Here is a 111,046-nt window from a genome sequence, read left to right as displayed (position 1 = left end):
ACCATTTATAAATTTCAATATTAGAAGCAATTCATATTATTATGGTGCATGTGAGCAGGTGGTCAATGATCAGTATTGAGAAGCAGAATGAAACCATCTTTTATCACCTCATTAATGAGCTCAATCCATCTGAAAGAGACAGATCTGCTGTAAACCATGACTAAAAGGCTTTTAAAGCCATAAACTAAGTGCCGGGCCTACGTTGTCTACTCCAATGTATAGGGAATACTTTAATGGTAATTGAAATCATTCATCTGAAAAGAAAACATGAGTATATCACTTTTTTTTTTTGGCTCAATATGGCATCAGTCAAACTGTTGGCTTTTGAATATGTACATTCAGTTGTGGGGTCACTGAGGTAGACCTAGTAAAGACCTAGTAATTTGATCAAAAGTGACAATAAATGCTATTCTTTTGGATGTTCTATTCATCAATTAATCACAAGTTCCAAAAAAAGATATACAAAAAATTGTTTTTTTTTTTGGATAATAACATTTAATTTTTGTTGTTGTTTTTTTCATGTGACTGAAGACGAGTAATGGCTGCTGAAAATTCAGATTATAGCTAAAAATATATTTTAAAAGAAAACAGTTATTTGAAAATTTAATAATATTTCACAATATTATTGATTATATTTACTATATTTTTACTGTATTTTTTATTAACTTTAGTGTATGTATTTAAGTATTATAAGACAAAAGTTCACATAAATATTAAGCTTTGCATCACAAATTACATTTTAAAATATATTTTAAAAGAAAAGTTATTTGAAATGTTATTAATATTTCACAATAATATTCATATTTACTATATTTTTACTGTATTTTTATTCACATTTGTGTACGTATTTAAGTATTATAAGACAAAAAGTTGACATAAATACTAAGCTTGCCATCACAAATTATATTTTAAAATATATTTAAAAAAGAAAATTAAAAGTAAAAAGAAAACAGTTATTTGAAAATGTAAAAATATTTCACAATATGACTAATAATATTCCCTATATTTTTACTGTATTTTTTAATTAACATTAGTGTACATATTTAAGTATTATAAGACAAAAGTTGACATAAATATTAAGAACTGCATCACACATTTAATTTTAAAATATACTTGAAAATGTAATAATATTTGACAACATGAATAATAATATTCACTATATTTTTGCTGTATTTTCTATTAACATCAGTGTACATATTTAAATATTAGAATAAGATAAAATTTTACATAAATATTAAGCTTTGCCATCACAAATTACATTTTAAAATATATTTAAAAAGAAAAGTTATTTGTAATTTTAATATTTCACAATATTATTGATAATATTTACTACTTTTTTACTGTATTTTTATTTACATTTGTGTACGTATTTAGGTATTATAAGACAAAAGTTCACATAAAATACAAATTACATTTTAAAATATATTTAAAAAAGAAAGTTAAAAGTCAAAAGAAAACAGTTATTTGAAAATGTAAAAATATTTCACAATATGAATAATAATACTGACTATATTTTTACTGTATTTTTTTTTTTTTACATTAATGTAGCATATATAAGTACTATAAGGCAAACAGACCTTATAGTAATGAAGGTAATGAAGATCTTAGGTGTTAGGAGCTTAGGTGTCTCTATACCAGTGTGACAAAAGTAGGAAAATCTAAAGTTACAAAACACTGACTTTCCCACGAAGCTGCGTAAAAGTGAAAGCAACGTTAGACTTATGTAATGCTACACTTCTGTCAAAAAGCATCATATTATATTCATGGGAAAAGCTGTTTAAACTAACATTGTATCTGCTAAGAAAAAGGGCAGCATATTCACCCGTTTGTATGTTTCGAGCTGAACAAGATTGAAATTGGACGGCACTGGTCTAATGGCAACGAATCTAAGCTTTTAACACAAAGGTAAATAGGAAAAAGTTACAATTAAACCTCTCCAGTCTGTTTAAAGACAAATAATTACAGTAGCGGATATGAGGCATGTTGTCAAACAGTACATTTGGATTATTTCCTTATCAAACTAATGGGAATCGGACAAATCAGAATAGCTAAATGAGTCTGTGTAAACCCTCCACTCCTTTCTTTTCTCACGCCCTTCCGTCTTCTCGCGCCTGACTAAAAAAACCTCTTCCTACCTTAATGATTCATTCCCGAATATGGCGTGAGTTTAAAAAGATGCAGACTTTGAGAAATGGAGAAAAATTATAACAAAACTGTCTATTTGAGTTTCTATCATCCTGTTGCCATAGCTACAGCTGTCATATGGATTGGTCTCTATACAAGCCTGGTTACTGTTTAACCTCTCCACCCACATTTGCCCAGATTAGGAAAATCAATAAGATAACAGGAGTACCGGCCTTACCTTGCGCCAACAACACCTTCACCAGAAACAGAGGACTGTGCAAAACTTATATGTGTTAATTCTTCATCATCTTTCACTTTTAATAGAGAAAAATAAGTAAAACACAGTGCTGAAGAGCAGAAGAGACAACATGGTCAACGTGAATGCTCAGGTCGGCACCCATATGGATCCACCGTATGGTAAGTGCTCAGTTTCTTTCATCTGCTTTCGGGGAAAACATGGTGGGTGCTTTGGTGATCTTGGTGGAACGTGTTTTTGAATGGGAATGTTGTTTCTTGACATTTCATCCAATATGGTAGCTATCATCGCCATTTGTGAGAGCTTGTGTTGCACGGCTGTAATTCGGGAGGTGTGGCATATCATAATGACTGGTAAATAGGGCCTATTTGCAGGAGAAGATGAATAATGTGGACAGAATGGCTGAAGTTCCTCTTTTCTTGCTGGGATGGAATGACTGTGGATTGAGTGCTGGAACAAAGTGAGCAGTATAAAAGATCTCAAGGCTTTAATCTTCTGACCAAACTGAATGTGTATTTCAAACATGATGTTTTAACGATACAGTTTATAAGTGCAGCTAAAAACAGGCTTTCAGCAAAACAATACACATGACAATATTGTATAGCAAAATGTCGCCACTCTATTTTTGTCCTATTTGTCTCTTTTAAAAGCTTGGGGTCAATATGATATTTTAAAGCTTTTCCCCAAGTCTGCGTTTATTTGATCAAAATACAATAAAAACAGCATACTGAAATATCAGTATGAATAAAAATAAAAGTAATATATTCCTGTAATTTTCCTGTAAATTTTCTCCAGCCTTCAGAAATCATTTTGATTTGGTGTTCAGAAACTGTAGAACTATAGAAACTGTGATACATTTTTTCAGGATTTGAAAAATGTGATAAACAGAAATAAAAACGGCATTTATTTGAAAATCGAATTCTTTAGGAACATTATAAATATCTTTATTGTCACACTTGATAAACGTAATGTTTCCTTGTTGAATAAAATTATTAATTTCTTTCAAAAATGCATCCCTGGACCACAGAACCAGTCTTAAGTAGCATGTGTATATTTGTAGCAATAGCCAAAAATGCATTGTATGGGTCAAAATGATCAATTTTTCTTTTATGCCAAAAATCATTAGGATATTAAGTAAAGATCATGTTCCATGAAAATATTTTGTAAATTTCCTATCATAAATATATCAAAACTTAATTTTTGCATCACTAAGAACTTAATTTGGACAACTTTAAGAGCGATTTTGATTCCAGATTTTCAAATAGTTGCATCTCAGTCAAATATTGTCCTAACAAACCATACATCAATGGAAAGCTTATTTATTCAGCTTTCAGATGATGTATAATTCTCAGTTTAAACAACTGACCTTTATGGCTGGTTTTGTGGTCCAGGATTATAAATCTCATTGACAGCTAATTTTGAACAGTAGTGTGTGTTACAAGTGTATGCAGTTATTAAATTCTAAATTACATTTTATAATTCTAATCATTTATATAATAGTATAAAATGTAATTGTACATAAGAATGATTTAATTTTAATGGTAGATGCACAATGCTTTGCAAACAACAGCATCCCTCAACTTTAGCATCCCTCTGTGCCATATAGTAACCAGTGCTTGGTTCTTAGATGCTTCAGTCAATTTCTTGTTGACCAGACACTGCAGGTTTGCTCATATGAAATATAATGTCTAAAAATGAGTTATTAAAGAGAGTTCACCCAAAATTAAAATTCTGTTATTAATTACTCACCCTCATGTCGTTTCAAACCTGTAAGACCTTTGTTTATCTTTAGAACACAAATAGTTAAGACAGGGAAGAAAAGAAATTGTTATTAAGTCATGAAAAAGTCAAAAATTTCTTGTAGTTTCATAAAATTAGGGTTGAACCACTGATGCCACATGGATTATTTTAATGATGTCCTTACTACCTTTCTGGGCCTTGAACGTGTCACTTGCATTGCTGTCTATGCAGTGTCAAAAAGCTCTCGGATTTTATCAAAAATAACTTAATTTGATGAACGAAGGTCTTATGGATTTGGAACGACACGAGGGTGAGTAATTAATGACAGAATTTTCATTTTTGGGTGAACTATCCCTTTAAGTGAGCATCTCTTAGTATCTTCTAATACAATTGTCAAACACTGTATATGTTAACACTTGCATGAGTTCAGTGGTTTTATTAATGGCCCCACATTTGTCTTAGTAGAGCTCTAGTCTGTACTGAAACATTTACATGATTGTTGCATTTACTGGCAACTATGTATAAGCTGCTTTGTGGTCCAGATTGTTTCAGAGCTGCTGTAATGTGTTTTTTGTGAACACAAAGAATGTACAAAGAAGTGCTGTAGTAAATCCTGGTGTGAAATACTGCTGACACAACATCATGTAGAAGGAGGCTCAAACATATTGGCATACATTAGTGAACTAAAAATGAACAATACTTGTACAGCATTATTAAACTAGTTTAATGTTAAAACTGATATATATTTGCAAGATTTACAGCATTATAAACTAGTGTGAACGACGAACAGTAGTATATTTATAAATTAAAGAAGCAGTTGACCCAAAAATGATTATTTACCTAAATTTCACTCACCCACAAGCCATTCAAAATGTAGAAAAGCTCGTTTCTTAATTCACCAGAACAGATTTAGAGAAACTTAGCATTACATCACATGCGCATCAATGGATCCTCTGCGGTGAATGGGTGCCGTCAAACTTGCCAAACTTGTGCAATGGAGAAAACAGGACAGAGGGCTATTTTTAACATTAATTGTGTCATGTGGATTACCTGTGAATTATTGTGATGTTTTTATCAACCCATTCACTGCAGAGGATCCAGAATCAATTGGTGAATTTCTCCAAATCTGTTCTGATGAAAAAACACACTCACCTACATTTGGGATGAAATGAGAGTTAGTACATTTTCAGTACATTTACTATTGCTTTAACATTAAGCAAGATATATGCAATGAAAATGTACATTTTCTATGCAACCGTAGCTAGTTTTATAACTTTTATTGCCTAAACATAAATTGTAAATGTAATAAATTCAAATGAAAACTTATGTTACATTATAGCAGCATATAAGGAGTGACATAAAAGAACTGCTTGCCTGTTAGAACTTGCACAAATAGTTGACTTAAGGGATCACCGTTTAAAATTAAACACAAGAAGTGCTGTTGAACACCTTTTGAGAGAGGAACTCTGTTTGCCCTGAAATGTTGAGTGACTTTATGGTGGAGGTCCAGCGGCTCCAGCTGTCAGCTCAGAGACTGTTCAAGGCCAGAACAAGCAGCCACCAGAGTCAACAAGCTTTAACGGCACAAAGTGTTTGGAATGTTGCTAAAAGTAGAAATCCTACAAAGACTCTCTTCCAAGTCTGGAAATATTTGTTCCAGATCAATAGAAGCGTTTCTTTCTCCTGATCACAGAACTCATCTGTGCTCAGTATGCAGCAGAGTTTTTAGAGGCTTTCAAATGTGGAATTAAACAACTGAATCCACATTTAAAGTTCTATACTTAAAATGTGCTACTTAACTTAACTTTATATATTCTATTCTATTCTATACTTAATTTATTTTATATATATTTTAAATTTGTTCGGAAAGTTTATACGTTCTTAATTAATTATTTTCACGCTAAGGACAACTGAGGGACTCATATGCAACTATTACAGAAGGTTCAACTGCTTACTGATGCTCCAGAAGGAAAAACAATGCATTAAAAGCCAGGGGGTGAAAACTTTTGAACAGAATAGAGATGTGAACTTTTTTTTTTTTTAATTTTGCCTAAATATCATATTTTTTCATTTAGTACTGCCCTTCAGAGGTTACAGAAGATAGTTACATGTTTCCCAGAAGACAAAATAATTACAATTTACTTTGATGTTCACATTCCAAAAGTTTTCACCCCCGGGCTCTTAATGCATCGTTTTTCCTTCTGGAGCATCAGTGAGTGTTTGAACCTTCTGTAATAGTTGCAGACGAGTCCTCAGTGTGAAAAGCTGGATCTCAAAATCATACAGTCATTGTTGGAAAGGGTCCAAACACACAAAAATGCTGGAAAACTAAAGAATTTGTGGGACCTGAAGGATATTTCTGAAGAACAGCAGGTAGTTTAACTGTTGAGGACAAACAAGGGACTCATGAACAATTATCACAAAAAAAAAAAAAAAGGGGGGGGATGTAAACTTTTGAACAAGGTCATTTTATAAATTTGACTATTATTTTCGCTTGTGGACTTTATCTTTTACGTAAAATATCTTATACAGTTCAGTTCTAAATTAACAATAACATGCATTTTGTATGATCCCTCTTATTCTGGTAAAATAATTAACATTTTGCGGATTCTGAAAGGGGGATGTAAACTTTTGACCTCAACTGTATGGTGAAACAAGTTCTCTTTTGCTGCTCTTGTTAATCACTTGTTTCTTAAACAACAATGCTTCAAAATGCATGTAAATGATACGTTTTCGTGACCACATAGCACAGCAATGTCATGTGAACATAACCGCGATAGAGACGATAATTGAACATCTTTACCAGTTGACAAATTTCCACCGGTTAATTGTGTCTACCGGTATATCGCTCACTCCCACAGCCATGCTGAGCATAAGAGACTTTCAAAATTGTTTTATGAATTTTACCAACAACCCTACACTTTTGAATTATATCCTCTGAAAAATGCAGCTAAAACATACCTAAAAAGCTACTTCGCTACTAGTTAGCACTCTCCAGTAGCTCAGAAAGCTTACTGTATATGATGTCTCAGTACAATTCTCTCCTCAGCACCAGAAAACTATTCAGAAGTATATTCACTGGTGTCACACTCATCAAAATGACAACTTAATGTTTCCTATCCATTTGAGGGAGAATCCAGAGGCCTCAGAAACAGGAAGTGCCAGATATGAATTATACGCTCTGTACACTTCACACTATTAGGCTGTGTGCTCAAGCCCCCAATCAAATCTCATTGTTACAGGCATTAAGGGATTAGGTCAAGCTGCCGGTCAGCGTGAATGAGAACGCCGGCTCCCTCACACACTCTCATACTCACAGAGACACACTGAGGACTGAATGGATAGGTCATTGTGTGGAGGAGGTTGAGGAGCGGGGGGTCCCTGCCAGCTTTCAGGACCATAGACCAGTGCAGGATGTATGAAGGACATGGCACAGGCCACTTCAACAACACACCAGGTACAGGGAGCGCAGATTCACTGCCTGTTTTAGTATGGTTGAGGTAGATTCTAAGAGTTTGTTTGGCTCTGAAATAGAGTGGCGTTTGTTAACAAGATAAAACATAGATAAAAAAGGAGTTTATAAATAATACAGGCACAATTTGGGCAAAAGTTACACTGAAGATGAGACATATTGGAATATAATGAAACATTTTAAAGCTAAAAGTCGTTCAGAACGGTCATGTGATGAATATTTGACAAAGTTTGGTTTGGGTTTACTTCTTTATGTCAGAATGGCTGTTATGGAAATAAACTCTGCTTATTATAATCACTGTAGACCTGACGTTTTTGGGGATTTCAGCTGACAGCTGCTGAAGCCCTTGTTGTTCTACTCAGTAAGGCCAGAGGCTGTGGGAACTTTGCATATGTAATTGCAAGTTTTGTCCACATGGAGGAGCTACTTAATAGTATGACTTGACTTGAGACATTCTTAAATGTGTTTCTTAAAATATCTTTAAAAATATTAAAAACTCATTTTATTTCTGTAGCAAACACAATGCAAGATAAATGCAACATAAAGCATATAAATGTGTCTATATAGAGGATCATTACAGTTCACTAAAACTGAAACTAAAATTAAAACCAAGAAAAATTATTTTTATTAATTAAAATAAACATTCAAAAGTTTTAATGGTTTTTAAAGAAGTCTTTTCTGCTTATAAAGGCTGCATTTATTTGATTCAAAATACAGAAAAAAATGTCATATTGGGAAATATTATTGCAGTATAAAATAGGGTTTTTCTATTTTAATGTACTTTAAAATATAATTTATTCCTGTGATGCAAAGCTGAATTTTCAGCATCATTACTCCAGTCTTCAGTGTCACATGATCCTTTAGAAATCATTCTAATACGCTTATTTATTATCAGTGTTGGAAACAGTTGTGCTGCTTATTTTTTGCTTTTTATTTTTTTTCTTGGAACCTGTGATGCTTTTTTCAGGATTCTTTGAATAATAAAATATTAAAAAAAACAGCATTTATTTAAAATCTAAATTTTTGTAACAATATACACTACCGTTAAAAGTTTGGCATCAGTAAAAAAAAAAATTTTCTTTGTTTGAAAGAAATTAATAGTTTTATTCAGTGATACTAAAGACTTATATTGTTAGAAAAGAAAAGATTTATGAAAAAAGAAGCAGCACAACTGTTTCCAACACTGATAATAAATCAGCATATTAGAAAGATTTCTAAAGGATCATTTGACACTGAGACTGGAGTAAAAATGCTGAAAATTCAGCTTTGCATCACAGGAATAAATCATATTTTAAAGTACATTAAAATAGAAAACCCCTATTTTGCATTGCAATAATATTTCCCAATATTACTGTATTTTTAATCAAATAAATGTGAAGCACGCCTATATATATATATATATATATATATATATATATATATTTATATACACACATATGTTTTTATTATTGTTTTATTTAGATTTATTTGGCAACATTTCTCATTTTAACTTAAACGAAAATAAAATTAATTAAATAAAACTATATAGATTATATACATATATATATATATATATATATATATGTAGTAAAAATATAAAAAATCTTCACATTTTAACTAAAACTAAAATAAAATTTATAAAAAAAATATATATATATATATATATATATATAAAACACTGAGCAAATTACATTTTCATTTCGCACCATAACATTTATTTATATTATATTTTGTACAATTCTAAAATGTTCAGTTTGTTTTACATTACATTTTAATCAAATGTTCTCAGTTATTTGGAGGCTCCTCTATATGCCCATATAATACCTGACTTCAAGTGTAATTTAAAAAATGAATCATGAAGCTTTTAATAGAATAACAGACATAAGAAACATAAGAAATGATCTGACAGACTGATATCTGAGATACTGAATGTGATGTATCATCACAGAAATGCTGCATCATCCAAGAATAATGAAAAACATCTTGTACTGAGTTTCCATAGTGTAGTTAAAGCGATTAAATAATGATCACCCTTGTAAAACACCATTTTCATTATGCAATTATGTAATTTGTTTTGTACCATCATGATATTCAGAATGTAGGAAAATGACTTCACAGAACACAATTGAGTAAATGTACACCAAGTCCCAGTAGGTTAACTTATTATAAAAAATGTAATAACCACATATGATTCTTTAGCTACGATGAACTGGGGTAAAGTTAAACTTGTTTGGGTAAAATGTTCCTGTGAGCTGATGAAAAGGTGATTGATTGATGATAACAAGTGAGTGATAACTGTCCACGCAGCATCACTCAGCCTGCAAATATGATTGGGTCAACAGGCAAACCGATTCTCAGCAGAAAAACAGTTAATCATTGAAAGAGCCTTATCAGACGGTGTGATTGATTTACAAAGAGCATTGCTCTAAATGTTTATTGATGCAATTGTTTACCTGCGTGATGTGCACAGAGCTACTTGAGCTTTTGTAATGTGATGAAAGCAACAACGAAGCTTGATCATTTCAGTAGCGCAAGTTGTCAAATAGCATGTAAACCCCATAAAGCTGCGATCGCTCGATAAACAAGTGGGCAAGCCATCAGGACAAAATCCTATCAGTGCCTTTTCTGATGTAAGCATGACATAGATAGAGATAAGCAGAAAGTAACAGCAAAGGTTGGCTAAATGGGACCCTTTTTGTCAAACATATTATTACCCAATGATTTTGAGTTTTAAACCGGAATACTTTATGGAGGCTGTGCAATATTAGGCCCTAGGGGTTTATGATTACCTAGACTACAAATACCGTGATGGGTGAGGACTATGGGAACTTCATAGATAACTGTCTCTGTTAATCGTTACGGAGGAAGATGGTTTGTCTCAGGTGCCTCTTAAGAAAAAAGCTCTGCTTTGAGTTATAAAATATCTCTTTTGAAATCAAACACTCTGCTAAAAAGACATTTACTTGACACAGTATCCAGGGTCATTAAACTGAAACTAAAACTACTAATATACACCAGTCAAAAGATTTTTTAATGTTTTTAAAGAAGTCTCTTCTGCTCACCAAGCCTGCATTTATTTGATCTAAAGTACAGAAAAAACAGTACAATTATGAAATATTTTTAGTATTTAAAATAACTGCTTTCTATCTGAGCATATTTCAAAATGTAATTTATTCCTGTGATTTCAAAGCTGAATTTTTAGCATCATTACTCCAGTCACATGATCCTTCAGAAATCATATAATATTTTATAATATTCTGATTTGCTGCTCAAAAAACATTTATTAGTTTAATTTTGTTAAAAAACAGCTGAGTAGAATTTTTTCAGGTTTTTTTGATGAATAGAAAGTTCAGAAGAACAGCATTTATCTGAAATAGAAATCTTCTGTAACATTATAAATGTCTTCATCATCACTTTTGATCAATTTAAAGCATCTTTGATAAATAAAAATATTAATTTCTATAATTTCTTTCCCCAAAATAAAAAAATATATATAACGACTCCAAGCTTTTGAATGGTATAGTGTATAATGTTACAAAAGCTTTTTTATTTCCGAAGTTTGTTTTTTTCTGATCTTTGGATCTTTCTATTCATCAAAGAATCCTGAAAAAAATGTACTAAACTGTTTTAAATAGTGACAATAATAATAAAAAAATTCTTGAACAGCAAATCAACATATTAGAATGATTTCTGAAGGATCATGTGACACTGAAGACTGGAGTAATGATGCTGAAAATGAAAATTTAGCTTTGATCACAGGAATAAATTACATTTTTTAAATATATTCAAATAGAAAGCAGTTATTTTAAATATTTAAAAATTGTATTGCTGTACTTTTGCTGTGAGCAGAAGAGACTTCTTTAAGAAACATTAAAAATCTTACTGTTCAAAAACTTTTGACTGGCAGTGTATAATACTAAAAATGACTAAATTGGAAATATCATTAAAAACTATAAATGTATCTCAATACTAAAATAACACTCACATCATCTATTTTGTTTAAATGCATTGGAGCTAAAATCAGAAATCTGACATTTAAAATTTAAACTAGGTTAAAAAAGTGAGTTGTTCTGAAAATCTGTCCATTGCTTATAAGGCTTTGTAGGTCTTAACAGACCATCATAAAGCCACTACCAACATCATGAACGGCATCTTGGCAGCAACCACAGATTTTGCTTGTAAATTCCCTTCATTTGCATCTTGAGTTATGTATTAAAAACTTCACAAAGCTTGAACATTTGTTAAATCAGCTGATCACATGACAAGATTCCCAGCTTCTTGTGCTGACAAGAGTTTGGTTAGCAAACACTTTAAATTCTTTCGGATGTATTCTAAGAATGGGTTTTATTATTATCAGCTGACTAAATATACAAGTAAAGCCGAATCAGAACCTCCAAAGGAAAAAACAGAATGAAAATGTCATAACCGCACAGAATATTTAGCATCTGACCATCGATTTACACTCGTCAGGCCTTTAAAAAGCACCACAGCCTTATGAGACGGAAAAAAAAAAAGTTTTGACAAAGGGGAGGGGCGTTTTTCATGCTTATCAGCCCCTTGGCAGTCATATGAGGCGATATTAACACTGCAGTGGCTTTAAACAACAAATAAATGCCAAATATGCATCTACAACAGTAAAAATTTTACCCTAAAAGGGCATGAGCTGCGTGGTTTGCAGGTTACCAACCGATCTGTTGACAATCTATTGTGTGTTCACTATGTCGCCATACTCACATATCTGTGCCATCTACCCCGGTCAATCCACAGAGGCTTTTTTACTAGCCTCGAATGTGCTTTAGCAAGCATATTGCTGCCGTCTTCTCCCATTCTTATCAAATATTCAAAACCGAAAGAAAGCAAAACACTCCTATTCCCACGTACAACACATTCCCGAGTACTCCAAGAGCATGTTATTCCATTTAGGCCACCGGTTCCCGCAAGATGTGGATTTGACATCCACCTTTGCAGTGCTACTTGTTATTCCCATTTGGTCAGACAGGTGAAATGAAAAAGAGTCATTGGAGAGAAAGTACAAATAGGCAGTGGTTACAAATGGAGTTTGGTCAGTGGTCGGAGATCCTTATTGTGGAGATAGACAGGACTTTGTTCACAAACTGGAGTTTGAAGTTTCAAAGGGGAAAATAGGCAGAGGAGTTACATCAACACTCTGACTTTTAGCCCCAGGCAGGCGGTATGGGTGACTGATTATAGGACATGACATCGCTGCCTCGTATCACACAGAGAAGACGATCAGGGCAGGACATGTGCTATGTCATATTGTCTTCTGTGATGAGACTCAAAGTACGATTGCAGCACGCCGCAGTGAGCGTGGAAACGTCTGTCTTGCAACACTGATCAGATAATGCTGGAAAATTTGGACCGTTTGATGTGGGTTGTTTCCAGATAGTGAGAGAGTTGCTCTGAATTCATTGTACTGGTTCGGTCTATGGGTTCAGTCTCTGTGGCGTCACTTATACAGTAAGGAACAGCAGGTGCTTATGGAGGAGTGATCAAATAAATAAAATGATTAAATGATTAATGATTAAAAACACTGTCTGCATAAGGACAACAAAGGCAGTGTTAGATTAAAAAAAAAGCAAAATAAATTAAATATAAATTTTATTTAATTGCACAAGAAGGAAAGTGTAAGTAACTGTCTGTCAGTTAATATGTGGTCATAAAAGCAAAAATGGAACAAAAGAAAAAATTTAAATAAAATAAAATAAACGCATTATAGGTGTGACTGAACATTATTAATTAAAAACAATAATGATAGTGTTGGATAATTCATTGCCTTAGACATTAGTCGGTGCATAACAGATTTTTTTTTAATTAACATGATGATTATTAATAATAAAAAAGCTATTAAATATAAATTACACAGGGTAAGTGTATAAATTGTCAGGTTTTACAAAAACAAATATTCCCTTCAGTCTGTCAGTTAATATGTGGTCATAAAGTAAAATAATAAAATAAAATAAAATAAAAACAATAATGACAGTGTTTGATGATACACTGGCTTAGACATTAGTAAGAGATTTATAATAGAGATTTTTTTTTCTTAAATCAACATGATGATTAATAATTTGAAATATATTATTAACCATTAAATATAAATTAAATGTAATTGTATAAGAGGGAAAGTGTATAAGTTGACAAGTTTTATAAAAAGTTCCTTCAGTTAATATGCAGTCATAAAAAATAAATTAAATTAAATTAAATATATTATTATAATATTAAAATATAATATTATTAATCATTAAATAGAAATTATATTTAATTGTATCAGAGAGAAATTGTATAACTTATCAGGTTTTACAAAAACAAATCTTCCCTTCAGTCTGTCAATTAAAATGTGATCATAAAATAAAATAAAATAAAATAAAATTCAAAAGCATTATGGGTGTAACTGAACATTATTATTTACAATTATTTACAAACAATAATAGTGTTTGATAATTCATTGCATTAAAATAATTTAAAAAAATCATTAACCATTAAATAGAAATGAAATTCGATTGTATAAGAGGGAAAGTGAAAGTCAGTTAATATGCAGTCATAAAATAAAATAAAAAAATAAAATAAAATTATAATCATGTCAACAGAAAGTGCCTGACATTATACTCTACTACACTATAAAGCTAAAAATCAATTAATTTAATAGATTTATCTATACATATTTTACTCAAAATTTCCTGTTTTCAATCAAATAATGAATTTACATCTACGCCCTGCCATGTTAATAAAAGTACATGAGTGACCCACAAATACCAGTTAATGAATACATAGCTAAACCAACTGTTTTCTTATTCCACATCAGCACATTTTGCAGATGTAAATCTGTTAAATAGGTTTGTTCCCCAAGAGGCTTTTACCCATGTGAGGTAATGATCAAATGCAGTTATCTACGCCTGCCTGCTCTGATCGCTGAGGTGCATGTGAGAAAGGGCCATAACTTTACAGATTATACTTTATAGAGGTCATTCCTTAGTTAACAGAAACATGGAGATGTGGGCTGCGATAAGGAATTTAATGGTGACTCAGATAAGATTTGTCCATTGTGAGTCATTCCTGTACACTGATTGTCATTACTCAGGAAAAGTCATCTCGTACAGAAATAAGGAAGACTAATAAGTGTTCCTGATCTCTAGGCTGTGAAGTCTGCAATGTCTTTAGATTTATTCTGAGCTAAACATCATTCTGTCAGAGCTTCAGGCAAAGCACAGCCTTGCAGAAAAGTCTTCTTCTTGTGAATATAATTGAGTTTTTATATGTCTTTTAATATCTCTATCAATATGCAAGTGTCAAATGTATTCAAAACCAGCTATCTTGTAAGTTTAGGTGTTTTCCAGCCGGTTTAAAACCAGCTCAGCACTTTTAGTCCACAGAGATGGTCAGGTGGGATGTGCCATTTACAGAAAGTAAACAATGTCTGGGTTGTTTTAGCAAGCTCGACATAAAATACATAATCCCACGTTCTCATTAAATTTAAATCGGCAGAGTAATTTGATTTAAATACAAAACAAACACAAAACTCGAAACTACTGTGACACACCAATTACAGTAATGAAGGATCTTAAACAATCTTAAAAGATTGTTCACTCTGACAGTTTAGTTACAGTAGCTGTTCTCTCTATAGGCAGGTGGACATGAGATTTTAGAGGCTCCAGGGCAGGTCTGAACTGAGGAACGATGACCCATGGTTTGTTCTGTTGCTTTCTACTCTTCAAATATACATACTTGTCTCTGTTTGCCCTGGCCCTGATACTTATGTACTTAAAGTTGGTATTTGCGTAATTGTAACATTAGTTTTTCCTGTTTGAGTAACAAATAGTTGTATCCTCTCCAAAAAGAGTTGGGAAAACATAGATTGTTCTACAAATTCAGCATTATGTACAAAAATGTTTTTTTTTTTTTTTTTTTTTTTTGTCTTATCTCAAGGTAATTTAGAAACTGTTCCAAAAGGGGGGTTCACAGTAATGGATTGCCCAAATAATTGTTTTTCTCGTAGTGAAAAAAAAACAAAAACATTTTAATAATCTAAAGAATTTTTTTGTGCAATGCAAAGGTTGAATGAATGTTAATGGTTCTACTTGGAATTAATTAGTGTACACTGTAAAAAAACAATTTGTTGAGTCAATAATTTGTAACCTGGCTGCCTTAAAATGTTAAGTTCGGTCAACTCAAAAAAAGTTTATTCAACTTGAAATGTTAAATTATACTAAGTGACAACTCAGATATTTGAGTTGAATCAACTTCAGATTTTAAGGCAGCTGGGTTACTTACCCATCTGTTAAGTTTAGCAAACACAAATTGTTGTTACTTAGTACAGTTGTTACTTAGTTGTTACTAAGTTGTTAGTTACTAAGTTGTTACTTAGTACAACTTAACATTTCAATTTGATTAAACTTATTTTAGCTGACTGAACTTAAAATTTTAAGGGAGCAGGGTAACAAATTATTTTAAGCTGACTCAACAAATTGTGTTTTTTATTTTTTACAGTGTAGTTAGAATACCAAGTCTTAATCACACCAATGTGTGGAGACAATAGCAGGTGTTGCCAAACCTTAAAAATGTTATAAATTTTACTGGAAAAGTATTAAAATAATATGTAATATATCAGAGTAATGTAATAGAATAAAAACCTTACTATATATACCTTAATTTAATAGGATAATGCATGCAATTCTCTGACAAATTGTCATAAAATGTACAGTAAAAAAATAATAAATAAATAAATAAATAAACCAATAAATAAATGTACTTTTTTGGCTATTAACTTAACTATTTACTAACTACTCATTTTTAGTAGGCATATTAATATTTTATGGACATATATTAAAATGTCCCAGAAACAGAACTGTTACTGCATGCACACAAATGTTATCAGAGTAATGTAAAAGAGTAATGTAAAAGCATCAGTATGTAAAAGCAAGTATCAGAGTAATGTAAAAGCATAAAAACCTTACTGTATTCCTTAAATTAATAGAACAATATGTGCAATTCTACTGTAAAACACTCAAAAAAGGAAGAAAAAAGTATGAATTGTTATACAATTTACAGTAAAAATGTAAATAAATAAATAAATATATTTTTGACTATTAACTATTTACTACCTACTCATTTTTAGTAGGTATAACAATATTATATTGACAGATAACATTAAAATGTCCCAGAAACATTACTGTCACTGCATGCATAAAAATGTAACAAATTTTACTTGAAAATAAATAAAATAATATGTAATAAAGAATAAATCTTACTGTACACCTTAATTTATTAAGACAATAAATGCAATTCTATTGTAAAACACTCAAAAAAGGATGTAAAAAGTATGAATTGTTATACAATTTACAGTAAAAATGTAAATAAATAAATACATATATTTTTTGACTATTAACTATTTACTACCTACTCATTTTTAGTAGGTATATTAATATTATATTGACAGATAACATTAAAATGTCCCAGAAACATTACTGTCACTGCATGCATATGTAACAAATTTTACTAGGAAATGAATAAAATAATATATAATATACAATATATAATAAAGAATAAATCTTACCGTAATCATACCGTAAAACACTCAAAAAAGGAGGTAATGTAAATTACAGAAGGAACTAATGTAAATTCAAAGTATGAATTGTTATACAATTCACAATAAAAACCTAAATAAATAAATAAATAAATAAATAAATGCATTTTCTGACTATTAACTGAACTATTTACTAACTACTCATTTTAAGTAGGTATATTAATATTTTATTGAAATATTATAATAAAATGTCCCAGAAACATAAGTCAATGCATGCATAAAAATGTTAGAAAGTTTACTAAGAAAGGAATAAAATATGTAATATATCATAATAATGTAAAACAATAAAAACCTTACTGTATACCATAATTTAATAGGACAATACATGCAATTCTACTATAAAACACTTAAAAAAGGAAGTAAAAAGTATAAATTGTTATACAATGCATATATATATTTTTTTTTACTATTAACTGAGCTATTTACTAATTACTCATTTTAAGTAGGTACATTAATATTATACTGACATGTTAAAATGTCTCAGAAACATAACTGTCACAGCATGCATAAAAATGTGACAAATTTTACTCGGAAAGGAATAAAAAATATATAAGTAAGGTATAACAGGACATGCAATTGTACTGTAAAACGCTTAAAAAAATGAAAGTAAAAAGTATGAAATGTCATACAGTAAAAATATAATTACATAAATGTATTTATTGACTACTACCTTAACTATTTACTAACTACTCATTTTTAGTAGGGATATTAATATTATATTGACATATTAAATTAAAATGTCCCAGAGACATTGCTGTCACTGCATGCATTTTTTTTTACACTAAATTTCTGGCAACCACAGCAGCCAGTGTTTTATCATGAATTCACCTAGATATTTACTGCCTACCAAATGCTAGTTTTCCAAAGGTTTGATAAGAAGTAAACAATCTCTTCCGTACAACTGGAATGGAGTTGTGCATCACGTGCACATGCAGAACAATGAGCTCTTTTACATAAAGGCCACAATTTTTACTCCGTGTGAGTTATTTCTGTTGTTTATTGTGCTAGAATTAACAGAGATTTAGCAAACACATAATTTGCACGTTGAAATGCCGGCCACTTACTTTCAATCTTATACATTAGAGTCAAATACGAGTGACTTTTCTGTACTGTCTAATATATGACATCTTTCTTGACCCCTTAAGCCCTTGTTGGAACACTGAGATAGAAAGCACAGACCGAGTGTTGAGACTGGCTGTTTTTTTAGTAATGAATTTAGGGCAACGAGACAAAAAATAAGACAGTAAAACCCTCGTTTGTCTCCGTCTCTGAAAAAAAACAACAACTCTGATTTAGCACTTTAATGATTAACATAAGAGCCATCCCACTTCAGAATGGGGCCGTGCCCTGGGAGGAGGCCCAGACTGTCAATCACAGCAAGCCTCATCTTTGCCCTTGAGGACATGGCCCCTGTCACTCAGAGGTGTCTACCCCTCCGAGAGGAGGGGCTTGGCCTATGAGGGGGTGTCCAAACGCTGTGGAGAGGACAAGTCTTTCCCCCCAGCATCAGGTAGCTGAGAATGCGTTTGTCCAAACCACTAGTAGACATGGAGATGGCAGACTATAGCGAGGCCTTGGACCCAGCCTACACCACCCTGGAGTTTGAGAACATGCAAGTGCTTGCGATGAGCACAGGTGAGTCATCCGCTCAGACCCGCGGTGAACTTTGAGACCTTTCCTGACTTATATAGGCTAGTATATAATATATGGTCAAGTGTGGGAGGCAGATGTTTAACAAGGTTGATAGGCTTATAGTAAAGCGCCAATAGGCAAGTTCGTAACCTTTTACACAGAACACCCAATACTTATTATAAAAGCCAATACGAAATGGATGTTTCAGGAGAAGATATAAGAAGTGCAGCATGCTCTGTCCTGCAGACATGGTACTCTACAAGGAGAAGAGGTTCATGCGTCTTCTCTTGCTCGTTCTCATACAGTTGGCTTGGGATAAAATGACTTCTTTGGATAGGATTTCAAGAGAAGTTTGACACCATGATGAATGATTACTGAGCAAAGAGGGTGTCATGTAAATGTTTCGCAGCTAAGTCTCCCATGTCTAGGCTTTGTGCTACAAATTGATATCCAACCGGTATCGACTTGACAAAGTAATCTAATATGTATGGTAAACTTATATTTAAAGTTTTAGTAAAGCAGTAATAGCCTGATTAATACATTTTTTTACATTTGAGTTAGATTGACATTTATATATATATATATATATATATATATATATAATTTATTATTTTTTTGAGTGACCCAAACATACATTACATTGTCATTTATTGTAGAGTGTTTGTTGTTGTTTATTATTAATATTTTTATTATAAAATAATTTATTATTAATATTTTTATTATAAAATAATTTAGGCAATAATTTACATTTTAACATTTTAATCACATATTTATATTTAAACATTTTAGGAGAAAATCACAAATTATTTTCCAATTAGATGTTCACCACATAATCACTCACACTGATGAGCCATTTAACAACGTTTTGCCTTTGATCATTGCTTGGGTTTTAATGTAATTATCTTTGATTACTTCTAACATAATAACTAACATTTAACAACTCCAGGTCTTTTGTAAAATTACATGTTTAGATGATTTCTGTCATCAGCATGAACTCAAATCACTGTCTTCATAATCTTTATTTTTTTTTAATCAAACTGACTTGTTTGTGTAACTTTGATTTTTTGCTACATTCGTTTAACTAGGTCATCAAGATCACTAGAGTTCATATAATCTAAGATGATCTTGTTGTAGCTTTTGTACAGGTTTAGTACTAATCACTTCTGGATTACTTAGCAAACAGTCCTTCCAGCGCATGTTCATGATGATGATTCACTGCCGACTGATTTAGCGGTAAAAATGTCTTTTTGAGAGTATTTTTCACCCCATGACCTTTTCCCTAATTTCTTTTAACTCTGATTGGTCTGGAATCTGGCTGATTCAATCTGCAACCCAGAAATTTCAGTCTCATTCAGAAAATAAAAAGCATTTCACAGCATCACATTTACTCTGATATTTTAAGCAGCTCCTATTTCTTATATAAATAATTGTTAAAAACACTAAATTCATGATCCCCCATGATTTCAGACTCCTCGCCAGCTGAGAGTGCCAACATGAATGCTGCCAACCACTTAGGGGCCGGCACCCTATGTGCCATCTGTGGGGACCGTGCCACAGGAAAGCACTATGGAGCCTCCAGCTGTGACGGATGCAAGGGGTTCTTCAGACGCAGCGTACGCAAAAACCACATGTATTCCTGCAGGTCAGAATAAAACACACCTCCTTGGCTAAATTATGCAAATATAACCAGAATTCTACATTTAAGATCAAGTTTCGTTCCAGTGTATCAAACGTCAAAGTAAATCTCTTACTTCCCAATGCTTCCATACAGATTCAACAGACAGTGCATTGTGGACAAAGACAAGAGAAATCAGTGTCGGTATTGCAGACTAAAGAAATGTTTTCGAGCTGGGATGAAGAAGGAAGGTACATGCTCAAATTTCATCAATTAATACTATTAAAGAAGTAAAAAAACAGAGATTAAACCCCCCTGCCCTGTTTGTGAGGTTAGGGGATGAGGTGGCGCAAATGGGAGATGTTGCAACAGCACGGAGAGAGTTAGCGAGAGACATTTTGTTAATGTTCACTCAACAATGCACTGAGGTCTATGTCTGGTTTATGCTGAACAAACAGTTTAGAGCCATCATAACTGCACACTGATAAAAAAGCGCAACCTTGAGGACTCCCCCCTCTCACAAAGTCGGCTAATATCCCTCATCTCTCATATCTCAATTGGTTGTCAGACCTGGTTCACTACTACTGATAATGAAAGAGTATATTTCAGAGCTGTTTTACTCTATACATCATCTATATTGGTTAAAATCAACCTTGTATTTGTAACGATTTTAATGTTCATTTGCTGAATAAAAGTGTTGTTCTCATCCTCAGCTGTGCAGAATGAAAGAGACAGGATTAGCACCAGAAGATCCAGCTATGAAGACAGCAGCTTACCCTCCATAAACGCACTCATTCAGGCTGATGTGCTTTCTAGACAGGTACATGTGATTCAAATCTAATTAATCATAATATTAAATTGTGTAAAAAAGGTTCTCTTAACCCATTTTAATATTGAAGAGACTACAGCTAATGCATCTGTAGGTGGATTCCTTTGAAAAAAAGGAACGCTGTTCCTTTCAAAACATTGCTCTGTTTGTTTGAGCAAGCTCATCGGAAACACATAGCAACACGCTGAACCAATGGCGTGGGACTGGGGCGTGACTATTTGACCAATGGTAGACCGGGAGATTGTTTTGGAAACCTGTTTGAAAACAGTCAATATTTCTGGGTGTAGTTAAAGGCACAGAAATGACTAAATTCACCTTAGAAATATATATTCAAACATTATTATACATATAAATCATTACTATAGATGTGTAAGTATTTATGTATGCATATTTGTGACCCTGGACCACAAAACCAGTCGTAAGTACGGGTATATTTGTAGCAATAGCCAACAATACATTGCATGGGTCAAAATGATCAATTTTTCTTTTATGCTGAGTATTAAGTAAAGATTATGTTTCATGAAGATACTTTGTAAATTTCCTACCATAAATATATAAAAACGTAATTTTTTATTAGTAATATGCATTGCTAAGAACTTCATTTGGACAACTTTAAAGGTTTAACTTTAAAAAAAAAAAATTGTACCCTCAGATTTTCAAATAGTTGTTTCTTAGCCAAATATTATCCTATCCTAACAAATCATACATAAATGGAAAACTTATTTATTCAGTTGATTTCAATTTTAAAAAATGTACCCTTATGACTGGTTTTGTGGTCAAGGGTCACATATAATCATCTTTAAGAGATACACACATAATAAATAATATCATAAAATAACCAAATAATTCCAAATGCTATGCAGATCTCATCACCTGGTCCTATCATGAATGGCGACATCAGAACGAAGAAGGTAGCCACTATAACCGATGTGTGCGAGTCTATGAAACAGCAGCTGCTGGTGCTGGTTGAATGGGCGAAATACATCCCAGCATTCTGTGACCTTCCCCTGGATGATCAGGTAAGATAAGCACCTCTTATTTTGCTGAAAATGTACTCCCACAATAAATACAGGGATCTCATAGATATTGGTGTCAATTGTCTCCAGATGGAAAAAAAGTTCAGAGATCTTCTGTCTGGGTGGTTAATGTATTCAGATGGCTCAGGTTAGAATATGATGAGCTGGTTTGAAAGTTACATCTTTTCTTGAGACATTCAGAATCATTAACATGCTGAGCACTGAGGCATGATAACTGATCAGTGTTTTAGCTGTGGGTGAGAGCGCCTCAAACCACATCTTCTCACACAAACATGCACGTGAAAACACATTTGCGCATGCAGGCATGAAGACCAGCCTGATTTTGCCCCCATAAATACTTCTTCATTTAATCTTAGGTGAAAAAAACAGCTATTTGGGGGACTCTAACTAAATAAATGTATGTTCATTTGTCTCAGGTGGCTTTACTGCGAGCTCACGCTGGAGAACATCTCCTACTAGGGGCTGCTAAACGCTCTATGCTGTATAAGGACATTTTACTATTAGGTAAAAAAAAGCACATTGGAAATGTGGATATGACAGTCTTCTGAACTCAAGTGCTAATGTTTTACCTCACAATTTTCCATGTTTCTCACAGGCAATGATCATATAATTCCACGAAACTGCCCTGAATTGGAGGTGTGCCGTGTGGCTGTAAGGATCCTTGATGAATTAGTCCTTCCCTTCCAAGATCTCCAGATCGACGACAATGAATATGCCTGCTTGAAGGCAATTGTATTCTTCGATCCAGGTACATAAATTGTCCTAAAAATGAGACAAAACAGAGCAGAGTTTTCAAACTGGTCTAATGTGATGATTTTTTCTACTCATGTAGATGCCAAAGGTTTAAGCGACCCAAGCAAGATCAAACGGATGCGATATCAAGTTCAAGTTAGTTTGGAAGACTACATCAATGATCGGCAATACGACTCGCGGGGACGCTTCGGCGAGCTACTACTTCTGCTGCCAACGCTACAGAGTATCACCTGGCAAATGATTGAGCAAATCCAGTTTGTTAAATTGTTTGGAATGGCGAAGATAGACAACCTGCTACAAGAGATGCTTCTAGGAGGTAATTGATTTCTGTTAATGAAATTAAACTTTGTAGAAAAACGCAAAGTCATGGTTATCACACAACTGTGGCACAACACTGTTTGTAAATGACCCTTAACTTTGGATAGCTGTCAGTAGCTGGAATATCTAAGATGCATGATAAACATCTGGGAGTAACAGGAACAGCTTTTTATAATCTTGAAAACTGAGATAAAATACATACTGGTTTCTTAATAGCCCGCTCTACACAGATCATATAGACTGAAAAAACAAGTTCCTACTTGATTCAGATTTGTAAATGACCTTTCTAATCTCTTTTCCTGTCAGGTTCAGCTAATGAAGCTCCTCATGCCCATCATTCTCTACACCCACATCTGGTCCAAGAACACCTCAGTAACAATGTCATAGTCACCACAAACATGGCCACTCCAATTCACAATGGCCAGATGTGTAAGTAACTCTATCTTCTTGAATTGAGTGAATGAAAAATAGAGCAGAAAATATAGGTCCTAAAATGAGAAAACCAGGTAATCAGGGACAAACAGGCTTGTTGGAGTAATCCCTGCCAGAATTGTAGAAACTAATCAGGCTTATTTTGTCAAAGAAGGCTACTGTAATGCTTTTCTACCCTAATGCCTTCAGAAATTTCATAAGCGTGCTTATTTCACGTCAACCAATGGTTTCTTTATTTTGTGTGTTATCATGCTATGCATGTTTATTTAAGGTTCCATATGTAGACCCTTGATTTAATGTATCTTTTTGCTCTCTTTCCAAACAGCCACTCCGGAAACTCCTATCCCATCTCCCCCGACGGCCTCAGGTTCTGATCATTACAAAATGGCACCGGGGGTTATAGCCACAGTGCCCAAGCAACCAAGCTCCATCCCTCAACCAACCATCACTAAACAAGAGGCCATCTAAGTGCACAAGAAACACAGTGTGACAATTCATTCTCATAGGCGTCTGGACAGAATAACACTGACATTTATATTCACTAGCTGTTAAATTTAAGGTTTTTAGCAAAAGACATATTTTTCATATTTTAAGAACTTTAGACCAAAATAGTTGCATTTAAAAATGTGCATCAGTCACATTTTAAATATATATGTTCATCCCGTCTCATTTGTTTGCTGTTTGTATGTTTTAGAACGAACTAGAGGTGCATATTTATACTACCCAAGGAGTCACAACAGAATAACAGGACCATGTAATACAAAGGCTATGCAAGTTTTCTTCTCCTTTCAAGCAGAGTTTGCGTTTCATAAATGTTACAGCAGGCCTGAATGTGATTAGATGTTTGTTTTATTGTACAGTATTTTACCAGTTTGCTACTGGCTCTTATAGTACTTTTACGGTAGCCTGATAGAATACATAACATTTTGTGCCTTGGAAATATTGTTATTTACCAAAATGCTGGTAATTATTTTATGTATGCTAAGAGTATGTGCATTTCTTATTTTTCTGTATGTGCCATACTTCAATTGTAAATATAATGATTTCCTTTTTTCATAAATGGATTTAGTCTATTCTAAGTCATGATTTTAGGATACAATTTTTTAAAAAATGTCTCCTGTTCAACCCCTTAACTGTAACTAGATAGTGATGTGTATGTATGCATACAGTAAGAGAATGTCACACTCATTTATAGTTTTACATATTGGTCATTTACTGCCAATTTACAATTACTGCCTTCAGGGAGAAGGGTAATTTCAAACTTGCAATGTGAATTGATATTAAATGTCAAGGCTATATTTTTACATAAAAGTGTGCTGTTGTTTTTTCCATTCATATCTCTATACTTTAGTTATCTTTTGAATCTTATCTTTAGGCCACACAAGCTGCTATATAATAACGTAACTTTTTAAACAGCATCCACCATAATTTCAGTGAAGGTGGTCTGAACAAATATCTCAATAAGCCATTTTATTTGGGAGATATTTTATATACCCTGCTAGAAAATACATCTTAAAACAGTCAAAAATGGTTTCCTAGTCTGTATTTGGTTTCATTTTGTGGATGTTTCAGGCCAGGCTAGAGAACCAGATAAAATCCAGCAAAGCTGGGACTGGTTTAACTTTTCTTTTTTTTTTTTTTTACTACCCCAGCATGCACTTAAATTGTGATCATGCATATCCATTTCCTTTCAAATAGCCTTATTCAATGGCAAAAGTTTTTCAGAGGAACTTTTCAGGCTCATAATCATCTCCAGCTGTAAAACCTGCTTCAAAACAAGATGATAAAAGTAAGTGTACGTGGCAGAGAATGGTCAAGGATTTTTAGTGCCGGGGGTGTGTGCTTCTCAACACTGATAACAGACAATAAAACAATTCATAAAGCAGGCGCCTTTACTGATAGTTTCTCTTAAGAAATCCTTGTTCGGAAATGATATAACCAGATGTGCCACTTATTGAAAGAACCCCACGTTAATCACATCTATGATTCAATAAACCTGGTGTCAAGTAGCGTTTAAGATATTGTTCAACATTTTTGATTTCATAACGCTTTTTAACACCTAGGATACTTTCAGTTGAACAGAAAGTAACCAAGTGCTGCCTATTAACAGAATATGAAAACTATAAGTCGATTTTATAACCTAAACCGCCACTTTCACTTAACCGCCTTACCTGTAATGGGTTCCCTGGTGAAGAAACCAGCATATGCTGGTAGGTATGTTTTGATGCTGGTTTATGCTGGTCCTTTGCTGGTTTTTGCTGGTCATGTTGCTGGTCAAGGACCGGCATGAACCAGCAAAAGACCAGCATAAACCAGCTAAGGACCAGCATAAACCAGCAAAGGACCAGCTTAAACCAGCATCAAAACCTACCTAACCAGCATCCCAGCATCAAAACATACCTACCAGCATATGCTGGTTTTTTCACCAGGGTTTATAAACAGGTTACCACGAACACTTGCTCTGTCTGCTGCAATTGGCCAAAAAACACATAGTCCCGCCCCCAAACACACGCCATTGATTGAGCCAGTGTTGCACATTGATACCGCCATAGAGCCTTTAATTTATATATTACCCCTTGCTTAATGTTTTTTTTGGGGGGGAGGGGGGTTATTTTTTATATATCTATTTTTGTCGTTATAATCTGTTTTGAGCTGTAAATGTGTGTATTTATTTTTATGTATGTTAAATAAAAACAAAATACCGTCACAGACCCAAAGTGTTTACATTTTACGATACATCAGACTACAAGTTCCTTATTTATAATTGCCTCCGCATATTAATTTGGGATATTTCGATGTCTTATTAAAAAATCACACACTTTAGCTTTAAGGGAATCAGACGGAAGAAATGTGTCTGGCGTCATACATCACATGATACAGAGTGACCAATGGTAGAACGGCTTCTCCCTGTACACGGAACTGATTGCGGATTTCTTAGGCAGGTTTGTTATTTTCTCTGTTTAATGTCTGTTCGCTTTTACGCGAAGGACATTCTTTTAAAACGTTTAAAAACTGAGGATATCACGATAAATGTTGTCATTCAGCACGTTAAAGTACCATGCCTGGTTTTTATATATTTAATTAACGTACAGTGATTTATGAACATCACAGTAGCGCCAGGACGAAAATCATATTAATTTAACTATGGTTGTGGTTAAAAATATTAGCTTTTTATGCACGTGTTAGTACAGTTAATTTTTAAGCATATGAGTCCAACTACAGTTGTTTCTCATGAAAAAAATGCGGTATGTAGAAAATACCGTAGAAAATAATACCATTAATACTTTAATTTAATGATCCCAAAAAAAGGTACATTGTCATTGTATGAATATGAAATTGATGTCTTCAAAATCTAACGTTTACCAACAAAAAGTACTGATTTTTACACTAGCTGTGTCTTTTGAAGATAATACAAAATAGTTCTGAAACACCTTAACAGCTACAGGTTCCAAAAAGTAGTAAAGTAAAATGACCTAGTAACAAAATGAATCATATTAAGCTGTATCAACATAAATTAAAAATGCTTATTTGTGCCTTATTTATTGTATTTTAGTATTTTCCAATTTTCAGTAGCCCCTCACAACAGAACAGAAGATACAGACAGCGGGATGGATCCACATCTAGGGGGTCGAGGTGGTAGGTTTAGGGGTGGAGATTGGTGGGTTTATGGATCAGGGAGTGGAGACGGGTAAGTTTAGGTATATGTAAGGTGGGAGAAGTTGGATCTGGATTCATTCTCACCCCCTGGATCTTATGTTCTGCAGTGAGGACCATCTCCCAATTTTGGGACATTGTTTAAAATTTGCTGAAATTGTGAAAATGCATAAAAGAATTACGTTTACCCCTTTATTAACAATTATCCATAAACTGCTCTGTGTTTATTTACTTGATTTTATATTTATTTAAACTATTTCTATACACCAATAGCTCATGGCAGACCAAAATGGTCACATTGATCTTGGCCCACCAAGGGAAGCGGTGGCAGGTGTAGGCTTCCCAGCTCCTCCCCCACCCATCTACGCCTGCACCCTTACTCCTGAACTAGTGGCCAAGGCACGGGAAGAGCTCCAGGAGAAGCCCGAATGGAGGCTGCGGGATGTCCAGGCATTACGAGATATGATACTGAAAGACCACCCTAATCTGAGGACAAGATTAGATGATGCATTTCTGCTGCGCTTCCTCAGGGCCAGAAAGTTTGATTATGATCGGGCCCTTCAGCTACTCTTGAATTATCATGCCAGCCGGAAAGCCTGGCCTGAGGTGTTCCAGGACCTGAAGCCCTCCACAGTGAAGCACGTCCTAGATCTGGGTTTTCTCACCGTCCTGCCTAGACCAGACCCTAATGGACGCTACATACTGTGTTTACGACCAGGTAGAACTTTTCTTATTGTATAACAAGACCTTAATCTGAAATGAAACCTAATTCTTAATATATACACTATCAATCAAAAGTTTTCGAACAGTAAGATTTTTAATGTTTTTTAAAGAAGTGTCTTCTGCTCACCAAGCCTGCATTTATTTGAGCCAAAGCACAGCAAAAACAGTAAAGTTTTAAAATAATATTTATACTGTTTTAAATAACTGCTTTCTATTTGAATATATTTTAAAATGTAATTTATTCCTGTGATTTTAAAGCTGAATTTTTTAGCATTGTTACTTCACTCACATGATCCTTCAGAAATAATTCTACTATTCTGATTTGCTGCTCAGAAAACATTTATTATTATTATGTTGAAAACAGTAGAATTTTCTTTGAATAGAAAGTTCAGAAAAACAGCATTTATTTGAAATAGAAATCTTTTGTGACATTTTAAATAATGCATCACTTTTAATCAATTTAAAGCATTCTTGCTAAATAAAAGTATTTCTATCACTTCTTTCCCAAAAAATTGTACTGACTCCAGGCTTTTGAATTGTGTAGTGTATAGCAAAAATATATAATTTCTGAAAAATGCTGATCTTTGGATCTTTCTATTTACCAAAGAATCCTGAAAAAATGTACCCAACTGTTTTAAGTATTGATAATAATAATAATATTAATAAAAATGTTTCTTGAACAGCAAAATCAGCATATTAGAATGATTTTTGAAGGTGTGACACTGAAGACTGGAGTAACGATGCTGAAAATTTAGATTTGATCACAGGAATAAATTACATTTTAAATTTACATTTACATTCAAATAGAAAAGTTATTTTAAAAATTAAAAATATATTTGTTTAATTCTACTCTTTTTGCTGTACTTTGGATCAACCAAATACAGGCTTGGTGAGCAGAAGAGACTTCTTTAAAAAAACATTCAAAATCTTACTGTTCAAAAACTTTTGACTGGTAGTGTATATAAAATTAAAATCAAAATTGACAATTCTTATTTTTTTGTTGAATATTGCAGTATTGTATTTTGCTTTTGATAGGTAAATGGAAGCCTAATGATTACCCATTTGTGGACAACATTCGGGCTATTTATTTAACACTGGAGAAGCTGATTCAGCCTGAGGAAACCCAAGTCAATGGAATTGTTATCCTGGTGGATTATGCAGGAGTTGGCCTCTCTCAAGCCTCTAATCCAGGACCGCTGTTGGCAAAGAAAGTTGTCAGTATCCTTCAGGTAAGACACTGCAAATGTAGCCCAGCGATTAATGACCACAAAGTCATTGATTTTTAGCACTGACTGCTGCTTTTGTGTTTCAGGATGGCTTCCCAATCAGAATAAAGGCTGTAAACATTATAAACGAGCCACGTATCTTCAAGGGTATTTTTGCGATAATTAAACCATTTCTGAAAGAGAAAATGGCAGAGAGGGTAAGTAACTAGCCACTTACTCTGGAATATACGCAGAGACATTTCTAGCTCTAGAAACAAGTCTGTCTTCTCCCAACAGTATGTCCTTCACGGTTCAGACTTGGCCTCTCTCCACCGAGTCATTCCCCAGTCTGTGCTGCCTCAAGAGTATGGAGGAGTGGCTGGAAGACTTGACATGTCTGCCTGGTCCAGAACCCTGCTGGAGGCTGAGGAAGAGTTTGTGGTGGAGTTCTGTCAGCCGGATCCTCTGGAGGGCGTCATTATGCCAGACTCCTTGCTGTTTGACGGAGAGCAAGCTGGCGCACATGGAGAGGACTCCTTCAGACATCTACGTTCCCAGCTTTATTATTGTTACTGACCTACTGGCAACGTGCAACTGCTTCTTTTGAAACATGGGGTAGCTAGGACCAACTATGTATTCACAGGTCACCGGATGACCCTGACCGTTTAAAATATCTAGTACAGGCAGGCATTTAGATGCTGGATATATACTTATTGCTATGGCTTAATCTGGTTACCATCCTTTTGAGAAGGAACCTTGGGTTTTAATCAGTGTCTGTATTTATTACAATGAGTATTTAAATGTCTAAAATAGTTTTCTTCACTACATCATTTTATTTTACACCTCAAATAATGCTTGCCTTAATTTACAGGGAAAATTACATAGTTAGAAAGATTAATTAAATAGAAGATTTAGATAGCACATTGAAGATAATGGCCCATGTCAGTTGAAGTCAACAATGTACCAAATGTTTACCAAAATAAGAGGTATTATACAAATTGCATGTTATTTTTTATTTAGTACTGACCTGAATGTTACCTGAATGATGCACAGCTGTGTTTTCTTTTTTTTGTTTAGTGATAGTTGTTTATGAGTCCCTTATTTGTCCTGAACAGTTGAACTGCCTGCTGTTCTTCAGATAAATCCCTCAGGTCCCACAAATTCTTTGGGTTTTCAGCATTTTTGTGTATTTGAACCCTTTCCAACAATGACTGTATGATTTTAAGATCCATCTTTTCACACTGAGGACAACTGAGGGACTCATATGCAACTGTTACAGAAGGTTCAAATGCTCACTGATGCTTTAGAAAGAAAAACAATGCATTAAGAGCCGGAGGGTGAAAACTTTTGAACAGAATGAAGATGTGCACTTTTTTTTTTTTTTTTTTACCTAAACATAATATTTTTGTCATTTAGTACTGCCCTTCAGAAGCTACAGAAGATACTTGCATGTTTCCCAGAATACAAAATAATTTAAATTTACCCTGATCATCAAATTCAAATCATACAGTCATTGTTGGAAAGAGTTCAAATTCACAAAAATGCTGAAAAATCAAAGAATTTGTGGGACCTGAAGGATTTTTCTGAGGAAGAGAAGGCAGTTTAGTTGTTCAGGACAAACAAGGGACTCATGAACAACTATCACTAAACAAACAAACAAAAAGATGTGGATAATTCAGGTAACAACACAGTATTTAGAATTAAGTGTATGTAAACTTTTGAACAGTGTAATTTTTTTTTAATAAATTCAACTATTATTTTCTCTAGTTGACTATATGTAAACATCTTTTATGTGAAATATCTTATTCAGGTCAGTAATAAATAAAAAATAACATGCATTTTGTATAATCCCACTTACTTTGGTAAAATAACTAACATTTTGCAGATTCTACAAGGTGTATGTGCACTTTTGACCTCAACTGTATATCCAAAGCAATAACAATGTGCATTTTTAAATTTGTGGACAGCTCTACAATATTTTGTTTTCCTTATTTATATCTTTTACTGTTCGCAAATGTTCGTTACATTTTTGTACACACAATACCTTTGTCACAGTAAGTTACGTGATAAGCTTTAAAAATTGTTCAGCATCACATTGGTACATTTACAGCATTAAGCTGAGGTGAGTTAGCTCCGTATATGTAATATTTTTAAATTTAAGTGGCCAATATAAAAATCACAATGTTTGTGTGCATATTGTCATTTGCCAAAATAGTTTAGATGGACATTAACCTTTAATGTTGTATACACCTTGTAAAGATAACTGGTTTGTTTTATTGTAAGAAATAAGGGATGTAATTTACTTTTTGTCTTACTGAGCACATTTATGCCTTATTTTTAAGATCAAGCCTTGTGTTTAATGTCAGTATTGTAGTCATATCATATTATTTAAATACTTTATTATTTCCGTTTGTGAAAACAGTCAATAAAGATTATAATTTTCAAATTTAAGAGATTATTCTCTTATTTTGGTTGGTTGCAGAAGTGCTGTGTAGTGTGGAGTTCACCAGAAGATGGAGACATACACCACCTGACAGAAATCCATCCACCAGCACACTTCCTTTCCTCCTACAGCTAAAAAAAAGGGAATATAGTTCGTGATGTCTTCACAGGCACCATAAAATCCATACTTATTACAGTACTTAAACACTTTACGTTCATATCTTCTTTCTAGTATAACGCTTTCAGAAGTCATCATGCTAAATTTGTTGTGGCTAAGTTTCCACAGTTTCATAATAGAAACAATCACTGTAGTATGGTATTTTGGCGGAAACTGGTTACCATGGTAATTTTGTAAGGCTATTGCAGTCGCAGTCACCTACTCTAGCTTGGAAACTTGCCTCCTTTTCATGCATCTCCCTAAAAACAAATATTTCAAGATGCAAATTATTCAAAGTTATCGTTCAGCACACAATTTTATCATGCAAGCAGCTCCGGGTGAACAAAGCGAAGTGCTGTTGGTAAGAGAGCAGACGGAGTGTGATTGGCTGTGGGATCACTCCATTTTGGAAACAGCTGTTTAAAGCCCTATCCCTCTTGCTCATTGTGTTCAATAGACTGTCAGAGGAGCGTTGGATTTGGCTAGGAGCCTCCGAACAGATCCATTGAAATCCATTGAATTGCTGTGTGGAATGCGGGAAGAGCTTTGGGGATTGAAGGGGAATCCCGACAAAGAGTGAATGGCGTGTGGCGTAGTAACAAGTGGAAGAAAGTGAAGCGGATCAAGGTTAGTGATGATGGTTGATTACAGCCGATATAGTTTTGGTAGTGAAACAACACGCGTTACAAATTTAACAAAACACTGAGGCGTTACTTTTTAGTGTCATGCTTAAAATATGCATATTGATTGTGATTAAATTGTAATTTTGCGATGATTCGTGACGCTTCTTTGTATTGGACTTTCAAGTATGGAGGAGTAATTGATGTGAAGGCTTATTTTGTTTAATTCTAACATTTGTAAGTCCACAAAATATTCAAAAGAAATTTCAAATGCTCTTTAATCTAAATGTGTGTTGGTATTGGTTTTATGAGATGGTCTGGGTTGTTTTTCTTTACTTGGCCACTGTTTACTAGTAGAATTTAGCAAGTGTTTTTGTCTTTATAGGTAAAACGTTTGCCAGTGTATATTCACGAACCTTAAAGAGACGGTTCATCCTAAAACAAAAATGTACCCCGTTCCTACACTGTATGACTTTATTCTGTGGAACCCAAAAAGAGATGTTTGGAGAAATGTAAGGGACTGATTGACAGCCTTTTTTTTTTGCATATAATGCATTTGAATGGTGACTACGACTGTCACATGAAGATTAGTGAATGCTGACAGAATTTATATTTTTAACTGCCCCCTTTATGCCAAAAGCTTTATATACTCTCTTATTTGTAAGAGGAGGAAGTATGAGAACTGTCTTGACAAGTTTAGACATGCATGGAGATAGTGAATGGTTAGTTCACCTCCCAAAAATGAAAATTCTGTCATCTCTCACTCTCATGTTTTTCTTTCATCTTAGTCACACAAATGAAGATATATTTACTGTTCTCTTCATTTTAGCAGTCCATTTAAAATCCAACCAACCAACCTTTTCATTCATGCATGTGTTGATCAGTGTTTATAAAATATATCTTAGCTGCAAGCAGCAATTACCAGGGTTCCTTTGCTTCAAGCCATTTAAGCACACATGAAAAAAGGCATTACGTTTATTTTGCAAGCCTGTAACCACCTAAATCAGTGATTTAAAAAAAAACAAAACAAAACAAAAAAAAAAGCATTATGGCAAATCCTATAACACTTATGAGTGTTATAGCACCTGCTGTGGTCCAATCTCCCTAAAACTTTCCCTGCTTGTCGCATATGCTCACCTGATTTTGTGAAGTTTTGAGTTTTTGTTTAGACTTTATAGGCTTTTGGGTATATTTGGACAGGCCCCTTTTCTCAACGAGCATGTTATAGCTTTCCAAAGGGTAAATTTCAGCATTTTTTAATAATTATTGACCCAGAGACTCCAGAGAATTGCACTGCATTTTTTTTCCCTTAGAATTAACAAACTGTTTGATTGACAGCAGTGGTTCTAGAGGCAGTGTTGTTCGGAATGAGGACGTCTATCGACGATACAAATATCGTGCATATGTGTGAAAAACAGCACGATATACAATCATTTACGCCCTTGAAACCTGCAGTGTTGCCCCCCAGTGGCCAATTTCTTTCAAATTTCTCACAGACCTCTAGGGCCATGTGTCAAACACGCCCACCAGGTTTCTTTCCAGTCAACCCCCAGTAGGGCTGCTTGATTAAGACAAAAATCATAATTGTCGATAATTCTCTTGAAATTGTAATTGCGATTATTAACTATGATTATCACAATTTACATTTTATATTTTTAAATATAAAAAAAGTAAAAATGTAAAAATGAAAACAATGAGGAAAAAAAAAAAACTTAAAATAACCTGTAGGAAAAATACACACTCTCTCTCACACACACCCCACACATCTTAAGAAAGCAGAATAATGTAAGTGGGTTATTTTTTTTTTTTTTATTTGTATTTATTTATTTTATTTTTTTTTGCGGAATTGTGCCTTTGAACGATTACATAATCGTGGCATCTGTAATTGTAATGATGATATAAATTCTGATTAATTGTGCAGACCTAACCTCTGGTAATCTCGTCTAATAGGTGCTCAAAGTTCATCTGCCTATGTTTTTTGAAGTACGCAAATGTCCTTATTGCCACTTGTGGTACTTTGGACCAAGACCGTGTGTACCAATTTTCGTGTCGATAGGACAAACAATTGCATGGTTATGCGCGTTTGAATGTTTTTCCCCTTCTATAGCGCCACCAAGTGGCCAAGCTCTTACATACACGTTGTGAGATTGTCAACGATATCTCATTCCGTTCAAAAGTTATAGCCGTTTAAGTAAAGGCGGCCCTGCCCCTTTCAAAAGTTTTGGTGCCGTTTTATTACTTTTTATTTGATTTATTATTTATTATTATTGATATTCACTCTCCAGAGAATCTTCATGCACTGGCTTGGGGTTGGTTTGGCGAAAGACCTAGGACAAATTTGCAAAAATTGTTTTTTCAAAAAATGGGTTATGGTAAGGTCTGCACAATTAGTTTTACATGGAGATTGCTGATCCTTGGCCATTCTAACAATTACAATAGGGTGTCAGTGCTATATGCTTGAACCCTTAATAAAAGCCTAAATTAAATCTTTTCATCATATAAAGTGACCGTATCTCTTCAGAAGACTTAGGTTAAACCACTAGATTCATATGGATTTCCTTTACAATGTCTGTTTGTACTTTCTGAAGCATGCAAATTATGGTCCACCTCTTAATGGATGGGCACAAATTATGAGAGAATATAGTAAAAATGGTTTTGGATTGACATGAGGGTGAGTTTTGGAACATCATTTTTGGGTGAACTGTTACTTTAGAAGCATTTTCCATGGGTTCAACAGTAACGTGATAGCAAACAAGACATCAGCCATGCCATACTCAGTGGTTCAATCATTATGGACATCCTGAAGATGTGCCACGTACATTGCAGAAATTAAATGTAGTCACTTTTAGTCTATGTGTGTGCATATGGGTGACCTGTTTGCTCTGATCTACGTATTTAATATGCAAGATGGTCTGTTTTTAGCTCTTTCACTTGTGAGGAGTCAGTTGTTTAGGTCACTACATTCATGGTCCCCTTGAGCTCAAAGACATCATGGACTTGACTCAATGAGGCGTTTTGATGAGTTGCACATCAACAATGAACAATCTGAAGCGAAACGATCTCGAACAATCGGTTCATTGTCGTCGGCTTTTTAATTTTTCATAGTCATGTGAGCTGTGTAAATGTATCCAGACTATTCGTCCGAAGCTAATTCTGTAGAGTGGATGTTAATATTTGATGGCACGATGGACGTTAGGCTGTATTAAACAGATTGGTGTTGTAATGAACTTTATGATATGTGACAAACTGTCAGTTTGTTCTGTACAGCTGGTGTCTTTTGCTCTCATGAGTTTGCTTGTCCTACTTTCTATCTATGGCCTGACAACTTCACTAGCAACTGCTGTTTTGGACCTCTGAGTCAAAAGATATTATTCCAGCAAGTCATCATCCACTTGGCTTCTTCTGCTAGAGTAGGCTGATGAAATGGCAGGTAGTGGTACTCAAAGATGTGTTGTGACTATTATCATTTATCATTGTGATGTAGCAGAAGCATTATCCGCTGCTGGCAGCACTCGCTTTGGTAAGTGCTCTCGGGCTCTTTGCTTTAAGTGAAAAGTTCATTTGCATGACATGTCCAGGTCAGTCTACGGCTGAGTTTTGCATCAGTACTTGAGCCATTATCATGCCACAGTATCCGTCAAAGGCTTTCGTGGTTGTTTTTGTTTCAATTTGTTTTCTTCTCTATTTCTATAAAGGTTTTGCTAGTCGGTGTCTGATGGTGAATAGGTTGCTTAATAGTCTCCCATTTTGTTCATGCATGAATTTAAATTGATCTATTTGTGGGGTCTTTCACTGAGTGGTTTAGCTAGTAGCTTTTGACCTGTAAGCTTCACAAAATCATATTTGTTGTCCCAAAATAATTTGGTGCGCATAAGTGCTGTCTTGAGGCCCTTATCAAGGCTGTTGATATTATAACATTATTGCTGGGAAGCAATTCTCCACTCAGTTATAGCCTGCTGGGAGAGCTGTTCAGATGATTATTATTATTGCACACACAATTTACTGCTTTATAGTCTCAATACAATTAAATATATACAGCTTAATATATCGTGCAGGAATTTACACGGTTGTTGCTGAGTGAATCAGGCTTTGACGTTTTCTCATGATTTTTTTTTTTTTTTTTTTTTTTTTTTTTTTAAATCTATATGCACAGTTCTCTTGGTATAAGTAATTTTTAAAGGTCCATATCAGTCATAAGTACTATATATATATATAATTTATTTTTTTATATACTATTAAAGTTTGGAAGTAGCTTTTATTTTTAGGGCCTGAGTGGTGCTCAGATTCTTATTCTCCAAAATGGATCACATTTTTGAGGGCCTAAACATGCCCAAAAACTCGTGTAACTTTGCACACTTGCCAAAAGTGGTGAAAATTTACATCTGATATGGGTTTCAGAAGTGGGTGTGGCAAAATCAAAAAAGTTTTGTGCCGTTTTTGCCATTTTCAGGCATTGTATTTAAACGAACGCCTCCTAGAGGTTTAAACAGATCAACACCAAATTTAGTCAGTGTAATCTAAAGCCTTTTGTGATGTTAAATTGCGAAGATCTTGAGTTTTCGTTGGGGCGTGTCCATGGTCGCCTGACAAAGTTCGATGTTTCACCATGGCAATAGAAGGTGTTGTAGCTCAGCCATACAGTGTCCAATCTGCCCTAAACCTGTTCACCTGTTCGATAAGAATCCTGGCCTAAACACTGGCCTATATTCTGTTATAATCATACTGCCACCTGCTGGCAACAGGAAATTACTTGTTTTACACTAACTTAAACATGCAATATCCAATCTTCACCAAACTTCACATGTTTGGTAAGAGTCCTGGCTTGAAGACACCTAAAGGCCAATATTCAGTTATAATCATAGCGCCACCTGTTGGCAACAGGACATGTCATGCTTTGCACTAACTCAAACATACCATGTTCAATCTGCAACAAACTTCATGTGTTTCATAAAAGTGCTGGCCTTAACACATCTACATTCCAATATCCAGTTATAGTCATAGCACAACCACCTGGTAGCGGGAAGTTTGGCACACATAAATGACTTTGACATATTTCTTCTATATTTACCACTTTAAATGCACATTTCCCACCGTTCGCTGTTTTCCTAAAACCGCCAGGCAACAGTGAGCCCGGGTGCGAGGGCCCTTTCAACACTGCTTGCAGCTTTAATTTATATTTTCTATTTTCAGTTTTATTTAAATTAAATTTTTAGTAATTTTACTATGTTCTTATATCTTTTTTATTAGTTTTATTTTAAATACTACTATTAAGGTTTAATTTACTTTTATTTCTGTTTAAGTTTTATTTATTATTTCTATTTTAGTGTTTATTTAGTTATTTGACATATTTTTAACCCTTCTGAAAAACACTTCATGCCTCACACAGCTGCTCCCTGTATAAATGTAATCAGCATATTCTGAATAAATTAAATTGCATGCATGCTCTTTTCTCAATATTGTTTGTTCTGGCCTTATACTGTGCAAAATTAGTAAAATAAATTGAAAATTTAATCAACCCATTCATTCTCTTTCATGTCCTTGACAATAGCACACAAGAGTACATTGAATTGCAAAATATCGGTCAAGAGACTCTTATAGTGTTTTTGTCTGTTTATTTGTTTATTAATTTCTTTCACTGTTTGAATGAAAGAATTAGTCTTCTCCTCGCTCAGTCTTTTTAGCACATTTGTATATGTGCTAAAAAGTATATATATATGTTGATATATATATATATATATATGTTGTATATATATATATATGTTGATATGGTGTTTACATCATTTACATCATCCTTATTATTCCCAATTTTCATGTCCATATAAACATAGTCAGCGAGGCTTTTTTATACACTAATGCAGGCTATGGCTAAAGCCGTTGGTCAGATTCATTCAGGCTGTCATTCAAGATTTGAAAGCTTCTCTCAGGATATGTTTGGCTTGTTTTCCTCTCTTCACAACTCAGAGCAAATCAAATCACTTTACGCCCACATCCTCCCTGATCTGTGGGAGAGAGGCGTGCTGCAGCTGTGTGGGATCCGTTCGCTGCGGAGAGAGAGAGAGAGAGAGAGAGAGACGGGAAGGAGAAAGAGAGAGGCAGACAGAATGAGAGAGAATGAGAAGAGGCTCTCTCATAAACACTAGGATCAGAGGACACCGCTTTCTGTTTCTCGTGTGGACTAAAATAAAACTGTCTTTATTCAGGTCCTCAGAGAGCTTTGCAGCACCATGTCATTAGCGTTCGGAGTGCATTTGGTAAGTAATTGAAGCTGTGCGCTGTGACTATAAGTTTGGATAATGGTTGTTAGCTTGAAGTATTGATAATTGGAAGTGAGAAAAGGGTTAAGCATGGGGCAGCAAAAAGAGGAAACGTACAGTGACAGGTGGTCTTTAAGACTTAACAGCTGTTCAGCTTCGTTTGCTTGTCCAGTGCGTTTCTTTTTAATTGCTGTCTGGGTTTGCTGGCTGTGGGTACTGGGTGGAAAATCTCACCTACGTGTGATTTAAATCATAAAACCACAGTATTTCTTATTTAAGTTTGTCGTCTAGTGTTCTGTTGGGCCTGCAAATGCCGTTTTGTGATACAGCTGTACTTTGTTTAAAGGCTATTTTCTGACCTCCCACAAACCCTGAGGTTTACCACTTAACGAACTCTTGTGACATTCAAGAGCTGTTAAGTCATGCGTCAAGTTCTAATTAAAAAAACATTGAGTTTTGTAGATTGATTATTATAGAGAGAGTTCATCCAAAAATGAAAATTGACATCATTAACTCACCCTCATGTTATTCCAAAACCGTATGACCTTCTGTCATGTGCAGTATGCAAAAGATGATATTTTGAAGAAACATTTTTGTCAAGGTATTGATAGCCAGGTCCAAAAGAACATTTTTTGGGTGAACTTTCACTTTAAACTTAAACCTAATAAATGTGTCTGTATTCCATTCTTGTCTGTCTGCACACCAGATGCTCAGTGTTTCGGGTTCTGTGTATCCTCCTCTCGCTCTCTCTCGCAGTCAGACCTCGGGAGCAGGAGAAGGACATAAACGACAAGGACAGACGTCCCACCTGCTTCCTGTTAAGGCCATGTGTTGTTTAATGTAATAAATAGCAGAACTGGATGTGTGTAACAAGGTTCTGTCAAAGAGACAATAACCTGCCCTTTAGAGTGATAGTTGAGCCAAAAATGAACTTTCTGTCATTTATTTACTTGGCCTCAAGTCATTCCAATCCAGTATGTGTTTTTCCTCCATATGTGCTTTTTCATTAAAATAACAGTTACTGATAATAATAAGAATTGATCCTTCGCAGGGAGTTTGATTGACAGGTGGTCTGACCAATCATAATGCCGAATCTGACATTTTTTGTCCGGCAAAAAAAAAAAAGCAAGGAGAGTAGATTAACACCGGTGGATTCGAACTTGAAGGTTTTGAGTCTTGAAACAAGAAACCTTCTGATGTTCATTCATGCTTATTTCATGCTATAACTAGTAAAGAGGAAGAGGTGATCGGTTAACTTGCCGCTTGAACTGAGGCGCTACAATGATCTGTCACGTCACATTAAAGAGCCACAAAACGGTTTTTATTGTTTGAATTTCTTAAATGACACAATTTGAAGGTTGAGACTTTGTTTATACCTAAAGTAACTAGCTTTGTCTTGTCTGTCGGCAAGTTTTCTCTTTGCTCCACATAGGGCTGGGCTTATTTATTTATTTATTTTTTATTTTTTCCGATTTTTATCGATTAAAATGTAATGTTTTGCCACAATTCTGTGTTTTAGAAATCGAGAAATTGCGATTGTTTTTTTTTTTTTTTTTTTTTTTTTTTTTGAGTAGAATATTACCAAATGTTATAATTTGTCAGTTTGACAATATGCCAATGATAACAGTAAAGGAAAAAAAAGAGCTATCCAACCATATGTTGGCACACGCGATTAACCGGTCATGTGTGACACGCTCATATCACTAGGCGCCATTCATACCAGTGTTGCCAAGTCCTCAGTTTTCCCGTGGAATAGGGCTACTTTAAAACGTTATCATGGGTTGTTTTTCATGTCTGCGGGTTGAAGTGACCCCAATAATGTGATATTTAGCCCCTGGAATGCTTTTTTTACCCAGGGATTCCCGACAAAAAACATGTATTTTATCCCCTGGAATGCTTTTTTTTTTTTTTTAACCAGGGGACCATGCCTGTAGCCAGGGGGGTTCGGGTGGTTCGAATGACCCACCCCATCCAGCCAAAGGTCCAGAATTTATGTATGGTGGTTTTTTTTTTTTTTCTTTTTTTTTTTAAATAGCTAAACAAGTATTAAATACCTTAATTAGTAAATTTGGGGACGGAAAGACAAAAAACGCATTATGAATTAAATGTGCTAGTCATTTGAAACGTGCCACATGGACTGTTTACCCGCTCGGAGCACAGTTCAAACAGCAGCGGAGCGCAAGTTTACTAGAGCAGATGTGTTTACTCGCAAGCACTGAACAGCACTGTGAGATCCAAAGTGAAGTGCTTGAATTCGGTGAAAAACAAAATGACATGGCGATTTAAACAGATGAAACAGCGCTGACACACAGGAGAACACTGTGTGCAACCATAGTCACAATCATTTAATATGGATTATTTTTACTGTAACACTGACTGCACTATGGTATGGTGGCAGAATTGTGGGACATATCAAACTGTCTTCTATTATTATGTAGACATGTATTAAATCTATTTTTTAACAATATATTTATTACTTTTTTCAGTTTGCATATCACAACAGATTCCACAGTTACATGTAAACATGGCAAACATTTTACACTCTATTCTCCCTCCCATGTATTAAATCTATTAAAGGAGAAATGGAATGTAATTACAGTATTTTGTGATTAATAGCATTTGTGCATTTATACTAAGACCACTGTTTTTCATACAAATACCTAGAAACCATGTAGTTCACTTTTATACCATGGTATTGAGGTGAATAATTACATTTCATCGTATAAAAAAAGCTTGTTACAATTTTTATATATTACTAGACATCTTGCTTATTCCATATTAATTCTATTTCTGCAGGTCTTTAAAAAAAGTAACAAAAAGCCTTAAATGAAAAATCCTGCAGAAACCCTGCATAAATTCCTTCCTTGATGTTTGTATTTTGAAAAGGAGGACAGACTGCACAGGGCTCAGAGATTGAAAGGGGCCCAGTGGAAGGGTGTAGCAAGGGTCAAGGAAGAACACAGTATATTCTGACCAGGGGCGGTTCTAGACCCTTTTTAGATTGTCATCAACTTTTTTGTTTGTTCAGTTTGCACAATTAACATGGGTTGGATCTCTTATTTTCTGTGCTCTTAAAGCTCTTAATGCCCCCACACCCCCCTAGAGGGACACATGTCCACCCACCATTTGTATATGTGTCCGTATAAAGAATCTGTGAATTTATTGCATTAAAAATGTCATTCATTTAATTACCTAACTTACTGCTTTAGGTATTTGTGTATATTTACTGAACACAGCGATGAACAAGGCAATATCTTAGTAAGCAGTTTGAAAACGTAAAAATATTTTTGGTGAATCAAAAAATCATGCTTATTAACATACCAGCAGACATGATAATACAGCACAAATTGGTGCACGAGTAGTATTTGAACCTCATAGTTAAATACAAAATGGGTGGGAACTGAAAAAGGTTCACTTTTTGGAAAAAAAGAACCCCCTCCCTTCCGCTAGGCTAGCCATGGGCCTGTCGATGCCTCCTCAAAATGCAGTTGGGTGGGATTTGTTGTGGTAACCTGGCAACCCTGATTCACAGAATGTGCTTTTGTTTTGACAAAGATGTGATGTGGGCAGTGGAATAAGAAAAACATGCAAGAAGATGGGAGTGAACTTCTTTTAACTTGAGCGCCATGTTTTTAGAATGCCATTTCATGCATGAGACTCTGCAAGAGACAGTCAAACGCATCCATGTTTACATAGGAAAAACAATGGAAAAGCAGTGCAATTAAATAAAAAAAACCTGTGAAGAACTACTTCTGTATGTCTGATATTTTATGTTTGCATCATGGTGATGCAGTGTTTTTACAGAGGATTTATAGTTAAAAATAGTCTGCTGGTGTTATACCTTCAGTCATTTTGAATTTGAATTGCCTTGACTTTCATGGCTTGTCAGACATAGCAACAGTAACAAAGGGGGCGGGTCTTTGCAAAAGTCCAATTTCTGTTGCGGCTGTCAAACCAAAAGTAACTAATGTCAATACGTCAAATGCGCCTTAAGACATTTGATGTCAGACATTATGACGTCAAAATATTTTTGATGGATTTTCAATGAATTTTATTATAGTCTGTTCCTCAAGCAAAGCTGTCATTTGAATATCGATTAAATGTTGCGAAAGCATAGACTTTTTTTTTTTTTTTTTTTTTTTTTGTCCTTTTTTGGCCTCTGGTCAGTATATGTTAAAAAAACCCACTAAATTCTTAAATAATTTGTCTTTATTACCGAGTATTTTATTGTAAAAATATTGTAATGGGTTTGAAATTACATGTGGGTGAACAAAGTAGTGACAGAATGTAGATTTTTTTGTGTGAACTCTTCCTTTCATACAACTTTGGTCTTGGTAGGAAAATGAATTATTTGTTTCTTTACATTTGAGGATCTTGTTTAATCATTGTCATTGTCTCTATGCTACTGTTTGTGCAGTATGTAATAGCAGGGTGCAGATGATGGTGAGCATATTTCAGTGTGTGGCATTTGGTTTGGATAGGTACTGTAATTTGTGTGCAAACTATTCATTTTCCAAGCAGCTTGATTATTTTCGGGAGGCATGTGACCTTTTGACTGTTTGTAGGCAAAGAGTTTGGATGTGCATAAAAATGCTGTAAACCTCTGATCATTGAACTTTCAGGGACCATTTTACAGACATTACTCTTGTACAGGGTTTTGCCTAAAGATTTTACCATGTTCATAACTGTAGCCCATTAGTGCATTATATTCAAAGCCTGCTGAAGGAGTACAATAGCATTGTTTGAGACCATCACACTGAAATGAAGCCACTGAAAGTCTTTCCATCTGCTGTAGCAATGAAATCTTATTCATGCAGTTTAAACATGCATGAATATTCCAATGTGTTACATCACGATTAGTCAGGAGATTCATAAAAATCAATTAAATGTACTCATTGAGCTTAAAGGGATAGTTCCCAAAATAAAAATGACCCAATGATTTACTCACCCTCAAGCCATCTTGGGTGTATATGACTTTATTCTTTCAGATGAATGCAATTGGAGTTGCATTAAATCTCTTGGTTCTTTCAAGCTTTATAATGGCAGTGAATGGGTGTTGAGATTTTGAAGCCCAAAAAAGTGCATCCGTCCATCATAAAAAGTGCTCCACACGGTTCTGGGAGTTTAAAGGATTAGTTCACTTTCAGAACAAAACATTTTTTGTCATGTTCATGTCTTTCTTTCTTCAGCTGTGAATAAATTGTTTTTTGAGGGAACCATACCTCCATGTAATGGAATTTTGAACTTCCAAAATGAAGTTTAAATGCAGCTTTAAAGGGCTCTAAACCAGCTGAGGAAAAAGGGTGTTATCTGGTGAAAGGATTGTGTTGTTGTTGTTGTTTTTTTTTTTTTTTTTTTTTTTTTTTTCTTTTCTAAATACAATTTATATACTTTTTTACCTCAAACGCTTGTCTCGTCTAGCTCTGTGCAAACTCTTTTTTTCCGGTCATGACAGTTAGGGTACTCTCAAAAGTCCCATCTCATTTTCTCCTCCAACTACATCGCTGCAGGAGTACCAACCCAGAGTTCACAAAGTGAACATGCAAAAAAGACTAAACACCCTTTATAAAAAAAAAAAGGTAATAACAGCAATGCAGGACGATTTTGAAGTTGGAGGAGAAAATGACCTTTTGTAACAGGTCTTGTTTAATGGTAAATTACTTCAAATCCGTTATTTCATTCACAAATCTAATGAATGGTTTCAGAAGAATTTTAAAAATAACACAAGTCACTTTTATGATGTTTTTTTCTCCGTTTTTGGAGCTTGTGCTATGCTAACGTTCTCCTTCATTTGTTTTTCACAGAAGAAAGATTTAATTGACATGAGAACGAGTAAATAATAAAAGAATTTTTGGGAGAACTTTTAATTTTTAATCCTTTTCCAACATTCCCAGTCAAATCAACTCCCGCTGTCTTCATCTGAACGACACCACCTGTTCATGACTCAGCAGCGATCCTCCCTTCAGTCCCTGTTGTCATAGACTGATGTGTGATTCATGGGGAAATCCTAAACTCTTTTAGCACGCTCCATCTCTCTCGCCTACATGCTGCGAATTTAATTGGGGAAAGAGCCACATAAAAACAATAAGTGGTAATTATGCCTCCAAATAAACAGTGGATTGATTCAGACATCTGATACTCTTGGCTCACACAAAGATTTGAACACTCTCACTCTCTCGGCAAACACTCATTTTCTGGCCGGTTGATTTTCTGTCATGGTTGATTGCAAACTGCATCATGTGGGCTTGCATGTCATCATAACTGTAGGAAAAATATATGCCATCTTGCAGTGACGCATGGGAGTTTTGCTTCCTCTTAAGTCGTTTAAAAGGAAACCCTTTAGCAGACAGGAAAGTGATTGCTTAATTGAGACCTTTTCCTTTCTGCCCTCAAAGTAAAACTCTTCTGTGCGTTCATTAGGGAAAATAGCTGTCTTGTTTTTAACCTTCTGCATTTTCAGATGAGTTCAAGTTGGTACTTCTTCATTCTTGCTTATTATAGATATTAGTTGTATTTGAAATAGGAAGGAAGAGCGACCACATGCTCTTTGCTCTTTATCTTTTATGAAGTCTGTTTTAGCTGCCGAGGTTGGTGTTTTTTTTATATGATGACGTCCACCCGGTGCCAGGCAAATAATGTTGAGACCGTGTTGGATGCTGGTGCTGTGGAATTATTAAAGATGGATTTGTGTCTTTGTGTGTCAGCTCTAAAGTTCAGCGGGCTTGAACTGCCCTAACATTTGACTCGGCCTCCCTGCAGTGTCCTCATTATTATTTAATATTTGCTCTGATATCAAAAGGGCTGATAGGCCACACAGGGAAATGAGGCCTATCAACTCCTGCATTAGTAAAGAGGTGGCGGTCGCACCTTTATCTCCCCGAGCCTTTTTAAATGCTAACACTTTGTTTTATGAAATAACACCAAATACATGCACAATTAAATGGCTCTGTGAACTAAAAGCCTTCCGACATCAGTGCAAGAAAATGGCTTTAATCTCGATTCGGCTATCACATCCAAATCTTCAGTTAATTGCTTCTTAGTGGCTTTGAAAATTTTCGATTGCAAAGTAGCAGCTCTTTGCTCAGCTCAGCGCTCGGGGAGCTGAAAGGGTCTTGATGACATGAGAAAAACTTCCTCTTGTGCCTGACCGCAAACAAACTGCATTAGCTTTGCAATTCTCATCTTGATGCTCTGTAAAGTCCTCATGGATAGAGTGGCGCCGGTCCCGTTGGGCATTAGAAGAGGACGAATGAGAGTGAGTCACGTGTGGGTGACACCAGAATCTCATCCACAAGTAGCATGACAGATTCTGCTCTTGCTCTCCACAGTGTTCATGCCACCTCCATGACCAATATGCCCAACACATTTCAGAGCTGTTTTGTTTTACATGCAATCTGTGTTTGGCTTCAAAACAGTGCTTATAGGATTTTGGACATCTGATCTATACCAACAGTTTTTAAAAAAGGAGTCATATATCTCTTATAATATTTGCATTATATGGGTAGTTGCCATGAAGTACTAGTAGTAATATATATTACTAATCTTTTTAAAAAAACGACGTATGTGAATCCAGCGTTATGAATTCAGAGAGGATAAGTACACGCGTACACTTCTGACTAATGGTTAACACACACAACTAATTCTTTAACTGGGCAAATAAACCAAGTGTAAACAGCCTTTAACAGAAGCCAGACACAAAGAGGAGAAAATTGTGTAGCAGGCAGAGCTAGCTCTGTGTTCACAATGCATGAAATATTGGAAGAAAAACCCAAATACTAAATTGGGGTTATATGAATATATGAATGGATCTCTGAGAGAAACTATATTCTGTGGAAGCTTGTTTCCACCGCTGAATAAAAAGAAAAAAATATTATTGCAAGTCTTTATCTCTAGCTATGAGTTTATAGCTGTCAGATACAACTCACAATTCTGACTTTTTTCTCTAACTGCGTAATATAAACATGCAGTTGCGAGTTAAAAAGTCAGAATTGCGAGATATAAAGTCACAGTTCTGCCATTTTCTCAGAATTACGTGATATATAATTGCGAAATCTGCCTTTTTTTTTTTTTTCTCGCAAATGCGAGTTTCTATCTCGGAATTCTGACTTTTTTCTCGAAATGCGTAATATAAACATGCAGTTGCGAGTTAAAAAAAAAAGTTGTCAGTTTATATGTCACAATTTTGACTTTTACCAAAACTGAAATGTAAACTTGTGATTCTGACTTTTTTTCTCAGAATTGCATGATATAAACTCACAATTGTGAGAAATCTGACTTTTTTTCTCACAAACACGAGTTTGTATCTCGGAATTCTGACTCCCTCACAATTGCAAGTTTATATCTCGCAATTCAGACTTTTTCTTAGAATTATTGTGATATAAACTTGCAAGTCTGACTTTTCTTGGAATTCTGACTTTTTTTCTCAGAATTGCGTAATATAAACTCGCAATTGCAAGTTTATAAACTTGCAGTTCAGAGAAATGTAGTCAATTTCCTGATATAAACTTGCAGTTCTGACTTTTCCTCAATACTGTGAGATATAAACTCGCAATTGCAGGTTATAAAGTCATAATTGTGAGATATAAACTTGCAATTCTGAGAAAAAAGTCACAGTTCTGACTTTTTTTTTTTTTCCTCAGAATTGTGTGACAAAAAATTGCAAGAAATCTTTTTTTTTTTTCTTGCAAATGCGAGTTTATATCTCAGAATTCTGACTTTCTTACAATTGTGAGTTTATATCTCGCAATTCAGAATTCTGAGATATAAATTCGCAGTTGTGAGAAAAGTACGATTTCTTGCAATTGTTTGTCACACAATTCTGAGAAAAAACGTCAGAACTGTGACTTTATATCTCGCAATTATGACTTCATAACCTGCAATTGTGAGTTTTTATTATTTTTAGTGATTTATTGATGGAGGAAAAAAGTGTTCTCAGCATTGCGAGTTTATATCTTGCAATTCTGACTTTTTTTAGAACTGCGAGTTTACATCTCTCAATTCTGAGAAAAAAGTCAGAATTGCGAGTTTGGATCATGCAGTTGAGTCACAATTAGCTTTTTTAACTTTTATTCAGTGGCATAAACGGGCTTCCAAATATTCTTCAGAAAAGTTTAGATTTGTATTATTATTATTATTTTTTTTATTTTACCTCTATGTAAAGTAGTATTCAAAGTAGTGCTGCTTTGTTTACAGCAGTAACGAAGGAAACGCTGTATCGCTGCTGTTCCATAAGCGCCGCCTGCTGTCAGAGAGTGAATTTGCATCTCATTCAGCCCATCTGCTGTTTCAGTTTTGTGCAGATGTTTTATGTATTATAATTTTACAAAGGTAGAGTCAGTCCATTCTGTTTTTGCTTTAGATTGCATCATTTCAAAATTTAATTTACATCAAGAACTGCTTATGCTTCATGTAACGTATTTGTTTGAATTGTGATTAAAATGCAGTGGTTTTGTAACTGTTTCATGCATTATGATTCAAATAAAGGCACAGTCAGAGGAATAAAACGCAATAAACCATGAAACTGCCAGAATCGGCAAAAAAACCCCCAAAAAACATGATACAGATTTTTGGTCAAACTGCACAGCACTAAATCCTTCCTCACATTTTAGGGGCAGTGCATGTGTAATGTACCAGCATAGTTCCCTTGCAATGGGCTCATAACCTTTTCTAGGAGATGGTGAACATGGGCCGTGAAATGTTACAGTATGCTGATAAGAGGCTGTGAAAGTGCAGCTGAAGTGCTTGGGGACCTTAAAGTTGGCATTTAAAAAGTCATGATAGCACAAAATGCTTGGTCGGTGGAAGAAGTTGACCGTTCTTGGTCCTGAATAATATCACCAGCGTGGAAATTCAGACAGTGGCTCTTTTGAAGTTGCTTGAGAAAAATAGATGTGGACACACAAAGCAAGGCCCTTCAAAAGGAGGAAGGATATGTAGGACGACAGCAAACGGACTGTGAATTGTGAGAATTTTTTTAAACCAATGGCAAAAAAAACAAAAAACAAAACAATGCCTGCTTTGGTGGTTTGGGTTTTTTTGTTGTTGTTGTTGTTTTTTCTTCCTTTTTCAATGAGCAGTCACTTACGTCATGTGAACACAAAGTGTGTGTTCGTTCAGTTGAGCTGTGGCTCGTCTGAGTAAATAGGGGAGTGCTAGAGCTGGTGCACTTATCTAAAGAGCAGCTAAATGTGCTTGCTTGCTTTAGACAGGCTGGAGTCTATTCAACTTGATTAGATGCAGCTCCACTGTGTCCAGAAATTCTTCCCTGATAAAGACAAAATGTGGGGCATTTTTCAAGCTTACTTAATTTCTTGGGAGCTTTATATAAACTCTTCTCTTGCCCAAAACTGGAGCTTTAAATGTAGTATCAGCAGACTCCCTTCATCTTAAATTCCCTTTTAAAAGGCCTGAAAATCCTGCAGTCAGCGGAGTGTGCATGTCTGTCTAATGGAAATATGAAAAGGAGGTTGTGTCACTTTTACGCAGAAGCTTGTCCCATTTGCCTGTTTCTTGGGAATTTATTCTTATAAAAACAAACGAATGCTAGCAGCAATATTTCAGTCTGGTTTCTATCTAGTACATCTTGTGGTGGTATATGTTTCAACAGGATGCCAATAAATAGCTTTCCAGAAGTATTACTGTTATCTTATTTAGTTTGTTTAATTACTGATTTCTTCAGTTGTATGTTTGTTTTGTGCTTTCATTTGTAAATTTAACTTATTCAACTTTTTATCTATTTGTTTGTTTGATCTATTATTTATTTATTTGTTCATTTGTTTTCATTTTTTTTTATTCAGTAGTATATGTAATCATGTGAGATGGCATGTTTTTGTTTTTGTTCAATCATTTGTTTACTCAGTAATTACTTTATTCATTCATTATTGGCTTGTTTTATTTGTACATTAATTTGTTCGGTCATAGGTTCATTCAGTTGTTTGTTTTTATTTATTTTTGGCCCATTTATTTGGCTTTTTTTATTCAGTTGTTCGTCTGTTACTTTAAACTGTTTGTTCTATTGTTTACTTGTGCTTTTATTTGTTAATTTTTTTTTTTATTTGTTTATTCATTAGTTTATTTAATCGTGAGATAGTTAATTTGTTTTTGTTTGTTTGTTTTTGTTAATTCATTTACTCAGTAATTTATTTATTCATTTATTAGTTTGTTTTATTTGTTCATTCATTTGTTCGGTCATTTGTTCATTTAGTAATTTTTGTTTATTCATCTTTTGTTCATTTGTTACTTTAAACGGTTTGTTTGTTCTATTATTCATTTGTGCTTTCACTTGTTTGTTAATTTGTTTTTATTTGTTTATTCATTAGTTTATTTAATCATGTAAGATATATTATGTTTTCTTGTCTTTCTTCTTTCTTTTCTTTTTCTTTCTTTTCTTTCTTTTTTTCTTTTCTTTTCTTTTCTTTTTTCTTTTCTTTTGTTTTCTTATGTATGTTTTGTTGTTTGTCTGTTTTTTGTTCATTCAGTTGTTTACTCAGTAATTCATTTATTCATTCATTATTTGTTTTATTTGTTCATTCATTTGTTCGGTCATTGGTTCATTTAGTCGTTTTTGTTTATTCATCTATTTAATTTGTTTTTATTTATTCAGTAGTTTATTTATGTGAGATAATATGTTTGCTTGTTTTTGTTCATTCATTTGTTTTCTCAGTAGTTCATTTATTTATTCATTATTAGTTTGTTTTATTTTATTTATTAGTTCAGTCATTGGTTCATTCAGTTGTTTGTTTTTAGTTATTTGTTTAATTTATTTGGTCTCATGTTCATTTGGCTATTAATTATTTTTTCATTCAGTTGTTCATTTGTTACTTTAAACTATTTGTTCTGTTATTTACTTGTGCTTTCATTTGTTTATTTTCATTTGTTTATTCAGTAGTTTATTCATGTAAGATAGTATGTTTGTTTTTGTTTGTTTACTCAGTAGTTAAATTCATTCATTCAGTAGTTTGTTTTATTTGTTCATTCATTTGTTTGGTCATTGGTTCATTCGTCTTTTGTTTATTTGTTTGTTTGGTCATTTATGTGGTGTTTCATGTTCGTTTGGCTATTTATTATTCAGTCGTTTATTTAATCATGTGAGAGTATGTTTGTTTGGTTTTTGTTCATTCATTTGTTTACTCAGTAGTTCATTTATTTATTCATTATTAGTTTCTTTTATTTGTTTACTCATTTGTTTGGTCATTGGGTCATTCTGTCGTTTGTTTTTGTTTGTTAATTTTTCATTTATCATTTATTTTTCATTCAGTTGTTCGTTGGTTACTTTATTTTTTGTTAATTTGCTTGTTTGTTCATTCAGTAATTCATTAATTCATTTGTTAGTTTATTTATGTGTTCATTTATTTATTTGTTTGACAAACAATGTGGATTTTAACACTAGAGATCACATTTACTTATTGACATTAGAATTTCGTTTGTTTGTTTTTTTTTTTTTTTTGTTCATTCATTCATTGTCTTATTTGTTCATCTGAAATCTAAATATGTGTTTTTGTTTGTTTATATACACTGTAGGGTTCACCAGTCTGAGCTCAACATTGAAAATCTAAGGTTTAAAATGTAACTTAAAACAGTAAACTAAACAAAAACAACATTAATTTGTGCTTGTAAAGGGCTTATTGGCAAACTCTGCTGCTTTTTATGCAGGTTTATTCCTTCAGCAAATGTTAAATTGCTTTATTAAGGGCACTGTTTGTTTGGACATATTGCAACCACCACCAGATAATATGTTTTCATTACGCTCAGAGGCACAGAGGGTCCCAGTAGAATTGTAGCAGTAGACTCGGTATCCTCCGCTGGGCTCCTGGGCTTTTGTTCATAATATCAGTAACAGCTTCCGTTACACTCTGTACAGAAGATCCCCATTCATTGGTGAACAGCCGCAAGGATGGAAGGCTATAAATAAAACCTATCTGCAGGTATACTGATTCAAACTGCATTCACGGCTGCAATAATAGGCTCCCACAACTGTACAGTACTGTGCCGTTATATGATTACAGCATCACAGTGACAAGGAGAACAAAAAAACCCAAACATTTTCATCCTCTCTGAGACTGTTATTGACCACGCTCATGTTACAGCAGGTTTAATGAGATTAGTTTGATGCAATAGCTGAAAATGGGATCCACCGGTGGCCTGTCAGTCCACAGGTGATCTGACTGAAGATCAAGTGTCTAGAGTGAACTCTGAGCCTCTTGCTTTTACGGTTCAGGAGTAAGGGCTTCTTGTCTCAAGAGTCCCATCTTCCTTATCCAGTTCCGGCTTGTACAGAAGAGGCTCTATTGACTAAACGCTTTGCTTAGAGTGGCCACGTGCACTTTCAGGGCAGGGACTGATGGAGGAAGTCAAGCAGTTATGAGCAAAAGTATTTAAACCATGCATGTAATTGCTTAGGCATATATTGACACACCCTATGACCAGTTTGATGGACTGGAGAGTGCCGGAGACGCACTTAATATGTATTCATGTTGGTTTCTACACTTGAAAGCCACAGGCATATTGGAGATGAGCATATTTGTCCATAAAACATATTAGCTTGTGGTGTGGTGTAATGATATTAACCTCAGAGCCATTTTATTTCCTTTTGAGTGTGCATTCCTGAGCTGCACCGGTCTGTCTGAGCACTTTGCTTTTCATGGAAGTGTTCCTTGTTGAGGTTGGTGAATTGTGCTATTTGCGGTCTAGAATGTCTTTCCATCACAGCCGTAACATTGATAATTAAGACGGATAATTTTACCACAGGACCATATATGGTGTTTTCTAGAAACAAGGTGGTGTGATGCAGTCTTCATAATAAACTGAGGGAAGTGACATCATTTTTGAATGACCTTTGCAGAGTTGCTATATATATATATATATATATATAATTATTATTATTATTTTTTTTTTAATGATTAGACCGGGCACGTACTGGAGCAATTATGCACGGACAAGTTGCTGAATATGGAACATTTTTTGAAATGTTCACCCAAAAATGAAAATTCTGTCATTAATTACTCATCATCATGTCGTTCCAAATCTGTAAGACCTTCGTTCATCTTCGGAACACAAATGAAGATATTTTTTATGAAATCCGAGAGCTGTCAGCAACGCAACTATCACATTCAAGGCTCAGGAAGGTAGTAAGGACATTGATAAAATAGTCCATGTGACATCAGAAAGCTCTCGGATTTCATCAAAAATATCTTCATTTGTGTTCTGAAGATGAATGAAGGTCTTACGGGTTTGAAACGACATTAGGTTGAGTAATTAATGACAGAATTTTCCCTTTATTCTCAATGGATGAACGATTGACTCTATTTTTTGAGTGAAGATCTAGTCGTCTGGATTTCATTCTCATGATGGGGCCTAATATCTCATAATTTGTCCAAATATGGAAATGAGCAACGAGTTTATGTACCCAGTGGGCTTTGCAGACTGTTTAGACACCGGACATATCCAAACATCTAGTGAGAGTGGAAGCAAGACTCCTTTCACTGATTTGCTGTTTTATTTGGAGGTTTTTATTTAAATAAAGGCTAAACCTTAGTTTGTCATTTGTTTATGCCTGCTGCCGACGCAGAACTCATGCAAATGATGAATACGTCAGCGTTGGTGTTTTTGTAAGGCTCTTGCTTTTCATCTCATGAGGACTGCAGGCTAAGGGCGAGCTAGGCTGTTTTCCCTCTGGTATGTGAGATGTTTTGGTGATCTTGTGCGCACACCTGCGTCGTTTGTCCTCTGATGCTGCCTACAGCTGCTGTTGGCTCCTGTTTCCTTCTACTTGTAACGCCATCAGCAAATAAAAGATTTGTTTCAGATAGATAGGTCACATGGAAAATATATCAAATTACACTTGAGCCATAGTGTAACTTTATTGTAATGAAATTTGGGAGAGTAAATGGAAAGTAACCGAACACTGTACATTTGAGCCAAGCAAAGCAACAGCCCCCTGTTGCCTCAGATATCTCACTAAATATAGAAATGTTTATTTCAGGATTCCCAGGCTTGAGCACTTTATTGTTGACCACTTGATATCAGATAAGTGAAAGGGGATGGTAAATCATCTAACACACCAACTAATATACTATTTAAAAAATGTAATATATAAAATAATACATTAAATAATTAGAAAATGCATATGCATACATACATGCTACTGTTCAAAAGTTTGGGGTTGTTTCACCAAGGCTGCATTTATTTTCTCAAAAATATAGACAATATTATTAGAATTTATGTGAAAATATTTTGAAATTTAATTTATTCCTGTGATGCAAAGCTTAATTTTTAGCAGCCATCATTACTTCAGTCTTCAGTGTCACATGATCCTTCAGAAATCATTCTAATATGTTGATTTGGGGTCTAAAAACACTTTTGTTATTATAAATGTTGAAAAACGTTCTGCTTAATATTTTTGTGGAAACCAAAATTGCGAGTTTACATCTTGCAGTTCTTCTGAGAATATATCAGCCTTTTTTGCTCCTCAGAATTGGACTTTATAGCTTGCAATTGAAGCCAGCAACAGAAATGCGAGAGAAAAGGTCAGAATTGTGAGATATAAACAAAAAATGTGGACTTTTCTCTCAAAACCGCAAGTTTATATCTCACAATTTTGACTTTATAATTTGTAAATGTGAGCTTATGTCAAAAAAGCCAGAATTGCGAGTTTATATCATGCAATTCTGAGGAAAAAAGTCAATTGCAAGATATAATCTCGCAATTCCGACTTTTTCCATACAATTGCAAGTTTATATCATGCAATTCTGACTTTTTTTTTCATGATTGTGAGTTCATATCTCACAATTCTAACTTTATAATTGTGAGTTTATATCACAAATCTTACCAAAAAAAAGCAAGTTTCGCACTCAAGTTCACGGAGCCCAAGACGGCAGAAAGCGCATCCTTTTTGCTTTCATTATTTTACAGAAGTGCAGTGTTTTGTTGGTATTTTGAGTGCACACGTAGTAAATAAACATAGTCTTTACAGTTTCAAAAGATATTACTTTTATCTGTATGACCATGAATGACGGAGTATTTTAAGAGCAAGTGACAGCACCATCGCCTCTATCGGTCATGCAGTGAACGCGCTACTTTTCAGCTTCCACACTCCGCACGGACACTTCAATAATGCACATTTTTCTAGGTTAACATTAGATTGAGCGTTGCTACTACTTGCATACTTCAGATGACAAGCCATAATTGAGGTCCATGAATTATAGGTGAGCATTTGGATGTCCTGCCTGATGTATTATATTACCACATAGACCAGCCATTGATGATCTGATTCACTTTTTTTTTTTTTTTTTCTGCAACTAAGCGACTAATAAAAATTTGGTCGACCAAGCCTCTTTTTGTCAACTATAAGGGGGCAGCCCTACACTTTTACTATTGAACACAGCTTGTGTTTTTTGGGGGGAAGAGTCTCTTAAAAGCCTCATGCACTTCGTAAGCCTCTATCTTTAGTTTGTCTTTGGAAAGTTGAGCTATCTGCAGGTCATTGTTCCAAAACTTCATCAGCTGATGTGACCAGAGCCTGACCTTTGCTGACTTTGGGTCACAGCAATAGAAAATAACCTCTGTCTGCATTACATAGGATATGGGACTACTAGTAATTGGATTCTGCAGAAACAGGTTGATATTTGGAGAACACATCAGCAAAGTTTGCATGAAAGTGAAATTGGCTCACACTTCTCAAGGTCCTGGCCGGCAATGAGGTTGGGCGTATCGGGTAACTGACATGCTGGTGCTGGCAGACGTTGTGTGTAGTGACTCAGCCTGATAAAACACACAGTGGCCAGTGTTGAATGTGCGCAGGCTGTGATATGATAGCAAACAGCTGAGGAAAACACTGCAGATCCTCTTCAGTATGTAAACCAATACCATGTGGAGCTTCCTGGTGCGTTGCCTTAGGGTGTATGCTACGTTTCAGAATGCATCAGAATAGGGCTGCATGTTTGAGAAAACTGACATTGCAATATTTTGTTTTTCTGCAGTATATATTACAATATGAAAAGATGCAGGAATTTTCACTAGAGGACTTGAAAAGCTATATTCGGAAGAAAAATTAAATATTTAAGAGTGTTTTGTTTTATTTTTATTTTTTATTTTTTTTGTGAGTGCATTTGCATTTAAAATAAAATAAAATAAAAAGCTGAAATATTACTTTTTACTATGAGGATATATATATGTATATAATATTATTATTATTATTATTTATTTATTTATTTATTTATTTATTTATTTATTTATTTATTCAGATTGTAAACCAACCTTTATTTTGTCAGGTTTCTGGCAAATAAAACAAAAATTGAAGGAAAAAAATGAAAGCCATTTTTTTTTTTTATTACAAAAAGTATCGTACATTTCTGTGCACTCGATGAAAACTGCACAAAGAAAAACAAAGATTTACATTTTGCATTGCAGTGAGTTTTATAATCTATTTATTTTTGTAATCTATTATTGAACCACCCAAACTTTGTCGCAAGTGATGTCCAAAAGTTAACTAATGTTGCAACACATTCTGACGTGGGGATCCATTGCTCTTGGAGATTACTTGCAGAAATCTCTGCCCACATTTTAGGAGATAATCAGTACTTTTCAAGTCAAACGTCCCTCCCACTTTCCAGATTGTTCTTACACCCCTGATTTGCTCAGCACTACTGGAGTGTTTGAAAATAATAGAAAGGGAGAGAGAACTATAAAAAGAAGGAGTGAAAAAATAGGAGGGCTGAAAGGAGAAAAGAGAAATACAGGGATGGAGAGAGGTGATTTGAGGGGAAAGGAGAGATGCAGAAAGGAGGGATGAGCAGTGAAGACCAGCACTATGATTTATACCCTGTAATTTTCTCCCTCACTATACCTCCCCCTCAGCTTCCAACACATAGCATCGCATTTATTTGTGTTTGCTGTCTTTCCCTTGCCCTCTCGCATTCCTCTGGAATATCCCTTCTTCTCTTCAGACGGGCCAGCTGGACAGATTTATAGGCATTTAAGAATCACAACATGCATAAAGTCAACACTTGTATTTGCAGGCCAATGTAATGTATCTCTTAGCAAAACAGGATATGCGATAAGATTCAATTGAAGGAGGGAACTTAATTGTATCCATTATGAAATGATTGAATTGACTGATATCAGACGAAAAAGGAAAGACATTTCATAGATAAAATACATTTATATTTGTTATGAGAGACTTTTTGTAGTATTCACTAAAAAATGAAATGAATAACTTTGTTGCAACATTGCAATAGACATTTATAAATCTTAAAGGAGTCCAGAACAAAAATGTACACACAATGTACTCACCCCGTTGTCATCCAAGATGTTCATGTTTTCTTTCTTCAGTCATAAAGAAATTTGGAAAACATTTCAGGAATTATCTCCATATAGTGGACTTTAATGGTGCCCGTGAGTTTGAACGTCAGTTTAAATGCAGCTTCAAAGGGCTCTAAATGATCCCAGCCATGGAAAAAGTGTCTTGTCTAGTGCAACGATCGGTCATTTTTCTAAAAAAAAAATAAAAAATAAAAAATGCTCGTATGTCGAAAAACTCCCATCTCATTCTCTCCTCCGACTTTAAAATTGTGCAGAAGTATCGACCCAGTGTTTACAAAGTGAAAATGCAAAGGAGGTCATACGCCCTTTACAAAAAAATTAAACTAGCGATGTAGGACATTTTTGAAGTTTGAAGAGAAAATGAGATGGGAATTTTTCGACCCACCCTAACTATATTGACCCGGATTACACAGAGTTGACGCAGAGCTAGACAAGACGAGCGTGTAAGGTTAAAAAGTGAATATTATTATTATTATTTTTTTTTTTTTAGATAATGATCGATCTTTTGCTAAATAAGACCCTAATTCCTCAGCTGGGATTGTTTAGAGCCCATTGAAGCTGCATTGAAACTGCATTTTGGAAGTTCAAACTCACGGACACCATTGAAGTCCACTATATGGAGAGAATTCATGAAATGTTTTCTTCAAAAAACTTAATTCCTTTACGACTGTAGAAAGAAAGGCATAAACATCTTGAATGACAACAGAGTGAGTACAATACCTGTAAATTTTTGTTTTGGAAGTGAACTAATCCTTGGAAAAAATACATTATATATATATATATATATGTTTTTTTTTTTTTTAGTGATTATATGAAAATAATTATATATATATATATATATATATATATATATATATATATATATATATATATATATATATATATATATATAATTTTCATATAATCACTACTGTTCACAAGTTTGGGGTTAGTACAATTTTTATTTTTCAAATAAATGCTCTTGTTTTTAACTTTCTATTCTCTTTTCTACAAAAAAATGCTTTTCTACAAAAAATGCTCGAGCTTGTTTTCATTAAATGAATGGAATATTGTAGCACACCTCTCATCCAATAAATCGCAATAAGCTTTGTGCTTTGTTACACTGGTTGAACGAATTCGTAGATCAAATTCTGTCCATTTTATTACATACTATAAAAACTGTTTTAGCCCTGTTCCACGAGTTCACCTGCCCATCCAGTTCTGATGGGCAATGGTAAACAAACTTGGCTTGCTGTTCTTAATGGAGGCTCGAACCCAAGGCTCGGCTTGAGCGCCGAGTTCAACCCCCCAGTGCGATATTACCTAGAGGGAGAATAACAGAAATAGAGGAGGAGAAGGGGAGATGGAGGGATGCTGGAAGAACTGACGCTGGGACGGTGCAATGAGAGCTGCATATATAGGCTCGTAATGATGATTGACAGGACTGAATGATTAGGCTCCTCCCGAACCTACGTTTGGAACTTAATTTAATGTGGAGTGACAGATCACTGTAGCGCCTCAGTTCGAAGCGGCGACATGAAGCACACGTGAACTGATCATCTCTTCCGCTTTAATGGCAGTTTCAGCGCAAAATAAACATGAATAAACATCTGAAGGTATGTCAAAAGAAAGAGAACCACTTACTGAAATCCATATCCTGTTTCATGTAAATGTGCCATGAGTGTTTCAAACGCAGAAAGTGTACGTCACGTAACTTCACGGTTACCTCAGAAAAAAAACATTATCGGTGACCATAAACTCATTAGTCAGTTAGAAAAATGAACTCTAAAGAGGAATCTGTCAAGTTTTTATGACAGCCACCATTTAAGTGTTTATATTTCAAAAAATGAATTTGAGTAGAAATAAAATTATGTAACTTTTATTATTGTAAAAATGTCATTGAGTGTAATTTAAACATACAAATCAGTTAATTTTAACCTTCAGTGTTACAGAAATGTAGTACCAACTAACTCTCATGTATTTTTTTACAGCATTAGTTGAGAATTTTTCTTTTCCTTGAGAAAATTTGGCATGTACTGTATCTGATATATATCCAAAATAATCGAAATCAAATCGTATCACAAGAATCGTGAAATTTGTGTCAAAACCCAGCCCTACTGACCACCAAAGCTGCTGAAAATTCAGCTTTGCATCACAGGAATAAATTACACTTCAAAATATTCAACTAGAAAACAGTTATCCTAAATTGCTTATCTTTAAATGGCTATTTGAAAAGTAATTAGGATATTATGTTGTAAGAAGTAACATGAGCACGTTACTTTTGAGACGTTATCGCCAGCATTGGTTAAAGTAAATGGGGTTTTCATGTTGACTTAGGGGACACTTAGTGAGCGATCGGCTAATGTGTTTTGGATATATTCTCTGGGAGTTTCCTCTCTCAGCATAATGCCCACCCATGACTCTTCTTCCTGAAAGCAGTTTGATGAGCTCCAAAAAGTGTCTAATCGATCGCTTTGGGTTTATCTCTTGTTTGCGTGCCAATAACGCTCCATTTGCAAGCCAGCACTGATACTTGTAAGAAACCCTGATTGTAAACAAGCATGAAAAGAATGACGAATGCATCCAGGGTTGGATGAATGCTTTTGGCTCTCTTATATAATTAGGCCATGAAATGAGTTCAGCGGCTGAATCTATTAACTCTAGCGTTGAAATAGAGCCCCTGAAGTAATAATTACTCCAATTCATCAGATGGCGGGTTCTGTCATGGGCATTACTGAACTGAGATTCACAGGTTTTCTGTGTGTTAGGATTTTCCTTTTCAAAGCTCATTAAATGAAGTTACTCAAAAGAGATTTTGGTCAAACTGTTGGGTTTCTTGCTTTCTTAACAGGCAGTAAATGTTCTGTTTTTTTCTGTCTTCTTTTGTTTCTTTCAGGTGTAATGAGAGGGCAATTTGTGAGCAGATGATGGACGTTGAGACGTCATATACAGAGTTCATAAACTGTGATCGTACAGGTCGCAGGAACGCAGTGCCAGACATTAAAGGAGAGGCAGTAGCACTGGGGACCAGTGAACTAACCAAAGACATGGCTCAGATGGACCTGAAAGCTGCAGGTACATTACACACGGCTTTGCAGTTCTTCTTACGAGGCAGCAGCTGTATTTATATTTCTATAACATTTTCTTCTCCTCATTCAGAGTTCTCTGCCTCCTACCCACTTCTTATTCTTCCTTTTCTCATTCTTTTCCTTTTCCTCTTATTCCTTTCCTTCTCGTCCTTCTTTTGTCTTCTCCTCCTTTTCTTCTTCTTGTCCCCCTTCTGACTCCTCTTCCTTGTTCTCTTCCCCCTCCTTTATATTATTTTTTTCCTCCTACTGTTCTTCTTCTTCTTCTTCTTCTCTTCCTCCTCCTCCTAAGCCTCCTCCTCTTACTACTACTTGTCCTCCTCCTCCTAATTTTTCTTATTCTTCTCATTCTCCTTCTGTTTCCTTACCCTCATCCTTATCCTTATTCTCCTACCCCTCATTTTTATTATTCTTCACCTCCTACTTTTCTTCATCTTCTTCTTTTTCTTCTCCTCCTCCTTCTAAACCTCCCTCTCTTACTTCTTCTTCTTGTCCTCCTCCTCCTAATTTTTTTTCTTCGTTTCTTACTTGTCCTACTTCTGTCTCATTGTCAGTCCTCATCCTAATCCACCTTATTCTCTTCCCCAAATCCTTCTCCTTCTCTCTTCTTCTCCTCCTACTACACTTCTTCTTTGCCTCTTCCTACTCCTAAGTTTTCTTCTTCTCGTCCTCCTGTCTCCTCATCCCTATCCACTTTATTCTCCTCCCCCTCATTTATATTATTCTTCACCTCCTACTTTTCTTCATCTTCTTTTTCTTCTCCTCCTCTTTCTAAACCTCCTTCTCTTGCTACTTCTTGTCTTCCTCCTCCTAATTTTTTTTCTTCGTTTCCTATTTGTCCTACTTCTCTCATTGTCAGTCCTCATACTTATCCACCTTATTCTCTTCCCCACATCCTTCTCCTTCTCTCTTCTTCTCCTCCTACTAAACCTCTTCTTCTTCGCCTCCTCCTACTCCTGTTTTCTTCTCGTCCTCCTCCTGTCTCCTCATCCTTATCCACCTTATTCTCCTCCCCCTCCTTAATGTTATTTATTTTCTCCTTATCCTTCTCCCTCTTTTTCTCCTTATCTACCTTATTCTCCTCCACCTCCTTAATAATATTTATTTTCTCCTCCTCCACTTTCTTTTTCTTCTTCTCCTTATTTTAAACCTCTTCCTCCTCCACTTTCTTCTTCTCCTTCTCCTCGTCACGTCTCCTGTTTTCCTCCACCTTCAACCACCCCTAAACCTCCCCCTCCTTATCTCCTCTTTCTAAACCTCCTTCTCTTACTTCTTCTTCTTGTCCTCCTCCTCCTATTTTTTTTCTTTGTTTCCTACTTGTCCTACTTCTGTCTCATTGTCAGTCCTCGTCCTTATCCGCCTTATTCTCTTCCCCACATCCTTCTCCTTCTCTCTTCTTCTCCTCCTACTGTACTTCTTCTTTGCCTCTTCCTGCTCCTAAGTTTTCTTCTTCTCGTCATCCTCCTGTCTCCTCATCCTTATCCACCTTATTCTCCTCCACCTCCTTAATATTATTTATTTTCTCCTCCTCCACCTTCTTTTTGTTCTTCTCCTCGTTTTAAACCTCTTCCTCCTCCACTTTCTTCTTCTCCTTCTCCTCGTCACATCTCCTGTTTTCCTCCACCTTCAACCACCCCTAAACCTCCCCCCCATCTCCTCTTTCTAAACCTCCTTCTCTTACGTCTTCTTCTTGTCCTTCTTGTAATTTTTTTCTTTGTTTCCTACTTGCCCTACTACTGTCTCATTGTCAGTCCTCATCCTTATCTGCCTTATTCTCTTCCCCTACATCCTTCTCCTTCTCTCTTCTTCTCCTCCTACTATACTACTACTTCTTTGCCTCCTCCTACTCGTAAGTTTTCTTCTTCTCGTCCTCCTCCTGTCTCCTCATCCTCATCCTTATACCCCTTATTCTCCTCCCCCTCCTTAATGTTGTTTATTTTCTCCTTATCCTCCTCCCTCTTTTTCTCCTTATCCACCTTATTCTTCTCCACCTCCTTAATATTATTTATTTTCTCCTCCTCCACCTTCTTTTTCTTCTTCTCCTCACTTTAAACCTCTTCTTCTTCCTCCTCCTTCTCCTGTTTTCTTCTCGTCCTCCTCCTGTCTCCTCATCCTTCAACCACCCCTAAACCTCCCCCTCCTAATCTCTCCTCTACACTTCCTCCTTCTCCTCCTTCTCCTCCGTCCTCTTCAGCATTATCATCTCCTTCTCCTCTACTTCCTCCCTTCCCTCCCCCTTCTCCTCCACCTTCAACTACTCCTGCTTATCCTTCTCCTCCTTCTCATCTTTCTTCTGTCTCCTCAACCTTATCCACCTTATTCTTCTCCCTCTTCCTTTTTATTCATTTTCTCCTCTCTTCTTCTGCCCCTGCTTTTCTTCTTCTTTTTTTCTCCTCCTCTTCCTAAACCTCAATCTCTTCTTGTCCCCCTCCTCCTAATTTTTTCTTCTCATCCTTTTTCGCCACAACTTTCAACAAACTTCCCCTTTTTTCACCACATACTTCTCCTCCTCGTCTCTACTTCTCCTTTGTTTCCTCCACCTTCAACCACTCCTAAACCACCACCGTCTCCTCCTCTCCTCCGCTGCCTTCTCTTCCAACTCCACCTCCACTTCCTTCTCCTCTTCCTCCTACGTTGTCGTCTTCAACATTGTCATCCTCTCCTACTCCTTTTCCTCCACTTTTCAACTACTCCACCTTATCCTTCTTCTTGTCGTCGTTGTCATCCTCCTCCTCCTGTCTCCTCATCCTTATTCTTATCCACCTTATTATTCTTCCTCTCCTTCATATTATTCTTTCTCCTCCTCTCTTCTTCTCCTCCTACTACTTTTCTTCTTCTTTTTCTTTTCCTCCTCTTCCTAAACATCCTTCTCTCTTCTTGTCTTCCTCCTAATTTTTCTTCTTCTCGTCCTGCCTCTCCACCTTTTTTTTCTCCTTATCCTACTCATTTATCTCTTTTTTCCTTCACCTTCAACCACTCCTAAATCACCAGTCTCCTCCGCATCCCTCTACTCTTCCTCCTCCACCTACACTTTCTTCTTCTCCTCCTACTTTGTCTTCTTCAACATTGTCATCTCCTTCTCCTCTCTTCCTCCCTTCCTTCACCCTTTTTATTCTTTTCCACCTTCAACTACTCCTGCTTAACCTTCTTCCTCCTCTTCTTTTCGTTCCACTCCACAATTCTTCATTTAAGCGTTTTGTAAATAATTTTAGACTTTGGTAGACTGTTAATTTATGGTTTTGCACTAATGTTATACAACAAAGAATAAAATTGAAAACCTTTCTTTGTTAAATTATTCATGTAACAGAAATAAAGTCATCTGTCATTTGTATCTGTTTGCATAAAGAGTTGTGATTGGTCCTCTTTCTTTTATCTGTTTTTATGAACAGTATAAAGTAGCTGTAATGGTATGAAAGCTAACCTCTAAAACTTTGCAGGAACACTATACACTGGTATTGCCTTCAGTAATTTTTTTTTTTTGGTATTCCGACAGCAGTAATTCACATTAGTAATTCTGCACAACTATCTATTCTTTTATCACAAAAACAGCACTAATGTCTCCTGACTGCCAGTGGTCTATCAGGTCATATTTATTATGCAGCACTGCATCAGTATGGCCTCTGTAATGACTTGCTTTGTGAATACGGCAAGACTGTGATACATGAACGCATTGCTAGTGTTGTTCACAAAAGAGGATGTGAACCAAAGACTTTCATGGGCCTTTCTTTCACAGTGTCCCTTACTCTATCCAGGACACAGCTTTGTAAGGTCACAGTGTCCAGACTGAACATGAATAGGTTTGGTGAGGTTGAATGAGTCTGTCACCACTGACAAAGATTTATTATCTGCCCTCTCAACAATAACTGCTTCCTTGACTCTTTCCTATTCGTATGGGAACTTTTCAACTCTTTCCTACTGAAATAAGAGCAGCATCTGTCTCTATTTGACCCAGTTTCCTTAGTTCACATTCTTGGCACCATTTTATCTCTGAAATAACCTGAGACTTTCCCATGACCATGAGGACCTTGTTTAGCTGGAGAATATACTGGGCATATGCACATTTAATGTCGCAGCAAAAAGGTTTGTCATATGTGTGTTTTGTAGAGGGAACTGCTTCTGGATCTCCAGCCCCTGAAGCAGAGGCATCTGGGAGCCAGGATAAACAGGGGACAGAGGGACCGTCATAAAGATGAAAAATGCCCCGGAGGAGAGAGGAAAGCTGGGGAGTTCTCTCCTTTTCTCATCGAAATTCTCCTCATCTTTGCTCATCAGGCAGCAGTGAAGAGCTCCTCTCATAGACTGCCATTAAGGTGGACGTCCACCCATTGCATGCTGTTGAGTGCCTAAGAGACAGATGGAGAAGACACTGCCTTTGCAAACACCACTAAATAGGAGGAATCTGTCGAGGACTGTATTCATTCACAGCGCTGAGTGAGGGAAGATTGTTTTTTTTTTTCTAACAGAGGTCGAACAGAAGCACAGGCGTTTTGATATTTTTTCCATCCTAAACTTAAACTAAACAGTTCAATCTCGAGTTACTGTTAAAACATACTCAGAGCTACTGTAAACTATAAAGTACCAAATATAGCCTTTTTGTTACAGCCTATGACATTGATGGCTCAGTTTTAATTTTTTTTTTTTTTTTTTTATTAAACAATGACCACTGCAGTTGAAGGAGGTCTGATTATAGAACAGAATTCCCAAATATTGCCTGAGATCAGAAGAGATTTGTTTCTACACTTCATTATATACTGTAACACAAATGTAACATAATTAACAATATTTATGTAGTATCTGAGTTACTGCTTTCTGCTCCTGGCACTGTTTTGTGGTTTTTGTCAGACTCTCAGAAACACTTGTTAAAACACATTGCATTTATATTGTGACCTATAAATGTAAGTACCTCAAAATAAACAGGAATGACATTATTGTTTTCAGTGTCTTATTTTTCTTATTTTGTTTTTTAACGTTGGGTGTGTATGTATTTGAATGAAAAGTATATTTGCATTAGCTTTCCATTTCTCAAATGTATGAAAATTATTACACAAGTAAGGGATAATCTACAATCATTACCTCATTATACTCCCAAAATAATTATGTGGACATGAAATTTAAATTGTTGAATAGCTGAAATTATACTTTAACATTTGTAATCTTGTATTTCCACTAAAAAATAGTCTATTAAAGGGATAGTTTTTAGAAATTAAAAATGATTTACTCACCCTCAAGCCATCCCAGGTGCATATGCTTTATATACAATCAGAGTTTTTATATATATATATATATACACACACATATATATATATATATATATATATATATATATATATATATGCAAAACCAGCTAAATCCATCTGACGTCTTTCTTTAAAAATGCATTTTTATCAGGCTCAGATGTAGTATAGGTTTCTATGTAAGTACGGGTACTTCTGATTGGGCTGAGGCATGTCCTGATTTTGCTGAGTTAGATGTGTTCCTGGGTCAACATATTTTGTTGACTCTGGAACAACATTTTAATCCAAAAATTTAATCTTGACCACATCCCTACATCTAAACCTAACCTTACCCATGAGTAATCCCTAAAATCAGAGGAAATGATAGATGAATGACACTGATGTACAAGGACCAAACACTGATTGTAAGCCTAAACTTCACAAAAACTATAAACTGTTTTTTCAAATCTGATTGGCTAATCACAATGTTGTTCCAGAGTCAACAAAGATGTTGATCCAGGAACATGTCGTACTTGGTAAAATCAGGTTATGCTTGGGCGGAGGCTGCTATTTTAGCGAGTTTGAAGAAAAATTATTTGATGGATGTATAATATGTGTCTCTCAGTATCATTATCTCATTTTTGACCAAGATGGCTTTTAGCTATATATATATATATATATATATAGCTTTATAATGGCAGTGAATGGCTGTTGAGATTTTTATAGTCTAATAAAAGGCCTTGTATAGTGAATAGATGCATGTGTAAGAAAAATATCCATATTTAAAGCTTTATAAACCGTAATCTCTGTTTTAATGCTGACTGTCATGTACACATTCACGAAGAAGTGGCGTTCCAGTGGTTGACATAGGTAAGGGGTGGCAAACTCCGGTCCTGGAGAGCTGCAGACCTGCAGAGTTCAGCACCAACCCTAATTAAAACTCACCTGCCTGTTGCTTTCTAGTAACCCTTCAGACCTTTAACTTGTTCAGGTGCATTTTAGTAGGGTTGAAGCAAAACTATGCAGGGCTGCAGCTCTCCAGGACTGACGTTCGCCACCCCTGACATAGGTGAATGCGGACGGTGACAAATGTGGGTGCAGAGGAGCGAGCAGAACTAAACAACAGTCACACATTAGAACTACAAAATGAGAATTTCTAAATAAAAATGTCAGAGGATTTCAATGTCACCAAGAGGAGACTGGTTTTCCTTTGCTGTAAACAAAACTGGGTACTTAGGAGGCTAGGATATTCTTACCTGAGTTTACCCTACACCTACGTCCTACGTCATCTGCTGGAACACCACTCTCTCATGAACGCAGGTACAAAAGTTATCTTAATGCTGCGTTGTTGTATGTCGTAATTACCTAATTCCCAGATGACAACACGTGATATTTTACTCGGCTTTCCATGTTCTCGGACGCAGAGTTAACGCCTAAATAGCGCCAAAATGAGCCTGGCGGCGTTCCCGTGATACAGCAGTCACTGGTCCAAGTGATAATTCTCAGAACATTCACAGTTTACAAGTTGTAATTATGAGTTCAGAAGCTAGTGAGGGCTTTGCCGTTAATAGTTTTGCCATAGAAACACATCAGCTTGAGTCACGTGTTTTCATCTCGGAAATACGAAATGGCGGGAAGCCAGCTTTAGCTACAGTTTATTAAGTTTTAAATATGGATATTTTTCTTACAAAAACGAAGCGATTCACTTTAAAAGGCCTTTAATAACCACCCAAGCCGTGTGGAGTGAGGATGGATGCACTTTATTGGACTTCAAACTCTTAAACCCCATTCAGTGCCACAATATAAAGGTTGGAAGAGCCAAGACAATTGTATTCGTCTGAAAGAAGAAATTCATACACAGGATGACTTGAGGGTGAGTAAATCATTTCTTTTTTTATTTTTCAGTGTAAACATGCACTTGGATGTGTAAAAACGCAAAATCTTACTTTAAAATACAAAAAGTAACTTATCTTACCTTGAGGGCCGCATTTTAGAACGCGCCAGATGCCGCTAAATAGAACGGAAACGGTCAAATGTGTCTGTCAAGCTTGTTTAAATTGAAAGAATGTGTTCTGTGTAAACGGACCCTTAAAAAATACAAAACAAGTGACGTAGTAAAAAGACTAACATTACATTAATTACAATAACCTTTATTAAAGTCCTCCGAGTTATTTTATTATTCACAAATATCAGGCCGCGGAGTGCCGCGACTGATCAATTTAGACTTTATAAATGTAAAATTAAAAACATTTTTGTCATAAAATGGCCAAGAAGAGTCACACAACCATTCAGATGCAAAATTATTTGTATTGATAGTTCATACATTGACAAAGCTCTCATTCCCTTCCTTCCCATAGCATTTGTAGTCCATATGTTTTCCTTTTCAATTAACATTATACAAGTCAAAATGTAAAACCTGACCATTTTTTTTTTTTTTTTTTACTAGGCAAATTAACTCCTGAGTCAATTAACTCTATTAACATACCTGAGTTAAATGAATCGTCTTTTGGTAAATGCCCTCTGGTGTTAGAACAAAGGAACGAGAAATTTTACAGGGGTTTTGCACAGCATCTCATCATCAAATATCTAATACCTTTAATAGCCAACTATTATCCAAAGATCTGTATAATGCATGTACAACATACATCAGGTAAGCACCAGACATAAGATCATGTTCGATTTAATGTTTTGGATTTTTACATTATTGCCATTGTAAAATACAGCTGAGGTACTATTTAATTTTATTCTGATAGCACCTTTCACATGTTATACAGTTTAACATGCCTCATTTTTATTACATTATAGTATTCTGTGCGTATATTAAGAAGAGTGTAGTGGCTTAGATTTGAGTAAAAATGAAGTAAGACCAATACATCATGTTTAGGCTACAGATATTACAATACTTGTAAAAATGTGCATGTAGATGAAAGGCGACAGCATTTGGTGAAAACCAGTATGCTGTAACAGTGTTTAAGGAAATATAAATGACATATGTAACATTCATTTTGATGAACGACATGTTAAGTAGGCTACTAAAGTTGAATCTTTGTTGGAGCTTTTTATTTATTTTATGTAAATATTTCGCTGTGTATGAGTTCTCCAGTTTCAAAAAATCAGGATCCACAATTGTGTGAAAAGGCAAATGTCCTGAAAGGCTCTGCTCGGCGCGTGCTTGTTTACACAGTGCTGCGCTCAAAAGCCCGTGCTATTCAGCATGCCATAGGCCTTATAGAGTTGTTTAAGAAGCTCTCCTTTCTCCTTCGCAGGAAGGAAGCAGGACTTAGCTGCATTTATATTCTGTGGAAAGAGAAACAGATAGGATAATCCAAGTCATTTTTTGCCATGATATGAGCAAATCAGAATCTATAAGAGCCTGTTTTGGCAAACTGCATCTCACCAATTTCTTGAAATCCTCTTCAGTGAAGTCCATGTATTTCTTCGCCACCTTATAGTCTGAGTTCAAGGTGGAGTCGAAGATAGTAGGGTCATCTGTGTTTAAGGAGTAGTTAGCTTTGTCCTTCTTGAATCTAAACACACAAGACTTTTAAAATTCAAACTAGTCAACTGTGGATTATTTTAAATGCTGGGTAAACACAACGCCGGGTTATACTGATTCACGTTCCCCTTGTTCCCATGCCAAAACACCCAGAAAACAAAGCACGTGCATATGATGCACTAACACAGTATTGTTTTATATTGCACAAGTTTGGCAACGCAAAAGAGGAGCATGCATTAGAAAAAATTAAGCAGTATAGTAAATAAACCTTATCACATGTGATGAGAGGATGTTTGTTGAAGTCAAAATGGCATAACATGCACCATTAAGCTGTTCACATAATACCAGGAACATGCATTAAGAAAGTAAACAGTAAAGTAAATAAATCTATTCTCACGTGATGAGAGGATGTTTGGTAAAGTCTGGGTCACATGCTCCTGTCAGTCTGCTAGAGACTGGACACATCTATAGAAAGACAACACGCATGCAGTCAGGATCACAATTGCACTAAAACATTATGTGGATTAAAAGCCTCCTTTAAACATCTCATAAATATTCCGGGATGAGAAATATAAATATTAGTGCACTGAGAGACTGTACAGTCACATTTATAAACACAGATGTAAACACAGGCTGTCCACCAGAGGGCAGTATGAGATTACATTTAATAAAATTCTCCACTCAGCATTTCCCTGTCCTGTTTCTGTCCCATCATTAATATAAACGGATACAAAAAGTCTGTTTTATCTGACACACCCAGATCAGTGGCACCTTGCATAAAAAGTTAGACTAGTTTTACAAATTAGTCATCGATTTTTTTTTTTTCTTTAAGGCTGGTTATAATTTTATTTAATTTGGTTAAATAAAAACGTGTTGAATCCAAAAAGTAAGATCAATTGCTTCTTGGCTAGATGCTAGTTGGTCAGACTAGTTCTTAAGACACTATCTTAACATAAAGGCTACTGGCAACAGGTCATGAAGTACATGGCTAACAAAGTAACAAAAACACTGTTGCATAAGAAAGATATGCAGCATTTGCATATTTGGCAATAAGGTGTAGTTATCTGTGACACACACGCAACTATATAATTTAATAGTTTGCATACACCACCTGTCAAAAGTTTTTGAACAGTAAGATTTTTAATGCTTTTTTAAAAGAAGTCACTTCTGCTCACCAAGTTGGATTTATTGATTTACAAAAAAACAGTATAATTTTTAAATATTTTTACAATTTAAAAATAATTGTTTTCTATTTGAATGTATTTTAAAATGTAATTTATTCCTGTAATTTCAAAGCATTGTTACTCCAGTCACATGATCCTTCAGAAATCATTCTAATATTCTGATTTGCTGCTCAAAAAAACATTTATGTTTAAAACAGCTGAGTAGAATATTTTCATGTTTTTTTGATGAACAGAAAGTTCAGAAGAACAGCATTTATCTGAAATAGAAGTCTTTTGTATTATAAATGTCGTTATCATCCCTTTTAATCAATTTAAAGCATCCTTGCTAAATAAAAGTATTCATTTGTATTATATCTTTCCTAATAAAAAATTATATTTACTCCAGGCTTTTAAACGATATAGTGTATAATGTTACAAAAGCTTTTTATTTCAGATAAATGCTGATCTTTGGATCTTTCTATTGGATTCTCAACTGTTTTCAGTAGTGATAACAGCAGTAACAAAAAATGTTTCTTAAACAGCAAAACGGAATATTAGAATGATTTCTGAAGGATCATGTGACTGGAGTAATGATGCTAAAAATTGATCTCTGATCACAGGAATAAATTCCATTTTAAAATATCTTCAAATAGAAAACAGTTATTTTAAATAATAAAAATAATTCAAAATTGTACAGTTTTTGCAGTACTTTGGATCAAAACATGAAAAATGTTAGTGTTCAAAAACTTTTGACTGGTAGTGTATACACTACTCACTAAGGCTATATTTGAGCAGAAATAGATTAAAAACTGTGATATTAAATAAATTACAACTGTAAATTGTTTTAATATGTACATTTTTAAAATGTAATTTAAAATGAATTTTTAGCAGCCATTACTTTTTAAAGCATTTTAATATGTTGATCTGATAATCAACAAACATTATTATTGATGAACATTATTGAAAACAGTTAATATTTTACTTAATATTTTTGTTTAAAAAAGCAGGATTCTTTGTGATATTGTCTTTGCTGTCACTTTTTGTCAATTTAATCCGTCCTTGCGGAATAAAACTAGAAATCTTATTGACCCTGAATTTTTCTTCATACATCCACTAAAACATCTTTGGACAAAAGTAGGTTAAAAATCATACAAAAAATGGCTTAGATAAGTGAAATTAGTTCTAAGGAAAGCTTTATCATCACTGCTCGCAGATGCTGCTTTTTTACTGACCCTAATATTGGGCCATTATTGTAGCCTATGTGAGCACTTTGACCAAGAATGGAGTCCAGTGCAACATGACGCATCGTAAAGTCATCCACGATAATGGGATATTTATCAGAGGAATGATGTAAATGCATGTGGGTGTGTATCTCAAAGTGATTCTGTAACTGTCAGGAAGCTGGCATCCAGTCTTACCTCAAAATGCATGTTTTGTTCAAGCAGTTGTTTATACAGAGCTTTATCTTCAAGAGTGTGGTATCCATGTCCAATCCGTTCTGCTTTGAGAACTTCCACAGCCTGCAAAGCCAATGTACATGTTTGGAGGAGTTGGCACATAGTTTCGGATTCAAGGGTGTTTTTTTGTTGAATGACATTTTGAAAAATGAGCGGTGGTGGTGGTGGTGTTTTCTAAAATTTCTGCCTTTCATGATTTAGTACTCTGGAAGGAAATGTACTTCACAGGCAGAATTTCCGTTAAAAAACAGACTGTATTACACAATTTTCCATCTGTACAACAGACAGCAGATGGTGAATTATGTTTTTGTGAGAAGCACATTTTCAGTGGTTGTTGTGTTCTTGCTGAATACATTATAATAAATGCTGAGAAGAAATGGAAACTCATACCTCCCTCACCACACTGGCAGAGCCCGCTTCACCTGCATGCACTGTTCTGTGCACCTCACTTCTGACGGCTTCCTGTCAAAAACAAAACCGTGAACTCACAGCTAGAACATCGCCAGCGACATCTGTTTTTCTGCAAAAGCACCAAGCAGTATCCAAACACTACAGCATCTGTAGAATGTGCTGTATTATGCTTGCCTCATTAAACAAAAGATATTGCTTTCAAAAGCTGTGTTTGAAAGCTTCGGTTTAGATTATAGGATGATAAGGATCTTGTTTTGCTTCCTGAACATCTCAGCTGCATCTCTTAGTATGCTAATGGTACAAACAGATGTGTCTGTGTTATCTAAATTATGGATTATACAAGAGTTTCCAAGTCAACAAAGTACAGTTAAATCTTTCAAAGTTTTAAATACATCAGTTAATCGAACAGTTTTACTGTGACGTTAGACTTGTACTTGTAAATAGACACTTCAAATAGGCAAAGTGATTTGTTTTTGCTAGGAAATGCACTGTCACAAGGGAAAGATAAGACATACCTTGACGAAATGATATGTTGATAAGACATACGATTACCATTTATGTTCTATGTAGTTTCTGTGAATCCTGTACAGGCAGTTTCATAACAGGCATAATAAAGATGACTGTAATCTCTCAACAGATTATCCACTGAGAAGAATGCAGCCAGAGATGTTTTACAGATTTCCCAACTGAAAACATTTCGCAAACGCAGCTCATATGGAACGTGTGTGTGTGTGTGTGTGTGTGTGTGTGTGTTTTCTTACCTCAAACGCTCTCTTGTGTCCTGGGTACGCCTCACAGTTCATGGCTTCATCTCCTGCAAGGTCTATTGCCACAACTCCATCGTTACGATACTTCTTACACAGCTCCACGACGTCCATAGACCAATCTAAAGCAATAATAAGCATTAAATTGTAACAGTCAATGATTTGGGTGTATTGTCATTTCCTTGTGATATATGCTGCATATATAAGCCAATAATTGCATGATATGGCAAATTCTATTATATGATTTAGAATGCTATAGTTTTAAAGTATGATCAAATATTATTTAATATTTTATTAAAATATTATAGTGTTCATATTTACAACAAATATTAAATAAATAATAAATATGTTAATTATTTTGTGTGTTTGTGTATATATACACTACCAGTCAAAAGTTTTTGAACAGTAAGATTTTTAATCTTTTTAAATAAGTCTCTTCTGCTCACCAAGCCTGCATTTATTTGATCCAAACTACAGCAAAACAGTAAGATTAAGTATTTGTACTATTTAAAATTTCTATTTTTTCTATTTGAATATATTTTAAAAAGTGATTTCAAAGCTGAATTTTAGCATCATTACTCCAGTCACATGATCTTTCAGAAATCACTCTAAGAACAGCATTCATCTGAAACAGAAATCTTTTGTAACATTATAAATGTCTTTATCATCACTTTTCAATTTAAAGCATCCTTGCTAAATAAAAGTATTAATTTCTATAATTTATTTCTCAAAAAATAAAATACGGACTCCAAGCTTTTAAGTGTATAATGTATAATGTTACAAAAGATTTTTATTTTAGATAAATGCTGATCTTTGGATCTTTCTATTCATCAATCCTGAAAAATAAGTACTCAACTGTTTTAAATATTGATGATAATAATAATAATAAAAAAATGTTTCTTGAACAGCAAGCATATTGAAATTTCTGAGGGATCATGTGACACTGAAGACTGGAGTAATAATACTGAAAATTTAGCTTTGATCACAGAAATAAATTACAATTTAAAATATATTCAAATAAAAGCAGTTATTTTAAATAGTAAAAATATTTTACAATATCACTGCTTTTGCTGTATTTTGGATCAAATAAATTCAGGCTTGGTGAGCAGAAGAGAATTCTTTAAAAAACATTAAAAATCTTACTGTTCAAAAACTTTTGACTGGTAAGTGTATAATGCAAAAAAAAGATGCAATTTGGATTGGAATAAATAAGCCTTGATAAATTCTGCTTCCAATATTGGTCTAACTGACAGTAAATTAATGTAATACCCGTATGTATAATATCAGCCACCAATATACTAAGCACCCCTCATAGAAAATGTATTAAGCATATGAAACTGTACAAAAAACGGATGCATTAAATTGATCAAAATGAAGTAAATAATTTATGGTAACACAATATTTCTACTTCAAATAAATGCAGTTATTTTGTACTTTCTATTCAGAAATGAATCCTCAACAACAGGGTTTCTACAGTAATAGTAAATAATACTATTAACTGTTTTTAACATTAAATGTTTCTTGAGCACCAAATCAGTAAATTAGAATGATTTCTGAAGGATCATGTGACACTGAAGAATGGAGTAATTATTCAGTTTCACAGGAATAAATTACACTTAAAATATATTAAATTAGAAAACAGTTATTTTTAATTGTAAAAATATTTCACTATATTAGTGTTTTTACTGCATTTTTGATCAAATAAATGCAGCCTTAGTGATCAAAAGTTCTTTCAAATACACAAAAAATCTTATGCTGCGTTCACGCCATATTGTAATTACCATAATTTCGAGATGACAACATGTGACGTTCTACTCTGAGCTGTTCATGTCCTCAGACTCGGAATTATGCTTTTCTATGGCAACACTATCAACGCCAAATCAGAGCCTACGTTGGTCAGGTGGTACAAGTCGTAGCTCTCAGAAGACTCTCAGTTCACAAGTTGTAATTACGAGTTCTACGAGGATGTGAACGCTTTTTACAAGTTGGAATCTCATAATTACGGGAATTCCAGTATGGCGTGAACGCACCTATACAACCCAAAACTCTTGAATGGTAATGTGCATGACAAATCTCTTCAGTTTCAAGAGTTGCAGAGCACCTCTGTTTACAAAACACATGAATCACCAAGGCTTCTAAATTCATAACACCATTTCCAAAAAGTCCATCTTGACTGAATTTAAGATGGAAACAACCAAATCTGAGCCAATCTGCAGGAGGTTCAGCCTGTGCCATGATTAGGACATAAGCACGCGGCGGCTGTGGATAAATGGGCTTTAAATGTAGGTTGACAGTGAGGCGTTGCCTCTCAAACACACAGCACACTGGGTGGGGGTGGGTGGGTGGTGCAGAGCTGAGAGTATATTACTTGGCATGTGACGCAAGCAGCACAGAATGGACCTGACTTTGGTTTTGAAGGCCTTCTCTCCCTCTTTGAACCCCTGGTTCACCAGGTCCACCACTTCATCAGGAGTGATGTCTCCCCTGGGAGGAAGAGGGGAGGACAGGCAAGAACAGGGTTATTGTGCAAGAAATAACGTAAACCGCCATGATTGCTGTAACAAAAGAACAATAGACAATACATGGCATAAAACAGCTTTTGAATGGAGCAAATATGGTACACATACGGTTTTTGGTCCCAAGGTAGAGGATCCAATCCCTTGTTGGCCAGCAGATGAGGGCTGTATCTGGCTTCAGCATAGATAACGCCCTCTTTGGCCTTTGTCTCTACAAACTCATAAGCTATTCTCTTGATGGCCTCTCTGTCCCCTCTGTAGATGGAATATGAAGCAGATAAGATATCATGACAACCCCACCCCACTTGCACCCCCTTCCCCAATAGCCCCCCACTACCTTCAAGAACTACAGTTCCTCAATACCTTAAATGAACACACATACACACACACACACACACACATGTACATAAATACCAAGAATCTTATCTTTTTTAGCTTGTTTGTACTTTTCTAAGAAATTTTGTATTGCAACACTTCTCATGTTACATCTGTAGAATCGCTTCCTTTCACTTGGAAGTTGCTTTTGCTAAATGCAATGAGCTTATTAGACTCAGTTATATAAACACACAACAGTTCTTTCTAGTCCTCGAATCTTATTGGCTGAGAGGAGTGCAATATTCTAGTGATGGCAGAACTCCAAAAGGTTCACCGTTTGTATCACTCCACTTGTGGTATTTCTTTTTGTGTTTTTTCAGGCAAGCTGTACCTGTTTAGACTTCAAAAATGCGCTTTGTTGATAAAGGTAACACCTACAGGTATTTGAAAAATGAGCTCTAGGGTGTCAGTGGCCATTCAGCACTCATGAACCCGCCAAGAGCAGCCTTACCTCGGCCAGATTTTCTGGAATTTGCTGCTGGTTCTGATGTCTCTATAGTGGTTAAACATGAGATATAATTTGTTTTGGTCTCATTAATCTATTATTTGTTCCAGAGCAAATAGGCTGAGGGCAAAATCTCATCACATTATATTTTATGCATATTTAATGCTGTATATCAGAGCACTGCCTTTGTACTTTTGAATTGCCTAGCAACTTTTATGATGACTGTTGTTGTTTATTAAATATTGGTATTCAATAAATAATATTTTATAAAATTAATATTTAATAATAGTATTTGTTTTTGGGAAATGGTGTGCGTGTTTGTGGTGATTTTATTTACAGTATTCATCAGATGGTGACAGGAGACTGTTTTTGTGAACGAGTTTGCAGTAAAGACTTGTATATTGAAAGAGACTGAAACAGGGTTGTAAACAAGAAAGGTCTTTGGACTTGTAACAACACATTGTAAAACGCAGTTAACAAATGCACTGAGCAGCACTGTAATCGGAAATCACCCTTAACAGATGAAAGGATAGTACAACAAAGATATCGCTTTCCTCAACGAACATTCAAACTAATGTTTTATTGTGAATATGAGATTGAGTGAAAGAATGAATGCTGTATCAGATGCAGGTAATCACACTCGTTTAGTCCATCACTCTCTCATAATACTCTACATAATACAGTGAGCTTTTAATACAGTAATACAATAAGCTTTCAATGAAGCAACTCAATGTTCCTTTGTTACTAATCTTAAAGTGACGTTTTTTAAATTAGTAACAGAGACTTGGGCCCAGCTGTTAAACTGTCAAATTGAGATTTCAATCCGTGGCGGAAGGAAATATTTCTACACAAAAGAAGGTGTGTATATATATATATATATATATATATATATATATATACTGTATATAAATCAGTATATGTGTATACTTAAAGTGGCCCAAATTAAAACATCATCTAAGAATGTTCAAACAGATTTAAGTAGACTATAAATGCTCCAGTTGTTTTATGACGTCATAAAATTATAGCATTCATGACATCTTCATTTATGGACACAGATAGCACATGCTTCAGAGAGATGTTACGTGAATGACTGAATTAACTTAATGAACTAGATTTTACTTTCACTTACACATTCATAAAATCCTTCTTTATTGCATAACCATGCACTTGTTTCAAGAACACCCACAACTGGAGCAAGATAACAAAGGCCATAATCATTTTTACAGCTCAGTAACACTTATGCTATGATACGTATCTTAAACAGCTAACTCACACAGTTATTTCTTCTTTTCTTTTTTTTTCTTTGTTTGAACTTCCTCTTTGAGTCACATTATGCTTGAAAATGCAAAAAAGGGCTATTTGATTGCAGCAACAAAACATGTTTTCAGGTTACACCACATGACATGCATTGAGCTTGTCTACAGCACTGGACAATAAAGAGCCCCAGTGGGTGCCAAAAACAGCCAGCGAGTTCTCCATGTTGTTGTGGGGGAGGCACATGCTGTAAACAAGGCCCTTTTAAAGCTTCTGAGGACTAGAGGTTCATTTTCAATGAAGCATGTCAGCTGCCGGCCCACAAAACTACCAGCTGCACTGCTTTTCATGTCTTCATGTCAGAGCGTCTATCTCTTACTTTTGTGAATCTGAGTGGAAACGTGTGGAAACTGCCTTATTATCAGACTCTTGTTAGGAGGACTGTGTGCAAGGGCAACAGAAAAGCCTGTGCAGAGGTTATATGTCTGTTGCTATAGCGACACGTGGTGAAGGTGTGACACGAGCTGCATGTAAAGATGTCTGCAGGACATCAGAAAGGATACTATGCCCTTGAGGGTGTATCCACCACTAGCGATATGGTGAGGCTCTCTTACTTATTAACCACTTGAGCAATGCTTTAGATTTGTGTCAATAATAGAGTTAATATCCATGGAATTAATTTTTTACTTCCATGTGGTGAAGGGCGCAACTGCATACCATACTGAAACATTTGATTTATGAGGAATCTAATGTTCCCAGATTGAAAAAAATCTAAAGAGTTTAAAAGGGAAATCGGATGCAAAAATCTCCAAAGGATCTATCAGTCTCAATTATCAAGCTGTTTTGAGTTTCTGAGCAGTATGATGTCATACTGCTCAGGCCCCGCCCACAGCTGCTGATGGACTGTCCTACATTATCATATTTCCGCCATCACCCTGACATGAAACTGACGCAAAGCTCAAGCTTGTGGTGTGAAACAGGCGTAATAGTCTTTTTCTTCTGACACTGAGAACGCAGTGGATAAGTTTTGTTTTTGATGGTAATGTGCCACCAAATACACAAAAAAGGAAAAGAGAGGCGGGCAAGCAGAGCTCATTAGCATTTAAAGAGACATGCACCGAAACACGTCGCTTTGAACAGAGCTGTTTTAAAAGGGTAAAAAGGGTGACCAGTGAGTATGTTGCAGACATTTCATAAAGACCCTAAAGAATCATACCAATTTGTGGAAAATGGGCATTTGATGTCCCATTTAATATACTATAAAATCCAAAGAATTTGTGGGACCTGGATCATTCAGGTTACAACGCTGTAAGAATCAAGCGTATGTAAACTTTTGAATGGGGTCATTTTTATAAATTCAATTATTATTTATAATATTATTATTTATAATATCTTATTCAGGTCAGTACTAAATAAAAAATAACATGCATTTTGTATGATCCCTCTTATTTGGTAAAATAATTCATATTTTGCAGATTCTGCAAGGTGTATGTAAACTTAAAACCAACTGTATTAGTCCCTAAATGGTGCACTTTAGTATGAAATATTTGAAAGGGTACCACTTTTGTACCTTTTTTTCTGAGTGTAGTTTAACTTTCAAAATGCCTTAAAAATAGCAATTATTGAAGCTGAACTTTCTTAAGAAATCGATATCTTGAGAAAATGTAACTATTTTATGAAGTGGTGATTTAGGATTTAGTATGAATTCGTACAATGTCATTTGTACGAAAACAAATGACTATAATAAAAACAATAAGCACGAAGGTCTGCACATATACCTAATCATCAGTGGCGGATCGTACAAAAAGGATCATACAAAACGTAAAAGTGCTGTTCAGAAGCCTTTTTTTCTGTAAGGGAGAGTAGTCCTGAGAAACAAAAATGTAACTGTTACTGGTGGAAAAACTTGTAAAATGTATAATGTCATAAAATCATTAGAACCTATTTTCTAACATTTTCCTCCTGCTCTCCATGCTGTTTAAATGATAAGGCAACCATGCAATCTTCAAGCAAATTGGCAACACACTTTATTTAGAGCCAGCAGATCTTTTCTCGGCACAACTACTTACGCAATGACATGCATGAAGTGATTGAACTTGCCAAGGAATTCTGTGAGTGTGGTCGGCTCAGACACTTTGCACAGGTCTCTCATTTCATTCTCGCTGCTCACAGGTAGAGTGATTCCCCGTCGCCTGCGGCACAGTTACACCAGAGGTCATTGGTTAGTGCTTTGAAAATAGCCCGAGCCTTGCAAAATTTTTCATTCACAGCAAAAAAAAGACCAAAACAGATCACAACATTATTACTGACCACGGGCTGTCAAAATTAATCATTGCATAAATCTATAAAATCACTGTAAGTAGTTCATATTTGATTTTAGAACTGCAGTGAAGGTAAGATTAGCAGTTAATATTGACCTAAATTTTGGATTGTTCCTTTGGCCTCAGAAAGCTCAATGTTTAACCCACAAATGTAATTAAAATAATTATAATTATAACACTAATATGCTTAATATTATTATAAATGCTTACTTTAAGTATTATTATATATAATTACTAATTGTATAAATAATTGTTAAAATATAAATCTTTTCTGAGTAAGTAATATTTTTCATTTTTGGTGAACTTTTCCTTTAAGGAGCTTCTGAGTCACAAGGAAAGACATTTAAATGAATAGTTCTCAGTGTATTTCTCCCAGAATGTAATTGGAATACACGTCACTTACTTTGCTACTTCTACAATGGTCTTTATTCGAATGGCACCATCAAGATGCACGTGTAGCTCAATCTGCAAAGACAAAAGAGCAGGAATAAAATACATCTGTATTTCAACGCCCACTTTTTCACACCACCAAACCACGTGACAAATGCTGTAAGATACACTTGTTGATGGCACAAAGCAGAAACACATCCGTCAAAACGATGAGCTCAGCTTTCAGCCTGTCGTATTCAGATAGTTAGTGTAGTCTCCTTCCCGCGCAGCTGTGAAATGCTCCTCGTGAAGTGCATCTAGAATGTGGAATGCACGACCCGGTGAAATGAGTTCAGTGGAAAGGCCCGGAATGGCATGGAGGGCTGTGAGAGAAGTGAATGTAATGGCACCAATCTACTGAGATGTACTGAGAGAGCTGTAATGACAGATGACCAAATTAAATTGTGACTCCACTTCACCACCAGCTGGGAAACAAACAGCAAGGAGGGTAGAGACAAACCATAAAGAAAAACCCATTAAGTTTTGGCTGTTGGGGATTGCAAAACCCTTCCATGTGGTGTTAACTACTCTCATATGTTTAACCACTGACTAAAGCAATTGGCTTGTGCCTTTCTTTTCACATTGTATTATTTGGGTACAAGAGTTGTTCTTTAAACTATACAGTTTACCACTATATAGTCAAAATAATACACAGAGAAGATGCCAGTTTGTCATACGTATTTGTTACATTTTATTGCATTTGTGTAGTGGTTCAGTGAACTAATTCAAAAAAAGATTCGTTTGACAATCGATGCATACTTCTAACACAAAAGTTGAGTTCATGAAAGTTTGAGTTAGAATAGTTTGCAAAAGCATGATTATTAACACAATGACGCTCAAAAGGCACTAGTAAATAGATGAGTTTAAAAATGTTTTTAAAAAAATCACAAGGAGGACATTACGGATGTATATTATGTCATAGAATAAAACCCTAAAATGTATTAATCCATGTGCATTATTGTTGTGCAATATTACTTATGTATAGTTTACAATGTACAATAGTACTTAGGCTATTTACTGTACTAATTGATATATATATATATATATATATCCACTTAATTATAAAGGCATTATATTTAATTAATTAATTATTTAATTATAAAGTAATTATACATTTGTGTGTTTATCTTAATTAGAAAGTCTATTTGTGCACTTCAACAAAAACACACCCAGAGAGTGCACCAACATGTGCAATATTATTTTTTTACTGAACTACTTTTTATAATGTGTATCTGTTTAATTAGACAATCTGTTTATTTACCTTTACTAGAAAGTCTATTTGTACACTTCAATAAAAAAACACCTAGAGATTGCACATGCATTTGAAGTTCACGCTTTCACTGTGCGATTTAGTCCAGGAAAATACATTTAGAATTCCCCCAAAATTCAAGGTATGGGGGCATATATGCCCCTGTGTGACTTTTATGTCTTTTATATTTATCACCTGATATAGTTAATATCACACAAAGAGTGATGTTTTTCTCCAAATATCAGCATGATTGCAAATGTGATATTGATTTTTTTTAAAACAGTCCAATACACACGAAGTTAATTTTAATTGATTTCAGATGCAACATTTCTTGTTTTTGCTGTATTTTGACAATGAAAGTTAGTCAACCTGGTCTCGAAAACCTACCTCTGGGAACTTTGTCGCAAGCGGCAAAATACATAACATATTCAATGTGAAATGTCCACTGGGTGACGCTAAATTTTTTTTTTTTCCTGAAACAGATGAACATACATATGGGTTTTATGTGACATTGGTTTTGTACTTTTCACCGCAGTTCTGACTTGAAATGTCCATTGAGTGGTGCTATAACTCTATTGCTCTGTGATGTTTTAAAATAACGTACTATCTGCACTGCACCTAAACCTACCCGATAGTATGAACAAAAGTGAATGTGACGTAAAAACGCAGTCACAAGCATGCCGTTTTAGCTTGCTTTTTCGATCTATCAGCTTTCAGCTCTTTCATCGTGAGTCATGTTTTTCATGGGATTCATACCCAAGGATTGCGCATCCTAAGTCGTTTGAGTTACCGAGGAGGTTTGTTATGTCCGGAAAGCAACACATACGGAGCTGTAATCATAACTGTGTACGAAAATGATTACCAGTGCTTGCTGTTTTACCACCTCTAGTGGACATTTCTGTAGGAAACGCCAGTGATATATGGTACATATTTGTATATTTATATAATATGATATAGTTAAAGGAGAACTCTTCCACTTCCAGAACAACAATTTACAAATAATTTACTCACTAGTCGTGAAGAAATTATGGTTTTTGAGGAAAGCATTTCAGGATTTTTCAACATAAAATATAGTTCATTGGTACCCCGAATCTGAACTATCAAAATGTAGTTTAAATGCATTTTCAAAGGGCTCTAAACAATCCCAGCTGAGGGAGAAGGGTCTTGTCTAGCGAAAAATTGGCCATTGTTTTCAAAAAATAAAAATTTGTATACTTTTTAAGCACAAAAGCTCGTGTAGCACAGGCTCTGGGATGCGCGCCCACAGGTCGTTTTCAATTTGAACAAATGTGACTTGTGAAGAATGAGTCGTCTTGGGGAGTGATTCGTTCAGTCGTGCATGCGCAACATCTTATTAGGCTCTGTACTGGAATTAGTTCACCTGTTTCGAGTCTTCGGGTTTTTCGAGTTGTTCGTTCATCTTATGGGGCTGTCACGTGATGCTGATTTTGCTAAAATGAAGGAAATGACTCAAAAAAAGATTTGTTTATTTTGCTGAACAAGACTCAAAGGTTCTGTAAAATGATCCGAACTTCCCATCACTACTATGAATCACATCTTCGAATCACCACAAGTTCATCATCTGTGGCTCAAAAAGGTAGCGTATGTAGAAAAATTCCATTTTATTTTCTCCTATAACTTTAGAATCATCCGACATCATTGTACCTTTTTGTTTGTAAACAGCGTTTGACTTACTTGCACTTTCTTAGTCTTTGCGCATTCGCTTTGTAAACACAGGGTCTGTGGTTCCGCCTACGTTCCACGTGACCTTTCGACGTGATTCAATAGTACGTGAACGCGCATCCCAGAGCCTTGTTACACAAGCTTTTGTGCTTAAAAAGTGAACAAATTTTAATTTTCCTAAAAAAATGACTGATCGTTTTGCTAGATAAGACCCTTCTTCCTCAGCTCGGATCGTTTAGAGCCCTTTGAAGCTGCATTTAAACTACATTTTGGAAGTTCAAAATCAGGGCACCAATGAAGTCCATTATATGCAGAAAATCCTGAAATGCTTTTCTCAAAAAACATAATTTCTTCATGACTGAAGACAGAAAGACATGAACATCTTGGATGACAAGGGGGTGAGTAAATTATTTGTGAATTGTTGCTCTGGAAGTGGACTTCTCCTTTAATATCAGAGCCATTGAAAAAATGTATATGACACAAGAATGATATTTTTCTCCAAATATCAGCATGGTTGCAAATGTGATAATGATTTTGCAAAACAGTCCCATAGTCCCAAGCAGTTAATATTAACTGACTTACATTTTAGACACAAGTTCCTGTTTTTGCTGTATTTTCGACAGCAAAGATAGTTCCAAACAAAGCCACAGCAGAACGGTTTTGCATCTCTGAACAACACACAACGGTGTTTCGTTACTGAATCAATCAGCCCTTTGAACGAATCAGTTGAATGAATGACTCAGTGACAATTCAAAATGAAACATGAAATGGCTTGAAAACGAGATGACTGCGTCAGTTTAATAATAATGAACGAAAAGTTAAACTTATGCATGCGTTTAATAATTTGAATTACAATTATAATTTATATTTAATACGTTATTATTGCATACAGTTTTATAATGTACTACAATACTGAGGTGCAGATAATTGCCACTATTTGCAATATGTAGTATAAATAGCAGAAAATCCTGCTAGGTGTAAACAGAATCTACAGCTATTTGCACTTAGTGTAAACATTAAGTGTAACAGGGACATGAAATATTAATATACATAAATATGCCTCCTCGTTTTAAAACACCACCACACGCCACTGGTGTAAATGCATTCATTTGATTGGACACAGCCCTATAGTGTCTTACTATTTAAATTTATTGATTCAATTTAAGAATTTGACACAAAAGATGATGTATACATTTAATTAGGTTAGAAAAAGGCCTTATAAAGGTAAAAATGCCCATAAAAGATAAAAATCAATTTAAACTTTTTGGAAAAGTTAATTTCTGTTACTTCTGCAAACTAATCACTGCACAGAATATGAAGAATATTAAAAAGCTTTGGGAGTCCACGGCAGTCCTAAACCTGCCAAAAGACCAGTACAATAACACGCTCAGCAAAATATCATCTAATTATCGTTATTGGCAAAATTCCAGAAAATATTAAGATATCATTTTTTTTTTTTTTTTTAATTATTATTGCACACCCCTACTGAAAGTGCTAAAATGACTTGCTTTTGGCCTACAAAAATACGTAATTCCAGCAAGACTTACAATGCAGTCTCTTCTCCATCATACAGTAACGAAGTTTGAGCATGCAAAAATGCGAATTATATGTTATCATCAGTAGCTGTTTATGTTAATCTGGCTGAAAATATTTGTTAGCGGAAGACTGTTTTGTCAACAATAACGAAAAATGCACACCTACGCATTAACAGCAAAAAAAGCAACACAACAAAAATAGTTTAAAAGAATCCAATCATAGCCAAAATAATGCAAACGCACAACTCAAACGAAATTACATGCTAGGGGCAAAGTGAATACTCTCTTTCGATATCAAATCAAAACACGGACATAAAGCATAAAGAATTCACAGCACGGCATGCTAATTCCAATGCTATTTCAAGAGATTTGATTTTTTTATGTAACCAGAGATCAAATTTGGGGAAATAGGGAGTTCACAGGAAATTCTGTGGAGAAAACAGGGTCACAGGATCATTGTGCACGTGTGCTCACACAGCTGTATCACATTTTTACCAAACTGCTCTGCACAACAACCTAACTAATGGCTGTTCAGTGGATCGTATTTCCTCTGTGCCCTCCTATACAGTTAACACAGCAGATAAAGACACTTGCAAACAAAACAGCCCCTCACGCGTGTATGATAAGAACCAGATACTGAAAGAAGTCAAGACTTATTATGCAGTGTAATCTCCAGGGACCAGCCGGACACAAGAAAGGAGACTGCAGAGTATTAAATCCCTTCCCCCACCCCCAGAGGAAAATGTGGTGTGCAAGCCGCCTTTTATATCAAATGATATCAATACACAGTTCAATGATGGAAATGCACACGGCTTTGTAAAGGCTTTACTTGAGGCGCCTGGTAAATTTACGTAATCGCAAAGCACTCAAAGCAAACTGGCCTTGAAACGGGACAATAAAACTATTCTTTACATTCTTTTGCAGTACAAAAACCAAATGTGAAGTAGTCAGTCATAATAAAAAGCAGTCAAAAGTGAGGCTTTGCAGTCTGATAACATCTAAACCAGACAACTAATGCTTGTATATCAAACATTCCTGAATTTTGGGAAGACACTGTGTCTCTGGCAGATCTAAACAAGGATGATGTCACCTCTAGTGCTTTCATTTCATTGGTCTTTAGCTCTCAGTTACTTGGATCAGGTTAACACAGCATGAGGCCCAACGAGACTACTTTCCTCAAGCACTCTCTGCATGGGTCTTCATGCAGTATGTTTATTTAGTAAACAACAATATCACGCATTCATGTTGAAAAAGCTTATGTACGATGTTATGATGAACAGGTTCACATGCTCTACCAACTGCCATGTGCTCAAATATCAAATGGAAGACGTTGAAGTGGAAAAACTGTCTTGTCTGTACAAGCCTAAGCTGCCATCGTTTTCATACTTGAATAGGTTCATATGTGCATTGCAGACGACTGCTGTAGATGGTCTAATATTAATGTCACTGGGTAAGAGGGCGGGGTTAAATATGCATGGCTTGCATTTTGTTTAAATATTTATAAGCTTGACTTGCTTGCAACTGCTCACATTGTGGCATCAAATGACTTTTAAAATGCAAAGTTTGTTATCAAAGTACTTCCTTGTTTTTAAGGTGTGTTTTGTGTGTAGATGAGTGATTCATTGTTGCGTGAAGGTGTATTTGTAATTGTCACTGGATTAATATAAATCACTTACTTGTCAGTTGCTGTTAAGAAAAACGGGCTTGTGACCTTTCAGTATTGTTTCACTGTGCATAATCATGTGAATTATTAGTTTTGGAACAAAGTTCTAGGCAGCTGATAAAATATGGAAGTTACTGCCTGTTAAGTGTCAATTAATCTGTTGAATTTCTGATACAGCAGGTTTTACGAAGGGTGTGATTTAGGGTGAATTGTTTACCACCTACAATAAATGTAACTCTTTGTTTTACAAATCACCATAAAACTGTTCTCTTAATCACAAATTATACAACAGAGTAAGGCTTTTGAACGTGTTTACAATGAGAAACCCAAAGAAAATGCTGTGTTTAACCAGGGCAGCCTCTCACACTATACTCTCTATACTGCTGACTCGCACTGAAATTATTGTGCAATTGTGCATAAGGAAGAATAACGCTTCAATGCTACTTTCAATGATGCTGGCGTCAGTCCTTCACCTGCTAATGGACAGGAAAGACATTGTGTCGACTCTCATATAGGTTATTGACACTTCCACAAATAATTTGCTTATCGACATGTTTCTGGTATCAGTTCTTCAGGCTGGCTTCTGCTTGCTGAGTCAGTACAATAACTCCAAAGGGCAGATACAATGTTCTGTGTATAATCTCAATGCAAGGCCAAGAAGTGGAGCGTTCTCTCTTTCATCGTTCCTCTGTCAGTGTGTGTGGCATAGGTTAACGTATCATAAATATTCAATTAAGAATTAAAATAAGTCAACACCTTTATTTGAATCACTGTTAGAATACTGATGCATCAGATTATTTTAGAATCATGACTGTTTCTAATCCTTATTTGACTTAAAATGATTACACAAAAAAATACTTGTAACATTAAGTCCCTTATTAAGCATCAGATTTAAGAAAGCTTTAAGGCTTACGCCTCTAAATATCTACATTCACCAAGACATAAATGATGGCATGCTAATCATAAAAATTTCTTTTATTAAAACATGAATTTGTTCCACCTCGAATGTATGCCTATATGTTTTAGAATAACAACAACAGTAGGGTAACAGTAATGACACTACTAACCTTAGGTTTATCAAATGCTGGTTTTCCACTCTTTTCTGCCATTTTTTTCTGGTTTTCCATTCTTTTCTGCCACTCGAAGTGTGAATCTGTCGTGATATAACTTGAACACCCGCTTTCCGGAACCTGTCAGCTCAAGCAGCGAAGTTTAGCTTCCCCATGCGCTTTACTATTATACACTCTCCAACCCAGGCGCGGACAAAGAACACGCCTTGTGGACAGATAATATGAGAGATGAACCCCGCCTCAACAACATCAGCGTGCAAAAAGCAACTAAACACGGCTGAACACGTTCAGAAGAGTGACAACAGTATCCGAGCAAACTAAACTGACAACCGCACCTGATTTACGCCATGGGAAGAGATTAAAGCGGAATCCTATTAGAAGCTTTTTAGGAACACAGTATGCCACATCTACGCTACTACCGACCCGACGCGAGATACTCGAATGCTGAACCTGTCAACGCTCCAAACCAGTGTGTCGGAAGCGTTCTGTCTGCGTCGCGCCGCGCTTGTAATGTTTACTTAACTAGTTAATAAAACGTTTTACTTTATAGTAGCTAAAAGAGGTTCCGATTATGGTTAGTGTATGTCAGTATGTGACCTAACAAGGAAGAGTCTAGTCAGTTTCAGGAGTTTCACGAGTTTCTGTTACGTAAAGACTAACTAGACCTTGAGATACTTTGTCGAAGGGTTGTATAACCCATGCCAAATGTTTCAATGCAAAGTTTATGATTCTTGACTGATTCTATTAAATGATTCATGACTGGAACAAACTGAAGTAGGTAAACGATATTACAATATTAATTCTTGATAACTGAAGACTTTGTTTGAACTTTTTTAGAACGTGGCAAACGGCAGTAAAATAATCGATTTTTAACTAGTTTATTGAAAAAAAAACAAAACCTATTCAATCAATTCGCAGAAACTGACTTGGACTTTCCATCGCCCCCTCGTGTGCAGTGTTGGGGAGTAACTAGTTAAATGTAACGGAATTACGTAATTTAGTTACAAAATAAATGCTGTAAGTGTAATCTGTAAACTGTAATTAAATTAGTTCACTTTTGAATATGTTGACGATTACAAAGAGGGTTACATCTCAATATTTTCAATTCACACACATACAGATTTGATTGATTTCTTTCCCAAACTGCATTTTTAACTGCTTTAAAATAGGTCACCCTAGACCACAAACAGTGTTGGGAAGGTTACTTTGGAAATGTAATAGGTTACAGATTACAAGTTACTTGATTTAAAATGTAATAAGTAGTGTAACTTTTCAATTACTTTATTAAAGTAATGTAACTTATTACTTTTAATTACTTTTTGATTGCTTTTCTAAATTTCTAATATTTTCAACTGTTAATCATTTTGAAACATTTAAACCAGGCAGAGTTAACCTTACAGTAGCGTTCAACACTGATTACTGTCAGACTTTCAAAATCCTTTATCACTTGAATTAAGATTATAAGTAAGGGATAATATACATCTTTATTTTGCGATAACAACTGGATGAATGTACATTATCTCACTTATTACACAGCTGCTTGATAGATTTTTTAATACGTTTCGTGTCAAAATTATTAGACACGAAACCCTGATCTGAGCTGAAATATTTGAACGCAAAGCTTCCATGAAGAAATCAGTGGCTAGCAAACGGCAAGTTCAAACTAGACATTTTAGGGATACAGTGCAGTCATACCAGTTTTTTTACACAATATTTCACCACATAAAAAATTAAGTAGTAGTAGTACTAGTTTGTTAGTTATCTTATTTTCCATTACAATGTAAAAAAAAAAAAAAAATGGCAGCAACTGCGTTTGTATGAAACAATAGAGCAAGTCCACGATACCAGGATGACAGAATTAAGAAATTGTACACATAATATTGAATTAAGCTTTAATATTTTATAAGCTAATCTTACCAAATGCAAAGCTTCCGCCAAGAAAAATTATCAAGCATACAACACTGACTTAAGTTTCCCCGAAAGAGTCTGAGCGGTGGAATAAATTAATTTAAAGCACAGCCACCACAAATTCAGACATTTTTTTTTTTTTTTTTTTACTTATATTTTTGGGCTTTTTATGCCTTTTATTGTGATAGGACAGTAGAGAGATGACAGGAAAGAGCTGGGAGAAGAGAGGGGAGCGGGATTGGCAAAGGACCTCGAGATGGGAATCGAACTCGGCTCACCGTGAGCTTAGTTGTGCTATGTCATAACAACACTAGCATCTAACAATGCCTTGGAAAAAAACTATCTTAAAAAATAAAGTTTATGCATAAACCCAAATAGGAAATAAAACAGTTATCGAATAAGCATGTGTCCTATTCTGTGTCCGAAACTCCTGAGACATTGGTGTCTCATTTTAGAGCAGTCAATGCAATTTAAAAGAAGTCAATTAAATCTGTAAGTGTGTGTGGGTGTGTGGAAAAATTCAGATGTAATCCCCTTTGTAATCACTAGCATTTTTCAAAAGTAACTGTAATTTAATGACATGTTTTTTCTCAGTAACTGTAACTAATTACAGTTACATTTGTTTTGTAATTAAATTACGTAATTCCATTACATGTAACTAGTTATTCCCCAACACTGACCACAAAAGCAGTCATAAGGGTCAAGGGTTAATTTTTTGAAATGTATACATCATCTAAAAGCTGAATTAAAGTTTTCCACTGATGTATGTTTAGGACAGGACAATATTTGGCCAAGATGCACTATTGGAAAATCTGGAATCTGAGGGTGCAAAAAAATAAAATACATAAAAATAAAAATATTGAGAAAATCACATTTAAATTTGTCCAAATGAAGTTCTTAGCAATGCATTTGACTAATCAAATTTGACTATCATGGGACATGATCTTTACTTAATATCATATTGATTTTTGGCATAAAAGAAAAATCATTTTGACCCATACAATGTATTGTTGGCTATTGCTACAAATATACCCGTGCTACTTACAACTGGCTTTGTTGCCCAGGCTCACATATGAGACACCAATGTTTCCGGAGTTTAGGAAACAGAATAGGACACATGCTAATTTGATAACTGTTTTATTTCCTATTTGGGTTTATGTAGGCCTATATGCTTGACTGTTTTTTCCCAAGACATTGTTAGATGCCAGTGTTTCCTGTCATAGTTATGCAATGATCTGATTTCAAAAACAGTAACTATTCAACTGTTTCTTATGATTTTTAAATCAATATTTAACAATCTAAAAGTAAAAAGAGGTGTTAAAGTCTGTGTTGGCTGTGCTTTAAATTATTATAACCTTAATTCAAGTGATGAAGGATTTTAAGTCTGACCGTGATCAGTTTTGAGTACTATATTGTAAGGTTAACCCTGCCTGCTTTAAGTGTTTTTAACAGTTTAAAACATTCATTAGAAATTTAGAAAAGTAATCAGAAAGTAATCAAACATAATCAGTTACATTACTTTAATAAAGTAACCCAGATAGCACACATACATCTGCAAGATGTCTGTTAAAGATCACTTGATCTGGAAAGCATCTGCTGTGTACAAACATCTGACAGATGTCTGTAAGATGTCAGTTTTACATACATTTTAAATCATAAACATCTTAAAGACATCTAATAAACATCTATTTGCCATCTGATAGGAAACGTCTTAGATTGACCAATTGCAGATGTAAATTCAGACGTCAAATAGACGTGTCCGTGATGTATGTGCTATCAGGACATTGAAAAAGTTACACTACTTATTACATTTTAAATAGGATAACTTGTAATCTGTAACCTATTACATTTTCAAAGAGCACAGTATAATATTTTAAAATTATTTTATGCAGAACCACAATTTCATTTAATAATTCTTTTCTATTATTGTCATTTGTGGTTAAGGATTTCCCAACTGGGGCTGAAATACATGTAAACGGTATGGGTTACAGTAGTTGGCCACTAGATGTCAGCAGAACATTATAAGTGTATTTATTCCTGTGTGTAGTGGAGATGGACCACACTCAGGTAGTGTTGCCTGTATGCCTGAATATGCATAACGTGATTATGAAATTAATTTTATCACCAAAAACTGACACGTCTAGTATATCACATTAAGCAAATGGCAACGGCATACAACATGCACATCTCTCATTAAACTAAGAATGTTTTCCTTTGTTGAACATTTGAATGCACCACTAAGAATTTTCTTCCCGCAGGTTTGCGCTTGAATAGAGCACATCATAAACCGTGCACAAAATGACTTGCTAAATAAGAGACATTGCCAACAGAAGGCAACATAACAGTTATTGCATGCCTAAAGCATTAGATTTTAACACAGTTCTTTCTAAGCCCCTGCTGTTAAAGCAGTTCCTAAACAACAACCTGCGTTTAACTTGGTCCAATCCAGTAACTCTAACCCTGCGTGAAACCACATGGACCTTTTTCTGTTTCTCAACCAGCAAAAACATCCCATTAAATGTGTCATACATCAGTCTGCTGGAACAGTGCTTAAGAATGTGGTAGCACCACGCTTTCTATAAATCCCTCAGTGTGCTCTATGTTATTAAGATGTGGATAGGGATGTAAAGCTTTTAAGCAGTTGTGAAAACATTCTTTTTTCCATTTGTCATTTATTTATGTCTCCTTCCTGTCATCTGCCGCTCCTTACATCACACCTCTGTGTAACGGAATAAAGCACCACTGTTTGTGGTTCATGTCTACTTAAGTCAACCCTCTGCTTTCACTCTAAACTGTTAGCAAGATATGACTCATGTGGTAACCAAATGCAGTTTACATGTTGTTAGATGAAGATTCTTTTGAAAGTTGGAGGTCGGGGAGATCTTCTCCTCGCTTAAGAGCAGAATATCCGTTAAAAATATTGACTCTGCTGGCCACATGTTAGGAAGTAGCTGCTGCAGTGAATCTATCCCTTGTCCTGTATTTATTTGTTCTTGCTTATTTTAAGGCATGAGCTCCAGTAATGGAAAAGGGTTGTCGTTATTTTAGGCTTATTAAGACTGGGGGATATTTTAAGTATTTAAATTCAGCTTCCAGTAACCTGGTCAAATGAGTGATACTGATCTGGTATAGTTTCAAAATATTATATTATTCAAATTTTGATACAACAACACCCATATTCTCAAATAATCTAATAACTTACATTCAAGGAATGAAATGTGTTCTTAAAAATGGCATATTTTTAGGATCTAAAAAGAACCTTTCTGTGATCAGTTTTTAAAAGAAGTGTTACAAATATTTTAATATCTAAAATAAACATCTTTTTATTATTAAGTAAGTTTTTGTGCAATGCAAATGTTCCATTAATGTTAAGTTTCTTATTGGACCAAGGATGCCAGTAAAGAACAATTGATTTCCTAGTTCAGTGGCCAAAATATCACTGAAATTTTAAATGCTGTGGGTTACAAATATTACTATGATAATTATTAATTACAATGATGTTTGAGGATCAGACTTACCCTATTTTTATAATAGGCCTATATTTACCGAAAATCACACTAGGAAAAATAGTAAGTAGTAACTATTGCAAATAGCAAACATATCAAAGCAATATTATATCAAAATTGTGGCTTTACAAAAACACATTCAAAATAAAACAATAAATATAAGAACATACGATAAATACATGTTTAATATTTTCTAACTGTATTTAACATTTTCACAAACTGTGTACAGTAATTACAACTTTTCAAATTTTATGTTTATGCTTTTGGAAATGGATCTTTCTTTTTTTTTTTTTTACCACCAATCAAGCTCATTATTTTGCATTTTAGGCTCATTTTGACCACAAAGTATGTGCTTTTCTGCAAATAATGCAGTAATTGCACAAGTGTAATAGATTAGGTTATATATAATTTTTTTTTATTATTATTCATATCAGAATTATGACGGCGGAAGTTTAAGAAATGTTTAATAGTGTGTTTTCACTGATTATTGTTGCTGAAAATGCTGATTATTGTTTATTGCTGTTGAAAATGGATGTCTGTTTTGGAGTACTATAGATTGGCAAAAGTTATAGAGCACTTACTTCACCGTTTGGTCAGTTACCAGGATGCGCAACCAAATTGGCGATACACAGAAGTAAACAATAACATGGATTGCATGGTTAATGTACTACTGAATACGTTGTTTTGCTAATTTGCGCTGTCTAAACAATGGGAAAAAACGTTTGGAAGCTGCTAAATCATATAGAGAAGGACTTAGTAAACAGGAAAGGGCGCGTGATTTTGACAAACTAAAGTTAATAGGTGGTAAAGATATGTACTGGCAGTATAAATTAAGATATTAGCCTAATATTAAATTACCTGACCAGAAATTATAGAAGCAAACATTACCTTGCTAAAAAAAAAACCCAGCTAAAACCAGTCTAGGCTGGTTGGCTGGTCTTAGCTGGTTTAAGTTGGAAGTAACTGGTTTTAGCTGGTTGTTCCAGCTGGTCTCCCAGTCTGACCAGCTAAGACCAGCCAGTCCAGCCAAGGAAGTGGCCAAAACCCCTCTAAAACCAGCCTGCTGACCAGCTAAGACCAGCCTGGACGACCAGCTAAAACCAGCCAACCAGCTTAGGCTGGTTTTAGCTGTTTGTTTCAGCAGAGTAATGTTGTCAAGATTCTTGCTCTGGAAATCCTGGTTCAGTTTGGCCAACCACAAATGCCTTCCTGTTTCTCAGACAGTTTTTTGCACTCTTCTCCTTGATTTGATATAACTTTTGGCAGTCTATGATACTCCAAATGTTCTTCCTGATCTGACCGATTAGTACAATCCAAAACATGACAATAATTGACCATTTTCAGCAGCAATAATAAGCAAAATATGTGAGTTTTGTTCGGTTCAGTGGCATTGTTTACATTCAGTGCCGCCAATATGGCCAAATGATGACGCGTCCTGAAAACACTCTATTGTGTGCAAAACAATCCCACAACCTTATCTTGCCTTGTTATACAGTGCACACAAACAGTATTACTTTGTTTTAACATATAGTTAGTATGTGACTACCTTGAAACCAGTAGCGTCATCTCTTTTGATGATTATTAATGTGCCCTTTCGGTCCTATCAAGTTGCCCCCCGAAACGCAATTATAATCGAGGAGGACACCCATCCCCCAAAAACAGGAATCTATTAGCACGGAAGAACAGCGCACACCACTGTTCGCACCACTCATACTGTAAATTACTGATGGGTAGTTCTTGAACGATTCGTTCATTTTGAACAAATCTTTAATGTGACTTGTGAAGAACGAGTCGTCTCAGCGAGTGATTCGTTCAGTCGCGCATGCGATCCTATTAGGTTCTGTACTGGAATTAGTTCACCTGTTTCGAGTCTTTGGGTTTTCCGAATTTCTTTTTTCGGTTCACACTGCGTTGGTTAAGCTTATGGGGCTGTCACGTGATGAACGAACGACTCAAACTGAACGAGACTCAAAGGCCCGAGTCGCTAAAATGATCCGAACTTCCCATCACTACTGTAAGTTTCAATATGACTTCACAGTTTCAGTTGAAATATTTTAATATTCCCTTTCAGACGGTTACCAGGCTCTCCCCATAAAGCATGTATGTGGTTGTGTGTGTTGACTAACATCTTTCCTGTAACTGTCAGATTTGCTTCCTTTCAAACGTCATTACCTGACCCTTGCTTTGGATAGTGGTCTTATCAGAAACCAAAGGCTTTCCTGTTTCGACTCTTGCAGTTTCACACATCTAGTTAGAATGTTTGGAACGTAGGTATCATTTCCTCCCCTCAAAAACAGTTAGTCAGAATCAGGTTCTTTTTTAAAGGGGGATTTATCTATCGCTGGACATCTGGGCTGCAGCTGCGATTAATGTCCAAAATGTCTGTTTAGATGAAAAGAAAAAACGGAACCTGGAAACTTTAATGTTTTACTTTGCATGCAGTGATTTTGATGGTGAACAAAGCAAGCACCAATGAGGTCAGTCAGGAGAATATAAAAATAAGTCAGTCTGTCCTGACAAATTAATAACATGTTACACGGATTTCTAGAATAGTCTGTTCTGATTGGTCAGTCTTGCCTGTTAATACTTTAAGTGGATGTGTCAATATAACATAGGAGAAAATTATAAATTTCAGCTAATATAAATATTTCATGTTTATGTGACTAGCCCTGTAAATATCTGCTCTGCCTAAGGGTTTTATAGTCACAAAGGTTGGCTGGCTGTACATTATCCCTATTATTCAGAGGTTTTGTTTGCAAATATTTTTTTGGGCTCAGTGTCAGGTTAGATTTAGGATTCATATGAAAGAAAGTGTGATATTGTTAAGGGATACAGAGGAAAAAAAAACATTTCCAGTTTTAAAATTTATAGCTATGACTCCAATTGATTAACAAAGACACATATTTCAGTTGGGGCCAAATTCTTCAAACCTCAAAGGGAAACGAAAGACTTTTTAAGCCATTTGTCTGGCGAAGCCTAAGAAATGTTAGAGTTATGTTCGGTTTTTCTGGTCAAGCATGTCGATTCATCAAGTAATTCTTTATTACAGGGTGTGCGGAAACTGCAGATCTGATAGGAAGAAAGGAAATTGGAAAGATCCTAAGCCAAAGACCTGAAGATCAAATGTGTGGTGCACAGGAATAGTAAACACAAAGACAACCTATTTCCAATACAAAATATACAAAGAGAGGTTTCCTGCAGGCTGATGTACATTCATTCTAGAATTGCCTTATGACTGTACTGCACTGTCATTTAGCACTCATGGTTTTACTCTGCTGTACCAAAGCAGGTGTTAAATGACAGCGCGGCTGGTTTAGTGTATGAATCAGAGGCTGCTTTTCCAGTATTCTTTATTCTTGTTAACTTAAGTCAGTTCCTGGGCACTCAGCAAGTGAATTTCAATGCGTGTACTTCTCTTTAAGCAAAAATTTTTCCATGAGACATTATTGGACTAGTTTTTAACCACAACTGGCTGAATTTTAGACATGAAAGAGGGAGCTTTTGTCCCACATCTGCTTTTCTTGCTCAGTTAATCTCTAAATATTTAAACAATATTTTTGTGGATCATTCTTCCAGAACAAATTTACGCATTCCTGACACCCTATAACATGTTTCCACTGGACTTTGATGAATGTTTATTTAATACCATTTATAGGATGATAATATTTAGATTAGTCTGTCCTCCACTCTTAAACTGATTCAAAAATCATTCAAGAATAAGACAACATTTTTCATTCTGAATACCATTACTGTGTTTTGCATAAAGAGATGCGTGTACCCTTTATGGTGATATTGTACATTCCAAGCATTTGTGATTTTTGGAAAGCATGTCAAAATAAATATAAGAGTGGCTGGACAGAATTTTTAGACAGAACTAATATCCACTCCACTTCTGCTGTATCTGGCAGGCCACATGTGTTCCAGCTGAATTATCAAGAGCTGTGGTATTTGTAAAAGTGAATTTCCCGTCTAGGTCTATTTTTAAACCGTCATTCCCAGTGGGTCATCCTGCATTTCAAAAGGATTGTTTTGTCTGAGCACTTGACATGAAAAACGTATGATGTCTTTTTGAGAAGCTAAAAAAATCTTTTTCAGTGCCACCCACAGTTTAAATGGAAGCAAATTCTCTATTTGAAATGCTGTAAGTTTAATTAGTTCCAGTCGTCAAGTTTAATGACTGAGGGGGTTCCACAATTTGTGATCACAGAGACTTTTCACTGTTTGTATAACTTTCCAGACAAACTGTCAGTGTGTATTAGTAATGGGGATTTTTCAATGACTTTCTCTGCTAATTGCATCATTACACTACTAAATAAAGAGAGCTCTAAGAATGAGTCATTGAATAATTTCCTCAACCAGTTCATTTAAATCATTTAGGAACAAAACTGCATCTGAAATCACATACTTTCATACTATACTCAAAAAAGTATGTGAAAAGAATATTATATCAAATAGAACAGTAGCAGAAAAGCACCTGAATGACTTACTACTTAAGGAGATATTCTCAAGTGTGCATGATATGATTGGCACTTTTACTTTAAAGAAGTAGCCTACCTAGCGCCCTATGAAATCCGCTTTATTTTTTCCAGAATTTCATTTTTTCTTTGCCAAATTCATTTTTTTGTTGTTGTTGTTGTTGTTGTTTTAATTTTAATTTAGATTCCATTTTTTCCGTTTTCATTCTCTTTACTTCTTTTTAATGGCCAAATTAAATATTATTAATCAAAACGCATGTCTATTTAATTAAAATCATGAAACTTATACAATTTCACATCAATTTATTAAAAGTAAAACAAACATGACATGTTTAGATCCCCTATTCAATTTTTTATTTTTTCCCCACCATATGTTTTATTGTTACCACATTCTTTGTTTTAGCATGTCTACTTATTTGAATGCATAAAAACAACTTCATTTATTAAAATTGATTTTTAAAATAGCCTTTTGAAATGTTTTATTCCCCTCAGAAGAATTTTCTAGTTATCAAATAAGAGCATGACACCTTAATTTAATTAATCTTTTAATTACTGAAAATTAAACAAACTTCTTGTGTTATGTGATTATTCCTTAAAAATAAGTTTTAATAATTTTAGTAGTAGTAGTAGTAATAGTATGTACATTCTGCTGAACAATAGCAATATATTTCTGACACAATTCCCCAGCTTAAGCCTAGTCCCAGACTAACATGTAAGTCCGAGCTGTTTCAGCTGAAAGAAACTTGCACTGACTGATCTAAGAATATATTAGTGCCTTTGTTTTGTCTCAAGATGGACACCAGTAATGTTTTTTTCTAAGGCATGTTTATAAAAATTACTTAAATGTCCTAATTGAACTATGGCCTAATCCTGGCTTAGTCTAAGCTCTGTCTGTGAAACCAGGCCTACATCTTTAAGTTAAACTGAATTTTTATTTTGACAGGGTGCTGTGAATACCTTTACATTTCTGTATGTATATGATATGATGATAGTTTCTCTCAAAAGAAATGGTAAAGTGTTCATGATGTAACTCTCTAGAGCAGTTCTGGAGAGGTTTACGTACAGCATTTATGTCCTCATTTAATGAGACGACAGACACTGAAATCACCACGAGCATCACGCACGCTTCAGTATGTGTGTAGTAAACAAAACCGCCCGTCTGCCCATTCATTCATACAGAGACGGGCAGAAATGCCAGTGTTTTCTGAATAATTTTTGAGTTTAAGTATAACGACCTACTTTTGATTAATTCATTCAGAGTTTGACAAATCTAGTGACATTGCTAGTTATAAAGTAAATTATGTTTTTATAACTGGATTCTGTGATTACCGCATTGTGGAAATCATAGGGCCCTACAAATTTCAGGCCAGCCCAGCTGTCTTTGAGTCAATGAATTGTTTACTCAGCCAATTTGAACAAAACTACCGATGCATTTGGAAAACACTTTAAAATTAAATTCAGATTTATTCAAATAGCCCATGAACTGATCAACTCTTCCTCTTGACTAGTTTTGGCGTGAAATAAACATGAATGAATATTAGAAGGCATTTTGTTTAAACCGAAGAAGGACAATCAATACCAGAGGTTGCGTTAGACTTTAAAGGGTTGCTCCACCCCAAAATGAAAATTTTGTCATTAATCACTTACCCCCATGTCGTTCCAAACCCGTATGTTTGTTCGTATAATTTTCTGGTTCTTGACAGTGGTATTTACCTGGCAGTCAATGGGACAGTCTTAAGCCTCCCGGTTTTCATCCAAAATATCTTAAATTGTGTTCCAAGACAAACAAAGCTTTTACGGGTTTGGAACGACATGGAGGTTGTGATTAATGACAAAATTTTCATTTTGGGGTGGAGTAACCCTTTAACATTGTCCGTCATTTTGACAGACAGGGTCATAAAAATTCCATCATAATCTATTATTAACCCTCTTTTTTTCATATTTTAATTATAATAATACACTTAATTGCTTTTATTTTTGTTCACATTTTCATTTTTAATTGCGGACCTACAGGATGATATAGGCTTATGCATTTATTTTGAGGAGAACAGATGAACAGACGAAACGGTGTAACCTTTCATGTTCAACACCACACCACACAGTGACAGCGATTTTAATATATTTTCCTTTTTATGAACCAATATCAATTCGTAAATCCCAATCGATTTTTTGGTCTAACGCTATGATGTTTTCAGTTGATGGAATGGAACAGTACATAGCGCGCCTCCCATCCAATAAATCGCAGTAGGCTACGATTTGTGTTACTTTTGATATGATACAATGTCTCAGATTTCAAATTCTGTCCATTTCATTTGGAAATTCAAGCAATAAATACTGTTTTGGCGCTCTTTAATGTGGCGTGATAGATCGTTGTAGCTTCTGGGTACTCGTCTGTGTGTAACGCATAGCAAAAGATTCATTACAGTTTCATTTTTGTTCTAGATCCAGTGCTCTGCTGCTACACTGGAGCGCACTCGTCACCAACTGGACAGGGGTGGGAAGTACAATAGAGCACCCTTAGTGTAATCTGTCAAAGTGATGGACCACCTTCAGATTTTTCCGTCACTGATAAAGTGACCTCTGATCACATTATTCCACATTATTTCACATTATTCTACTATAATCTACTCTGCGGTACTCTGGTTTGTTTGTCAGACAAAAATTGCAGATTCTGCATTATGATTGGTCGGATCGCCTGTCAGTCAAACTCCCTGCAAAGGGTCAGCTGTGTATGAAAGTTACATAATATCATTTTTTACCGAACTATTGTGCAATACCATACTCGATCTTTTTATTCAAATATATTTAATGTATTAATTCAATAAACAACAGCTATTAGACTTTAGAAGTAAAACAAAAACTTGGATGTGGTCAGGAGCAAGCCTTAATAAGCCGTCTTCTCTTCCAAAAGTCAATGTTTCACCTCTGCACGCCAGAGCAGACGAGCAGAGGGAGAAAATAATTCCTGGTTGTGGAAATGGGCAACGGAGATGTGGAATTTGAAACATTTCTGATCCACGTCCAGCCACTGTTTACCCTGCAGTCAGGCTATGACATCAGAGCGAGGACTTTATAAAAGTGCATGTGCACAGAGCCAGGCAGTGAGAAAACAGTAACACAAGTAGAAAATCTCATTGTGGTGGAGGACATACCAGAACATGATGGACAAACTACAGAGAGACAGAAGAAACCTGATGGCGTGGGCATTGCTGTTTTACCTGGGCTCACAGGTGAGAATCACGCACTTTATTTCGAGCATGCATGCATTTTGCCAGTAGAAATGTTTCTGACGTTTGTATGTGCAACAGCTGTTAGATTTGATCTGAGTACTTTTGTAAATTGTCATGCTCAGAGTTTAGAGGGAGAGTTTGTTTTAGTTGTTTTTGTGGGAAGTTTTGTTGTTTAAGAGAACCCATTATTAAACAGGGTTTTTCCAGTATAAACTGAATGTAATGGAGAACTAATGTTTAATTAAAGAGTCTGTACAAATGGAAGATTTTCATCATAAGCTTGTTGGCTCTAACATTAGCTTATAATTGAAAGCATGTTTATGCTTTCAGAGCCTGGGAATACTTGCCGTAAGTGATTCACATGAGGGAAAATATTTTTCCTTTTGCTTTTCCATTTGCATATTACCAATTTCAACCAAAGCTGCATGTTTTAAAAACCAGCAGTGCTAATATTAGAGTCATTTATGACAAATGGGAAACTTGAAAGAAATACATTATATTAAAGTCATGTTTGATTATTAAAGCTGCATTGTTTTCATGCATTGTAAATATTGTATTATTAAGCAGATGTGCAGATTTTACTCAAACTCTGATGCTCTGTTGCATGCATTACATAACACTTTGTTTTGTTTGCTGTCTTAGGTGTGCTGTCAGCAGTGTGGCAGTCCTTGTCAGTGCCAAAGCTCTGTACCAGCTTGCCCAGAAGGCGTTCCTCTTATTCTCGATGGGTGCCAGTGCTGTCAGGTGTGTGCCCGGCAGCAGGGTGAGGCCTGCAGTGAGCTGTTACCGTGTGACAGTCAGCGCAGCCTGCAGTGTGACTACAGTGCCAGCTTCCCTGGAGAGCCAGGAGAGTGTATCAGTAAGTTTCAACCACCAATTACAGAGCATTACCACTGAAAAACACTGTTATAACCACAAGCTCCGCCCATAGCTCTTGACTGACATGACTCACATGGCTGGCATTTGAACTTACTTAAATCATAATTTGGGATGCCATATTGCACATTTAATTTGTCATTTGTGTATCACAGTATCACATTATAGTTGTATTTATGCCAGGTTTGTACGGCATACTGAACAAAATGATATATAATAATATAATATATTAGAAATGTTATTTGTTTTTGTAGTTTATGCTACAGTACCTCAGATGAGGAAATAAAAATTGCATTGGAGTTTTTGATTTATAATTTAAACTGTGAGAATTTCATTATTTTATTATTTGAGAATTTGATTCATCATTTTAATTTTTGACAGGGTTGTACTTGATTGATAATGAGTAATAAATAATAAAGAATAAAAAGTGTATTCAAAATATAATTTCAAAATAGCTGCTCGAATGATAAAAGCTCAATTGCAATTTAATTTCCTTGCGAGTTATATATGATATAATAATGTAAAATATAATATAAATTGTAATTGTTTTATTTGAGGAAATTAATTTAAGCATTTGAGCTATTGGTTTATCATTTAATTGAAGACTTTGAGAATATAATTATTATTTGATTTATTATTTTAATGTTGACAGAGTTGTACTGGACTGATAATGGAAAAAAAAAAAAAAATATATATATATATATATATATATATATGTATATATACCTTACAAATTTTATGCAGTATAATAATATCAAATATATAAATTGTAATTGTTTTATTTGAGGAAATTAAATTGCATTTGTGCTTTTGGTTTATTATTTGAGCAGCTATATTTAATTTAATTTATTCTTTTATAATTTGACAATTTAATTTATATTTTTGACAGGGCTTTACTGGATTGATTATGAAAACGTATTCAAAAAAAAATATAATTTCATAATTTATATAATTTAATTTCCATATAATGCAACAAGAGTTGACTGATAATGAAAATATTCCGAAATAAAAAGTATATTCAAAAATATATTCAAAATATAATTTCAAAATAGCTTCTCAAATGAAAAATCAAAATCTCAAAAGCAATTTTATTTCCTTACAAATTCTATGTAATATAATATTATAAAATATCATATAAATTGTAATTGTTTAATTTGAAGAAATTAAATTGCATTTGAGCTTTTGATATATTATTTGAGCAGCTATTTTAAAAATGTCATTTATTATTTTATAATTTGAGAATTTGATTTATCATTTTGACAGGGCTATACTGGATTGATTATAAAAACATATTCAAAATTCAAAAAAATATGTAAAAAATATTTTAAATATTATTTCAAAATAGCTTCTCAAATGATAAATCAAAATCAAAAGCAATTACATTTCCTCACAAATTATATATAATGCAACAATATATAAATAATTATATATAAATAATAAATATCTTAAATTGTAATTGTTTTATTTGAGGAAATAACATTGCATTTGAGCTTTTGTTTTATTATTTGAGTAGCTATTAATTAATTATTAAATTATTATTAAAATAATTAATTATTTTATAATTTGATTTATGTTTTTTTTTTTTTTTAGTTTTTACAGAGTTGTACAGGACTGATAATGAAAATATGAAGAGTTCAGATGCAAAAGCCTCTAAATCCATCTGAAGTTTTTCTTTAAGCATTTATATAAAAATATATACACACACACACACACACACACACACATATATATATTACAATATACATTTTCAAAATATCTTCAATATGATAAATCAAAATCTCAAATGCGATTTAATTTCCTTACAAATTATATTTAATATAATAATGTAAAATATCATATAAATTGTATTTGTTTTATTTGAGGAAATTAAATTGCATTTGAGCTTTTATATTTTAATTTATTATTTTATTCGAGAATTTTATTATTTTAATTTTAACAGGGTTGTACTGAACTGACAATTAAAAATGAAATTTCAAACACAAATTATATATTATATATATATAATAATATAATATATAAAATATTGTTTTATTTTTTATAATTTATGCTATTTCAAATGAGGTAATTAAATTGCATTTGAGCTTTTGATTTATCATTTGAGCAGCTATGTTGGGAATTTGATTTATAATGTTATTATTTGAGAATTTGATTAATAATTTTAACATTGCTAGGAAACAACTTTCATAAAACCTTTATAAAGATTTATTTCATCTAAATAAATTATTGATACAATTATAGCAGATTTTGACATGAAACATGAAAACCAACAGTTTTAAGTTGATATTCACTTAAAATGATAAAATAAATGAATTCAACTCATTACAAAAAATCCATTAATTTTAAGTTTTACAAAAACTTTTTTTTAAAGTGAGGGAACATAAAATACAAAGCCAAGCTTTAATAAAAACACCAGAACTTTTAAACCTTCTGCAGTTCATATAGTGTCATAAGTGTAATCTTCTGAACCTTTGTTTTTAGGTGAGAAGGAGCTGGGCTGTGAGCATAATGGAGTCTCCTATCAGGAAGGCCAGGTATTTCAGCCCTCTTGTGCTCTTCAGTGTCGTTGTTCTGGTGGAGGGGTGACCTGTGTGCCCCGGTGTAGTGAGGATGTTCTCCTGCCCACCCCAGACTGCCCTCATCCTCGAAAGGTTCAACAACCAGGAAAATGCTGTAAAGAGTGGGTGTGTGAAAATATGGACAACACAGTGCTTCAGGACGCTCACATAGGTACTTCATTAACCATCTTTGTGTCCAGAAAACAAATCAAACTATAAAACTGACTCAAAGGATATTGTTGTTGTTCGTGTAATCGTGTTTCACAAGCTGGAATGAAAACTGTCTCTCTGCTTTAGGGATTTTGCATAAATCTTTTTACATGTTTCTTATTGGAATCCCTATCTGAGAACTCTCAATTACATTCCAGTCTGAGGTTTTCATTGTGGGATTTTGACCATTTGATTGAAAACGTCTTGCCAAAAGCACAAATACTAGCTTTTTCCTGAAGCCAACTTTCCATGATTCATAGCAGGACTCATGTCTGTGTAACTCAACAATTAAACTCCAAAAAGCCAGACAGAGCATGGAACACCAGTCAGGAGGGTGTTCAAAAGCAATGTCACCCATGTTAAATCAGCTGGAATGGTACATTTTGTTCTTAGTGTGTTTACAGTGGAGATGTTAACAGATCCATGTGCATAAAACACTGCCAATAAATGGCTGATTATCATCTCACAGGGATGGAGGTATTCGATATTGCTTCTTTGGGATTTTCAAATTATAACAATGATTGTCAGATGGTAAGAGCTGATTACTAATTTATGCAGCTCTATAAGGTTCAAATTTCCGAAATTCAAATGTCCTGATAATTTACTCGCCCCCATGTCATCCAAGATGTTCATGTCTTTCTTTCTTCAGTTGGAAAGAAAGTTTGTTTGTTTGTTTTTTTGAGAAAAACATTCAGGATTTGTCTCGATATAGTGGACTTTAATTGTGGCCAATGGGTTGAAGGTCCAAATTGCAGTTTCAGTGCAGCTTCAAAGGGCTCTACATGATCCCAGCCAAAGAATAAGGATCTTATCTAGCGAAACAATCTGTCATTTTCTTAAAAAAAATTATATTTATATACAGTGCCACGCAGAAGTATTCATACCTCTTCATTTTTTTTTTAAGTTTTATGTTGCAGCCTTATGTTAAACTGCTTTAAATTACTCGTTTTCCACATCAATCTACACTCCATGCACCATAATGACAAAGCACAATACAAGTTTGTAACAACTTTGCAAATTTGTTAGAAATAAACAACTGAAATGATTATATTGCATAAGTATTCATACCCTGTTCTGGGACAGTAGAAATTTAGCTCAGGAGCATTCGTATTGCTTGTAGATGCTACTACACATCGATTTGGAAAGGCACACACCTCTCAGAAAAGGTCTAACAGCTGAAAATGCATATCAGAGCAAAAACCAAGCCCTGAGGTCAAAATAACTGTAGAGCTCAGAAGCAGGCTTGCGTCAAGGCACGCATCTGGAGAAGAGTTCAGAAAAAAATTCTGCTGCATTGAAGGTTCACAGATGCATGTAGCAGCCATTATTCATAATGGAAGAAGCTTGGAACAACTAGGACTCTTCCTAGAGTTGGCCTCCTGGTCAAACTGAGCAATTGATGAAGAAGAGCCTTGGTTAGACTGGTGACCAAGAAGCTGATGGTCACTCTATTTGAGCTCCATGATCATATATACAGATGCAATAAACTTACAGAAGGACAAACATCACTGCAATACTCCACCAATCCGGTTTTATGGCGGTATGGCCAAACTCAATCCTCTACTCAGTGAAAACACAAGAAAACCCACTGGGAATGTGCAAAAAAGCACCTAAAGGACCCTCAGACTGTGAAAAACAAGATTCCCTGGCCTGATGAACCTCAATTCCAAGCATCATGTTTAAAGAAAACCAAGCACTGCTCATCACCTGAAGAGTACCAACCCAAAAGTAAAATATGCTGGTAGCAGCCTCATACTGTGGGGCTTTTTTTCAACAGCAGGGACTGAGGAACTCGTCAGAGTAGAAGAAAAGCTCAGTGCACCAAAATATTGAGATAGCCTTAATGAAAACCCAGTCTAGAACATTCAGAACCTCAGACTGGGCAGAAGGTTCACCTTCCAACAAGACAGTGACCCTAAGCACACAGCTAGAGTGACTTATAGATAACTCTGTGAATGTCCTTGAGTGGCCCTGCCAGAGCCTGCGCTTGAACCCAATCAAATATTTCTGGAGAAACCTGAAAATGTCTGCCAACCCACCATCCAAGCTGACAGAGCTTGAGAGGTGAAGAGGTGAGGTGAAGAATGGCAGATAATTGCCAAATACAGATGTGCAAAACTTGTCGCATTATACCCAAAAAGACTTGAGGCTGTAAAGGTGCTTTAACTAAGGACTGAGTTAAGGGTATGAATACTTATGAAATGTACTTATTTCAGTGTATTATTTAATCAGTTTGCAAAGTTGTCCCAAATGTGTTTTTTTTCTTTGCCATTACGGTGTATGAAGTGTAAATTGATGTGGGGGAAAAATAGTAATTTAAAGCAGTTTAACATAATGCTGCAACATAAAAAAAAAAAAAAAAGAGAAAAAAAAGTGAAAAACTGTACTTTTTACAAACAATAGCGCGTCTTGCACTAGCTTCGCGATGCACGTGTGTGTCTTCATGCATTACATAATCACGTTGAAAAGGTCATGCTTGGTTAGTTCTTCATCTGTGTACTTTGGTCCCGAAAGGTGGTCTCATTTTCTACTCCAACTTCAAAATCGTCCGACATCGTTTTACGTTTTTTTGTAAAGGGCATTTGACTTTCTTTGCAAGTTCACTTTGTAAACACTGGGTCAGTACTGGCTAATTATGAAACTGTTTTTTTGGGTATGTAATAGTCAATATGTGGCAATTACAAAGTTGTCTGTTTTGTGTAAGTTTAATTAACTGTGTAAGGCTATTTTTGTGATGGCAGCTTCAGGAAGTGACCAGACAATGGCTGCAGACTCTCCACACCAAACCAGACCCGGTTTAAACTGCATAGACCAGAGCACAGAGTGGAGCGCTTGCTCACGCACCTGCGGGCCTGGAATATCCACACGGGTGTCCAATCAAAATCCGGCCTGTCGCCTGGAGATGCAGATGCGCTTGTGTATGATCCGACCCTGTCAGCCAATTTTCCAGAGAAACCCGCGGGTAATTCTCTGTTCTACCATAGGATGCTTTTGCAATTTTGACCAATCAAATCATTTTCTAATCATCCCCACTTCTGTGTTTCAGTGGTCAAGAAGGAAATGTCAACCTAGCTACAGGTCAGCAACCCCAGTGCGGCTTTTCCACCAGGGCTGTTACAGTACACGGTTCTACAGGCCCCGTTATTGCGGCTCATGTACAGACAACCGTTGTTGCACTCCTTACCACACTGGCACAGCAGTGGTCACTTTCCACTGCCCTGGAGGCAGATTGCTCAAACATGCTGTCATGACAATCAACTCCTGCATCTGCCATTACAACTGCCCTTATTCATCTGGACAGGCATATAGAGGAACACCCTTTTGGGGTTAGACATTCCTTCTCTTATAGGCTAACTGACTGACAAAAACCCTCTTCAAGCACTAAAAAACACATAAGCCATTTGAGATTTGACAGCAATGTTTTTTTCAGGACACTGAAGACATAGTTTACCCAAAAATGAAAATTACTCACCCTCAAGTCATCCTAGGTGTATATGACTTTTTTCTTTCAGACGAATACAATCGGAATTACATTTAAAAAATGTCCTGGCTCGTCCAAGCTTTATAATGGCAGTGAAAGGGTGTCCAGATTTTAAAGTCCCATAAAGTGCATCCATCCATCATAAAAAGTACTCCACACAGCTCTGGGGGTTAAAAAGGGCCTTCTGAAGCAAATTGATGTGCTTCTGTAAGAAAAAGATCCATATTTAACACTTTATAAACTGTAATCTTGAGCTTTCGCTGTCGTGCGTGCGTTCATTACGGAGGATGTTGGAGTAGCATAAGCTCTGGTGAGAATATGCTAGTCTCGTGAGAACTAAGCTTCAAAAGTATCGAAATCCTCTGTTATTTTTCTTTCTCAAATTCTCATAGGTCATCCACTGGAATGCCACTCTCGTGAATGTACGACAGTTAGCGGAAGTTAGAGATGATGGTTTATAAGGTTTTAAATATGGATATTTTTCTTACACAAATGCATCAAGTAGCTTCAGGAGGATTTTATTAACCCCCAAGCTGTGTGGAGTACTTTTTATGATGGATGGATTATGGATACACTTTATTGGACTTAAAAATCTCAACACCCATTCACTGCCATTATAAAGCTTGGAGGAGCCAGGACATTTTTAAATATAACTCTGATTGTATTATTCTGAAAGAATAAAGTCATATACATATATGATGGCTTAGGGGTGAGTAAATCATGGTGTAAGTTTCATTTTTGGGAGAACTATCCCTTTAAGATGACAGGTGTAATTAAAATAGTGTATGAGTTTTAAGACCTGCCAGAAATTTCTTTCATTTTCTTTTTTTTAATCTATTGGGTTTACACAGTGGCAGCTGTTTTTACTTTGGAAAAACTTTACACTTGAAAAATATTGAACATTTATATAAGAGTAAATCTGTCTATTTACTCTGTCAGTTTTTTCTATTATTATTGGACAACCATGGCTTGAATTCCAAAGCTATTAGCTCTCAAAAGATGAAAATGATGTAAATCAGATCAAATATTTTCTCCTTTTCAAGAAACAGGATCTAAGCAAAGAAAAACTTCCTGTCTTAGACAGAATTGAAATTTACCTGAAATAACATCGCACATGAATGCAGAAGACAATTATTTTTCCAGATAAATTTGGCATGTTCACTTGTATGTATTTTAGGCTTGTATTTGAAGTCTGACACTAAAAGTACTTTAGTGTTTTCCAATTTCACGCGAAAGGATTTACTGTGTATATATGTAAATACTTGTATATGTCTGTATGTTCTGTATGTTTAATACTACTGTCATTAACCTTTAACATTTGTTTTCATTTGGTTTCATTGCACTGTCATTTGCCACATCACAACCTTTCAGTCAAAAGTTAACAGCATTTGTCATACCTTATGCTAAAATCTCTTCATAAATTCTCAGTCATACATTTTTTGTACTGTGTGCCTGTCTTCTTTTCTTGTGGTGTAGTAGCTTTATTTACTTTTAACATTCACTGATCATAAGGCAGTTATTTTATTATTATTAAATCTGCTACTTCTATTAGCTAAATTTAGCTAAACACAAGCCTTTTATTTTTATCTTTAAAGGGAAGTTCAACAATACCTAAAAACAAATCTAGTAGCTTCATATTGAATTCCCATCACAAATCTCTCATTCTGCAGTGATTCAGAAGTGTAAGGCTGCCCTCTCTTGTTTTTACGAGGAAAGGCAATCAAGAATTAGATGCTCTAATTTGCATTATAGAGTGTGTCCGTTCTGTAAGGAGTTACTGTGTGTACAGGAATGGAATCAATATAGAAATACAATAAAAAAGGATATTCAGTGTAATGATAATGCGTGAGATTTTTTTTTTTTTAATTACATGGACACCGGGTATAACTATATAACGACATAAAGGCTACTTACTATATATAAATAATGGATTATGTAATATAATTACTATATAATTAAATTGTTATAATTAATAATTACTATGTATAAATGCGCAAATAATTACTATATAATTAAATTGTTATAATTAATCATTACTATGTATAAATGCGCATCATTCGTAAATCTTGTTTTCTATGATCTAAATTAGTTCAAGCTCAAAGTTCAGAGTTCCAAGGTTTTTTTGTTTTGTTTTGTTTTGGGTTTTTTTTTACGCATATGTGCTGTGCCCTTTTCAGTCAATGCCTTAGTCATTACGCTCTCACTTCCTGTGGCATACTTACATGCACGAGAATGTCACACATCTCCAACCTGCAACAAGAAAGTCTGATGATCACCTTAATGAACGATGGCGTTGAATTCTACCTGTAATGTCAATTTTAATTTTACGCACAAATTTTTGCCCACAGTCTACGTGACAGTTTTCATTCTTGGAGTTATTGGCAACTGTTTTGGGCTTAAATCTATGTATGATAACTGGAGGAAAATTGGTAATGTGAATATCTTTGTGCTCAACCTTTGCCTGGCGGATATTTTATATATTTTAACCTTGCCTTATTTGGTGGTTTACTACGCTTCCAACAGCAGATGGACTTTTGGAGATACTTTCTGCAAGATTTTAAGACTGTGTTTCTGCATCAACCTCTACGGCAGCATTGGTTTCCTCACATGCATCAGCGTTTACAGGTACCTCGGCATCGTTCACACTTTGAGGGTTAAAGGCAGAATTACAGCGAGACACTCTGTGGTGATAGTCTTGCTGGTGTGGTCTCTAGTTTGTCTTCTGTGTCTGCCTGATATGTTCTATGACAAAACCCGTAGCAATTTAACAGAATGTTATGACACAACTACGGACAAACGCATCAGGGATTACCTGAAGTACAGCATCGGAAGGACGGTTGTTGGATTCGTGATCCCGTTATTAATAATGATATGCTGCTATGGACATGTGGCGTTTGTTCTGGTGACAAAGAAAGACATCGATGTCATCTTGAAGCTGAGGTGTCTCAGGCTGGTTATTATCCTGACCCTGCTCTTCTCTATTTGTTATATTCCTTATCACGTTTTTAGAAATTTAAACCTGGCAACTCGAATCTTCAAATTAGACGGCGTGTGTCTGAAATGGTATCCTAATGTGTACATCGCAAACCAAGTTGGTAATGGATTGGCTTGCATGAATAGTGCTATCAACCCACTGGTTTACCTCTTTAACAGCGACGAATTGCTTATGAAGTGTTTCTTCAAGTGCGGACGAGCCCGCCAATCTGCTGTTGTCTCTCTTGTGGCGGATTCTCCCTCTCCCCAGAAGGAAACTCTCCACAGCATGGTCATGAAATAGAGATGAGTGGAAATTATTTGTTGTGTGATGACTTTTTCTCACCTTGAGGCCATGACTGTTTGTCGAGAGTGAATGAAACGATTCTTATCTCGTTCATTTCGATGGTGGTTGTGGTTAAGGACCCCACTTTTTTCAATATAGGCATACATCTTGTGATATCCGCTTATGCTTAACTGTGTTGTGAAAAGCAGAACTGAGTATGTTCTTATTGTGTTTCAACTTTAAAAGGTCATTTTTATATTATCATAGCAAAATGCGCTG

The 111,046-nt window shown here is 35.0% G+C and overlaps 6 protein-coding genes across 8 annotated transcripts in view; 5 read left to right on the top strand and 1 right to left on the bottom strand.

The window, feature by feature from the left end:
* Window positions 1–18,602: 18,602 nt before the first annotated feature.
* On the top strand, window positions 18,603–24,530 carry hnf4a (hepatocyte nuclear factor 4, alpha). The gene is made up of 10 exons (XM_051097255.1): window positions 18,603–18,804; window positions 20,269–20,443; window positions 20,573–20,667; window positions 21,130–21,236; window positions 22,109–22,264; window positions 22,699–22,786; window positions 22,878–23,030; window positions 23,115–23,351; window positions 23,660–23,782; window positions 24,111–24,530. Exons 1-10 carry the CDS (start codon window positions 18,690–18,692, stop codon window positions 24,251–24,253), a joined length of 1,392 nt encoding a protein of 463 aa, XP_050953212.1. The 5' UTR covers window positions 18,603–18,689; the 3' UTR covers window positions 24,254–24,530.
* A 2,143-nt stretch (window positions 24,531–26,673) lies between these two features.
* ttpal (tocopherol (alpha) transfer protein-like) lies at window positions 26,674–31,818 on the top strand. 2 transcript variants are annotated; one of them, XM_051097279.1, is made up of 5 exons: window positions 26,674–26,727; window positions 27,713–28,157; window positions 29,198–29,391; window positions 29,475–29,585; window positions 29,665–31,818. In XM_051097279.1, the coding sequence occupies exons 1-5, from the start codon at window positions 26,674–26,676 to the stop codon at window positions 29,941–29,943; spliced, it is 1,083 nt and encodes a 360-aa protein (XP_050953236.1). In that variant the 3' UTR covers window positions 29,944–31,818. The 2 variants fall into 2 exon arrangements, with proteins under 2 accessions (XP_050953236.1, XP_050953237.1); XM_051097280.1 differs by having other exon boundaries at window positions 26,681–26,723.
* Window positions 31,819–32,332: 514 nt separating this feature from the next.
* Window positions 32,333–65,156, top strand: pkig (protein kinase (cAMP-dependent, catalytic) inhibitor gamma). 2 transcript variants are annotated; one of them, XM_051097299.1, is made up of 3 exons: window positions 32,333–32,593; window positions 60,034–60,212; window positions 64,328–65,156. In XM_051097299.1, the coding sequence occupies exons 2-3, from the start codon at window positions 60,062–60,064 to the stop codon at window positions 64,408–64,410; spliced, it is 234 nt and encodes a 77-aa protein (XP_050953256.1). In that variant the 5' UTR covers window positions 32,333–32,593; window positions 60,034–60,061; the 3' UTR covers window positions 64,411–65,156. The 2 variants fall into 2 exon arrangements, with proteins under 2 accessions (XP_050953256.1, XP_050953257.1); XM_051097300.1 differs by lacking the exon at window positions 32,333–32,593 and adding an exon at window positions 38,634–38,837.
* Window positions 65,157–67,723: 2,567 nt separating this feature from the next.
* On the bottom strand, window positions 67,724–87,852 carry ada (adenosine deaminase). Its single transcript, XM_051097278.1, has 11 exons — window positions 87,265–87,852; window positions 80,042–80,103; window positions 79,387–79,509; window positions 75,355–75,498; window positions 75,096–75,211; window positions 72,725–72,849; window positions 71,943–72,014; window positions 71,514–71,615; window positions 69,330–69,397; window positions 68,834–68,963; window positions 67,724–68,733 (listed from the first exon to the last, which is right to left on the bottom strand). Exons 1-11 carry the CDS (start codon window positions 87,322–87,324, stop codon window positions 68,629–68,631), a joined length of 1,107 nt encoding a protein of 368 aa, XP_050953235.1. The 5' UTR covers window positions 87,325–87,852; the 3' UTR covers window positions 67,724–68,628.
* Window positions 87,853–100,106: 12,254 nt separating this feature from the next.
* Window positions 100,107–109,324, top strand: ccn5 (cellular communication network factor 5). Its single transcript, XM_051097282.1, has 5 exons — window positions 100,107–100,386; window positions 101,029–101,245; window positions 103,741–103,989; window positions 106,769–106,989; window positions 107,074–109,324. Exons 1-5 carry the CDS (start codon window positions 100,315–100,317, stop codon window positions 107,356–107,358), a joined length of 1,044 nt encoding a protein of 347 aa, XP_050953239.1. The 5' UTR covers window positions 100,107–100,314; the 3' UTR covers window positions 107,359–109,324.
* A 403-nt stretch (window positions 109,325–109,727) lies between these two features.
* Window positions 109,728–111,046, top strand: part of LOC127155195 (P2Y purinoceptor 1-like) — a 2,124-nt gene continuing 805 nt past the window's right edge. Inside the window, exon 1 of the mRNA XM_051097285.1 lies at window positions 109,728–111,046. This exon is cut by the window's right edge and continues 805 nt beyond it. Within this exon, the coding sequence (XP_050953242.1) occupies window positions 109,796–110,785 (990 nt within the window). The 5' untranslated portion in view covers window positions 109,728–109,795 and the 3' untranslated portion in view covers window positions 110,786–111,046.

Source organism: Labeo rohita, chromosome 23 (genome assembly GCF_022985175.1).
Source record: "Labeo rohita strain BAU-BD-2019 chromosome 23, IGBB_LRoh.1.0, whole genome shotgun sequence".
Taxonomy (NCBI): domain Eukaryota; kingdom Metazoa; phylum Chordata; class Actinopteri; order Cypriniformes; family Cyprinidae; genus Labeo; species Labeo rohita.
Note: the sequence above shows the minus strand (reverse complement) of the source record. Positions and strands in the feature narration are given on the sequence as shown.

Coding starts and splice junctions, on each gene's coding strand:
- hnf4a (XM_051097255.1), top strand. CDS start 18,690: ATGCGTTTGTCCAAACCACTAGTAGACATGGAGATGGCAGACTATAGC. Junction 21,237..22,108: donor CTGATGTGCTTTCTAGACAG/GTACATGTGATT, acceptor AATGCTATGCAG/ATCTCATCACCTGGTCCTAT. Junction 22,787..22,877: donor TAAGGACATTTTACTATTAG/GTAAAAAAAAGC, acceptor TGTTTCTCACAG/GCAATGATCATATAATTCCA.
- ttpal (XM_051097279.1), top strand. CDS start 26,674: ATGGTAGAACGGCTTCTCCCTGTACACGGAACTGATTGCGGATTTCTT. Junction 29,392..29,474: donor AAGTTGTCAGTATCCTTCAG/GTAAGACACTGC, acceptor TTTGTGTTTCAG/GATGGCTTCCCAATCAGAAT. Junction 29,586..29,664: donor AAGAGAAAATGGCAGAGAGG/GTAAGTAACTAG, acceptor TTCTCCCAACAG/TATGTCCTTCACGGTTCAGA.
- pkig (XM_051097299.1), top strand. CDS start 60,062: ATGATGGACGTTGAGACGTCATATACAGAGTTCATAAACTGTGATCGT. Junction 60,213..64,327: donor GATGGACCTGAAAGCTGCAG/GTACATTACACA, acceptor TGTGTTTTGTAG/AGGGAACTGCTTCTGGATCT.
- ada (XM_051097278.1), bottom strand. CDS start 87,324: ATGGAAAACCAGAAAAAAATGGCAGAAAAGAGTGGAAAACCAGCATTT. Junction 75,212..75,354: donor CTACCTTGGGACCAAAAACC/GTATGTGTACCA, acceptor TCTTCCTCCCAG/GGGAGACATCACTCCTGATG. Junction 69,398..71,513: donor AACAAAACATGCATTTTGAG/GTAAGACTGGAT, acceptor GTCTTTCTATAG/ATGTGTCCAGTCTCTAGCAG.
- ccn5 (XM_051097282.1), top strand. CDS start 100,315: ATGATGGACAAACTACAGAGAGACAGAAGAAACCTGATGGCGTGGGCA. Junction 100,387..101,028: donor TGTTTTACCTGGGCTCACAG/GTGAGAATCACG, acceptor TTGCTGTCTTAG/GTGTGCTGTCAGCAGTGTGG. Junction 101,246..103,740: donor AGAGCCAGGAGAGTGTATCA/GTAAGTTTCAAC, acceptor CTTTGTTTTTAG/GTGAGAAGGAGCTGGGCTGT.